At 39.1% G+C, this 120,291-nt stretch overlaps 3 protein-coding genes and 1 pseudogene across 14 annotated transcripts; 2 read left to right on the forward strand and 2 right to left on the reverse strand.

Moving 5' to 3' along the window:
- Nucleotides 1-24,639: 24,639 nt before the first annotated feature.
- On the reverse strand, nucleotides 24,640-75,192 carry WDR43 (WD repeat domain 43). 7 transcript variants are annotated; one of them, XM_081068783.1, is made up of 21 exons: nucleotides 74,706-75,192; nucleotides 74,357-74,463; nucleotides 72,894-72,969; nucleotides 65,336-65,810; nucleotides 58,493-58,630; nucleotides 54,620-54,741; nucleotides 50,801-50,921; nucleotides 49,850-49,989; nucleotides 45,837-45,939; nucleotides 45,228-45,292; nucleotides 43,133-43,304; nucleotides 41,527-41,613; nucleotides 40,479-40,610; nucleotides 38,310-38,441; nucleotides 33,532-33,618; nucleotides 32,764-32,795; nucleotides 31,661-31,724; nucleotides 29,387-29,500; nucleotides 28,783-28,852; nucleotides 26,356-26,402; nucleotides 24,640-26,253 (listed from the first exon to the last, which is right to left on the reverse strand). In XM_081068783.1, exons 3-21 carry the CDS (start codon nucleotides 72,935-72,937, stop codon nucleotides 26,062-26,064), a joined length of 2,337 nt encoding a protein of 778 aa, XP_080924909.1. In that variant the 5' UTR covers nucleotides 72,938-72,969; nucleotides 74,357-74,463; nucleotides 74,706-75,192; the 3' UTR covers nucleotides 24,640-26,061. The 7 variants fall into 7 exon arrangements, with proteins under 7 accessions (XP_080924909.1, XP_080924907.1, XP_080924910.1 ...); XM_081068781.1 differs by having other exon boundaries at nucleotides 74,357-74,466; nucleotides 74,706-75,172; XM_081068784.1 differs by having other exon boundaries at nucleotides 74,357-74,466; nucleotides 74,756-75,001.
- Nucleotides 75,193-75,272: 80 nt separating this feature from the next.
- TRMT61B (tRNA methyltransferase 61B) lies at nucleotides 75,273-95,721 on the forward strand. Of its 5 annotated transcripts, XM_081068789.1 has the most exons (8): nucleotides 75,289-75,994; nucleotides 78,381-78,483; nucleotides 81,515-81,705; nucleotides 86,274-86,365; nucleotides 86,882-87,108; nucleotides 87,809-87,886; nucleotides 91,116-91,144; nucleotides 92,101-93,720. In XM_081068789.1, the coding sequence occupies exons 1-7, from the start codon at nucleotides 75,305-75,307 to the stop codon at nucleotides 91,124-91,126; spliced, it is 1,392 nt and encodes a 463-aa protein (XP_080924915.1). In that variant the 5' UTR covers nucleotides 75,289-75,304; the 3' UTR covers nucleotides 91,127-91,144; nucleotides 92,101-93,720. The 5 variants fall into 5 exon arrangements, with proteins under 5 accessions (XP_080924916.1, XP_080924915.1, XP_080924914.1 ...); XM_081068790.1 differs by lacking the exons at nucleotides 91,116-91,144; nucleotides 92,101-93,720 and adding an exon at nucleotides 87,971-90,508 and having other exon boundaries at nucleotides 75,273-75,994; XM_081068788.1 differs by lacking the exons at nucleotides 91,116-91,144; nucleotides 92,101-93,720 and adding an exon at nucleotides 94,085-95,721.
- Nucleotides 84,067-84,685, forward strand: LOC308505736 (V-type proton ATPase subunit E 1-like; annotated as a pseudogene). Its single transcript has one exon. The product of its transcript is annotated as a V-type proton ATPase subunit E 1-like (transcript).
- On the reverse strand, nucleotides 88,257-115,722 carry SPDYA (speedy/RINGO cell cycle regulator family member A). The gene is made up of 7 exons (XM_081068793.1): nucleotides 115,643-115,722; nucleotides 113,579-113,831; nucleotides 111,523-111,581; nucleotides 109,082-109,167; nucleotides 104,376-104,547; nucleotides 96,974-97,271; nucleotides 88,257-88,355 (listed from the first exon to the last, which is right to left on the reverse strand). Exons 1-7 carry the CDS (start codon nucleotides 115,658-115,660, stop codon nucleotides 88,267-88,269), a joined length of 975 nt encoding a protein of 324 aa, XP_080924919.1. The 5' UTR covers nucleotides 115,661-115,722; the 3' UTR covers nucleotides 88,257-88,266.
- Nucleotides 115,723-120,291: the final 4,569 nt, after the last annotated feature.

The raw sequence follows: 120,291 nt of genomic DNA on the forward strand, positions 1-120,291 counted from the left end.
AGCACAGCACATTCCTAAACATCCCCAGGCCTGCATTTAACCACAAAGGGGACAGAATAATGTCTATCTCACAAGGTTATTGAGAGTAGTCAATAAAACATGAACAACATTTAATACTATGCCTGACCCCTAGCAAGCACTCAATAAACAGTGGCTAGTAATATTATTGTTTGTTTAATAACTATTTTACCGTGTGTGTTCAGATGTCCAAGGACAGGGAAAATGTCCTTTTTGAAAGTCTCTGGGGCAAGAAGCTACAGAGGCCTGGCTGAGGCTGGGTGGCAAAATGGAGGAGCCCCCTGGTGGATCAGGATATCCTTCCACGGCATGAGTTTCTGGGGTGCGCAGGAGGCAGCGGGGAGGCTGGAACAGGACACTTAGAAGAACAGTTCAAGCACTACCTTGCTGGGAAATGCTCCAAGCGCTCCCTTCTTATCTCAGACATTAGTGCCTCCATCATAACGCGCTCCCAGGACAGGGCACATCGCATGGTCAAGAAACCAAAGGTTTTTAAGGCCACACAACTGAGCTTTGTGGACTTCTATATCTATTAGCTCAGCCTGAGTTTGGGGGTGGGGGAGGGGTAGAAGAGAAGAAGGGGAGAGCTACCTGTATGCTGAGGTCTGCAACCTTTGAAACAGCCCCCTGCACTACCACCCCAAGAATTTTCATATGAGAATCATTGGTCTAGAGCTGGGGTGTCAGAACTGCGGCCCGCGGGCCAACTGCAGCCCACATCCACTTTTAATTGGCCCGCAGCAAATTCCAAAAATATATTTAGTTTACTTAAATAAACCAAGTGAGGCAATACGTACTTCACCTCGAGTGAGGGGCCCGGCTGTTTGTGTATTTTACTGCATATGGCCCTTGGTGAAAACCGTTGAAAAAGGTTTGGACACCCCTGGTCTAGAGATATGAGAAAGCCTATGAGTGGGAGAAAGTTTTATTGAAGCTGTGTTTGAAAAACAGTGAAGATAGGAGACAAGCAGGGCTGCTGTTTGATTGTCCAGGTTGGGCACTGCACAAGGCCACCCCAATTCAGGGGACACCCCTCACTGTACAGATTTGTACATTTATTACAGCCCTTCTCTGATGAATAAAAGTAAAGTGTCTTGAGAAAGAGGCATCTTTTTCTGACTCACACAAAAGCACTATTCTCGTATGAGCAAGTGACAAAGAGTACTTAACGTGTCTCTACATTTATGAAATTCAAAACCTTCTGAGCCTGCCCTCATTTTTGTGGATCACATTGATGCAAATATAAATTAAAGAGCAGAACATGGGCAAGTAATTTGATGAAGTTTCATATTGTGGGGACAGGATGTGCCTTTATCTGCTTCTCCTGTCACGAAATTCGAGCTGCAAGTGACCTCAGAGATCAGCTAGTCCGCTGGCTGGTAAATGAGGGGTTAATCTGAGGCTTGGAGAGACTTCTTGATAAGAGTCAAGGCCTGTCCTGAGGCCCACACCCCAACAGGCATCATACACTGGCCACCCGCTCAGCAGTGCTAGGAGGAAAGCTTCCACGAAACAGTCACCTCAGTACTGCGGTACCTGATCAGAGGCATGGCAGTACATTTCTGAGGACTAAGGGTTCTTGGTGGGGCTGGGTGCCACTGTGTGAAATCCTGCCTGAAATTGTGCAGCCGCTGGCCAGGGCTTGGAAGCCTGCTGCCCACCCTGAGATTTCCACCGTCACGGACTGAGTTGTCCTAGATTATCATCCTGGGGTCTCGACCCAAAAGAGGTCTGGTCCACTGTCCCCAGGAAGGCTTTTTGCATGGTTTCGCTGTCCAGGGAGCCCTGTCCAGTAGCAGGAGCTCCAATCTTCAAATCACAGTCTGTGAACACTTACAGCTACCAGAGGACCAGAAGGGACTGGGAAGAAATACAGCATCTTTTCCAATCAGAGACTCAGCAAAGTTCTTTTGGCCATGCCTAGCATCTAAATGTCTGTCACATTTCTGAAAAGGGCTTTTCACAAAGGTCTCCCTGCAAGAAGCTCAGAATACTTCAGACCTTTTTCCAAAGGCCCCAGGAGAAAGCCAAATCTCAACTCTTCCAAGAGCTAGAAACTTCCACAGGCCACTCCAGGGCGTATGCCAGGTTTTACCTGGGAAACTGAAACAGCTTCTGTGGAGGGCCATTTTCTTTCCATTCTCATTTTATTAAAGGGAAATCCAAGGCTCAGGAAGGGATGCAAGTTGGGCCAAGAACCGGAAACTTTGAAGCAAAGACAAAGTGGAAACTTTAGACTTCCAAACAGCTGTTCTGGAGCCCAGACATGCATCTCAAGGATCAACGCAGAGAAATAACATGGACAAATGATTGGTGTCCGAGGGAGGGTAGGGACAGAGACAGAGGGGCAGGGAGGACAGACAGAAAAATGGAGGTTGGGAAACTGAGCACAGTAGGGGGGCTAAGAGAGAGGAGACCAGGAAAGGGGACCCCCACAAGGAAAGGAAGGGGGGAGGAAGAAAGGCAAACTCAGGTGCTTGACCTCCTGGTAATCAGGGAAATGCAAATTAAAATCAGAATGAGAAGCTACCACCAGTCTGCAAAGACTGGCAAAAATTAAGATTCTAGACGATCTCAAGTGCTGATGACACGCAGAGAGCATCATGGTCCTCACGCACGGCTGGCGAGGTCAAGCGGGCAGTCACTTGGGAAAGCGGTCTGGCTTTATCAACTACAGTTAAACATGTGCAAACCCCATGCCCAGCAACTCCACTCCTAGGTATCTACCCTAGAGAAAACTTCGCACATGTGAACCAAGAAAGAAGTACGAGAAGGTTCATAGCAGCCAAAATCTGGAAATGATCCTAATGCCCAATAGGAAAATGGAGAAATAAAGCACCGTGATTCCTGCCACAGAATATTCCACAGCAATGAAAATGAGCAAACTCCTGCTCTATGCAACTCCGTGGATGACTCCACAGCTAATGTTTAGTGAAAGAAGCCATATGCAAAAGAGTCCTATAGAGTGTGATTCTGTGTCTACAAAGTGCAAAGGAAGGCGAGTGTGTATTTCTTGACCCGGGTGGTGGTGGCTACCCATTCCTTTTAGCACGCTTCTTTAAGCTGATTGTGAATTTCATACATCCTCCTGTCTGCAAGAGCTTGAGTATACGAAACAAATAATAAACTTTCAAGTAGCCATGCTGGTGAGCAGGGTCTGCTGTCTCTCAGGTGGCCCTGAGGACGAAGGGTGACCTTCAGGGGCAGGTCTCTGCAGAGCTCAGCTGGACATCTCCCCATACTTCCTCCCACTACTTTCTCCTTTCTTCGAATCTGCTGGGCGAAGGCTCCAGGAGCTGAGACAGAGCCAGTCCTGGGAGCCAGCCAGCTTGGGGTTGGAAGGCTGCAGGGCCCCGTCCTGCCAGGGCTTGGTGGAGAGCAGTGCAGGGCTTGCCTGGCTCAGGCCCCGCCCAATTACTTGCCCCTTCACACCCTGTGGGGGGCTGGACACCACCACGCTCTACTACCCGCCTCAGTGGTACACGGCCCATTCAGTCCCTTCCAGGGTCCTGGAGGAAAGACCAGCCCTTCGAGGTGTCCAGCCAACGGGGGTCCTCGTCCTAAAGAAGAGGTTCACAAAACCCTTGTTTCAGAAACCCGAAATCTGTTCTGGAAAGGAGCACGATCATCCCTGCCATAATAATAATGGCATCAACCAAAGTAGCTTCCATTGAGCATGGAGGCTAATGGTGGCTGGCTGTCCTTACTGGCTCCACTCCTCACAGGCAGCCCCCACGGAGGATTATTTAGCCCCCACTTTACAGGTGAGGAAACTGAGGCTTAGAATGAAAAGTCTAAGTCCACACAGCCAGTCAGACTGGGGTCAGAATTGCATCCAGAGCAGAGCCCCTCCAAGGCCTGCACTTCCCCTGGGCGCCCCACTGCCCCTGAGCACAGAGCCTTCCTCTCTGCGTGCCCCCCATCCCTCCTGGCACCATTGCCCTTGGCACTCCCAGGGAGCCTTGGCTGGGTGGGTGCCCATGCTACGTGCGGTTTATCCCCGAACAGAGAGCTCTCGCAGAGGCTATGGCTGGGGAGGGGACAGCCCAGGGCAGGACTCCCTTCCTTGGCTCACAGAATTCAGAGAGCAACAGTCCAATCGTCTCCTCTAGAAAGGCCCAGAGAGACAAAGGGACCTCTCCATAGCCACCCAACTTCCATTTCATGGCATTATGACTTTCCTTTGTCCTTGCCCCAGACCAGGCCCTTGACGTCTCTCCAAGGACTACAGATGTCCTGACTCAGCCTCTCATTCCCCTCCCTCCACAAACAGCTTGGTGGACACATCACCTCTCACTTCTCCATCCAGAGCCCAAATCCCTGTCACGGGAAGAATCCAGGTTCCATGGTCTCTCTGCAGATGCTGCTGCTGGTGGGTCCAAGGAGGCGAGGACAAGATGGCCCCACACCTGGCCTGGCCTGGCCCCAGCCCAGCCTTGCAGCGCTGATATGCAGGCCTCCTGTCCGGGCAAGCACTGGGGCGGCCACCGGCCCTGCTGCTGCTGCGCTCCTGCTCTCTGCCAGGCTTTCCTTGAATAAACAAGGCTGCATAGCAACCACTGCTCTGAAGGAGCCCACAGCTCCCTGCACGGGGGAAAGAGGGAGCCAGGAGACAGGTCCCCTTGGCCTCTCCCAGGCACTGGGCACTCCCAAGTGGCCAACCTGCCCTTTGGGGACACTGGAGAAAGAGAGAGCTGGGCGGCACTGCATGGTGACAGAAGCAAGAGAGTGCATGGCAGGCTTGGGACAGAGAGGCCACTGGCAGCTAACCCTTGGTTTTGCTGACGTTGGCCTCTGGGACCAATTCTGGTTCAGCTCTCAAGCTGCTTCTGGAGGTATGCAGGCCTTGGCAACGGGCACAGCGTGTTTGAACCCTGATCCTGTGTGACCTCTGGCCAGTGCTTAACCTTTCTCAGCCTCAGTTTTCTCGTCTATAAAATGGGGATAGCAATAGTACTGAATTGATAGGGTTTCTATAAGGATTAAATAGGGTATGTCACAGGCCTGTGATTCTGTCTGGCCCATAGCAGGTCCCCCATCTCTGTTAGTACCTTTCCCCAGAAATACTTGCATAGCAGGAAGCCTGTGGCCTTCTCCCCAACCAGATTCCACAGACGCAACTCTTGGAAAATGTGAACTCCAGCAGCCCATGTGTGCTTCTTCATTGAGCCCAGGCCCTTGCACATAAATCCTAGGCTGGCATCTCCCCTCACAAATTATAATAGCTCCTACTCTCCACCCTACCCCCTATTAGCCTCACCATCCAAGGGGCGCAGGGCCTCACCAATTTTATGCAGCCTTGCAAAGAGCCACTTGCCCAAAGACACTAGGAATTTTTCTAGGCAGACCCCCATCCCCCCGCCCCGGTCTTTGCAGAGGAATTGGCAGAGAGAGCAGATACAGTGGGCAAGAGGCTATTCACACAACCAGGAGGCCTGGCTAACTGAATCACCAGTGCTTGCTGATAGAACCCACTCCGGGCCTTCCCAGCACTTTCCTGCAGTTCTCTCCTTTTCTATGAGACACCACTGAGAGCAGACCCATGGGGTCCTTATGAGGCCCTGGAGGAGCAGCTTTCATTAACCAAACTCTGGGAGCCAGGCAAGGATGGCAGCCAATGAGCGCTGAGAACAAACTCCAAGGGCAGGCACTGGCCCCAGACAGAACCCATAAGCTTGCTGGGCTCCATGGGGAGGCTGTACCCCTCTGCAGCCCCTTGGGAGGTAAGCTGGCATGTTGAACTGAACTCCTGAACTCCCTCCAACAGAGGCCCCAAAAGGAGATGCTTCCTCCAAACCAGGACCAGTGGTAGCAAGGAGCAGGAAGAGACTCCTTGTGCTTTGTATTGGATTCCCCCTGTGAGGCTGGCATGAAGAAACCTGAGTTTACAGCTGGGGAAACTGAGGCCCAGCAAGGTAAACCCCTGCCCAAGTTCCACAGCTTGTAAGTGAGAATGAGTCATCAGTGGGAACCCCAGACAGGGCAGGGACAGGATGCGGCCAGCTTTGGTGTTCCTTAGCTCTACCTGGGAGAGTGCATGTCCCCCCAAAGCCACCCTCACATCACAGCCAGAACTCAGAGTTTCTAAAATTCAGATCCAATGGTCACTCCCCAATCAGACACCCCTCATTGCTCTCAGTATCCTTAGAGTAATAACCCGTTCAGCACCATGGCCGATAAGCCCCTCCAGCCTGGCCTCTGCCCTGTTCTTCAGCCATATCTCTTCCTGCTCCTCTCACTCACACCTTGACCCTGCTGGACTGTAGAGCATTAAGCATTTCCAAAGGGCTGTCTGTACCACACTCTGTGCCAGAGACTGAGTATATAGAGAGACTGTAGTCTGCCCTCAGGAGGTGAGTGACAGAGACAGACCCCAACATATACATTCTTGTGCATTCTTGCATTACCTGTAGTAAGGAAGGTGCATTTTTCACAGCCCTAGAGAGCTCCACCTAGCAGAATCCAGAGGGAAGTGGAACTTCCATTTCACCCATGAGCAATGAAGCAAGGCATGACAGTGTGAGGCGGCACCCTGATTTTGCTTAGATGGTATCAGTGGGGCCTGATGGGGAACTGAACATCCACTTAAACAGGGTAACTGCCTGCAAACAAGATTAAATAGGATCTAGAGTCTTACAACATAACACCCAAATGTCCAGGGTACAACTGAAAATCACTCATTATATCAAGAACAAGGAAAATCACATCTTAAATGAGAAAAAAACAATCAATGATGCAACACCAAGGTGACCCAGATATTTGGATTATCTAACAAAGATCTTTAAAACAGCCATTATAAAATGGTTTGATGAGTAATTATTAACATGCTTGAAACACATTTAAAAAAATCAAAGTCTCAGCAAAGAAATAGAAGATATAAAGAAGAACCAACATAAATTTTAGAACTGAAAAATACAACTGAAATAAACAACTCAATGTGAATATGACTATGACACAGGAAAGAACGTAAACACGAAGATAGAACAATAGAAATTACCCAATATGAATAACAGAGAGACAATTAAAAAAAATTAACAGAGCCTCTGGGACCTGTGGAACTATAACCAAAGATCTAACATTGGTATTATTGAAGCAGAGAGGAGAGTGTGGGGCTAAAAAATTATTCAAAGAAATAATGGCTGAAAACTTCCCAGATTTAGTGAAAGACATTAATCTATAGATTTAAGAAGCTGAGCAAATCTGAAGTGGAATAAACCCAAATAAATTCACAGTAAGACATACAATGAAATTCAGCAAACTAAAGAGAAAGAAAAAAAAATCTTGAAAGAAAAAAAGGTAACCTGTCAGCCCTGAATTCTATACCCAACAAAAATAGCCTTCAGTAACGAAGATGAAATCAAGACATCTTTTGATGAAGGAAACTAAGAAAACCTGTTGCCATCACATCTAGCCTAAAATAATAGCTAAGGATAGTTCAAATAGAAAATAATAAAAGAAACTTGAAACATCAACAATGAAGAAAGCATACGGAAAATAAAAATATGGGTAAAAATTTGATAGACTATTCTTTTCCTCCCTGGCACAGGGCAGACACGTAAGATGGAAGTGTCCCAAAGGCTTGGAAATCCCCAGGTACAGCTCATACAATTGGACATCATGAAGGGACAGAGCGAAGAAGCATATTTGAGGCATTTTGAGTTAATCAAGCTCCATTGCTGAACGCCAGCTAGTGTATTTATAAAGATTCTTGATTGTTTAAGACATTTTGAGGTTTTTCTATTACGTGAATATGATAACCTCTTAACTGACAAGGCAACTTGCTTACTGAGACTTTCTATCCAGTCAATGTAATGAGAAGAATGTAATGACTAAAATGAGAAGCCTTGACAAATCTTCCTCACTAGGGCTATACCTAATGCAACCCATGTGTTGCACAGACAGGTAAATCAAAGAACCTTTCTCTAACACATAAGAGTGGCTACCCTAGGAAAAAGGCAAGCCAGTGAGGACAGACCCTTTTAGATCTCCCAATCTCTGGATTGGGGCAGGCATTGCTCTGGGTTTTGAAGGGAAGTACTCAGTCTTCTCAGATCTGCTTCTCCTCACCATACTGTGGGAAGGACATCAGCAAATCATAGTCCAAACAGAGGAAAGAGAATGTCATGGTGAAGAGCTCTAGACCACACCATGTAAGCAACTGTGAAGACCTAGAGAAAAAATGTTCAGAGGGGAACATGAGGGCTCCATTGAGCCATTGAAGGGGTAACAAACCATAATGGACTGGACTTGACCACACAGCTCCAGAGGCCAGGACACTAATTAATGGGTGTACAGCAGGATGAACTTCCTAACACACTAACAAATGGCTTCCCCCGGAGGCAATGAACTCTCCATCCTTAAGGACGTTTGAGAAGACAGACAGCAACCTTCCAGGATGTTTAATAGGGATCCAGGCTTCCCCCATCCAGCCTCACATTCCCCAACCCCACAAGAACATTTACAGCTCAGTGATTCTGGAATATGGAAGAAATGGAAGATACAGTCCCCTGCATTTCAGGTGGATTCTATGTTCCATTCCAACTACATTCTGGAATTATGCTATTGGCCAGACCTACCCCAAGACTGGTGGGAATCTCCAGTCCAGCCATTCCTTAGTTGTGTTTTGTGGGAAAATGTGAATGGAAAAAAAAAAAATCTGGTGCAGAAAGTTTGGTAAACATGACTTTAAACAATGCCGAACTAGTTTCTTAACTGTACTATGTCTCAGGGCCTTTAATATGTTCTATGTATTGTAATGCACCAATGGGGCAAAGGGGTGAAAAAATGGGGCAATCGGGCAAAAAATATTATAAATTTATAATTCAATTCAAATCATATTTTACCTCTTGGGACCATCAAGACAAATCAGATCTCAAGAAAGGTGCCCAGATGAGGCAGAGTGTGTATCTCCTCCAGCTGGTGCCAGAATATCATTACTTCCCTCCAAAAAGCCATTAGAAGCAGAAGAGGAAGAAAAATCCTGCAGAGAAAAACGTACCTTGAGAAGACATAAAAACAGCCTCAGGGGTGAGAAGAGAGAAAAAATGCATGCTCCCACCATCAGAAAGTCGATCAAGGATCTCCTCCCCAACCACCACCAATCTTTTCTCGAGAAACTATAATCTACCACCAAATGCAAGCTTTTTTGAGCAATTTCAAGTCCCCTGTGGAATATGACTGACAAACACTTCCCCAAGCCTCTCCCATGGTACCTGAGGAGATAGGCTTCAGAGTTTCCAAAAATGAGAAGTCCTAGTTCCAGTTCTGCAGTCTCCAGGCCTGCTGCTCCCCAGCGTCCAGCAGTCATCCAGGGCTCCCTGGGAGGGAGAGGGGACAAGGAGGAGACACACACATCTCTCTCAAGACACAAGCCGGGGCCAACCCGAAGGAGAAGAGGCCCGATGGTCTCCGGGCACTGGTTCTCTTCCATGTTGATGGAAAGAAAAGACTCATTTCTCACTGCTTCCTGGGTGACAATTACCATGGATATAAATCAATTTTTGTTGCCTGTCAGTCTCCAGTTGAATATAAAAAGGGAGCGCTCCCTGAGTCACAGTCTTACAGAGACATACATGGGAGACAGAGACTGACAGCAAGGCCAGGTCTACCGATGGAGTAGACTCTTATCATCCCTATTTTATGGATGAGGAAACTGAGGCCCAGAGAGGTTACTCAGCCAGCAGTGCTGGGCCAGAATTACATCCCAGCTTGTCGAGTTCCACAGCAGTTGTTCTGTACCACCAGGACTTCTGGGATCCAGGCTTCTCTGTCTCTGTGGCCTCACGCAAGTCGTGAAATGTCTCTATACCCCATTTTCTTATCTCTCAAAAAGGAAGTAAAATATTTTCCCTGTTTATGTTCTAGGATTGTTATAAGAATCGTGTCAAAGGTAATCCAAATTTAGGGGAAAGAAAAAGAGAGGAAATTAACATTCATTAATCACCTACATGGGCCAGAGTGTATTATAATACATCGTTACTTACAATGGCTTATCTCTAGTTCTGCAAAAAAGATAAGGAACCTACAGGAAAAGCCGTGTGTCAAAGACCTCATAGTCAGGAAGCCCAAGGGTCTGGATTTGAACAGAGGTTTATCAGGTTCCAAAACTTTTGGTGTTTTATGTTTTTATTTTTGTTTGTTGGTTTGTTTTGTATATCCAGAGGTCATCGGTCCAAAAAGAATCCCTTAGCATTAATAACACAAGTCCCCTTAGGACTCGAATCTTCTGGAATCCTTTGTGAGCCTGTACTGCCTCGCTGGCCACAGAAAGGCTGCAGCTTCCCACTTCTGCACTTGGGAAAGATGCCCACTCCAGCCCCAAATGGCCTGCCCGAGGCCTCTATAGCACCCACTGCTCTGTCCCACAACCTTCCAAGCAGTCACAGACCCAGTGTTCACACCTTTCAGTGGGGCTAAAACCAGACTGAAGATCACATGGCAAATCTCAACCCTGGGGGTGGCCTGCACTGCAAACCTTGCAAAGCTCCTGAAGCCCAGCTGGAATCCTTCTGAAACCTCTCTGTGCACACAGTATCCTGATGCCTCATCATTTGTCATTCTTGCTACAAACAGTGATGGCACATTCTTCTGGTGAGATCAAAGAGCAAGCATCTTGTATTCCTCTCATGCTGATGTTCCCGGAACTCACAGGGCTGCCAAGAGATGGCCTCATCTACCTCAGAGGCAGGGTGAGCCTGCTTCGGGGCTGTGAAATCCTCACCATGACCACAGCAGAAGCAATGGCTCTCTAAGGCCCCTGTGGGTCACACAGGGGAGTGCTTCCCCCAGAAGCACATCCGGCATGCCCACTTTTCTTAGGGTGGGTGTGGCTTGGAGGAGAAAGGCAAAGGCATAAAAACCAAGATGCCTTCATCTCCACCAAATAGACACTCTAAGGAAAAGGGCAGACTCGAGGAAGGGGAAAAGGGGTGAGGGATGGAGAGAGCAAGACAGAGAGAAACAGAGTATCTATGGCATTAGAGGACATCTCTGAGCGAGAAGCAAAGGTGGTCACATGTACAATTTGCAGCGCTATGGGAGAAAATAACCATTTAACTGTTACAAAGAGAGTCCCGCGCTGAGAAATAGATGAAGACAGAGGGAATAAATGTACGTAGGGTTCGAAGAAGTGATTTTGTACTTAATGTTTTGCTGACTCTATGGTTTTAAGCTAGTTTGGTAGTAACATCGCTGGGGTTTTTCACTGAACACCTGTGTGGTGCTGGGCACTAAACACATTACAAACTTTATTTCATCTTCATAGCCACCCTCTGAGTCATTTATCTGCATTTTGTGGATGAGGAAATTGACACTCTAAGAAGGTAGGTAAGTGGCTTGCCAAAGGTCACAGAGTAAGTGCCAGTCTGCGTCCTCACAACTCTAACTCCAAAGCTTTTGCCTTACTCAGTTTCTTTATAGGAAATAGAGTTTGCTTCTGATTGAATCCGTGTAAAGCATTTCATGATAAGAGCTACAGAGCTTTAATGCATGTGTATGTGTGTGTGTGTGTGTATTTTTTAGCAGAGTGACTTATTTGTTTCTTTTTAACTTGAAAAGATCCAAATTAATAAAAAGTCCAGATGCGGACAAATTTCTTGAAATCTGACCATCGATAAAAGTGTTCTGCGTTTGTCCACTCAAACAATGCATTTGGTGACAAGCCTGCGGGGGCCTGCCCATGCCGGGTCACATCTGTTGTGTGTCTCTCTCTTCTGTCAAACAGACTTTTCCTCCTGCAAACTTTTACATTTGTAGACTTGCAGACTGTTTAAAACATTGTTTTCTCTTACGCGTGGGATTTCCCAAGCGCAGGGTCTTGCGAATGTCTCTGAAATGCAACAGACTCTCCTGTGACACTCACAAGCCATCATGAAGCGGAGGGAAAACGGGTGCCATGTGTCCTGTGTTCTTCGGGAGTAGGCAGCTGTTATAAACCATCGTGGTGGTGGGATTGTATGGTCTTATTTTTGTATTTATAGATACATATGTACATAGAAAAGTCTGGAAAAATATATGCTACGACGTTATTTCTGCTTACTTCCAGATGGGGGGATTATGGATGACTTTTACTCCAACTGGTATTTGAAGGTTTTCTACTGTGAACATAGATTACTGATATGCATCTTTAAATTATTACAATAAAGACTATGTAGCCACATAAAAAAGATCAATAATCAAAAGTCAAATGAGACTTCTCCTTCCGACACGATGAAATAACCTAGACCAAGTTTACCCTCCCACAATACACAGTTAGGAAACTGGACAAAATATAGGAAACAATTATTTTCAGACATTGGACATCAGACAGCACTGTGAGTCCTGAGAGAAAAGCAACAGAGGAAGAGAGGCCCTAGTAGGGGTCCTCGCTTTCTACTTGGAGGCACATCCCAAGCCACAGAGCAAGAAAGAGGGTTCCCCAATCCAGAGGACACAGAATTGAGGCAGCCGGATATTGCAGGACATAATTTTGGTGAAGGAAAGAGGTAGGGAGAAAAACAGCTTCAAAATAAGCCTCTGCCTAGAAGTGCCCTTGAGTCTTTACTAAATACCAAGATGCTCGTGTGTGGAGTGAAATTCCAGGAGGTCGGAGAGCTACCAAGAAACAGTGAGCGGAACAGTTCCCAGAGCTTACACAGCATTTAAGTTCCAACTAGCCAGAAAGGAGAGTCCTTGTTGATACCTCAGGGCATTCACTAGGGAACTCAGTAAGGCCATGTGTACTGTGATCCATATGGAAACCCCTAGAGCCAAGTCACTAAAACAACAAAACAAATAAGCCAATAGTGAAATCAAGTGGAATTTTAAAAATATTCAACCAAGAGCACAAGCTCTGAACAATGGGGTTGCAGGTTCAATTCCCACATGGGCCACGGGGCTGCGCCCTCCACAACTAGATTGGAGACAACGGGCTGCCGCTGAGCTGCCGGAGGAGCGGCCGAATGGCTCAGTTGGTTAGAGCGCGAGCTCTCAACAACAAGGTTGCCGGTTCATTTCCCTCCATGCGATGGTGGGCTGCGCCCCCTGCAACTAAAGATTGAAAACGGTGACTGGACTTGGAGCCGGACTTTGAGTTGATCTTGGAGCTGAGCTGCGCCCTCCACAACCAGATTGAAGGACAATGACTTGGAGCTGATGGGCCCTGGAGAAACACACTTTTCCCCAATAAAAAAATAAAAATAAAAATTCAACCAAAAAGAGGAAGAGAGAGGGAATAAAGAACAGATGAGCAAATAAAAAACAAATAGCAAAATGATACACTTAATCCCAATCATACTGATAACTACATGAAATGTAAATAGTATAAACATTCCAACTAAAAGGAAGAGAGTCAGACTGGGTAAAAAGCAAGACCCAGTTCTATGCTGCTTACAAGAAGTACACTTTAAAATGTAAAACCCAGATAGGTTAAAAGTCAAAGTCTGGGGGGAAAGGTATATCGTGAAAACAATAAGCATAAGAAAACTGGAGTGGCTACATTAATATCAGATGAAGTAGACATTAGGACAAGATGTATTACCAGATGTAAAGAGGGACATTTCACAGAGACAGAGATCAATGCCTCAAGAAGATAATAACAATCTTAATTGTGTATGTACCCAGTAACAAAGCTAATACACACGAGGCCAAAAATAGCAGAAATGAAGGAAAAACAGACAAATCCATATTTATAGCTGAATACTTCCACAGACCTCTTTCAATCATTGATAGGGTAAGTAGACTCAAAAAATAGAAAATCTGAACAGCACTTTTGGACAATTTGACCTGATATTTATAGAACGTTCCACCCAATGAGAGCAGATACATGTTCTCTTCAAGGGCATAAGACACATTCCCCAAGATAGATCACATACTGGGCCATAAAATAAGTCTTAAAAAATACAAAGGTTTAAGTCATACAGAGAATGTTCTCTTACCACAACAGAATTAAATTAGAAATTAATAACAGAAAGATCTTTGGAAAATCCCCAAATATTTGCAAATTAAAAATCATGCTTCTAAATAATCCATGAGTCAAAGGAGAACTCACAAAAGAGACATTAGAGAATGCTTTGTACTGAATGAAAATGAAAACAGCCTATAAAATTTGTTGAATGTAGCTAAAGCAATATTTGGAGGGAAGGTTTGGCTTTTAATGCTCCACTGCAAACAACCCAAATCTCCATCAACAGAGGGGATAAACAAATTGTGGCGTAGCCATACAATGGAATACCACTTGGCAATAAAAAGAACAAACTGTAAACTATAACAAACTATAAACAAACATGCAACAACATCAATGAATCTCAAAAACATTATATTGCGTGTTCTTCACTGGAAACTCAGAATCAAAAGAATACATTTATATGATTTTATTTATATGAAGCTCTTGGAAAGGTAGCATCTATTCCATAGAGACAGAAAGCATATCACTTGTTGCCACAGACTTGTAGGGAGGGGGGATATTTGGGATTAACTGCAAACATGCACATGAGAACCTTTTGGGGTGATGGAAATTTCCTGTATCTGGACTGCGTCATGGTTACACAGGTGTAAACATTTGTTGTAACCCATTGACCTGTACGCTTAAAATGTATGTTTTTATTGATTGTAAATTATAGCTCAATAAAAGGTTTTGTTGCTTGTTTTTATAACTAGCATCACTAATAGTAGGACAATGTGTCATCTCCCTTCCCGATGTGTTGCAATAGGAAGTATACTGCATGACCTTGATGCCTTGTTAAAACAATTAAACCTCAATCTAATCAGGCCTCAAGATCTGTGCTGCTCAATGACCACGCGTGGCTGGTGGCTACCATCCTGGGCTTCGCAGAGAGCATTTCCATCATCACAGAAGGTTCTATTGGATGGTACCGAGATACGACATCCAGATTAGAGAAAATACAGGCGATGGAACAATCAGTTAAACTCACAACAGGGAAACAATCAAATACAGCATGGGCTCATTCTGTAGCACAACTGACCTGGTCTCTTCAGTGTGTCAGTGTCATAGAAAAAATAAGGGGAGGAAAGAAGACTTAACAAGCAAATCCAATTAGTGAAACTTGACTGAATCCTGGTTTGAAAAAAAGCCAGCTATAAAAAATATTTGGGGGACAATTTGGGAAAATGGAGTATTAACTGGACATTAGATGATATTAGGGAACGACTCTTTGATTTTGGGTGTAATATTGGTATTGGGATTATGTTGGAGGTCATAATTTGGGGGAACTTCACACTGATTTAGGGGTAAAATGCCGTAACATCACCAATTTGCTTTCTAAAAGATCAGCAAAAATAAACATATGCACACAAATGTAGAGGAAGCAAAATGGTTTAACCTACGTTATGTGCTTACAGATAATTAGCCTATTCTTTTAACTTTTCTGTATACCTGAAATTTTCATAAGTTGGGAAAAGAAGTTAAGTGAAAAAAAGTTCTACCCTGCCACACTGTCGTAACAATGTAAAATCATGTTTTTCATGGACAAAGTCTACAGGGAAAATTGATGTAGTTGGGGTACCGTATGTGTGATTTTTCTCTGATTTTAGCTTTATTGTTATTACTTCACTTTTGAAGGAAATGGAGAAAGGGAACCATCAATTCAAGCTTCCTATGCTCAGCGACTCTACAGACTCAGAGCTACTGCTGCCTTTCCTGTCAGCGAGGCATTCTGCCAGGCTGGCGTTTGTAGGACAGATGGGGTGGCGTGGCAGGTCCAGGGAGGGTGTAGGTAGACCAGCTGCCTCCTCCGTGGGCACTGCCCAAATCAAGGCACCTCCGGGTATGAGCACTCTGCCTGGAGACTCAGTCTCCCCCAAATCGGGATGTGCTTCATGCTGTGGGGCTAGAGACCGTCAGGCTGTGCTTCCAGCCCTGGACACCAGAAAAGAAAGAGAGCTGGGAGCACCTTGGAGTTTCTTTGGGTCACCGCAGAAGGCAGGGTACAGAAAACACACCCGCATCTGCTGTAGGTATTTCTACAGAAAGAGGTCACAGCTTTTCCTCAAGATGCCTGGTCTGCGATAAGAAGAAATTTACACAAAGCAAGGCTGGCACCTAGTGGCTATGTTTTTATATTGACAATGTCCTTTTATCTTGGAAAAGGAACCAGGGCAGTATGGATAGTCCTGATGAGAACGAGAGAAAATGTAATGACAGTGCTTCTAAGTGCACCCACTGAATTCAACATCATCAAGCCTAAGTTACAAGCAACACAGACATGTACACTCTGAACTCCCCGCACGGAATGTCTAGTGAGGGAGGAAGGACCGTGGGGGACACCCAAGAAAAATTTGCAATAGGCTTTTTCAGTTCATCAGAACTCACTTTGGTCTCTCAAAACGAGATAGTCTTTCACACTTAACTAATTTAAGGATCTCAGTTCTAAGGAGTTCGAGTTTCGAGTTTCTAGAAAGCACCTCGTAAGTATCCATCTGCCCATCACGTAAAACATTCTTGCTTCCTAGAAGGCCCTCCCTCAGGCCGAGGCCAACGGACTCAAGTCCTCCAGTCTTCTGATCCCAGGCTGGGAACTGGTCCATCTCTCCTTTCTTGTGGCTTCCACAACACTTCACCTGTGAAAGTAAATGACACTGACTTCATTCTACCTTGGATTCTAATTAGTTGTTTAACTGTATCTCCCTCCTCATCCCCAACCCTATGTAAGTGTCATAGTCCCAATCCCAGGGTCACTGCTGTGTGTCAAATGCAATCAACTGCATGCAAAGCACTGAGCACCCACCTGTAAGAAAAGAGAGGAAAAAAATTCCTTCCCATTGAAGAGATTCTCACCTATGTAAGACCCCCTGTCCTTCCCCACCCTACTGAACTGGAGTCCTAAATTAACACAAAACCATTCATTAGGTAGGAGCTTGCTAAATACTATGTGTCTTTGCATATGTGGGGATGTTTCGTTCAGCTACACATACTCTTCAAGGACCAACTACAGCTGTATTAGGTTGTGCAAACGTAACTGTGGTTTTTGCAATTATTTTAACTTTTTAAACTGCAATTATGTTTGCACCAACCTAATACATCACCATTTCCAATTTAGGCCCCAGCCTAAAGAGGCAGAAGCAACAGCCACCATTTCTCAATTAAAAAAAAAAAAAATCACCATCAGAGTATATTCCCATCAAGTAGGAAAAGTAAGTTTTAATGTTCTAATAGTCCATGATGAATTCAATTTTCTTAATCTATTGGTTATCTCAAGCCCAGTCAAAATTGAATTTATTTTTAACTTGTGGGTTTTCCTGGAGTTTCCAAGTCAGTCCAGGCGGGGTCCCGCAATCTGTGCCTTAACCAGCCCCCCAGTTGACCCTGATGCAGCTTAAAAGAACGAGTTAGTTCTGTATTACTAACTTGGAAAGTCCTTCAAGATATAGTGGGTAACAAAAAGCAAGTTACTCAGGTTATAAGATTCTACGTGCAGTATGACACCATTTGTGTGAGAAGAAAGAAACTAATTAATTTCTAAGCGCACATCTATATGTATGAAATGCACAGGAAAAGATGGGGAGAAACCTAAACTCTAAAATAACTGCGTATAAGAATTGCAAGCGGGCAGGGAAAGGGATCAGAGGCAGTGGGCAATTAGCTTAGCCTTATGTGTAATGTTTTCATCCTGTTTTACAAGAATGCATTTCTGTAGTTACTTGTCTAGTTAAAATTTATTTTTTAATGAGGTACCTAGAGTTGTCAAATTCATAGACAGAAAGGAGAATACTGGTTGCCAGGGCCTAGGGGAAGGGGGATATGGGGAGTTAGTATACAGTTTCAATTTGAGAGGATGAAAAAGTTCTGGAGATGGTGGGGATGGTTGCAGAACAATGTGAATACACTTAATGCCACTGAACCGAAAACTTCAAAAATGGTTAAATGGTAAATTTGATATGATATACATCTTCCCACAGTTTAAAAATGCATTTCTCAAACGCTTAAGCTATCTGTGAGACAGACACCAGCTCAGTTCACAATAAACGTGACAGACCTTTTCACAGGGTTGGGTCTCAGAAGTCACCAGCGTGGTGTGACACTGCCCTGGGCCATGGGTGGTCAGACATGGTGGACCCTGAATCAAGACACAGCCATAGTCTCTTCCAGGAATGGGCAGTTTGGACCGGCCCAGGCTCCCAGCAGGAAAAGTACAAACTCAGACAGGGCATCTAAGGAGACTTTCATAGACTAGGTATGGGTAGAGCTCCGGAAACCAGCAGGGGAGGGGAGGGGAAGGCGTTCTGGGGCCAGCAAGAATAGAAAGCAAATTTTAAACTGGAGCCACAAAAGAGAAAAGTAGGGTGGGATGGCGGGGGAGGGGCAGGTGGGTAGGATTGTTACTGGACTCCTGCTAGAGTTAAGGAACAGGTGGAGAAACAGCTCCTGCCAAACCCCGCAAACAGCTCACCAGGGCAACAAATACTCTGACCTCACCTCCCACCCTCTAGTCTCTTGCCAGGACCACCCTTCCCTCTCCTCCCCCCCATCTGCTGATCCCAACCAGAAGCCAGGCAAGGGAGCTGGGCTGAGTTTGTAAAACTCAACATCCTAGGGCACAGAGCAAACAGAGAAAGGTGGAGAGTGGATCTGGACAGGCAGAGGATACCCCCTTTCTTCGAATGAGCGAGTGACTGGATTCTAGAAGTAGGAGGCAGCCAAAACACAGGCAGAGAGAATTGAGGCAGCAGAAGACAGCAGATAGGGGACCACAGGAAAGCCCTAAGAGTTCTTCACCCCTCCTGCCTGCAGCCCCTTCCTGAGGCCCAGCTCTCTTCCTGTGTACTGAGGTTCTTCAAAATTGTAATATATTTGTTTCACTTACACTGCTTCTACTAGGCTTTTGTTTCTTACAACCAAGGAATCTACTTAACAATAGGACTAAAAAAACAAAAGGTATTTAGGAAAAGCTGTCAAAGAGATATAAAGATACCAACAATAAAAATGAATTAGAAAGCTGTAATAGCTCAAACTAATGTTGCACTGGCACAAGAAGAGACCAACAGACTAGACTGGAGAGCACTGAAAAGAGGCCCACCATGTAACAAAGCATCCATGTACCCACGTCTACGGGGTAGAGCGCCTTTGTCCTTTCGGTCTGCTCTAACCAATTACCAGACCGGGTGGCTTAGACAACATTTATTCCTCACAGTTCTGAAGACGGACAAGTATAAGATCAAGGTGCTGGTAGTCCTGGTCCCTGGTAAGAACTTGCTTCCTGGTTTGCAGATGGCCGTCTTCTCCTTGTACCCTCACACTGCAGAGAGCAGAGAGAAACCAAGCTCTAGCACCCCTTCTTATCACAGCACTAATCCCACTGCGAGGGCTCCACTCTCGGACTTAATTGCCTCCCAAAGGCCCCACCTCCAAATACCATCACCTTGGGGACGAGGGTTTGGACATATGAATTTGACGTATGAATCGTCACACAAATTCAGTGCACAGCAAACAGTATTCAACAGTGTGGACGAAGCTAAAAACTATATGGGGGGAACCCTAAGTTAGAGTTTCATCTCACTGATACACTGAAAAAAATTCCACATGCATTAGAGCAGCAGCTTTCAATGTTTTACCCACAGAAACAAGCTTACACCATGTAACCTAGAATATACATCCTCCTCTAAAACCATTATCCTTAACTACAGGCAATGCACTGATATTTTCCATATTAATTACCTCTTCTACTTTGAAAAATGGCAGTTGCAACCCACTTTATTTCACAATCAATGCAGTGATAAATCACAACCAGTTACGAGAGGTAAATGTTTAAAAAAATGATAAAGATATAAAACTAGAACAAAACGCAAGAAATATCTTCCTAGGGGGAAGTGTTTTAAGCTTTAAAATAAGAAAACTAAAACGAAAAATAGTACTGTGAAAAAAAATGAGAAGACTAGTTGGGGGAAATGTTTGCAGCACGTTTGGCAAGGAATGAATAACTTTAATACCGTGTTTCCCTGAAAATAAGACCTAACCAGAAAATAAGCCCTGGCATGATTTTTCAGGATGACATCCCCTGAATATAAGTCCTAATGCGTCTTTTTGAGCAAAAATTAATATAAGACCCGGTCTTATTTTTGGAGAAACACAGTCTATATTAGGTTGGTGCAAAAGTAGTTGTGGTTTTTGCAATTATTTTTAACCTTTTAAACTGCAATTATTTTTGCACCAACCGAATGCAAAGCCTTCGCAGGTGAATAAGACAATACCTTCAAGCACAGACAGGGCCCTAAACCCCGCAATACTCTAACGAAATACAAGTGGCAATGAAAAAAGCAGGTGAACTGAGGTTCATGATGAAATGGAAACATAAACACAACTTGTGGGGCTTAAAAGTGACAAACTCTGGAAAAGGGTTTTGACAAATGTCTTTCGTCTGAGAATATTCATGTATTTTATGAAGTAACACTACTCCTAGGACTATCTCATAAGCATACATTTAAAGAAAAACATAAAAGTAGCATTCCTTATGACAAACCATAATGGGAGAATGTTTAGTTAAAGTATAACATGGGTAGAATACTAGGAACCACAAGCACCGTTATTTCAAAGGATAGTTAACTGTGTATTACGTGACAAAGGAAGAAATATACATTATGAGTCCAATTTCCTAAGAAAAATGTGTGCACTCATGAAAAAGACTAAAAGGAGATACACCAAAATATTATAAACAGTGATCTGTTAATATTTTACATTCCTTTATGCTTTTTGGTATTTTCCAAAATTCACTGAACATCTTTACTTTTAAACAATAGATTTAAAAAATACACCAAAGGAAAAGATTCTCTTTTTTACCTGGGGAAAAGGAGGACTGTGTTTACCCATAAGGCTCTGTCTGAATGTCTTAAACGTGCCAGAGACAAAAAGGAGTTTCCCTTAGAACTTGTGCCCCACCCTCCCTCCCATATTGAGAAATGTCTAACAATTCATGGTTCTGAAGTCTCTTTGCCAGGTGCTGTGCTTTGGTGTTCAGTGTCCCACGGACACTGTGGAACTTGATTCTTACAGGACCCTTGTGACAGATAACATTACCCTTACTCCCTGTTCCAGACCCAACAAAGAAATTAAATAGATTTATCATTGCCATGCTGCAGTGTGCCCCCAGAACTGGAGCCACTGGCCTGAAATTTGGTCCCCACAGACCAAATGCATTCACGTTTGCCCTCTCACTTCCTGGACCTAGGGAGGCAGAGGGGGGAGGCGGCCGGTTAGCTCAGTTGGGTAAAGCGCGGTGCTCTTAACAACAAGGCTGCCGTTTCAATCCCCACACGGGCCACTGTGAGCTGCGCCCTCCACAACTACATTGAAACTACTTGACTTGGAGCTGATGGGTCCTGGAAAAACACACTTAAAAATAAAGAAAAGAAAAATGGGGGGAAAAATGAGACTTTGGCAGTTGCACAACCACGATATGTACTTAATGCCACTGAGCCATACACTTAAAAACGGTTAAAATGCACATTTTATATTTTCCAATTCAGAAAAGGAGAGACAAGCTTTACCAGGTCGAGAACAATTCATAAGGTCCAAGTGTGGCTGAAATAGCAAGTTTGTGTCTTCAGTGGAACGCAGTGTGGCAGTAGCCACGGTCAGGAACACCCTGCGCCTGAATCAGAACACGCCCTACCCCGCAGTCCTAAGCAGGTGCCCAACGCGCCCCAAAACACTGACATCCCAACCACTGTGACTGTCCTGTTCCAAGGATATGGGCTAATATGAAGTGAGGACCACGAGCCCCACACAGAGAAGCCAAGAATTCCAACCCCTTCAGTACACCCTACACTGCCCACTACCAAGACCATCCAATTCATTTCTCATTCCGATTCCACATTCTGGTGCAAAGACCACCTTCCAATTGTAAAACTGGTTTACTGTGTGACTTTCCTGTGCAGAAAGAAGACATGTCACCACCCAATACGAGCACTGTTCCACTTGGGAGGTGTATTTCTCACTACAGATAAATGCACCATTTAAATACCAACTTCTCTTGGAAGCCTGGTTAATGACGCCACTCTCTGAAATTGCATCAGCTCTAGGGACGAGGACAAAATTAAGTTCCTGAACCTGGGAAACTGGCCCAGTTTTGGAACGTCATGACCACACAAGCCAGCTAAGTTCTCTGACTTCAGGGAGTATACTGTGGGCACACCCCTTCCCGTTTCCGACTGGAGCCAGTTCAACTACAACAGGGCCAAGGGCAAAAGCCCTTAACAAAATGCTTTCATACCTACTTCCGTTAGGAAATCCTTTGAACTTGAGCATCCAAAAAGTATAGTAGTTCCTCCCACTTTGAGCCATTATTACCCAGAAAGAATATTCTAGGCAACTTTTAAAGTGATTTTCAATTTTTAGATTTTTCATTTGCTATCTCACCTCCTGAAGCACAATTTATGATCGCCCTGTTCTCTGAACTGTTTTCATATTAAAAATGACCCACATATATATGAAAATGCATTCTAGTACAGCGAGCACCATGCAGTTCTCACAGCGGCCAGCTGTGTGTAGAAGCGAGCCATCTAGCTCAGGCTTTCTTCCAGTTTCCTATTTGAATGAGGCCTGCTGTGGCCTCTCGTCCTGCCAGTTTTGTGACCCAGTGTACAACTTAGTCATGTACGGTGCAGCACGAAGGACAGTGCTGAGGTGCCACAAAGGTGACCAACACTACACTAGATTGAAAGAAAACCAGATTTTATGCCTGAGTTGCCTTCAAAGCAAGAATCAACAAATGGTCACATGCAGGGCTTCACAAGGACCACTGCAGCCTGGGAGGACTCACCAGTACCATCAGTTGCAGCTGAAAGAAGCCACGGCTGTGGGATGTCATGAGTTCAGATTCACTTCCTCCTACCTGTCCTCATCCTGTGTGTCCCTTGGGGTCTCTTCTCACTCCACTGCTGGAGCACCGGCCTGCGTGCTCTTCCTATGTACTCACTCCCTTGGGAAGCTCAATCTCCTGTTCACTGTCACCAACATGGCAATACCACATCTCTACCTCCACATGGAACTCCCCCACCGTCTGGGTATGTGTCCGCATTCCTACCGGCTCTCTGTAACTCATGTCCAAAACCCAGTTCCTGATCCCTTCCCAAACCCGCTGCGCCCACAGCACCACCCAGGTGCTCTGGCAACAGACACCTAGGAGTCATGTACTTGACTCCTCCCATTTTTGCACCTCACAGATCCCATTAGCTCTAAATGTGAACCGATTCCAGGAACCAATTGTCACCGACTCCATCTAAGTCACACTCTCCCTCTTCACCACATTGGCCTCGTCTGCATTACAACGCAAAGGACAGGCTGGCCACAGGGCTTTGCTTGTGCTGCTTCCTCTGCCTAGGACATTCATCCCGGCACCACTTGGCCAACTTCACCTCCTCAGTAAGCACTGTAATTCTGCAACCTGCACTCCCCAACCCCTGCTCCCAATGTCCTTACTCCATTTCCTGCCCCCGTAACAGCCACCACCTCCTAACACACTGTATTAAATTTACGTACTTACTATACACATTGTTTACTGCCTGTGTCTTTCTGGTAGAATATCAGCTCCTCAGGGCGTGTTTTTTTGTTGTCGTTTTGTTTTTTGGGTTTTTTGTTGTTGTTGTTGTTCTTGTGATGTATACCAAGCAATCAAATAATCCCTGACACAGACTAGGCAATTAAAAAATATTTGTTAAATGAATGTACAGTAACTTCCACAAGAATACTAAGAGCCTTACATATGGCATCAATCTACCCAATATTCTCACTACCAAGATCCCATTTCTGACGCTCAAACATTCCTCTGCACTAAGGCTTCAAAAGTCCCAAACCTAAAGCTCTGACCACCTACTTACACCAAAACATACAAATATACTACTCATCTAGCCCCGATAAAATTTATTTTTACAAATTAACCTCAAATATTGCCACCTATTTAATATTTTTGCCAAAAACATTTAAACCGGAATCTAAATAAGTAAACAATCAGACAAATCCAGATTATAGGACATTCTGCGGCACAGCTTAATTTATGTTGACTCGTATGAATATCAAAATCACGACACACACACAGAGGAATATTCTGCATTAACAGAGCAGCAGGACAACCAAATACAGTGTGAGCCTTGATTTGATTATGGACAGTTAATTTTTCAAAATCAAAAGTTGAGAACAAAAATTAATCTCACAAAAGACACCACCACACACACAACTTGGTTGTCTAGGGTAGGATTAGATCAACACAGTGAAGAATCCTGACGCTAGAAAATCCCCTTTGTAACAAACCTAATTCTGGATTTGTCTGAACCAAAAAATAATTAGTAAGCCACTGCTACACAGCTGTAGTCCTTTATTTCCTCAGGTAGTCAGTCAGGTGCATGGGGAATGACTCAGACCACAAAATGGGGATACAAGAGCACACGCACCTTCCTGATGTCACCGCAGCCTTGGGCTGGTGCAGCGCAGCCCAGCCAAGTGTGGCTGCATCAAGAAACCACCACTAGATAACGACAAAGTTCTTGGTTCTTTCACTTCATTACACATTCTAGTCTTTCAACAAGACTTGAAGCACTTACCTATTAATGCTAGTGGAGTAAGACTGTTTCTTTAAAACCTTCACACCACCAGCCCAAACACGTGGCTGTTTATTTACATACACCACAAGACAAGCACTGGGTAAAGATGAATATTTATTCACTTTACAAAGACCATGGTATTAAATTCCCATAAACAGCTTCATTTATAGACAAATATAACTGTACATTATAACAGTAGCGGGCTCAAACTTACTTTATCAAGATGCTTATATGGCTCCAGCTCTTATTAGTTGAGCACAGAAATTTCTGTTCTGCCACTGATGTTTAAAAGCCGTCCCTCAGAGATAATGGTTTTGTTTTATAAATTCACAGGTGGGAAAAATAAACCCATCTCCCCAGCCCATCCTTAGAGATTCCATTTGCATGTTCCCTAGAGAGCACTAAACAAATACTGGCTGTTCTTTAAAAGAAAATTACTGGTAATTTGAAAAGGCTTTTGTAGCACACCAAAATATGTATTTATACATACATAAAAAAATCTTGAGTCAGATTTATTATTTTAAAGGTAAACAAATACCCTAACACTGCCAAGAGTGGGTAATGAAAAGGAAGGAAAACATTAAATTACTGAATTATAAAAATATTTTCTTTGGGAAAAAACTCCAGCAAGGTTATCATTAATATCTAAAAACCAAAGAGAAAAAAATAAACCATTGTTCTTTGATCCATTAGTTATTTAAATAAAAATGAAAACCTCTTCAAAAGCAGCTATTTAACTGAATTTTTTAAAAAGTTGCAGGTAATGAGCACGTCTAAATCTATACACTGATGATTCTTTACAGGTAACTTGCAGTCAAGAAGAAGTCAATATGGCTAACTTTAGCTTTTTTTAATTACCATAATTTTTTGGGTTTTTAAAAAATATTTCACGACAGCTTAAAAAATAAGTGGTTGTCTTAGGGAAGCACTCCAAATATTCAATCTGACTCAAATCAGATTACCACAGTTAACAGACAAGCTAGGGACACTGGTGATTTTGTTTTTTAATTATAATTATTTAACTCATTTTTAGTTATCTCTTCATATTTTATGAAAATGAACCAAATTAAGTTTTTTCACTAGTGCCGCTTCATATCTGGATTTGATGAAAGACACCAACCTGAGATAAGAGCTGACTCCTTCACAAAAGTCCAGTTCTTGAATCCCTACCTGGGAAATGTTTTTATTTCCACTATGTCAATTCTTGGTGTAACCAATCATATTAGGGTATTATAGTATAAAAATATACCATATATTGGACACTCGTGTCAGTACATTGCAGAAAATGTGTCTATTTACTGTGTAAAGTTTATTAACATTTGCATGAAACACTCTTATTTACACAGTTGAGGCTGGGGTGCTCAGGACAGCGAGGCGGCATGGGAGCCACCGGCAGGAACTGGGAGATGTGCCGTGGCCCCTGGCATCCTGTCAGAGACAGCCCTCCTCAGGAGAACTCGGCAGCACTGGGGAGGTGGGCAAGAGTTCATACAGTCCGACTGGCTTGTTCTTCCGTCTTCATTCTTCTTCACTTTCATTTTCAGGATCTAAATCAGAATCGCCATTTAATTCTTTTTCACTTGCCACATCTCTGTCCTCACCATTTTCTTCATCTTTTTCTTCCGTATCCTCAACGTCCTCTTCATTCTCTTCATCAATATCCTCATCTTTTTCACTTTCTTTCTCTTCCTCATCTTCATCCCAATTGTCCTGGGAGAAATATTAAGCAAGGAAAGCATTTGTGAAGGCCTTGTTAATACAGAGTACAAAGGTATAAGAGCAGGTTCATGTACCAGCAAACCAATTACTCACATCAGAATCCTTATCTATTTCATCGTCAGACTCCTCTTCAGAAGATTCTGTAAGGAGGAAGAAAACCCAGCCTTAATTTTGTGATCAAAGCAGAGGGCACAGCCCTGAAAACTAAACAGAATCAGATTCCTACATTTACTTCATAAATATTATATTCTACTATCATTCATCTAAGCAAGTAACATTAATATTCTTATCTGCATAAAAGCACATGTGTTATATTTTCCATCAAGATCTCATTGAACAGTACAACGTACCAAAACCCTAACAAAATCCCATCTTAAAAAAAACAAAGCCGGGCCGGCCCGGTGGCTCAGGCGGTTAGAGCTCCGTGCTCCTAACTCCGAAGGCTGCTGGTTCGATTCCCACATGGGCCAGTGGGCTCTCCACCACAAGGTTGCCAGTTCTATTCCTCGAGTCCCGCAAGGGATGGTGAGCTACGCCCCCTGCAACTAAGATTGAACAGCTTGAGCTGAGCTGTCTCCCAGATGGCTTGGTTGGTTGGAGGGCATCCTCTCAACCACAAGGTTGCTAGTTCAACTCCCACAAGGGATGGTGGGCTGCGCCCCCTGCAACTAGCAACGGCAACTGGACCTGGAGCTGAGCTGCGCCCTCCACAACTAAGACTGAAAGGACAACAACTTGACTTGGAAAAAAGGCCTGGAAGTACACACTGTTCCCCAACAAAGAACTGTTTCCTTTCCCCAATAAAATCTTAAAAAAAACAAATAACAACAAAAGAAAACACAAAGCCTGTGGAGAAAAGGGAACTGTGGATGGGAATGTAACTGGGTGCAGCCACGGTGGAAAACAGTATGGAGGTTCCTCAAGAAATTAAAAATTGATCCACCAATTCCACTTCTGGGCATATACTGAACAAAACAGAATCAGGATCTTCAAGAGGTATCTACACTCCCATGTTCACTGCAGCATGGCTGAAAGTCAAAAGGTACAAACTTCCAATTATAAATAAGTCTTGCATATGTAATGTACAGCATGGGACCATAGTTAGCGATACTGTATTGTACACTTGAAAGTTGCTAAGACAGTAGATTTTAAAAGCTCTCATCACAAGAAAAATACTGTAACTATGTGTGGTGATGGATGTTAACTAAAATTATAACTATACTGTGATCACTTCACAGTATATACATATACTGAATCATTGTACACCTAAAATGAATACAATCTTGTATGTCAATTATATCTCAATAAAACTGGGGGGAAACGTCATAAAAAGTCTAATTAAGGTACGCTTTATGTCTCTCAGTTATGTTTTATAACTTGTAAAGGTTTTGTTTTATTTTTTAGACGTATTCCTAGGTACTTCATGGTTTGATTGCTATGAATAAGATCTTTTTCCTAACACATTTTCTGACTGGGATATCCATTCATGGACATACAGTACATTACTGGGACATAATGCTACCAAGTGCTTTTTGCTGATCTTGGTATTCAGTAAACTTATTTACGTATCTCACTAATAACCGTGCGGCTAGATTTGGCGGTATTTTCTATGTGGAGGAGGATACTGCAAGGTTCCAAAGTTGAGGAATCCATCTCTTTCATACAGCACTAGGTAGGATACCCAAAAGCAATACAAAGCACATTATCTGCTTCCTATGAGAATGCTTCCAAACTTTATGTTTGATGTAGATTAAGGAAATTCCCTTAAATTCCTAGGTTGCTTAGATTATCAAATAATGAGATACATTCAATTTTATTGAATTCTTTTTCTTTATTAAAATAATACACAGCGTTTCCCATCAATCTGTTAATATGGTGACATTAATAGAGTTCTTAACGCTAAATCGCCTTACAATCTTTAAATTCTACTTGGTAATGACATTATTTTACTTAAGCATTTCTATAATCAATTTGCTACTTAGGATATTTGAGGATGGCCTATATGTATTTTCTTGACTACCCTTGTCTGGTTTTGACTCATAAAATGACTAAATTGTTTGTATATGGCAAAACCAACTTGTTCCTTGAAAGACTGATAGAATTCACTTACAAAACCTCGTTATCTGGAATCTTGTGAGGGAAAGTTCTGATTAAATCATTTTTAAAGCTATTGGCTCATTAAAGGTTTCTATTTTTTTTAAGTCAATTTTGGTCACTGATGTTTCCTAAGTTACCTGTATCATCTAGGTTTTTCAATGTATTGACATACAATTCGTTCAGTGTTCTTCCATTTAAATCTCTTCCATACCTAATGTCCTTTTTTGTTACTGTTACTATATTTGTGCCTTCCCTTTTCTTACCTGACCACATTTTTGCCACAGGCTTGCCCATTTTCTAAGAGAAAGTGTGCCAAAACACGATCTTATTTCACATCGATGTTTTTATAAAATAACAGAGTCAAGTCCGTGTGAAAAATTAAATGTTCCAACTCTAGCTTATACCCTACCCCCAAGCTTTTACCTTCTTCATACACCAATTTTGCCTTCTGTTCAGGACAAGTCGTTCCCTTTGTTTTTTCTGACGCTGTAACCTGAAAGATAATAAAATGCTATTATGAAGTAGAATGCAAGTTTACCTCAAGTATCACCAACCACTACCACACCCAACCTTCCCAGCAGTAAACTCATCCTCAACCATCGTATGATGACCTCAATATGACGGAGATCAAATACAGGGGAAAAAACAACTTGAGCAAACACAAGAAGGAAAGAATTACTCTGTAAAAGCTGATAAACCTTTTAAGGCAAACAGAATTTCTTCCTGTGACAAAAATTTTTAACTACATAAATACCCTGTAACTTTTTGTTCATAATACCACAACCACCCTAAGTCTATTAACCACTGAAATGTAATAATGAGAACTTTTCAGTAAAAGTTGAAATAGGCACAATTAAGTTTACTTCCTGTCAAATAACATAACATTTCCAAGTTAAAGATTGGATCCTGATTTACCAATTTCTTACTGCAAAGGGGAGCTTTCAATGTTCAGGTAAATGATCCTTATCCCTTTCTCCACTCCTGTCACATCCAGAAGTTTTAGCACAAAACAATTTGATTTACTTACTTGTGTGATTAGAAGGATAAGCTTTCCATGAAGGTGGGAGAGTTTCTGAAAAGTTTTTACTCTGCTTTCCATTAACTGGTATAGTGTCCCCAGCTGGGGTACCAGGTCAGGTAACTAAGTTCAAAAAAAAAAAAAAAAAGGTTTGATACTATTATGACAACACAGGTAACAAACATACAATAGCATGCTGAGTGTTTGGCCACTATACTACAAGCATCTACTTGCCATCTCCAGTGGCAGCGGCTGCTTATGACATAGCCTAGCAATGTCTCCAACTTTCAGAGGCCTTTAATGTCCTAACAGCAAAACGTAATACATTCAAAAAATAATGATACGAGATCAAAAGAAGAAACTGCAAGGTAGGACAAAGTGCAGGGTGAGACCTCTTTGTACTGATCACATTATTTCATGAGATGGTCAATGTAAAGAACACACTAAATAAAAAATACCTCCCCAAATAAATGCCCCTGGGTTAAAGGGGGCTTTCCTTTAAAACTTACTCTCTGCTGCTATTACATTATTTACCTCATCCATAAAGCCCCAGAAACCTAGAGGAAACATTCCGGGACCAGCAGGACAGAGTACAAAGCTGACAACACAGCATTTAAAACAAGCCGTTACATAATCCTCTAAATCATGCTTAAAGCAGTCAATTCTTTTATTTGTCGCCCCAGAGCTACAGAAAAAGGGACCCCTCTTTTCCCTTCATTAGTCTTACCCTCCTATCTGACACATTAGCACGTTTCATTCAAATGTTAAAAACGTTAAAAGTAAATAGACACAAAAATGAATAAAACAAAACTTTAATGTGGTTGCATTTCAATTACCATCATCTCCCTTTTCTATTTGTCCCTATTCAGCCTATAAGCTTCAGGAAGGTGGGGATCAGTGTCTTGTACATTACCAAAGCCTCCAAACCTAGCATAGTCCTTGGCTTAGAAAATGTACTTCAAGTTATCTGGTTATGAAAAGAGAAATACAGGAAAGGTGGAAGGAAACAGACTGTTTCCTGAGGAGAAAGAATTGTGGGCTGTCAGTCCACCCTATAGCAAATTTCCTGTCTGTTTTGCTATGACCTTGAATATTACACAACCACTACTCCGCAGTTATACCTTAGCAGTTGATTCCAGTAGGGCTTTCACTACAAGGACTCCTAGGGCTCTTTTCACTTCTAAGCAAGTAACTTAGGTCACAAAATGAGTGCTGTCCTGTTTACCAGCCAGAGTCCCAAGACCTGATGCTGCCAGTGATCTTTCCCTGCCCATCACCATACTACTCAGCCATCCTAGTCATTTCTGCCCGCAATTCATCCCCCAAGATTCCCACAGGCTGGGAAACCCAATATCCATTCTTGCTGTTTCTCATCTCTTCCCCCATTCTAACACCCTGGCAGAGTTCTCCACGGACACACAAAAAACAAACTGCTGACCTCAAAGCAGCTTATCCAATAGTTCTCCCTATTTCAAACTACTGAGGGCAGAAGGACCTGCGATAGAGAACAAGGGCAGTGACCAGACAGGAAGAGCTGTATTAAGAGAGGAACAGCTATAGTTTTAAACATCAATTACAAATTTTCCTAAACTATCCACTACACCCTTTTATGAAAACCTATTATAAGGTGCTAGATAATCAAATAAAAGAAAATTTTTTTCTACCTTAAAATATAGCTAATCTAATGGTATGACAAAGAACCCAACTCATAGTGTGACATATAACATTGTTTTTTTCTGGTGTTCTCTAAGATTTTATGCTCCCTCTCTTCCACTTGCATAGATAACCAAGAGCTAAGAGCAGCCCCGGCAAAACGTCACATGCTGAATGTTTAATATATGTCATTTTAATCATAAACTACCTTTTATCCTCCTGGAACAAGGTAGGATAGACACGTTAGCATATATACAAACTTTAAAAATCTGCTAAGTTTTTAAGAAGGAAGGAGAGACATACAATGTAAAGATAATCTTGCTGAACAGGTGGTGTATGTAGAGAAACATCTGAAGGCTAATACCACAACATATAACTTTTCTCCAAGTTCTCTATGGAACATATGTTACTTTTAAAGTAACATATTTGTCCAGGGGACAAAAAGATCAATTTATAAAAGGCAACAACAGCGACATTATGACACTACACCTGGTGAAAAACAAAAATCTCTAGAAGCAGCAGCTGATGGTTGAAGGACAGACAGAGAGAGGATGGTTTTGTTAAGCCACCAGCTTATAGTACTTCTCAAAGCCAAACTATTCGGCAACTGTAGCAGAACGCAAGACTTACTGTGGATAGGTATGATGCATGGACTGTTAGCACACATTTTAGCCACTGAACCATTAAAACAGCACTGAAAAAAAGGGGGAAAAATCCAAGTAAACTAATGTCAACTTTTCAAAATTAAATTCAACTGTTATAAAATTAGCAAAACTCTGGCAAAGTGAAGATCTGAGGAAGTGTGCCCTGAGAAAATGACTACAATAAATCCCTGTGACGCTGACAGCCCTCTCATTCTTTCACTGAGTCTGTATCAGACCTGTGTGGTGTACTTATCTCTTGGGGAAGTAGGATGGATTGGAAAACAGAACAAGTGTCCTTTCCTCTAAAACAACTGAATGCCAGAATAAAATTCATGCTTTACTTTATAATTAACTGTTGTAAGGGCACTGAACTGGGCTCAACTGACTTTGCATTTTATGTTCATAATATTTGAGCCCATCATTTATTCATTATCAGGTACAAATAGCAAAAGATTTCCACACAAACATTAAAAGACAGATATAGACCAAAAATGTACAAGCAGGGCCTCCTTAATGAGTTCTTTAGCTTTCCTTTGTGAGCTCCAAAGGCTAATGAAGCCTACCAGGAAATAACTCAGAAAAGTAAAACTGCATTTGTAGATACTGATAATACTATACTGATGATGCTATGCTACAAGCTTAGAATCTTTGAAATATCAACTTCCTATTTAAATACTTAATCACCAAATGAACAAAAAAAGACCCACAATAGTTAAGTCTTTTATAACAGATTCCTTCCAGCGCCTTAGCTACTAGCTGTTGGGCATGTCCTACAAATGGCAATTTTACATATCACAATTAGGACCACTCATTAAATCAGACTAACTTATTCAATGACCTGAAAATAAAGCTAAAAAACCTACATAGGAATTTTCCAAAAGGAAAAAAAAACTATCATAAAATCATAGGAATAAAGAGCCTTTCAACTTAAAATAAGTCAGGAGAGTAATATTTGACAAAGATTAGTTTATTAGTCAGAATTTGGGGCCATCTACCATGTAATTTCATGCTGTCAGGCACTGCTATTTTTAACAATCACCTCTAAAATATTCATAAATCAAAGCAATTTAAGTCACCTGAACATCTTACCTATTAGGATGTCCTTGCAATCTCTTTGTAAGCTGAGGGGGAGAAAACCAGTATTAACAACAATACTTCAGCAGCAGCCAATTTCCATCAGTTGCCATGACACAGACACAGACACAGACACAGACAGACAGACACACACACACACACACACACAGACACAGACAGACAGACACACACACACACACACACAGACACAGACAGACACACACACACACACACACACACACACACACACAGACACACATGAAAATAATGACTGTTTTAGGAAATCATTATTCCTAAATTTCCTAATTCCTAAATGTTCAACCAATATAACAGAATCTAGAAACACATTCCCACAATGAGGATAATTAACTGATCAAAGTCTAGGCTAGGATTTATATGAATGAACGTTCAGAATAGGCAAGTCCACGAGGATAGAAAATACGTTTGAAGTTGCCAGAAACTGGGATAAAGCAGAATGAGGAATGACCAATAGGGACAGGATTTCTTTTTGGTGTGGCAATTGGACAAACTGTGAGTACACTACAAAACAATTAAGTGTATACTTCAGAAGGGTGGATTTTATGACATATGGATTACATCTCAATAAAAAATACAGAGAGAAAGATCCAGGTTAGACAAACGTGGTTTGAGTGGACGCCGTTATCTACTACCCACTGAGAATACCCTGCTGCTTCCACACTGCAAAGCCGTGCCTCCAGACTCAGGGCTCAGCCCCCCCCCCCCCCCCCCGCCCAAGAACCCGGGAAGGAGCCGAGCTGTCACCTCTTGCAACAGCGGGACCACGGCAGGCAGCGGCATCCTTAGCACAGTCCTCTTGATGAGGTTTAAATTCCTGGTCTGAAGCACTTTCTGTGAGAAGACAAAAGAAATATGAAGATAGGCAAACTCTGACGCTAAGGACACCACAGGAGACACTGTCAGCAAAAATGATTTAAAAACCCAAGCAACAAACTACCAACTGAATTTTAGCCAATAAAGGGAGGGGGGCCGAATGGAGACTGTTCTGTTACGGCTTATAGCTATCAGGCATGTATCAGCACATCTACTGCAATAAACAGGTTTCTTCTCCACAAATTCTAAACTTTTAGCAAGTAAACGTTTTTACATAAAACAGAAAAGAATGCCTCTGGACATTTAATTACAGATATACACCACTTTAGAGTAACTCAGAAACCTTCATTTTATGAAATTAGAAATGTATACACATATCAGTGAGCAGAAATATATTCAAATCACACTTAGAAAGCAACAAACCTCTTAAAATTGTCGATTTTTCCCCCCAAAATATGTAAGCCAATCAAAAGATCACGAGTGCTGAGTCAACAGGGAGCATCAACTGAAGAAGCCCAGTCCCCACCCCAAGGTACAGAAAAGGAGGCAAAAGAGAGCGGATTACTCCTAAATGCATCCTGCAGGTTTTTCAACTACTCCAAACCCCAGATGCTTCATATAGGAGAGGGGGGGTGGGGGGGAGTAAGAGTCCTTTCCTGTCTCAAATCCTGATCTCCCTTCCTCTTGAATACTTTTAAATAGTTATTCTTTCTATTTAACTTCCGTACTAGCTGCTGCATTGCTGCTATAAAGGTCATGCTCAGTATCTGAACAGCACAAATACCGTAAAAGGGCGAGATACAGAAAGTTAGTTTTCAACCTATTTTAACAGTCCTAACATACCCTTTCAGAATTCTCTATGGATTTGATTTGCCTGCAAAAGTATCTTTACACCAAGTCTTTCTAAATTCAAGTACTATTTAAAAACTATCACTGGCATTAATTACATGGTTCCTTATGCAAAAGAAATAAAACTTTTTATACACAATCACTAGAAAACTGAGGAATGGACTGTCCTGATTTAATAGTCTCAACCTAATATTTTTATTTTCAAATAATTAGAATACAATATTCAAAGCAAAATATGTTGATCAGAACTTTAACAATAATTCAGCAAGTGCTTGACAACACTAAACATTCCTGAAGTCACCTCTTTATTATAAACAGCAGTTATCACTAAGTTCCGACGATGTACAGTCACAGGGAACATTCTGTTTGCACTAGTGTACAAATTGCTTTTTCAGCTATGACATGCTTTTGTTAAGGTCCTCAGTTTTCATGGAATGTTCACACAAGGCTTCACTGCCTTAAATGGCCAAGTAGGGTAGTAGTTACTTCAGGTAAAAAAATACACTCTTGAAGTTGTTGCCCCCCATCATTTATACCAAAAGCTTGGTTAAGAAACAATGTAGGAATGCCAGTTTGTGAAATACTCTAGTGTTCTAAATATGAAGGTCATATAATTTGTTGTCCAAACCAGGACACTTCTAAGAATGAAAGGAGTTACTATTAATAATTACACCGTGATAAGAGGTGTAAACCAGAACTGTCACAGGCAAATAAGAGTATCTATGGCCTAGCTATTTAAGTTATTCCAAATGCGGGGCAGAAAAATTTTTAACGAGCTCTCAAATAATTCTTTTGCCCACTAAAGACAGAGGCTCTATGAAAATAATTTTTCAAATTTAAAATGGGCAAATAAAAAGTTATTCCAAACCAAGCAAAATGATGATAGAGAAGTTAGAGTTATTAACTTCTGCCAAGAATACATTTAAAGCAACAACCCTATAAACCACAGCCACAACTAGCAAGATGATTCTGAAGACAGGGTTCTTCTTTTACAATTTGACTGCATTATAACTATAGAAGCATTAAAAACAGTGCACACTTAAAGAGTACTATCTGATCAGTTTGATGCGTATAAACATACACACACAAAACAAATACGATAAACACTCTGTCACCCTCAAGGCTCCTTGGGGCCCTTCACGTTCCATCCCTCCTCCCACCCCCATCCCTAGGCAACCACTGAACTATCTATTGGTCTGTATTTTCTAGAATTACTACATAAATGGAATCATACAATATGTACTTTCGTTGTCTGGCTTCTTTCTCACACCCCAAGTGTGAGATTCATCCATGTTGATGTATCAATAATATATTCCTAATATTGCTAAACAAACAATTTATTTACCCATTTATATGTGGAGGGACATATGGGTTCTTTCCAGTTTGGGGCTATTACAAATGAAGTTGTTGTGACCATTCGCATATAAGTTTTTGTATGACCATGTATTTTTGATTCTCTTGGTAAATACCTGGAAGTAGAATGGCTGAGTGTTATAGTAGATGTAACCTTAACTTTTAAGAAATTGCCAAACTGTTTCCCCAAGTAGTTGGACCATTCTACATTCCCACCAAAGACAGAAGAGTGCCAACTGCTCCACATCCTCCACAGCACAGGGTACTATCTTTTAAATTTTAATCAATCTATAATGGGTCCCTACTGTTATCTCACTGTGATTTTAAATTTGCCTTTGTGATGACTGATGATGTATATACTACGTTTATACAAATGGCACTTATTGGCCATTTAAAGTCTTTTGTCAAGTTGTCTGTTCACACCTTTACCCATTGTTTTTTATATGAGTTGAGTCTCATTGAGTTAAGAGTTCCTTATGTATTCTGGATATCCTTTGTCTGATATGTGAGTTGTATTTTTTCCCAGCCTGCAGCTTTCCCTTTTCATTCTCTTAAAAGTGTCATTTCAAAATAACTATGTATACTGGAGCTGGGTCCTAAACTGATGGGGGGGATAACTTCGTAAAGGTCTAACCACTATACTACACTCCTAAAATTAATATAGAATAATATTGAATGTCAACTGTAATTTAAAATTTTAAATTTTAAATTAAAAAAAGATTTTAAAAAATGTGGTATATACATATATATGTATATATACATACAATGGATTATTACTCAGCCATTAAAAAAAGAAAGAAAACGAAGTCTTGCCATTTGCAACAACATGGATGGACCTAGAGGGTTATACACCAAGCGAAATAAGTCAGACGAAGACAAATACCGTACGATTTCACTTATATGTGGAATCTAAAAAACATAACAAATGGAGAGAAACAAACTCATAGATACAGAGAACAAACTTTTGGTTACCAGAGAGGAAGGGACTAGGGGGATAGGAAGAAAGAGGGATGGGATTAAGTACAGACTTCCAGTTACAAAATAAGTCACAGGGATGTAATGTTCAGCATAGGAAATGTAGTAAATAATATTGTGATAACTATGCACTGTAACAGATGGTTACTATATGCTTATTGTAATCATTTAATAAGGTATATAAATATTGAATCACTGTTTTATACCTGAAACTAACGTAGTATTATATGTCAACTACAATTTTAAAAAACTAAAAGTACTTATCCTTCTTTTAAAAAAGGTGTCATTTCAGAAGCAAAAGTTTTTCATTTCCAATTAAGTCCAAATGACCAATTTTTCCTTAAGCATTTCATGCTTTTTTTGTGATACATCTAAGAAGTCTTTCCCCACAAGTGAGCATAGATTTTCTCCTGTTTTCTTCTAGAAGTTTTGTAGGTTTTGGTTTCACATTTATGTCTATGACCTATTTTGTGCTGACTTTTGTACAAGGTATGAGGTTAAGAGTTGAGATGCATTTTTTTCCAATATGGATATTCAATTGCCTCAGCACCAATTGTTAAAGACTTTACTCTCCCCATTGACTCAACTTAGTACCTTTACTGAAAACCAACTGTGTATGCCATGTTAAACTAAAAATCCACCTTCCAAAATACATGCACTCACAAACTATTTTAAAAGTAATTTTAGATTTTTAGATATGCTGATTTCCCCTCTCATTTTGCAAAATTACCTTAGACACAAATATTTAGATCAAAATATAAATCAGAATATAAATCATAATTCACAGGTTACATATTAAAGTCACTGTAACACTGCAATGAGTGTTACACACTTAGCAAATGTAAATTACTTTAAGCTAATCATGCAGTGCTTAAATCCAATTTTCTACACTTAAACTTTCTGTACAGACAACTGTCAAATTCTGGAATTTAAGAGGATTGAATTAAGTAACTTCATACAAGCAGTCACCAACTTACAAACACAGAAATCATAAATGCCTCGCTTTATACAAATTTCTAGTACTTTTACCTCTAAATATGTCACAACATAACCCCCAACCCTCTTAAATTTCACCCCCAAACCTCCTACCCATTGCCAAGGTTCCACCTCACCGCCCCCTCTCACGGCCAGGGGGAAATAAGTTTCTGGAATCCAGAGTAAAAACTCAGGAACGCATTTTCCTACAGAAAAAAATATAAATTGTGATCTAGAATGCTGAGTATTATAATTCGGGTACACTATGTTTACAAAGGCTTTTGTGAACTGAAGCCTAAGAACCTAATAACAATTCTGAACAATATTTCTATGAGAAAATGCATTCCAGGTTCAAAATAATTCAATATAATCCCTGTGTAGGTTGGTGACTGTCTGTATAATGCCACCAAATGATATATATTTGACTAAACTCTCAAAACATTAAATTAAAAATGGCTACATTGTATGACAATTCACTCTGTGAATGTGCTGTGTCAATCAACTTCTAAGAAAAGTTAAGCATCTTAATTCATTTAAAAACTACTGTTAATACTTACATTTAGCATTTCGAAATCATTACTTTCTAAACCCTGTGCAAGAAGAACTGGGAAGCTATTTGTCTGTGGAAGGTCATCCTTTTCTTTTTTTGTATCTATATCCAGTGTTCCCAGGCGTTCTTCAATGCTAAGCTATAGAAGAGAAATGATCTGTTAATATTAAACCAGACAAGGCCTCAAGTAGTTTTTGTCAAATTACTGTGTGCTATGTCTCAGGAGACAAAAGGCACTGATTGATTCACACCTCAACCCTGAAAAATACAAATATGCTTTCTCATTCCAACAGAATTTCATCACCATAAAGTCAATGTTGGAGCAAGTGTAGTATCTGTAATCTAAGTTTCCAGATTCTAGTGCAAAAAAAACAACTGCCCAAGAAACCACAGTTTGAAAATGCAATCAGTAAAAATCCCTCTATATGAAAATTCAAAAAAAGGCAAGGATCTGGCAGCTGATTACTAAAGCACATGAAAAAAACCTATTTTCACAACAGCTTTCCCTTCTGTAACTATTCCTTGCTATCAACCTCAGAAAACAAATATTATCAAAAGAACATGAAGACAGTTACGTTTCTAATTTATAAAATGTCCACCTGAAATGAATTTGGGTAGTGAACAATGTGATATATAGATGATGTATTACAGAATTGTACACTTGAAACCTACGTAATTTTACTAACCACTGTCACCCCAATAAATTTTAATTTAAAAAAAAGTCCTCCTATTTTTCTTTTTATTAGTCAGTTCTAAATGGTGATTTACGTTCTAAAAAATGCTATACTACAACAAGTGTCCTTGAAAATATCTAAAATTTGGTCCGGCCCAGTGACTCAGGTGGTTGGAGCGCCATGTTCCTAACGCCAAGGTCATGGGTTCAATCCCACATGGGCCAGGAAGCTGAGCCCTCTACAGCTAAGATTGTGAACAATGGCTGTCCCTGGAGCTGGGCTGCTGTGAGCAGCCAGAGGTCAGCGTGAGCGGCCGTGGGTTGCTGGGTGCTGCCGTGGGCTACCGTGTGCTGCCAGGAGCGGCCGGAGTCCAGCATGAGTGGCCAACCGGCGACTGACTGCCTCAGCTGGGGGGAGCGCAAGGCTCGTAACACCAGCATGGGCCAGGGAGCTGTGTCCTACACAACTAGCCTGAGAAACAACGGCTTGAACCAGAGTGGGGAGAAGTGGGGGAGAAGAGGAAGGAGGGGATAAAAAAAGAAAATATCTAAAATTTAAGGGTGAATAAACATGACAAAATTTGCTCTACAAAAACTCAAATGTATGTCTAACAACCATGTTCTGCCAGCCATTTGGTAAGTAATTCAAAATACAATGTGCTATAACTACCAAAAACAGCAGTATGCTTTGGTCAAGCCTCCTGTTTGTGTCATCTTCACTTAAGAAAAACTTAAAAAAAAAAAAAAAAAGAGACAGCAGGAAATTAAGGGGCTGGATCTAGGCCAAGCTAAAGGAAGTTGGCCTAGACATTATTTTTAAATACAGGTATCACATTATTGAGGAATAGTTTTTATGAACAGCAATGTTATTCCCAACACCCCCACCCAATAAAGTAAGACATTTAGAATCAGGTAAAGAAACAAAAATCTTTCTCTAACGATACAATAGTTAAACTTCTAGATTACTTAGACAACAGTGACACGTGTAAATGGAAGATGAAAAAGAAGACAAGTACAGGGACAAGTACAGTAACCACAGGCGGGCATGGGGGTTGGGAAAAGATAAAATTTATAAGCACTTTAAGAAGTTATAATGACAGTCACCTTTAAAGACCAGTTAGCACTATACCAGCCAGGACTGCTCAGACAGCCAAGAGAAGAGGCATCACTGGAACTCAGCAACGTGCGAAACCCAATGAAAATCATCATGGCAAGTCCTGGCTTAGTCCATTCCGTCATGTTATCCCGCTATTAACAAATGGCCAGAACAGCACCCTCGTTAACAGTGGCTTTGTAAATAAGCCACTTACTAACTTTGTAAGGAAGTCTTACAAAGGTCACAATCTGGAATTTCGGAACCTACACTACTGGGGATGACAGAGGGTAAAAGCAATAATCTCCGTTGTTTCCGAAGTTTCAGCTTTGGCTCCATCCAATACGTTTGTTAGAATCTCCCAAGTAATCTTAAGTTTCAAACTTAAAAATGGTCAGTGATTGCATTACCTCGTTTCCCCCTAATTTTCGCTTGCTCTCTACTTTCTCAGTTTGTGGCGGAGTAGGCTTGATAGCTGCATGATGACCAGGTATCCCAGGTACCAAAACTTTTGCTTCAGAATTCATCACTGGTGTTCTCACCTGTTAAACAGGAATAGCAGGAGTGTGACAGGAAATTATGCCTTAGTCCTTACTATATCCCCACTGAGAAAGCTAGCAGCTTTTAAAAGGTGTTCCTGTTGGAAAATTTAATATAACTAACTTAGTATGATACAAATTAAGGATAAATTTTAACTGAATGTTGGCAGATAAGTTTTTAAATTATAATCTGAAAGATCATAGTTTTAAAGCATTCCATACCACATAAGAATAAAACGCAGAAAAAGCAAAATCTGCAGATTTCACAAGGACACACTGACTTAAAAAAGGTTAAAGAGTGTTGTTATACATTTTACAACCATCCCCAGTAATCAATCTTTGCCAGAAATGCTCAGCCAACAGAAAGGTGTCATCTCTGAAACTCAGCCAGAAATGAAACCATACGGATGTCATCATAACAATGTCGTGACTTTCCTTTTCTCATTAAACTGCCAAACATATGATACCTACATGTAGATGCCACATTATATTCAAAATAAAGCAAAATGGCAATGCTTTTACATATGGTATTAAATTTCAGCCCCATCATGGTTTTAGGTTTTATTCCACCCTGAAATACAGCATTCCTCTTAACAAAGTTATGTTCCTTTAAGTCTGAAACTGGAAAAATAATTCACAAATTTCCTATTTATTCAATGGTCATGCATGGGGGGGGCAGTAAGAACTAACCCTAAGGTGTTGAACTTCTAGGCATCTATTCACTCATTAATTCAACAAGTCAAGAGAACAGAAACAAACAGTTTTAGTTTTATAGTCTTGATATCTAAAACTTAATCCCACAAAATTTGTTAAAATCACAGAGGATATTAAAATAAAGAATCTAATCGTAATATTACACAATAATTCAATTCACCCAAATCTCTTTTTTCCCTCAACGTCTAGTATGCAATGCACTCACCTTGGTTACAGCCGTTTCTACTTTTGGAGCCCAGCAGTTTGAAATATCTCTTACTAAACACATATGAGGTTCTTTGGAATTTAAAGCCTGGGAATATAATTTTAAAGGGGACATGGAGGGGGGGGAGGGAGAAAGTGTCAAACAAAGAAATTGAGCATAAGAATAAAAACAAATGCCTACTTGTACATTTTTATAAAAATACAGAACAGTGTGAAAGACTTTCATACAAAACTGGTAGCCACTCAGACTAATCACCACTCAGACCAAGAGCACTGAGGGTAAACTGTGAAGATACTAGGCATGTCTACTTTGTTCACTTATGAACTGCTCCAATTTTTCACATGTACAGTTTTACAGATTTTTAAAATATAACAGGTTTTAAAGTAAACATACCGTTTCCCCCAAAATAAGACCTAGCTGGACAATCCGCTCTTACGTGTCTTTTGGAGCAGAAATTAATATATGACCCGGTAAAATGTAACATAACATAAATAATATATAATACCAGGTCTTATATTAATTTTTGCTCCAACACGCATTAGAACTGACTGTCCGGCTAGGTCTTATTTTCGGGGAAACATGGTATCTGTTCATCACCCTTTAAGAATTAATCTATGCTAAAAAAAGAATGGTCCTATCCTAAAATTTCCTACTAAACTTTCCACTACACGCCAGTCAAAAACAGCACCTCTAATGAACAAAATGCTCTGACAAAGGTGGATCTCTCTGTCCTGATACGCTATTAAACAGCGGGGAAAGTAGATGCAGCCATATCCACACCACTTTACGTTTGTATGTAATTTTCTATGCCTATCTAATCAAGCCGCATCTGGAAGGACACAAAAGAAAGGAGAAACAATGGCTGCATCTGGAGAAGAGGGTTAGGAGGGTCCACAAATGACAAGGAGACATTTCTACAACTTAACACTTTTTTTTTTATTGAACTAAATCTATGTATTAAATCTTTAAAAAGTAAAAAGTGTTTTTAAATAAACTCAACAAGAGCTTGCTTGGGTATGTAATATTCCGCTCATAGCCTCTAAGGGCCTTACCGAGTAAACGTATTATAAATGCTGGCTTAAGAAACTGCTTTATTGGACATGTTCATAAAAATTCACCAAGTTTCCTTAGAAACTTCTGTAATCAAAAAACTTAAATCACTGCACCCGCCCATTACATTTTCACTTAGAAAATTCATGGGTGCCACTACTAAGGGCTATTTTATTAAGATTTATCTTCTGGGTAGTTGAGCAAAATTCACCCATACCAGTGCTGACCAAAATGGAGCACTTTAAATGTGGCCAGGCCAAATCGATGTGCTGGTGAGTGAAAAGTATTTCAAAGACATACACCAAATAGAGGAGGAGTGAGAATCAAACATCTCAAGTCATCCTTTATATTCACTAAGCATTAAAATATTTTGGATATACTGGTGTAGGTAAATTATACATAGAGTTCTCATAAACTAAAGCACCCAGTGAAAAACGTTCTTCAGGGAACATGTGACTCTGGAAGTATTCCACCAAAGCAGGCCAATGCATCGCTTTAAAACCTTCCTTTCCACAGACATGCTGACACTGTTTACTGCAGAGCACCTTCTACGTACCACTCGCTCAATGGTGGGCTGAAACCAATTGCCATATACAAGCAACAAGGACATTTTGTCTGAGCAAAACCCAGCTGCTAGAATAGGGATGGGTTTTGGTGTTGATTTCTTGCCTTTCCCAGGTGTCACTATCTGAATTGTGCAGTTTGAAGTCAAAGGTTTTTTGCAGTATCTAAAAAGGAAAAAAATTAAATTAGAAAATCTGAAATAGCAACATCTCATACTAATTCTTTGAAGTTGGCATGAAATGTGACCCTCCTCTGGCCTCCACTCTTCCATCAGGGGAGACCAGGGCCCCAGAGCACTAGTGTTCCAGGCGAGATTGCATCTATCCCCACCCCCACCAACACTCAAGACCTAACCACCCAAATCTGCTTTTTGCCCCATCTGCCCTTCTATCCCACTTCGTCAACCCCTACAAAAGGCCCCAAACTCCCAAGGGCTCTCCCACCACCCTGGGCTTCAGCTCCAAATGGCTCTGTACACGCCCTATTCCAATCAGCCCCATCTCTAATTGTGCCCAACTCCCGAAGGCCTACTATGACCTCTGCAACGTAGTTCCAGGAGCAAAATTACCAGTAAAATATAATCGACAAAACTATATCCTCAATTTCTTCTCTAAGTACTCTCTTCACCTTTTTGCTCTATGCTGGCTCATCATGGTGGCCCTCTCAAAGCTGTAGATGTTTCCCCCCAACATCCTTTGTGCCAGAGGCCTTGGATATGATTTAATGTGCTCTTTGTTCTTAACACTTCATGACAAATAGTCTCTCTCCCTCCTTCACCTCTAAAATCTTTGAAACTGTTGTCACCAGATACCAGCTACCCTCCCCCTGCTGTCATCCAATGACCTGAGTCACTCCCCCACATTTCTTAAAAGGTTTGAGATGCTCAGGGTCATTCTGGCCAACACTACTCCTGAGGAATTCCCTTCATAATAGTTTCCATATTCAGCTGCTGGTCGATGATTCTTCTGTCGCCGTCTTCTCAGCTCCTTAACCTTCCTCCCTCCCACAACCGCATCTTGCAGTGAGCCACGCATTGCTCAGACCACAGACATCGTCACCAATAAGTACACAACCTCCACAACCTCAATTATAAATAAGCACCATCTCTGTCTTTCCAACTCACCCTCCTAGTATCCTGACTATAAAACCATCTTTATCTAGGATATTTGGCCTCTGCTTTGGCCCTTACTCCTCTGTAGTCTATTCTCAACACATCAGACAGAATCACTTAAAACCTAGTGTCTTAAAACTTAGGTCAAATCCCATCAATCCTCTGCTTAAAATCCTTCAATGACTTACTGTTGCCCAAGAAATGCCCAAGTCCTCACAGAGTGGTCCACTCCTTCTGGACCTTCTATCATACATTCCACACACCGGTATGACATGACGATGTACATAAAGGCATTAAGTGTTACACACCAAAATGTTACTAGTTATTTGTAGGGAGAACTCAATGGAGGCAGATTTGGGACTATGTATCCTGCATCCTGAATGTTTTAAAGTAAGTGTATACTGCTTTCACAATTAGTTCATATTTAAATAAATTACTATACTAGGATTATAAAAGGAAAGATAACCAACTAACAATAGAAAGTTGAAACTATTTTGAAGTTTAACATAACTGCACATGATTGACTCTCAGAACATGTTTATAGTGTGTGTGTATATACATACACACGTACATATACACATATATACGTGTGTGTACATATATACACACACACATATATATAGCAAGGATTGGCAAATTTTCTATAAAGGGTCAAATAGTTGGCTTCCAGCCCTTACTTTACGGACCCTGCAGCTATGACTACTACACATCCTACCAGCAACACTCCCCTCTGTCCACCAAAACACTAGCATTGCCGAGGGTCACTGATCAATAAGGAGCACCATCAAGGTTAGAAGTTAAGCTTCACCAAAGTCCACAAGGAAAACTCCCCAATTGAACCCTTTCTTTTAAAATTTATGGTTAAAACTACCAACATTTACTGTGCAGTAATATAATTCAAAGAATATTGAAGTGGGAGCATAAAGACAAGCCAGGGAAGGAAATAAATTTCTGACTTGAGAGACTTCTTACTTACCCATTTAATATGTGTTCAAAAAGATGAACTTGACCATCTCTGCAAACAACAGCTAACTTGACAGGCTAAAAGGAAAATGTAACTGATTACTCTAACATGTAATATACTTCAGTCTACTCTAATGGATAATTACTTTCATAATACACTTATGAAACTTTAACTATCCTCCCCCACGCCTTTAAATAACCAGAGAAAAAGTGACAACAGCAAGGGTCACAATTGTTGCATTTAAAAATAATTACTGTCTCCAAAATCACAATTCGAGTTGTTGTTGTCAAGCTTATAAGTTTAGGCCAAGAAGATAACACAGCCCAGGATAATGCAGCCTGGAAGCTGGATGAATGAAGTCACTACCAAATGCAGAGGCTGACGACAGGAAACTGGTAGGCCAGGATTGCTGAAAATGCCATTGTGCCCTGTCCCTTCCTCTCAGAGCTCAACCGCAGTGACCTAATGGTTACTTCCAACAATCTAAGGAGATCTTTATTATATTTTATTCTTCCTCCCCCATGTCCTCTCTTTCCTGCATCATTAAATCATCAAAATCCCCATTTAAAAAATACTATTTGTGAAATCCAAAAACAAATTCTCAAAAATTGAGCCATTTACCTCTTCTCTGTTTTCTGACAAAGTCAAGTCAATATAGACAGGTTCATCCGTAACTGTGAAAGACATCACTGCATTCTTTTCTTTGTTTTCTGACCGGACCTGCCTAGATGACAAAACCAATGATTACACAGCAAACACCAAAAGGGAGTCACAGCATTATATTCCCAACAGTTTTTTCATCTTTTGAAAGCTAAATAAGGTGACCAAAGATCAAAATAAGGGAAGTACTCGTATACTATGATATAACATGGCTGCATGGGAAAAGAGAAAGCAGTAATGCATTGTGGCAAATTTAAACAATCAGTAACATTCTCTATTCTTCTCCATTATCTATCCGCCCACCTGATGCCAATACTACTTGCAGTTTACAAATCTTGAAATCAGACAATGAGTCCTCCAACTTTTTTCTTTTTCAAATTTGGTCTGGCTATCTATGCCCTTTGTATTTCCATTTGAATTTTAAAATCAGATTATCGATTTCTAAAGAGTCTGCTGGGATTCTGACTAGGTTTGCATTGAATCTACAGATTAATTTCAGGAGCTTACATCCTAGCAATAATGAAAAGAGTCCAGAAACAGGCATTTACTTATATACACACACACAAATGACGCTCATTATTTGTTGATTCCTTCTTTGAGAATTCACCTACTTGCGAAAATTTATTTGTAAACCCCAAAAATCAGTATTTGTGGAGCTTTCATGGTGTTTAACAGAGTAGCAAAAAATATGAGTCGCCCAACCCGAAGTTAAACAAGGCTATGCATGCTCTGCCTTCATAGTTCAGCTCTCATACTATTAATACAAATATTCTTTTTGTGGTCTATTTAGTGCTATGTCTTTTTGCTTTTATGCTTTTTGGTGATTTCACTGTTTAAAATGGGCCCCAAGTGTAGTACTGAAGTGCTGCCTAGTGTTCCTAAGAGCAAAAAAGCTGTGATGTGCATTATGGAGAAAATGTTTGTGTTAGATTAAGCACTGTTCTGACCTGAGTCAACCAACAATATATAGGGGCACACCTCAGAGACACTACGAGTTTGCTTCCAGAACACCACAATAAAGCAATTATGGCAAAAAAGCAGCTCCTAATCTTTTTGCTGTTGGAGGTTTCAATTTGTAAAACCCAACTTCTGGGAAGCACACTAAAGCGAAAACCTAACCCTGTATTTCCTCAAGGAGCAATAGTTCAGTATCACTAAATCAGTGCTCATGAGAACTTTACACAATGTAACTACAGCGAATAACAAGAATGAACTATATGTGTATGTACATGTATACATGCAAAACCAATTCACTAGAGATGTCTTTTCAACACTTGCTACTGGAACCACTGGATGTCCATAATGCAAAAAACATGAACGTTAATCTATTCCTTACACCATACATACGTATGAACTCAAAACAGATCACAGAACCAAATGCAAGACCTAAAACTATAAAACTCCCAGGACAAAACCTTTGTGACCTTGGGTTAAGCGAAGATTTCTAAACATCTGGACTTCCTTAAAATTAAAAACCATGGACTTGGGAGAAAATATTTGCGAAACATACACCTGATAATGGATTTATACTCAATATATACAGAACTGTCAAAACTCAAGAAGATAAACTAATTAAAAAATAGGCCAAAATATATGAACATACACTTCATCAAAGAACATATCCAGATAGCAAACAAGTACATGAAAGACTCTCAGCATCAATAGCCATTAGGGAAACGGCATATAAAACCACACTGTGATACCACTACACACCTATTAGAATGGCTATAGTTAAATGACCACATCAAGTGTTGTTGAGGATGTAAAGGAATTAGCACTTATATGCAGCTGGTGGGAATGTAAAGTGGAACACCCACTTTGAAAAAATTTGGCAATTTCTTAAAAAGTTAAATATATACCAATCATATGATCCATCCACTGCACTCTTACATATTTACCCAAAAGAAATGATACCTCCATACAAAGACTTGTATACAAATGTCCACAACAGCTTTATTTGTCCCAAACATGTCAATAGCCTAGAGACTAGGGTGGGGAGGGGGATTATGAAGGGACATGAAGATACTCTTGGGAGCCATGTACATGGTCACTGTCTTGATTGTGGTTTTCAGGGATTTATGCATTTATCAAAACTTATCAAACTGTATGCTTTGAATATGTGCATTTATTATGTCATTTATACTTCAACAAAGCTTTTTAAAGAAAATCTATACACAAAAAAATAAAGACTGAGCAACAGAGTAACAAACATATGATTTACAAACACAATGCATAATCAGTTTTTATTAACTAATGAAACTTTATGCATTGACCAGTAGACAGTATCAATACTTCGTCTAGATAATAGTTGATATGACAAATTCTAAATATTTCACGCACAATAAATTCTTAATAAAACAAGATTCATTTTAACCTAAAGTCATTTATACTATACATGTTCAAAATCACTGCTATCAGACCACTATATACAGAAAAAATTGCTGTCTTAGCCCATCAACAGGAGATAGCATTGTCTTACAGTAACATAAAAGGGTTTAAGCCTTCATTCAGCAGCAAAAGGCCTTCAAAAATGTTACTTCCTTACAGAAATGTGTCTTTCAGTGCTAATTATCAGAGAACTTTAGGCTTGCTCATCTACTAAAACACAAAATTTTGGGAAGGCCGGATGGCTCAGTTGGTTTAGAGCAGAGCTTTTAACAAGGTTGCAGGTTCAATTACCACATGGGATGGTGGGCTGTGCCCCTTACAGCTAAGATTGAAAACGGCGACTGGACTTGGAGCTGATGGGCCCTGGAGAAACACACTGTTCCCCAATATTCCCCAATTAAAATAAAGAAAACACAAAATGTTCATAAATGGCCTTTTTGGTCAGCCTTTCAATGTGAGTTTTTGTTTTTTAAGTTTACTCCTCTGTTACTAGGAAGCTCCCAGGCATACACGTACTATTTTCAGAATCTTAAGACAACAGAAATCACCTTCTCTTCTATAGAAATTTTGTAGCCAGAAGCCTTTAGGTCTAGGGAGCCAAAGAGGTGAAGCATTAAGACAGAAGCAGCTCAGTAATGTCGGAAGACTTTGGTGGCAGATTTTAGCTTCTTGGCGTTACTAATTTTTTATGTAAATGTTAACCCCTCTAGAACTAAAATCATCCCAACAGGTACTCTTCAAATATCAGATACAGAATAAAAAAACTAATGCAATCAGATTATAAAATGCATAATTAGGAACTACAGCTTAGTGGATGGTTTGAAGGTGAACAGGTCTACATGTGGTCTCATAAGCCTTTCTGCACACGACTACTTTAAGGAATACATATTTTGATGAGTCCCACATCTATCTGAGTATTATTTGGCATAAATTCAGTTAATTTTATATGGTCAAGAACATGCTCAACAACTGATTACTAGGATGAGAAACTACTTCTATATCTTAAATCTCTATTTTGTCCATGATCAGGTTTTTAAAAAAAGTTGTCATAAAATCCAAGAAATTTCTTATACTTCTTAAATTTAAAAATTTTTTGATGGCCTTTAATACCAAATTAATTTTTACTTTTAAAAGTAGTTTCAAAAGGAATTAGTAACAGCAACTATTGCCTCCCCCCCGCAAAAAAAATGCTGCTGGGATCCTGAGACACAGCCAAGGAAATTAATGTCCTCAGTAACCATCAGTCAGTAAATAGACTGCTCTAACCCAGTAGTCATCTATTTCAACAATATTAGAGATTTTCTTGAAATTTTTTTTAAAAGGTTATTTTTAAATTACCTAGTCACAAAAACATTCAGCCCACTGTACCTCTAAACAAGCAAGAATGAGGTTCTACCATGTAATGCTCTGAAATTTTTCTGATATACATGTTTCTTAAGACAGGTTCAATTCTTCATTACAAGTCAATCTTAATATAACAAATACAATAAAGCAAGTTTCTTACTCCTCATTTATAATATTAACCATATAATATGTGACAAGATTCTTTCAAGGCAAAGCTATCTCCCCAATCCAAGACTACGTACCAGACATTAAGTAACCGGTCATGTACTGCTCCAGACAGAAAATAGAGACCCGTAATTCCATCAAAGGGTTGGTTCTCATTAGGAGGTCTGATAGTGGTGAACATAAGTGATGAAACTGGAGTTGCATGTCCTGTGAAGTGCTAAAAAAGTTACATCGCATTAGAAGAGGAATACAAAACAGTAACAAAAATTAAGAGTCGATATGTACAAGATATATTTGAGACATTTCTGAAATCAGAGCTCCAGACTAAAGGTGACAAATTTAATTTTAAACTAAGGTTATTTGTGCTATATTCTTCTCACTTCTTAAAAACTCCACAGCTGAAAATATCGAAAATTAAGATGTTCCTTCTAACTCCTGTGACCCTACCCCACAACCTGTATTTCTTCCATTTTTGAGTGAAATATTCACTTAATTCTATCCATTTGTACAGGGGTGCTCAGACACAGCCAAGGAATTGTAGGTCTTCATTTTACTCTCAGTGAGTCGAAACCACAATTTTAGGGCATCATCACAGCACCAAAAGATCAGTAACACCGAGCACACTCAGAATCTAATGTGTATTAAATCTCCACAGTTAAGCAAGGGGACCAAATGATGGATGCAAGCTAGAAATCAAAATCACTACAATCACTACATAGTAAAGATTTTTATTTCAAATTCCACTTACCTGTTCTATTCATTTTTCCAATACATATGAAGTAAACATGTCTAGTTAATATTTAACCTATTTAATATTTAACATCAACAAACCAGATTTAACATCATGTTAACCATATTTAACATCAACAAACCAGATTTGAGGCTAACTTTTATTTCTACTATTTGATGTGCTTGAAAAAAAAAAAGAATCTGTATTCTTAAAACAATATTGTATGGCTCAGACTTCTGCCCTTTTTCACACTTACTCCAGATGACTATTATGCTTACAACTAATTTGATTCACTCACTCTGTAGACTTCTTTGGTCTCCAAAACCCATAGTTTGATTGTTCGGCCAGCTGAAAGCAACATCTTTCCATCTGGACTGATACACAGGGAACTGACACTGCTATTGTCGCCTTTCCATTTGCTGTATTGTGAAGAGAAACAATAATATCTGAATGAATAAGGACAAGACTTTGTTCAGAGCAAAAACGTAACAAAAACCAAATCAGGCATTAAAAATACAACCTACAGGTTCCATGCCAAATTTCATTCCCTAAAAACTTGTGTCAGGTAACTAACCTTGGACGAATTTCTAAGGTATAATAGCCTCCCTGATAGGAAAGATTCTCAAGAGGCACCAAGAAATGGGTAAGAGTTGTATAACATAAAACAATGGGTAGTTATGTATCCTGTGATCCATGAGGTGGATTCTGTTAACGTCCAGCAAACTACCATGCTGGTTGGACCTCTGCAAGCCATCCTATTCCCACCAGGTTTCCTACATGCTCTGGAAGGCTGGCTTCTAATTTACCTAATAACACAAGTGAGTCCTCAAACTACATTCCAAAAAGTATTTCATCCCAAATCCACACAGATGAGCCCCATCCGATAGGGTAAAATAAATTAGGTATAGATATGATTAGCAGCATGAGTCTTTTCAGTTTGTTGCACATTTTAATGTTGTTAGAGGCAACAAGCTGAGCTGTTCACATAAATCAAGAAATAACAGCAGCAATCTTATTGCCAAAAGAAGCTAATGCTAAAGTGGAAGAAAATATATTCCTCTGCCAATCACACTAGAAGACATCAAATTACTCATTTGGAAAAACAAACTTAGACTCCTACCTTATACTACTATACACATATCAAACTTACTGATTAAAAATAAGTATTGAAAATATATATATAGGAGAACAGTTTACAATCCTGGGGTTAAGAAAGCCTTTTCAAAGCAAATACAAACCAGGAATCATAAAGGAAAAAAATGGCCTGATTTAATTAAATAAAATGTCTGTACTACAAAATAAGTCATTAAAATAAAAGCACAAGGCTAGGAGAAAATATCCAAGATATATACTATAAACAAAAGACTAATGCTCAGAATAAGTAGTAACTCCTTATATTTAAGAAATAGCTCGAGTTCAAGAAATAGAACTCAAAATAAAGACAAAGTATGTAAACAGGCAATTCACAAAAGAAATACAAATTATCAATAAACATGAAAATACTCAACCTTGCTAGTTAGTAATCAAGGAAATGCAGCAATAATGTATGACAATCTTTCCTTTACCCTCATCAGTTCCTAACGTTAACAATTTCTCATCAATTTCTCCAGCTTCAAGGCTCACTTACATTCATTATTCAACATCCATTCATGAATTGATACATATATAAGAAGCCATACTCCCCACCCTGACAAGCTTCTTGATTCAGCAATGAAAATGCCAGCACAGAGCTAATACCATCACCACACCCTCCACACTCCTCCCCCATTAAGAGCTCTGCAAATCAAGGTGTAACCCTCCTGTATCAGCATCACCTGAGAACTTGTTAAAATTACAGACTTCCAAGCCCCAACCTGGACCTACTAAATCAGATCTGTATGTATATATAGATCAGTACTGTATATGCACACTACAGCTTGAAAAGCACTAGATCAAAAGATTCCACTCTGGGAAATATGACTGGTTCCAGAGGAATGACCTACACATACTGACATCTGATGGCCTCCCAATCTCTCTACCAATGAAGCCCAACAACTGAGCCACACACCCAGTCCTTCCAATCAGATTTTTTATATTTCATTTTCAATAGCAACAGGCAGCCAAAGATCGCCAGTCATTTGAAGAATGCCTTTAACATGAAAGACAGAGACCAAAATCAGAGAAAAATCAAAACACATTCTCAAGGGGGAGATGATGTAGGAAACATAAGAAATAAATTTTAAATCCTATAGTTAATATTTTCGGAGAGTTATGGTGTATTATATGCATAAAGGAAACATGATGCAACACAAAAATATTCAGAGAACAAAAAACAGCTCCTGTAAGTTAAAAATATTGCTAAGAGAAATTTAAAAACTCAATAGATGATTTGAAAGATAAAATTGAAAAAATCTCCTATGAAACAATAGAAAACAACAAAAGGGAAAAAATTTTAAGAGGAAAAAAAGTATAAAACTTAAAGAATTAGTCCAGGTGATGCAACATCTAAATAACACTATGAGTACTAGAGAAAGAACATAGAAAACAGAGGAAATGAAATTACCAAACATATAGTACAAGAAAAAGGAAGAACATGAATTTCTAGGATAAGTGGCACCTGGAATGCCAATGTAATTCACTGATTCAAGAAAAAAAACAAGATATTTTAGGATACTAGGATAATTAACAATGAAAGCTAAAACACAAACAAACAAACAAACCAATGAACCAATGCTTCAAAATCCTGAGAGAAAATTATTTCCAACCTAAAATTACATATCCTCAAAACTATCAATCAACTGTCAGGGAAGAATAAAGATACTCGTGGACAAGCAAAATCTCAATAAATTTACCATCCACACACCCCTTCTCAGGAAGCTACCAATTCGGGTGCTTCACCAAAAGGAAGGAGCAAACCAACAAACAGAAAAATGGGATCCAGGAAATAGAGGCTCCATCTGACAAGAGAATTTTCATGGTGGTGGTGAAAGGAAATCTCAGGACAATCCCTGTTCAGCAGAAGCTGGGAGAAGGCAGAGACTTTCTCCAAGAGATAATAAAACTGATTAACTGAATGTGTATAACAATCACTGAGAAGATTTACACAACAGGAGAATGAAATGACAGGCGTATACAAACCTAAGCAAATGAACAGTAAGGCCTTTGAACTAGCTTCTTCCCATATATTCTAGATGTCGCTGACAGATTACTTTTTCCCAAAGCATCATTTGGTTACTGATTCCCAAGACATGACCTCCAGTGGCTCTCTCCTGCTTACCAGATAGAATCTAAAACTCCAAGAAAGTACTTTAAGTATAGTAGAAAAACATTACCAGAATTCAAAACAGTAGGATCAGAACTCCTCTGCCACTTATTAGCTGTAGGACGGGGACATCATTATCCTCTTTAGGATCCTCATCTATTAGTTGGTGCAAAAGTAATTGCGGTTTTTGCTCAATTATTTTTAACCTTTTAAACTGCAATTACTTTTGCACCAACCTAATACATAGCAATTTCACTACATTCAACAGTCCACATTTATTGAACATCTACTATACAGCCAATCACAGGCTTAAACTAGAAGAGTTGCCAGCGATTTTTTATCTATGACACTTTAGGCCAGACTTTTAAGATACTTTGGCCCATATCCTCTACCTGCCTAACCTCCTAGTATGCCCCTTCTCTAACTTACTCTACTCAGGTCTGAGTAAATCTTTCACTTCCCTTTCTCCTGGTCTTGGCCATTTCCCCACCTTACTTTCCTCACCCTCAAAAGGAGTCTTCCACCCTCTTCTATCCAAAGCTTATCTATCCTAAAAGGCCCAACTGAAATACCTTCTCTTCCACCAGGACTTCTTACTTGACCAGTAATCACAAGTTACCTTATGACATCTCTTGAGCAGTTATTTTACTCTTGGTACCGTTCTTTAAGTTTTGTGTATTACAATCATGCATGCCCAATTTGATTAAATGTTCCCCGAGAACAGTCTACAGCCTTATTAGTGTCAATATTCCCCACCACGTCCAATATCAAATTTTACTTATAACAAGAACAGTCTTGATTTGTCCAACACTAATGCATTTCCAAACCGTAACCAAGTTACACCTCCAGCACCACAGAACCATCAATGGTACTCACCACTTTACTCTGCACATCTGTGTATTCCATTCCACAATATGCTTATCATCTGAACAACTATACAAACAGCCATTTTCTTGATGCCACTGTATGCAATTGACTTTGTTGTCATGGCCACCGCTCTGCAGAGGAAAAAGATTAAAGAAAAAAATAAAACTCATCTAATGTAACACGCACTTCGGAATCATTACTAAACAGTTAACTAAAATGTTAGACTTTAACGTAACTATAGAATCCCTTAACCGGGCGACCGGTTTGCTCAGGTTAGAGCATGGTGCTCATCACACCAAGGTCACTGGTTGGAGCCCCACATGGGCCAGTGGGCTTCACCCCCGTGCCACCCGCCACAACTAGACTGAAAAACAATGACTTGACATCCTGGAATAGCACGCTGTTCCTCGATATTCCCCAATTGAAAAAAAATAAAAATCCCTTAACCTACAACTATCCATTTCCAACATCAAAAAAGAGATAAAACAGCTATAACTTCATCAAAGGTTAACTTTCCCTTCTCTGCTAGAAAAACGTACTTCCACATCGTAAGTCAAAAGATACTAATCATAAATGCCACTTGCTTTTGACAGGAATGCCAGCACAAAGCATGATAAAAGACTTCGTATACAGTGGTAAAAAGTCTGTGATACTTGCGTGAACAAGGCAAGTCAAATCCTAAAGAGTTTAAACCCAACACTTAAGGTAAAAATCATGTCTCGTGAAAACTAGCATTGAAAATTCCTATTTAAAAAAGTGCCGGCCGGCCCGGTGGCTCAAGTGGTTGGAGCTCCATGCTCCTAACTCTGAAGGCTGCCAGTTCGATTCCCACATGGGTCAGTGGGCTCTCAACCACAAGGCTGCCAGTTCAATTCCTCAAGTCCCGCAAGGGATGGTGGGCTCTGCCCCCTGCAACTAAAATTGAACATGGCACCTTGAGCTGAGCTGCCGCTGAGCTCCCGGATGGCTCAGTTGGTTGGAGCACGTCCTCTCAACCACAAGGTTGCCAGTTCGACTCCCGCAAGGGATGGTGGGCTGCGCCCCCTGCAACTAGCAACGGCAACTGGACGTGGAGCTGAGCTGCGCCCTCCACAACTAAGACTGAAAGAACAACTTGATGCTGAACGGCACCCACAACAACAAAGACTGAAAGGACAACAACTTGACTTAGAAAAAAAGTCCTGGAAGTACACACTGTTCCCCAATAAAGTCCTTTTCCCCTTCCCCAATTAAAAAAATCTTAAAAAAAAAAGTGCCAAAACTATCTCTCAACAAAGAAATCACTGTTTCTTCAGGTAAACACTAAACGTTTCCTTGTTGTTACAGATCATGTACGATACTTGAAACATACTCAGCAGAGCAAGATGCTCGCTCACTCAGAGCCACATAAGAATGAGACGTCACCTGAGGAAGGGCAAATGCAAGTCTCCCATCTCACACTCATTCCAGGATAAACTCAGTCAGTAGAAAAAGATGATACATCACCTACACTGTGAGCAATTATTTTCACTCTTTCTACCTGAATTCACATAAATTAAATAAACATACAATGAATCACCACTATGTCTATATGTAAGATAAGAATAAAAGTAAAAGTTAAAACTCAAAATCACTACTTCTATCATATCGATTGCTCCCATCTCAAAAGAAAAATATTTGTGTTTAGTTCAGTTATTTCCCTCCCCCCATCACCTATCTACTTATAAATTCCATAGAAAAGATATGCAGTACGCAAATAAATTAAAAATTTCCAAGTTAGAAATCCAAGAGATACAAAGCAAAACAAAGTTAACATTTTCACGCTGTTCATCTAGCAATTTGTTTAGCATTGTCATACTCATGCTGGTACGGGTATAGGGAAAATGGTACTATTATTATACATGCTAGGGGCTAGTCTATACCCTTTTGCCAAACTGTCCATTCAGTCATTCAACAAACACTTATTCAATATCAATTGCATGCCAGGCACTTTCAATGTATTACTATTCTAAATCTCAATAAAGTCTCGCAAGGTAGGTTATACAATACCCATTTAAGACATGAAAAGTTAAACTACTTATCCATGATCACTTCACTAGTAGGATTCAACCTCAGGACAGGCTAGTTCCAAAGTCTGCTCCCTTTCTACTTCGCCATACCATCACAACACTCCGTACTTACCCTGACCCTCTTGGTTCTTTTCAATAAATTTATTCCCTGTTGAAGACTTATACATAATCCTGTCAAGTATCAAAATGATCTAAAAAGAAGTTTGTAAGTTCCATCAGCATTGTATCTGCAGCCACAGTAGCTGAGTAAAGCAGCTACAATGCACGTGATGCGAAGTACCTGCTGACCACAAGACTGACCAAATCAAAGGATGAGCTTCCAACTATTATACCTTGTGGGTAAGAGTCCACCTGAGGACCACATTCCACTTGGAGCGGAGGAGGAATAAAGCGAGATTCCCTTCTTGCTCAATTTTTTTTTAGAGTTGTATATTTTCATAATCTTTAATATTAAAACAAGTAATATATTTTTAAATGCAGATTAAACATCAGGTAAAATTTTTCATGTATCAAATCAGCTGTGTTTTGTTAGTGACATTGCTGTTTTATTTGGAATATTCAATGGTGGTAATAATGCTACTGAAATACAGGTACCATCCTTCCATTGCTGATTACAAATTAGGAAAACTCTTCCAGAAAGTCTTTTTATACTATGTATTAAAAGCCTTAACACTCAAACCTTTTGACTCACTAATTACAGGTTAGTAATTCTGGGAATCCATGTAAGAAAAAAAAAATTTGTAACAACTACAACCAAAGAAAAATTTGAAACCATCTAAATGGTCAGTAATAGTTAAATCACCAAGGGATTATCCAATGTAGTGTCATTTTAGGCAGTCGCTAAAAATGTTCATAACTAGTTCTTGACAAATACGAAAATTGCTTGTTGTAATTTATCGAAAAATATTAAGATACAAAATAGATGGACAGAACTCAAATGTATTTTTTAAACATGTATAAAGCAAAGAAATACACAATCTATTAAACAGAGCATCATTCAGTGATAAAGTATAAGGGAAAACATTATTTTATTCATATATACAGAAAGCATTCCTATATAAAGACAGAAGTTTGGTGAACACCACAAATATACTGCAATACACATTGAAACAAATTATGGAAGTTCAGTTACTGTCTTGCAGAGCCAAACCCTCACTTCTCTGCTCTGCAATGCTGGGGCTAGGATTCTGCAAACCACATTTCTGCTTTGCCAGCTGAAATCATCAGCAGGCTCCATCAATAAGGGGCACTAGAGAGAGACAAGGCTGGAGGGGGAGCAAGGGACTTGACTCCTTCCTATCTCCCATTTTGAGTCACCCCACTGCTTCTTCACCCCAGCAGTGGCAATTCTTTTAACAGCAGCTGAATGCAATTTTTCCAGCGCTTGAAGAACCAGTCTCATCACCGCCCTTGAGAGACACTAGCATTCAGCTGGAGCCCCCTCCTCAGTTTTGCAACCCAAGCCCATGGGGCCAACTCCTGCTCAAAGAGACAGCAGCACTGAGCGCACAACACCTGCTCATCAAAGGTCTGAGTTTTAGCAATAATTCCAACCACCTTTTGTTTCCTAGCCCTAGAGGTGGTGGTGGTACCCTTTCTTATTTTCAATCTAGTCAACAATTCTTCATATTCTGATCTATAATAAGGACTATGTTATCTATCATAGCCACTATCAAATATTACTATTCAGAATTTTAAATGTGGAAGGAGCAGAAAAATACCCCTATAGTGCAGACCCTATAGCATATCCTAAACAGTTTTATTTTTAATAATTCTCTAATATACCAGTTTCTCTGTCACATCTTTTGTATAAAACATACACACACATACTTACTGTTAATTTACTGTGTAATTCTCCTTTTACTGTACTGTATAATAAAATACTACCAACTGCTGTACCAAGAGCCAATAAGTCGGTCTGGTTACTCGTTCCTATAGGTTCTGATTTTCTTTTTTTCCTCTGGGGACTTTCCTAGAAAAAAAATGAAAAAAACATTTTATTTTGTATTTCAAACACTGAAACATCATTAATGCATAAATGCAAATGCCCAATAGCCCACAAATAAAACATAATTGCTACTAAGAAACACTTTTTTAAAAAATAGAGGTGGGATTAGTTGTCAGATTTCCTTCTAACTACTTAGGGGGAAAAAAAACAAAACACTCCAATGGAAGAAGAGCTCCTAATTCTCATCCCCCTATCTCACCTCTCTGGAAGACACCAAACAAGGCAACTTGGTATGTTCTTAGTATTCTCTCAACAGGTCCACGCAAAGCCTCCACTCCCAAGCAAAGATATTACAGATCCATACCAAGGCAGCCAACACTTCTCCCTTTCCCTCTATCTTGCCTTGCATTCCAGCATCACTTTCAGGAAAAAGGGATACAGGTGTTTTTATATTTACAAACATGCATTTACTTCAATTTGAGTGAAAAAACAGTTGTGACTAGGAGAGCACCACAGAGTACACACTGGAGAAGTTGCTCCAGTGTCTAATTAAGGGCTAGTCTGAAAGTTCCATATTGTCTTGGTGATTCTAATGCTGTAAGAGGCACAAGTTTCAACCTAGTGTCAAATGCCACAAGACTTCTTTGACTTATTTCAAAAATGATACTAACAGCTCCTGTTTGTCCATCAAAAAGACAATAAATGACCACAACTTCAAAATGCTACATCAGCTAATAATGCTGAAAAATAATTCACAATTTCAGAGCTTCTCTTCCACGTTTACGATTTTTTTAATGAAAGCTTGCCAGCCTATATTTTATTATAGCATAAAGAAGCTCTAAGAAATCCATTCCGAGCCGGCCCGGTGGCTCAGGTGGTTGGAGCGCCGTGCCCCTAATGCCGAGGTCACCGGTTCGATTCCCATATGGGCCAGTGAGCTGCACCCTCTACGGCTAAGATTGTGAACAATGGCTCTCCCTGGAGCTGGGCTGCCATGAGCAGCTGCAGGTTGGTGTGACCTGCTGTGTGCTGCTGTGGGCTACTGTGTGCTGCCGTGAGTGGACGGTGGCCAGTGTGAGTGCCCAGCAGCCAATGTGAACTGCTGTGAGCGGCCGACCTACGACCGGCAACCAACTGCCTCAGCCGGGGGGAGCACAAGGCTCTTAATACCAGCATGGGCCAGGGAGTTGTGTCCTACACAACTGGACTGAGAAACGACGGCTTGAACCGGGGTAGGGGGGCGGGAGTGGAAGAAGGGGGGGGGGAAGACATCCATTCTTTTAGTGTAAAACAGATCATAGGAAAGAGAATATAGTGCAAGATCTTGGCTCTGCAGCACAAAAAAAACAGTCCAGGATATATAAAAATCTGTCCAACCCAAAACCACCAATAAAAACTATGATGTTACCATCAAGAATATCAAGGAGTAGATTTATAAAGCATTTTCCATTTTTTTATCTATCTTAGAGATGTTAAATTTGAAGAATCTGATTCATTGGATACAGGCAAACGACAAAAAGATTTAACAAAAAATAAGGTAACTATTTTCATACAGAAAAAAATAACGCACATTTTGCAAGTCCTGAAAAATTTATCTACCCTAATAAACCCAAAAAAGAAGTTACAATTAAAAGCCAAAGTATAAAACAGTCTGATCAACAGTAACATTTAATTTATCTGAAACATTGAAACTTTAGTACCAGGCCTGCCCTAGATCCCAGCTTCAGTTAAATGAATTTCTTGAATGATCCCAGAGGCAAATGTGGTTTCTGCATAAGGTTATGAACACAAACACCTATTTCAGGCAAAGACAGTGGAGAAATATATCAACCTACTACTACCTAGTCAAAAACCTCTGAAATATTCTATAAATTATTTCTTCTACTTTTGGTTCTCTCATACCAAATTAGGATGATTTACACTGAGGTTTCTAACATGTGTGAAACACAGGCTGGTCCAAATATGCACAATATGCTTTTCTGCAGATTTGAATTTGCATTAAGAAGCACGAAGAAATTTTAGAAATTAAACATCACCTATTCAAAGCCCTAATTTCCCTATCAAAAAAAATCTCTGTAATTTTGGGAGAAGCAAACAGAGTCAACAAGTGGGAGGAGTACCCACAAAATCTATGCCCAATTTTGAGGATCACTGACCTAAACCTCAGTAATAATCCAATTAATTAATCTCAAAGAACGGTTGACTCATTATGTTTTCTCAATTAGATGATCTTTTTAAAAATAACTTCCCATGCAGCAGGATGAGCATGTCCAAACAGGTAGCACATCAACCAGACAAGAACTTTATATAACCAATGTGCATTTTAGTGAACTCCAATATTTTAAATATTATCCCATTACTAAATATTTCTGAAACCACCAGTTTAGTGCTATTCATGGTTACAGATGACAGACGTTGGTTGGCAGTTTCTCTCTTACTTAACCTGTTAATCCTGTGATCAAAAACTTCAGTGACTCCCCCAAAGAGTAAATCAACATAAACAACTCTCTGCCATTCAAAAGCATCTACATTTACCTCCAACTCACCTTTTCAAGTCTCATTTCCAGTTCCTTCCTTACATTACACTCCCTAATCACAAATCCTTTCCCGTTTTGCTTTTACTTCTCCCTACACTTGGAGGGGCCTTTTCCTACTAAACTCAATTTTCATTTGGTTAAAAATCTACCCGTGTTTCAAGGTCCACCCTAATATATTTTCTCCACAAAAAAACTCTTCTTTCTCTTAAAGAGGCACAAGTCAGACTCTGCTTTGCACTACATACACGGTATATTTGAATTATCTTTATTTCTTCTTTGATGTTTTAATCATACTGTTTTGTTTCCTCTAACATGCCTACCACAATGTCACATGCACATTAACTGCACATGTAAATGCATAAAGTAATGGAAAGAGTAGGCTAAAAATTTAAGTCATATATTTGTGACTGGAAAATCTGAGTTCCTAAAGGTACCAGGAGTGAAGACCAAAAGGATGTGATTTTTTAGACTGAAGTCTTTCCCAGTATGAAAGTCTGATTGAGCTAAGCAAATCAAATACTACTAGTCTGAAGAAAGCTGATCTCCATTTGATCCAAAAGGTAACGAGAAGGCTGAGTACGAAGGGCACACATGCGTGATTTATAAAAGCAAGACGCAGTACAGATGTGGAGAAGGCAGAGGAAAAAGCACATCCAGTACTGAGAAGTCTGAAATTTGATGAATTAAGCAATGGCTTTTTAGACTGAGGTTCCAGAGTAAGAAAATAGTTTACACGGAGAGCCAGTACGCATACTCACAAGAACGTATGTATATATAACTGGAACAAGTTTCACCAAAAAAACTTACCCTTTACCATGCATAATATACTGATACTATTTCATTTTTAATCCCATCACAACCCACTTAATCTATTTTGCAATCAATCCACTAATGGATCAAACCCTATTTTTCAAAAATACTGACCTCTAGACACTGAAAATGATGCCAAAGTTTGAAGTTTCATTTTGCAATTAGTCTCCTATACCATTTTTTGGCCATCGTAGTCACTTACTCTGGCAAATGCTTCATGGATAACAGTAAACAAAATGTGTGCATTTTATGTATACAGTATTTATATCAAAAATAATTAAATTCTAATACACAGGAACTTCTATTTCTGCCAATGAGACCTAATCTGCAAACTGGATCTTTTGAAGTTTAAATACTGGAGAGACCTTAAGGCTGCACTGTACAGGGGCAAAACTGGATTGTGCTATGTCTCTAAGGAATGGAAGTGGGGATACTCTGCTCAGATTTTTCCTAGAAACATCCTTAATCCTAGAGCTACTGTGCTTGCCCTGTCCAATGCTTGAAATGCCACGTGCTTCATCCAGCAAGCACTAAGCTGTGGGGATGTGTTTTGCAGTGGCTGCAAAGCAGTATGAATACATTTACTGTGGTAGCCAACAGTAGACAAGGTCTGTTTCTCCAGGGCTCTACAACAGTTAGGGAAGGAAAAGGAGAAACGTTTGAGAGATTTAAGGGGGGGTATGAGATAGCAGGGTCAGTTCCCAGGTGGCTCAGCCACTTGCTGTGTGGTTTTGGCATATCATCTCAGCCTCAGTTTACACACATAAACCTGAGGAACTCAAAAAATAGCAGCCATCTGTAGTTCATCAGTCTGTCTCCTTGTACTTTTCTTTGTCATCATTACAGGTCCTCTTCCCCCAGGCTCCATCAACCAAATGGAATACCTGGCCATATAATACGTATAAAAACCCTCTAAAAATTATTATGGCATAAATGCAAAGTATTATAATCATTCTATGACCAAGAACAAGAAGCAGCAATCTAACCTAATTTTTCTAAATATTTATGAACCACTGCTTTAACTCCTGCTACCCAAGAAAAACAACATCAACTCATTTTCTTCCATTTGATAACGTCACCAAACTTTGTCCTAGGGTGGCAAATTACCAATTACTGAACCAGACGCAGGATATTCTTACAAGCTGATGATTTACGTTAAGGATTATAGCAGTAAATGATAAAATGAACCCATATGGAATACTCATTGATTCATTCAAGATCAACTGACATTCACTGAGCATTCGCTACATGCCAGGCCATACTACACCAGTCATATACACTGTGTCTCCTTTAATCCTGAGGACACTGACAGATGGATAGCATAATCTCCATTTCACATTTGAGAGTACTAAGAGCGTAACAAGATGCTAGGAACATGGGCTTCAGAATAACAGCCTTTTCATGCCTCTACCTCCAGCCTCATAGATGTAAAATAAAAGGGCTTAGTAACATGAGAGCATGTTAAAACTTAATTGGAAAGAATCATGACCCAGGGACCTGGGAGCTGAGGTGGAAGCAGTTACTACAAATCGCTCTTCCTTCTCTATAAAAATCACATGGCCTTTTAATATTACGCCATATGTATTATGCAAGTTTTAATACAGGAAAACTGCTTCTCTCCCTAATTTTCAAGTAAAACTGATGCTCTAAAAGGACACATCCCCAAGATGATGAAGACTGGATGTCTCTACATTCCTCCAAGCTCTCAAGTCTGTGATTCAAGATCTAAAGTTACAGTGTAAGAGCACTGGACCATCAGAGTACCACAACCACATTACTGGTTATGCAGGCTTTGGTGAAGTAATTTAAACTTTCTTAGTTCTGATTCTGTTTTTAAAAACGTAATAATAATTTCAGGGCATTTCAGAGTTGTGGCTGAAATGAGAGCACGTAGGTAAAAGAATACGGAAACCTATAAAATGTTTTTCATGTAGCCCAATTCTCATTTTTCAAAGAGACCCCCAAAATTAAAGTGACTTGCTCAACGTGACAAAAGCAAGTTTAAGCTGAGTGCCCGTTATGAAACCAAATCCAGACATTTTTCTATTGTATTAGAGTGTTATATATAATCCAAAACTATGACTTTGAACAGGAAATTTAAGCCCAGGCAGAAGTTTTATACCTGAGGCATACAACGTGATTAAGTCAACAGCAAAGCGGGCAAAAAAAATTTGCCAGCCTAATGTTATTAATTTGTTGCAGATAATGGAGAACTGAGCTCTGAATTCCTGAGTTCTAGTCCAGGTTCTGTTTCTGGCTTCTGCAAGTTGCTTAATTTTCCACAGCCTCAGTTTCTTCTTCTCAAACAAAGTAAAATGTTAGTTTTTACTTGCAGGGCTAACCATACAAATAAGAGCTATTAATAACAAAACCTGTAGCACTTATGCACCAAGAACTACTGTAAATGCTTTATGCGTTATTAAATGTTAATCCTCACAAGCCCTCTATCTATAAAGAGGGTCCTATTTATCCCCATTTGCAAAACTAGTGTCAAAATTACAACGAGGAAGCCAAGGCTGGATTCAAACACAGGCAGCGTAACTTAACTGCAGGTCCCACGTGTGTGTTCGAGTAGACGTAGTCCAGCGACTCTACGTGAATGGCATCTTACCTGAGACGGATCCCTAACAGTGAACAGCCTTCCCAAACTCGGCAGTGTCTCCTCTAAGACAAACTTCACCTGGACTCAGATTTATTAAGTTAAACTACTTCTTCACTTTGCCTCCATATTCTAACGCTGGCTTCAGACTTGGGGGAAAGAGGTGTATAAAGGGACGTCAAGCAAATGTTAAAAATAAAAAAGTAAGAAGGTTCAAACGGCTGGAATGGAAGAGCCTGGGAAAGTCAAGAGTCCCACGTCCCGAGCGTGGAAAACACGTGGTTAGCCGGCACCCAAGGGTGGGGGGTGGGCATGTCCGGAAACTAGACTTGTTGATTCCAACCGTCCAGAGCAAAGCCGACGCGGGAGGGGGGTCGGAGAGGAGCGGTGTGGCCCCACGGCCGTCCCCCGTCAGAAGCCAGGGCTCGGGAGGCGTGGGCTGGCGAGCCAAGGCCGGCGGAGGTAGCCCCTGGGGGGCCGGGGCCTGGGCGAACATGGCGCCCAGGCGCAGGCGGGGCGCGGGGCGAAGCCCCGATAGAGCCCGCGGGCAGGACGCCGGTCCACCGCGCGCCGGACCGGGCGAGCCCTCCCCCGCTGCCCTCGGGACAGGCCGCGCACGGGGCTGGCGGCGTGGGCCCACTCCGCGCCGCCGCCGCGCTCCGTGTCTCCTCGCCCCGGGCCTCCAAGGGCCACGCGCGACGCCGGGCTATGTGCCGAAGGGCCTGGGGGACGCCGAGGCCGAGCCCGGGGGGGGCCCGCCCCCCACCGTCCTGCTCGCTTTACCTTGGCCTGCAGCCGCGCTGGCGCCCAGGCCAGGCAGGTGCAGGTACCGCTGAGGTGCGCGGAAGGCACGTACTCCTGGTGCAGCCGGTTGCTGGCCGTCTCCCACACTCGCAGGTGACCGTCGGCAGACGCCAAAGCGAAATAGGCCTGGCTGTGCGGGGAGAAGGCGCAGGGGACCCCCGCCGGAGACAGGGAGTCGGCAGCGCCGCCGCCGCCCGCCGCCATTGCTGCTCTGGCTCCGCGGCAGCCACGTGTTCGCCCACACGCAGGCGCACCGGGGCGGGGCGGGGCCTGGCGGGAGGAAGTGGGGCGGGGGAGCACGGAGAGCCGAGGGCGGGGCTCCTCGCGGGGCGACGGGACGCCGGGCGGGGCCCACCCTGTGACGGTGGCCCGCGGGGCCCAGTGCTCACGTGTACTGCTACGCGACGGGACGCGTGGGACGGCCCGACTGCACACTGCTGAGCAGAGCCCATTCCTTCAAAGAAAAAAAGAAGGAAAGAAGGAAAGAAAGAAAAGGGTTTGGGTTTAATAACACGATTGGACAAATGTTTAAAATATTCACTTGTAACTGCTTTATTGTAATAACCGTTTCCCTTTTTGCCTGCTTCCAGTCTATAATCATGAATACACGTAATAATTGATTCAGTCGTAATAGTGTAAAAGTAATGGTGGGAGCGAATAGTCCCTCTGATTTCGCCAAGATTTTTTTCCATGTAACAACATCAAATAGATAATTCTTACTGTCTCCATCATAATATTCCAAATCGATGCATTCTGAGTTAGGAAACGCCAGGTCCCGTTCAGCCCACACAAAGAGCTTATTGCTTAGCAAGAAAGAAAAACACTACCCTCGGGGCTATGGGGAGACTCTGAAGCTTTTACAGGTGTGAGATTTGCATGTTAGATAATTTGGGATAACATAAACTGATCTACCGTTTTAAAAGGCCCCTGGACTCTCCATGGAGACTACAGAAAGGCAAGAATAAAGGCAGACAGACAAGACAGAAGGACAACGATGGGTCAGACTCACATGAAAACAGAAAAGGTGGTGAGAAGATATAATCTGAAGTGATAGGCAACAGGATTTGCTGAAGGGATTGATTGTGAAGGGTGAGAAAAAGACACGCGTGAAGGATGACTCGGGGGCCTGAGCAAATAGGTGAATGGTAATACCATTGGCTGAATTGGGGAAATGAGTTTGGGTGGAGTGGAAATCAAGAGTTCTGTTTTGGACGGTTAAGTATGATATGCCTGACATCCAAATAGAGTTGTTCAGTAGCAGTTGGATATATGAGAAGATCACAGTCAGAGATACAAATGTTGGATACATTAGCATATAGATGCTATTTGAAACTGTGAAACTGGTCAAATCATATTGGGTGTGAGTATAGACAGAGAAAAATACTTAGCCCCAAACTGTGCCAGTCCTTAAAGGTCAGGAAGAGGAGGAGGATCCAGCGAAGGAGATTAAGAAGGGATAACAGCGAGGCAAGATGAAAGCCCAGGAGAATGAGATGCCCTGGAAACGAATTTTTAAAAGGACTTCAGAAGCAAGACATGATCAAAGCCATGTCAAATACTGTAAGATGAAGACTGAGAATTAAACAACTTGGCACGATCAAGGTCATTGGTAACTTTTTAAAAGCATTTTTAGTAGAGAAGTGAGGGGAAAACTTGTAAAGAGTAGAGGAGAAAAAGGGAGGTGAGAAAGTGCAGAAAAGTATAGACAACTATTTTAAGGATTTTTGCTATAAAAGAGCATATATGTATGAGCCTGTGTGAAGAAAGATCTTAATAGAGTAAGGAGATAGGTAGAAAACAGCAGGAGAAGGAGTGACTTAGCCCCGGTTTAGAAAGCCCCCTTGCTGCAGCTCCTACTTGGGTCAAGGCCCCTTGCAGCTGCCCAGCATCATTCCAGGCTTAGACATATCTCTAATTCAAAGAAATGCATTGTTAAGAGTCAGAGATGGGAGGAAGACATCCTGCTTGTCAGGACCAACAATACCTTACTAGCCCAACAGGATTCCAGGTTTACACATACCCCTAAGGGATATGTTTACACATGCTCCTGCATCAAAGAAATGCATTCCTAAATGCCAGAGGACTAGGCACCTCGGGGGGAGAAGGAGAGATAAGAGAAGGGAGAGGGGGAGGCAATTCTTCCCATAGATAGAAATAAAAGCCTTCATGCAATGTAAGGCGAGCTGCTTCCCTCTCTTGGGTCTGCCCATTCCATGTCTCAGTATGCTTGGTTTTACTGATAAACTTCTTGCTGTCCTTTTGCTGCACAAGAAAACTGTCTCTTGATTGAATTCTTTCCTTCAAGAAGAGAAGAACTGAGGTACAACGTCATTTCCCAATAACAGTCTGAGCTAGAGTTATAAATTTAGTCATAAATATACAAATAAAAAGAAAAGCTTATTGTGCACTTAACTATATGCCAGGTACTGTTCTAAGTGCTTTATGTGTATGAATTCATTTAGTCCTCACAACAACCCAACGATGTAGAGACTATCAATATCTCCATTTTTCCAATAAGAAAACAAACAGGTATAGAGCTGGGCAGTGAAGAAGGAATTGTTCCCTCATGCATTCACTCTTACACTCTCCTAGACATTAATTCATACCTTCTCTTACTACCTCCTTCATCCTCACTCTCAGTGGGTGATTTTGCTTCTTATTTCTTGAGAAAATAGAAGCAATCTCAGAGCATTTCCGCAAGCTCCCAATACCACAGACTCTACCCCACTTTGCTCCATCTCCTGTACCACACTCCTTGTACCAATGAATTGTCCACGCTCCTGGCAAAGGCTACCCCTGCATGTAAGTTCTAGATCCCATCCTCTCTTACCCACTCAAGTATATTATTCCACAAAGTCTTTCCAATCTCTACTAGCATCAGTTTTCTCAGCTTAATCCTTCTCATTGACATATAAACATACTGTTATTTCTCCCTTCTTAAAAACTAAAATTGCCTTGACAACACTTACCCTCCAGTTACTATCCCAATCTTTTCTTTCCTTTAAAACTCAAAAAAGGTAGCCTAATTTTCTCCATTTCTCTCCTCCCGTGGAACTTTTATCCCCACCCACCACTATACCACCAGTAACCTTCACACTGCTATATACGTGTCCATTGTAACTCATAATCTTACTTGACTTGTCATTAGCGTGCTTACCTTCCATGACATCACACCCTCCTGGCTGCCTCTTACTTCTCTGGCTGCTCTTCTCAGTTTTATCTTCTCCATCTTCCTCATCTCCTGCTCTATTGGGGGCAATTCGTTACCTGGGCATATGACTTTCCAAAATAAAAATTGTATGTTCCAGCTTTCTTTGCGACAATGTGAAGCCGTATGACTAATAGCCAGTACAAAACTATCCTTAAAGGAGAGAGGGTGTGTGTGTGTGTGTGTGTGTGTGTTATTATGTGCGTGGAAAGAGACAGAAAGAGAGAGGGAGAGAATGAAAAAGCAAAGGGTAACCATGTAAACAATTGGTGAATCTGGATAATGGGTAGAGGAGACCCTTGTGCAAGTTTTGCATAAAAGTTACCAAAAAAAACCATCCCTGGATCCCTAACTTCAAACAGCACCCTCCAGGCAATCCATGTCTAAGTTACTGGTATAATGATATCTATCATTTCATTTAAAATAATTAAAATAATCTGTTTCCGGTCAATTATTCCAGTGGCACACATAGCATACTGAACACCCAGAGTAGATAATTTTTTAAAAAACAATCCTCTTCTTTATATGATGAAATTATTTTTAGTAACAATCATGAAATTAAAAAATAATAATAAAGGCCATAAAAGAAACACACTGATATTTCTTTTATTGAACTTTATATATATCATCCTGCCAGTTAAAAAAAGATGAATAAATTAATTATGTAATAAAGATTAGAGTACAAAAAGGGGGGAAGTTACGGATTTACATCTTCAATTACATTAAAACTTTTTTTAAAGGGTGTAGTTTATATGTTGGTCTGTCAAAGTAATTAAGAATAACATTAGCCTTTGTTTTCAAGCATTTAACTTCTGCAGATTTGCAAATAACTTCTGCAAAAATTGATCTTCATGTATTCATGTTCAATAGTCAGTGCTGCTAGATTTGTCAATCTACATATGCTCACAGTTGCTAGACAACACTATAGTAATTTTAATTTTAAACAGTTTCTTTTACATGAAACAGCATATAGGAAAATAGTCAAGAAAAGGCTTAGACATAAGGATAAGTTTGCCAGATTCATAAAAATCCTGTTTCGTAATAGATTTCAGATATTGTAAGGCTGTCTATGCCTTTGTTTCTTTGAGTAGCTAAGTAGCTTTCAGATGTCTCTATACCTAAAACATTTTAAACACAAACAGAAATCCCAAGTCATCACAGAATGACAGGATTGAAGTCACGCAAGGTCTGCTTTTTCATGTTCATTATTATTGTGCTATCATTATTTTAAACCCCGTCTTAACACAGAAATATGTAGTACCACAGGGATTGAAGATATGAATTGTGCCATAGGAAGCTTGAATGATTCTGAAACTTTAAGAACTTAAAAAGAACTCTTGTAACTGAATCCACATGTGTATAATTAGGAGTTCTTGGAACTAACGTTCTTGAGCATTATAATGTTTATCAAAGGATAAGTAATAAAAATGTGCTAATTTGAAGCATACGTACATACACACATACATATGTAATTAAAACTCAGTGGTAATCACAACACTTATTTAGAATTTGAGTCAATAAAAGATTTAGGGGGAGGGAAGTATTTTATCACTGACATTATGAAGAATGGGTGTCACTGGGTGATAATAGGAAACAGACTGGCTTTTAGCTGTTTTGGGTATTGTTTTTTAATTCTTCATTGACAATGAGCCTCTTCATCGCCTGGATGCTGGGCAGAGAGCTCCCACCGCTCTGACCTGGGTATGCCCCTCTGTCTCCCCTAACAGACTGGAACTTCTTTGAGAGCAAGAACTAGTCCCACCCCCTCTTCAATCTCCCTGTCCTCAGCCCAGCACAACACATGGCACACGGTCGATACTCCACACATGGTTCTTGAATAACTGAATGAAAGAATGTAGGACAGAAAGTAGGGAGGCATCAGTTGTAGGCAGTCAAATTTGGTGATGATTGAAATGGTCTATTTCAATAACTGTGCCCATAGTGGTGGATAATAGAAAGGAAATACGCAGAACATGACCACTGAGTCAGAGGTTGTGTGTGTGAATCTGTCTGTATCAGAAGACAGTGTCACAGAAGGAAGAATCACAAATGACCTGGAACTTTCTAGCCTGTAACTAACTAAAAATGAAGTGATTTTAACTAGTGTAGGAAAAAATAAGAGGATCAGGGTACCAGGGGACTGGAAAAAGGGAGAAAAGGTAGAAATGATGAGTTAGTTCGGTTTGGATCATGCTGAGTTTGAGGTACCAGCAGGTCAACCAGAGATGGTGTCTAGCAGTTTAAATTATGGACTTAAAAATTTTTTTGTTTAAAAGATACAAGTGGCATGTTTATAGTTTTCCATTGTCTTTTTCAGTGGTGAACACTGCTTCAACTACTTTATCCCTCAATAGGCTTTTGAGCAGATCTGGGAACACAACCACTATTTACCAGATTGCAAATATCCTATTTACATGCTTTAGGAATATAACATATTTATTAAATGGGGATTGCTTAAATCAGCTAGCAGGTACCTGCGAGAGAAAATGCTAACTGCCTCTAAAAATCCATTTCTTCCTGCTTGAATATTAATAGAATTTCAGATTTTTAGCTAGGACTATGTTCAGCTATAATAAAAGCTAAATTTCTCAGCTTCCCTTGCAGCTACATCTGGCCTTGTGATTAAGTCCTGGTCAGTGACATGTAAGTAGAAGTCATATGTGCAATTTTAGAAAATTATTTTTTAAGGAAAGAGGGCATGATCTTTTTTTCTTCACCTTCTTTCTAACTGGAATTGGGATGCAATGGCTGGAACTTGAGCATATATTGAACTCTACGGTAAACTTTGGAATGGACACCATACTATGCAGGAGTACCTGACTCTTCTGAGTTTCATCTTAGCCCTGAATTTCCTACCTTCACTTACAGCCAAACTGTATCTTAACTAATATACTCGTATAATCTTACCAAATTGTTTGAATTTATAGGACACAAGAGTCGTTTAATTAAACAGGATTTCTTATAGTATGAAAGCTCACAACAGTGACACTTGTACATGGTCTTGCTAAGATTTTACTCTGCTTATGCTCATTCATAATTTATAATACAAAGAGTCAGTGTGAGGAAAAGACTGGAGTATGACTACAATTTTATGAAAACTAAATAAAAAGCAATGCATAGAAGAAAGATTAGAACAGTATTTGCCTTGGGTGTTCAAGGGAGTCCTCTGGAGGTAAAGATATGCCTGACTAGGACCCAATTATGCAAAGTAAATGGTAAGTGAATAGATGTATAGATATGCCCAAGGTTTCAGGTTCTTACAACGTTTTACGTTTAGAGGAGTTTGATTATTTTATGTGCATTCATAAACAAAGACAGAGACCATAAACACAAAGCTTAAATGCTTCACAATTAATTTTAAAAATCAGAGCAATGATTGTTGAATTCTGTAGAGTGAGTTGGTGGCACCTGAGAAAGAGATGGAGGGCAGAAAGAAGGGTACAGTGTGGCCGTTCTCTGAGGACCAGACTAGCACAGGACCCTAACGAGCAGTAGGGTGGTACGGATGGAGGTGAGAGTCAGTCCATTATCCAAAAGAAGGAGACAGAGGAGGAGGAAAGAGGATGTAGAATCTTCTCCAGGAGAGGCTTCCCAAGGAGGACTGACCAATTCTTGACTTTCTAAAACGATGGCTCACAATGTGCTAGCAAACTAGTTCGGGTTCAAGCTGCATAGTATCCTCTAATTTACAACAACACAACAAAAGGTGTTTAGTGAGTGGTGGTGGGTGATAAGTAAGAAGATCCTCTGATTCTAAATAGCATGCAATTTTTCTTTAAAATCTGTACACACACGTGAGAATCCTTTTAAAAATTCTCTGGACTTAGATTTGCAATGTCTAATAACACAACAGTACATCCTAGAGAAGTTCTATAAGACCTAGATTCAAGTTCAGCATCAACTGGGGGGAAAATGAAAAAGCAAGAGGAAAGCAGTTATATTCTTAGCCTTACTTTGTATTTCACTAAGTTAGTAGGAACAAATCTGTGCACTTCAAGTGTTCTAATAAAAGCTAAACACATGTACATATACAAAACAAAATATATAACTATTAAATATAATTGGACCGTATTTACATGTTGAATTATTTAGTATAGGGACCCAGGTATACTGCTGTTTTTCTCATTTCTTACTTCCTTCATTCCTTTATTTAACAAATATTATTGAGAGTATATTGTGTCCAGGCACGATGACAAGCATCTGAATTATAATGGTGAACAAGACACAGACCTCTCAACAATCTTATCCCCTAACCTGGTAAATAGTAAATAAACAGCAACTTCCATACAGTATGACATGTGTCATGATAGGTCTAAAGACAGGACATACCAGAGCTCAGAGGAGAGGCACTTTTCCCAGTCTTTTGAAATCATTATAAGCCACCATTCTGGTGTGAGCTTGACACCTGAAGGACAAGGGAAAGTTATACAAGATAGTTGGGAAACGCCTGTGCAAAGAGCTAGAGAGAAATAAAAAGAGCTACACGAGAACATTTGTGGAACTAGAACTAGTGGTCAATTTTGACTGGAGATTTTTAAATGTCAGCCATTAGCTACAGTATTTTTTGATAGGTATTTAGACTTTAAAGTAATTGCTTGACTAAATGCCGCTAGACAACAGGTTTTTCTTCTAGCCTTATAATGTAGAAATGATGAGTCAGTGATGCCTCATATTTTCAGAGAATAGTTTCAGAGGGCGGGCTGACAATTTCATAAAGAAGAGAGACGAAAAGCAAAAGCATAGCCAGAAACAGAAAGACACACATACTGCCTTTTTGGAGAGCTTAAATGCTCTGAAAGATCATGAATAAATAATATTTTTCAAAATGTGTTAGTGTAGTTCATTAGATGTGTGCAGGACAAATACTTATAACTGTCTCTGTTATTCAAACAATAAAAGGAAAGGGATGCCATTTATTGTTCACAGTTTATCTCAGAAATCAAAGACGTGTAAACTTATTTCCCATATTTTGTCAATATACCTTCTTCCGATTCCTACTCTGAGGCTTAGGACTCTGAAGATTGCGCTTTAGACCCACATTTGGCAATGATAATAAAAATATTGGTCATAAGAACTTTCCTTAAAAAGAAAAAAAATCAAAAACAAAAGGGAGACCTGCATTTGGGGTAGGTGCCAGTTTCTTTATTCATTTTTAGGATTAAAAGAGAGAAATCCTGACGATGGAGTTTATAAGGGCTGATGTTTGAGACGACATAGACTAGAAAAACATTAAGTCTTTGAAAGTAATAAGACTTATTTTATCACATTTAGACTGGATTCACAGCCCTTGGAACATATTTTCACTTGAACTCTGCATGCAATTGTACTGTCTTTGAGAAGGGGTATTGCAGTACGAAGCGTCTGGACTGCTGAACCCAACTGACCGACCTGGGAAATCCTGTTATGGGGGATTGCCCAAATCACCGAATCCCCCTGGGTCAGTCTTCTCATGTGTAAAATGGGAATACTTAATTCTAACACAGCGTTATTGTACATTTCAATGAGAGAAAGACCTGGTATTGCCAGGCTCTCAGTAAATTTTTGCCAATGGAATTAATATTAATAGTGACATTTAATGTTAAATGAAACTTTGGACTCCAAGGATAACCTTTTCCCAGTTTTTGTTTTGTTTTGCTTTTAGGAGTAAATTAGTTTATTTTTATTTAAATTTTTGGAGGGTGCCAGAACCTGGGAATGAACAACTTTTAAAGAGATCCAATAAGAGAATCAGAAAATAGCTCATTCTTTTTTGAGGAGGGAGGGGCGTAAGTAATAAAAATTAATTTTCTCACAGTTCTGGAGGCCAGAAATCCAACATCAAGGTGTGCACAGGTTTGGCTTCTTCCGAGGCTTCTCTTCTTGGGTTGTAGACAGTGGTCTCCGGCCCGTGTCCTAATCTCTTCTTATAGGGACACCAGTCGTGTTGGATTGAGGCCCATTCTAAAGACCTCATTTTAACTTAATTACTCCAAATACTGTCACACTGACTTTGGAAGGATGAAATTAACCCTGTAACAACACTCTACCCGGCCACCCCACTGCTCTACCAACGGCCTTTGACCCTTTTAAGATGCTGCGAGTTTGGGGAAGGGTGCAATACTGCCCTATTATATTTGCATTATTTTTTAAAGATTATGTTACCTAAGCACCCAGTGAACACTGCCACTAGGAGCCCTGCACGTGGGGCGAACCTGCAGGCAGAGCCCAGTCAGAAGGGCCTCGGGAGCGCCGGGGAAGGACGTCGCTGTCGCCGGGAGAGGAGCGCAGGTCGGCGGCTGGTGTGCACACGCACTCCGGGCCAGTTTTATTCATCCTTGGTGGTGGTGACCTGGGGACGCCCGTGTTCCTGATTACCAGAGCGCTAACGCTGGTATAGAGAGGACTTCAGTCTGCACAGCGCTTTCACAGGCGTTGTCTCTTTTAACCCTCCCGTCCCCGGGCGAGGCCGGCAGATTTGTCAACAGTCAATGGCTTCATCCGCCCACACAGTCCGAAGAAGCTGCCCCCCCCCCACCCCTCCGCGGGAATGGGACTCGCTCCCGGGACAGTTAGTTACTCGGCCACAGCTGCTGCGCCCCGGGGCCGGTCGCGCCACCCTCTCTGGACGCAGGCGCAGTCGCGGAGCTCCGCCCGGGAAGACGCTCCCAGCCCCCCCGCGGCGGCGTCCGAGCCCCCGGCAGCGAGAGGCGGGGTCTCGCCCGCCACGTCACTCTCCTGAGACTGCGCCTGCGCGGGTCGCCATGCTGTCGGCTGGCCGCCGCGGTCCCGTCTTGCTACAGCTGCGGCGCCTACGGAGGCGGCCGGGGATCGCGGCCTGTCCGTGTCTGCGCGGGCTTGAGCAGGAGCCGGTGGAGAGAGCTCGCTCACTGTGTTGCGAGTCCTCGCCGAGAGACGCGCGAGATGGGGAGGGAGAGCGCAGTGAAGCACGGAAGCAAGTCGCCGGCGCAGAGTCGCCTCCATCTCTTCCTCCGCGCGTCCGGGCCGTGGGGACCAGACGTCTGTCGTCACTGGAAAGCCTCAGACTGCCGAGGCCTCAAGAGGAGTCACCCCCTCGAGAGCGAGGGGACCCGAGTGCAGACCGGGGCCGGTGGGGTCTCGCACTGCCCGCGCTGGACCAGGGCGAGACCGCGGTCGGGGAACGCCACGCCTCCTCTCCCCGGTCACCGCGCAGAGAGGAGCCCTTTCGGGCTGGGGAGCTGCTTTTAGCTGAGCTTGGGAAGAGAGAGACACAATTTAAGAAATTGTTTAAGTTGAACAGCTCCGGCCTCTTAAATAGTAGCTGGGGGATAGTCCCTTTCAGCGACATCGTGGGGAAATCCCCTGGCCAGGTACTGAGGAGTTCCTCTGGTAAGCGCTTCGTGCTGCGGAGGCCGTCGTTGGAGGACTATGTGCTACTGATGAAAAGAGGGCCTGCCATAGCATATCCCAAGGTAACACGAGTTAGGTGCATACCGGTTCCAGAAAGAGCAAACCTGGCGCAGTACTCCAGACCGGATTCACATGCTTGAAGCACTTCTCAGAGCGTTTCAAGTTCTTGTTCCCAGCCGTTTTTTAAACCAATGGATATGACTTTTACTTACCTTATGATCGCTAATTTTAGGAGGAAACAGCCAGTTTGTTTTTTTTAAGGAGGGCGTGGCTCATAGTGGCCCATGCGGGGATGGAACCAGCAACCTTGGTGGCATCGGCACCACGCTCTAAGCAGCTAAATGGACACCGCCAGATTGTAACTTTAATTGGGAGTCTCAATTCTCTGCTCTGCGAAGAGAATACCGACTTGTGAAATGTCAGCATTTCACATTGGTCAATATCGAGCATTTTTAGGTTTGGCATAGAAGTGTACACTTGATCTTAGCCAAAAGGCCGAGAAGCCATTGGAATAGAAGTGTACTTGGAAACGCTCCAATTTTCAAACTAATCTTTTCTGCTGATTTGCATGATTAGAACACTTATATAAGAACTATCCGGGATTAGAAATTGTTGCCATTTAATGAAGACTAAAGTGCAGCCCAATTATTAAAACCTTAGGTTGAGGGTTAAATTTATATTATTGAATACTGGGAAAGAGATTGGAATTCTTGTTGAGAAAAAAAAAAAGTAAGTTTGAAACTGAAAGAATGGTTTGAAAGCCTGAGGTTTTAAAATGTGTAGAAAACTCAATAGGAGAGTGATATTTCAAAACTTTGGAGGAGTTTCCCAGTAGCTTCAAATCCCTTTTGGAAAGAGGCAGGGAAATAAGGAAATGCTAATGTCCCACCCAAGTTTTGGACTAAAACTGCCAGGAAGCATATAGTGGAATTCAACCTAGAAAACTCATCCCGTTGAGAACATGTAACCAGAATGGCAGGAAGCAAAAACTAAAGTGTTTTCGGGTTTCTTTATTTTACAATACTAAGTTTCTGTATCTTATATGAAAGATTCAAGAAAATAGAAGAACTGCTTTCTCCAGGGCATTCCATTGAAAGGACTACCCAAGCTGCCTCCCAGTCCTGTGTGACTTTATATCATTGCCCCCTCCCAGCTCCAGCCCCATGCTGCTGGCACATAGGAGAGGATATGTGTATGTCTGAAAGATAGCATTTGTGAGTGAAGCTTTTTGACTAATACACCTTAAAAATTATGTGTATCACTTGGTCAAAGCCTTAGTCCAACATTTCAGAAAATACATTTTGGCTTTTAATTAGAAAACTGTACCTGTTAAGTATGTGCTCATGTAACCAAACCTATACACAATTTTGTGATTTGACAGGATTCTAGAAACCCTTCCTCTTCTTTTAGAATTTTCACAACAGCTGTTTTCAGACAAGGAAAAGATAGTCAAAACTTACCAGATATGCTGCTTACTAGCAACTTGAAAGGTTTGGTATTGGGGGTATATTGAAATAAATGCTAACATTTAAAATTCTCTCTCTATATGAAGGTTGGCTATAATGATCAACAGCATGGTTGTTGGGAATTCAACATCGGTTCTCCTCTTGCCCGCTCAATTCCTGGCTGTGTGACTTTGGGCAAATTACTTAACCTCTTTGATTTCTACTCTTTATAAACAGAAATGATGATACTATTCTCCGATTATTATTCTGATCAAACAAGATAATGTGTGAAAGAAGTTTGCATAGTTACAGAAGTATGGCACATGGTAAAGTTGCTATAAACAGCTCTTATTACCAGCACCCATGATATTCCTCTTAATAAAACCACTCTTCAGTTATAGCATTTGGCAAATAGTCTTCCTGTCTTCCTAGTATCCAAATTCTAAATAACTTCATCATTTCATGCAGAGATTATGCAATAACTGATCTTTCCGCCTTGTAATTTTTCTCTAGTACATCCTGTATTCCCTTGTCAGATTAATCTTCATAAAATGCCATTTATATTATCTCAGTGACATGTCCCATTTACTTACCAGGTCAAGTTCAAAAGCTTTAGCTTGGCATTCAAGTCTCATCTCTCCTCCTGAGATGAACAAACTATTTACCTGTTTTCCTTAAAGCTGTTTCTACCTTAAGATTGTATCCTTAAATTCTCTACTCTATTAATGTCTTTAAGCTAGGACAATCTGCTTATTTCTCCTTTCTCTGAGCTCCTATTGTATATATTGCCTATAATTTCAGTATTAAAGTACTGTTATATTTACTAGTTGAATCTTGAATCTTATTTTATCAAGTAAAATATAGTCTTGCTAGTTAGGGCCAGAGTATAATCCTTTTTTTTCCACTTTTTTCTTCTCCAAGTCCATCATAGTGCTTGATAAGAATAGGTGCTTAATACATATTTACTGGTCCCTGAGTCACCCATACTTTGTTTAAATCATAGGATATGACTATGATGTTGCTGATGATGAATATTCATCCAGGTGATACTGTTTTGGAAGCTGGCTCGGGCTCTGGTGGAATGAGCTTATTTTTATCCAAAGCAGGTAAGAGATTGGGATTAAAAAGATAAATTTAGATGACAAAGAAAACATTCTTTGTATTCGGGCCAGCATGGTGGCTCACGCGGTTGGAGCTCCATGCTCCTAACTCCGAAGGCTGCCGGTTCAATTCCCACATGGGCCAGTGGGCTCTCTACCACATGGTTGCCGGTTCAATTCCTCGACTTCCCCAAGGGATGGTGGGCTCCGCCCCCTGCAACTAGCAACAGCAACTGGAGCTGGAGCTGAGCTGCGCCCTCCACAACTAAGACTGAAAGGACAACAACTTGACTTGGAAAAAAGTCCTGGAAGTACACATTGTTCCCAAATAAAGTCCTGATCCCCTTTCCCAATAAAATATTTAAAAACAAAACAAACAAACAAAAAAACACACACATTCTCTGTATTCATGATAACAGAAAGTTAAAAAGATGTTTTGGGAAATATTCACATAACTTTGGGATATAGAGAATTCTCTTTGAAACTAAATATAAACAACTATTTTTCTTTTCATTTTGTACATTTATTTCCAGTTATTCTCTTTCTAACCCTCTCTGTTTTCTTTGCTTTTTCTTTCTCCCTCCATGCTTTTTAATGCTTCAACCTTTTTTTTTTTAACTAAACTTTTTATTGGAGCATTAGCATAGCTACAGAAAAGTACATAGATTGTAAGTGTCTATCTCAGTGAGGTTTTTATTACCCAGACCAAGATAGGGAATGTTACTGCACCACACAAGCCTCCTGTCCCCCTCAATACATATCCTCCCCAAACGTAACCACTGTTCTGACTTTTATCGTCATTGATTAGTTTTTGCCTGTTTTCAACCTCATATAAAAAGAATCACACTGTATATACTCTTTGGAGTCTGGCTACTTTCATTCAACATTCTGTTTATAAGATTCAACCATTGCATGCAGCAGTTCTTTCATTCTAGTTGCTACCTAGTTATTCCATTTTATAAATAAATCACAATGTATCCATTCTCTTGATGGGCATTTGATTGGAACATAATTAATAGTGCTACTCTGAACATTCTGTACTTGTGGTTTGGTGAACATATGTACATGTTCTTGTTAATAAGAGTGCCAGATGAGGCCTCAGTATGAGAGAAAATGGAAGGAGGAGGGCTGTCAGCTGCTGGTGAAGAGTCATGTACTATAGAGGCAAAGAATTACAGATGAGGTTCATAAATAAATTTATCATAATACAGAACTAAGTTAAAGCTAGATCATGAAGAATTTTCCTTTTTCTAAGAAAATCTATACAAATTGTCAGTTTGTGAAAGTGCTGCTTGAAGGGAGCACCTGCTCAAAAGTCAAGAGCTATGTAGTAAACATAAACATCTGTTCATGTTCCCACCGCTTGATTTCTGGTTTCTTTTATCCTATTGATTATTGCTCCCTGAGTGTCAGGGCCGCTTTCCCTGTCTGGCTGCCTGTGCAGTGTTCCCTTCCTCACCTAGTAACAGACTGCTGAATTGTGACAGCATTCTCTTTGGGTAGATATATCTATATTTTTAATTCATCCATGTTGTTCTTTATTAGTGTATTCTTTTTTTAACTAATAAACTTTGTTAGAGCAGTTGTAGGTGTATATGGGTAGATTTTATAAAGATTACAGATAGAAATATGCTGAACCGAACTTAAACCTTTCGTTCTTTAACCTAATGCCATCACATACAAACATAATCCAGCTTATACTAGGTCAGGAAATTCAGTTCATTCAGGCTCCTCATATCTTTTGTTTGATTCTTTTCTGTTCATAATTAAAGGCAGTCATTTCTTCACAATCTGTGACAGATTTCTAAATGCATTTGACAAGGTAAATTTATAAAAATTAGTGAGACAGGAGGAGTACCCATATTTCTAATATCTATAGCATTGGAAGAGTGTCATGGCATGAATAATCGAAACTATGAGTGATCAGAAAATTACTGCTATTTACTTTTGGGAAGGATTTTTTTCCTCCATAATTTTATTTTCCAATTGTTTATCTTATGCTACTAGTAACGTTAATTTTTATCCCATGAGAACAAGATGACTTGCAGCTGGATTTACATTTCAAAAGACAGCCTGGAATTTAAACTTTCATTAGTAAACTATAGACTGATCTGGGACAGCCTCCAAATAGTATCAAATTACCTCAGCTAGAGGTAGGTGGAAATTAATTGCCTTGTTAAAATGCAGTAGTGGAATGTGACACTGCAGTATTACTATACTAAGCAGTTTGAAAGTTCTTCAGGCACACACAAAAATACAAATATTTTTAAAATATATGAAAGGCCTAACCTCATCCATAACAAAAGAAATGCAAATTAAAATTACATTGGTAAACTATATTCAATTTTTAGATTGACGCACATAAAATGTTTGATAATTCTTTGTTGGAGAGAGTTTGGAAAAGTAGGCACTCTAATACATTGTTGGTAGAGTAGAAATTAATATCTTTTTTTGAGATCAGTTTGGTAATAATATTCAAAATAAAAATTCACATACCTCTTGAGTCGGCAATTCCATTTTTAGGACTAGATATATTGGCTCATGTATACAAAGACTTAGGCACAATAATTTTCATTGCAATATTGTTTGTAATAACATAAGACTAGAAACAAGCTAAATGTTCATTGGTAGGTGACTGCTTAAATAAACTATGGCATAATCATACAATGGAATATAACCGTTGCTAAAAGGAATGCAGTAGATTATTAGTCACTGAAATGGCACTGGTAAGTAAAAAGAGAGGTACAGGACAGTGTATATAATACATCACAATGTGTGTTAAAACCAAAGAGAAAGAGATACTTACACACTCGTTTAGGCACCGACTGTCTTGGGAAAGGTATGTAACTAGTAATATGGTTACCTCTGAAGAGGGAGATTGATTGGAGATCTGGGATGAGACAGAGAGTTTTGTAACCTTGAACTATTTGAATTATTTTTTCACATCCATATAATACCTTTTCACAATAAAATTTTTACATTCTTTTATAAATTGATTAATACTATGAAATATCATAAATTATTTTTTTTAATTAAGTTGGATCACAAGGACGAGTCATAAGTTTTGAAATACGAAAAGACCACCATGAACTGGCTAAGAAGAATTACAAACACTGGCGTGATTCATGGAAAAGGAGTCACATAGAAGAGTGGCCAGACAATGTGGATTTTATTCATAAGGACATTTCAGGAGCAACTAAAGATATAGAATCTTTAACATTTGATGCGGTAAGTTTTCTAAAGTGGGTCCTATTCCCTAATACTGAGTACAAAGAAAAAAAGGATCACATTTCTTTTGTAGGGGAGAGCGTCTTCCTTCATTACCGCGTTTCCCCGAAAATAAGACCTAGCCGGACAATCAGCTCTAATGCGTCTTTTGGAGCAAAAATTAATATAAGACCCGGTCTTATTTTACTGTAATATAAGACTGGGTCTTCAATATAACATAATGTAACGTAACGTAACATAACATACATTACATATATAATATAATTAATATAATATAGTATAATTAATATAATAAATGACTGGGTCTTATATTAATTTTTGCTCCAAAAGACACATTAGAGCTGATTGTTCGGCTAGGTCTTATTTTCGGGGAAACACGGTTTTTGCCCCAGTTCTATCTCTGGAGTGAGACGAATATTTTTCTTCAGTATCATGGGATTCAGAACAGAGAGACTTACTGAATCAGGAGCCAAAGCTTGTTCATAAATATGGGGTAACGACCAAGGAAGAGTAGTTGAGCATCATGAACCTCATCGTTTCTGGGATAAAGGAATAATAATTTGGAAGCAACATCGAGAGCATATTGAGCCCAGCACCTATCCTCATGTCGTAAGATTTGGGGGAATAGCCTCCCTTTGGGAAGAAACAGGCAAGAGTCATCTTTAGACAGTTGTAGAGGAGTCGGGATGTAGAGGAGTGTTCATTAATGATGCTGTGCATAGAGGCATTATCATGAGCACAGCTCCAGAAAGTGGAGAGATTTGAGATTTGTGATGGGAAGAAGAGCAGTGGGAGGCTGAGTTAGGGGAGAAGAAGCAGACTAGTATGAAGATAAAAGGATAGATGACCGGGGGATGACATTTTAAGCTGTGACCAGTGATGGTGGAGATGGAGGTATTAGTTGGTTTCAGAGTTTCAGAATTGTAGTATAAGTTGCCTTATTCTTGAGATGCCATTATCAGTTCATAGCTTGACATTAAGGAGTCTTCTTCACTTTTCTTAATTGGTTGTTGGAAGGTTGGATGATTTTAGGACCTTTAAAGGGAAAGTAGGTGAGAAATGAAGTAAAGTTCAAAAAGGAGAGTAATGATTTTTATTAGGATGCTTCTTACCTCTATCTAACGCCTAAAGTTTTAGTGGCACAGCTTCCTGGACACAAAGATTGCAGTTCTTTTTCCTCATCCTTGTTTGGCTTGCGTATTATAGCTCAATAAGGAGGAAAAAAGAACAATTGCTGTATGTTCACCATCCATAGGACTGTCGCAGTTACTTGGGAGGTTAATTGGTCATTAGAATTTTGCTGAATTCTTATTTCTCCCTAAGCTCACTCCTCCCATAGTCTTCATCATTTTCCTCATTAGTAAATGACATCTCCATTCTTTCAGTGGTTTAGGCTAAAAACATCGGATTCATTCTGACTCCTCTTTCTCTCACATCTCACAGCCAATCTTAAGTGGCTCTACCTTTTCAAAATTTATACCACTTTTCATCACATCCAATGCTATTTGCTCTGCAAACAACCATCATCCTTCCTTGCCCTCTCAGTCTTTTCTATGTATAGATTTAAAAAATAGGTCAGAATGTATTAATGTCACTAACTTACACACTTAAAATGCCAAATTTTGTTATGTTTACCATGAAAAAAAGGTTTTTAAAAAAAGTCAGATTATATCATTCTGGTGGCTTTTTCTTCCTGAGTAAAGCTAAAGCCCATGAGATTCTACACAATCTGTCTCTCTCCCACTCTACTGTATCCCCACCATCTTGGAACTAATTTTCCCCATTCTGTCTCCACTGTAGTGACAGTGACCTTCTCAGACTCACCAAGTATCCTACAGCCTCAGAGCATTTGTATTTGTTCTTCTCTCTGTCTGGAGCACACTTCCCCCTAAATTTCATTTTCTTTAGGTTTCTTCACTGACCAACCTGCGTATAAGATACCAGTTCCTTTCCCTGCCCTCTCACACTTTATCCCCACTATCCTGCTTTATAATTTTATATTCTTCATGTCATTCATCACCCTCTGACTTACATATTTACTGGATATTTGTTTAATATCTTTCCTTTTATTAGAATATAAGTTCCCATGAAACAAATTAGTATGTAAGTTTCTTATATCCTTACCACTTACCAAAATGCTTGGCACATGGAAGGTGCTCAAAAAATAGTTTATGAATAAATAATGAGCGATGCTCCTTGACTCATTAATATTGTTTTCTCAAAAAACATAGGCGGGCTTTTCCTCCTGCCTTCTTTCCAGTCTTCTTCCATCCTAAACTCAAGCTAGTTGCCCACCAACCTAGCCTCACTTTTGCCACGGCCCTTAGCGATGCTGATGTGCAAAGGTAGATTAAGCATATGATGCCTTTTGTCGAACAAGAAGCCAATAAAAAAGCAGAAGAAATAGATGCAAAAGCAGAAGAGTTCAACACTGAGAAAGGTGCAAACCCAGAGACTGAAGATTCCGGAATGCTACAAGAAGAGAGAAAAGCAGATGCTCAGTTTGGTGAATCAAGCACGGCTCCGAGTCGTCAGTGAGAGATGAGCTTATTACAGACCTACTAAATGAGGCAAACAGACTCGGCAACCAGGTACCAAGTGCTGCTGGGTGGGCTGGTTGGCCCTCCAGGCTTTATTCCAGTTGTTGGAACCCCAGATGACTGTTCACTGTTGGAAACAGGATTTCCCTCTGGTAAAGGCCACGGTGCAAAGAGCAATCCGTATGCACAGAATCGCCACCAAAACAAGACGTTGATGTTCAAATTGGTCAGGAGGCCTACCTGTCTGGGGAAGTAGCTGGTGGAGTGGAGCTCTTTCATGGAGATTGTAAAACAAAGGTTTCCAATACCCTAGAAAGTCGACTGGATCTCATAGCCCAGCAGATGATGCCAGGAGTACGGGGAGCCTTGTATGGTGCAATGCCAACAGTAAGTTTAGGACTAAGCCTTTGAAAGGTGGAGTTCATGTACTACGGCTATGATTACAAGTTTGATATTTGAAGAAACAAGATTATCTGTGTAGCTTCCTCTTTGCTGTTCCAATATTCTATATTTATCAATGGATACCCTTCTGTAGCTTATGCCCTTAGCCTAATTGTTAACAACGGGAGAAAGTTTCACTTAATCTGATCAGGAAACCTACCTGTAGCTTATCTAAAAGTAGTACAGCTTCCAGTTGATTCTCCAGCATGAAGGTGAAGAAATCAAGTGGTGGATGGCATGAACGTCACCCTATCTTCTGCTCTCCGTCTGGTTCTAATTATCTAGCTTAGAGGGTGATGTGTATGGTGTTCTCTGCCATTAATTTATTAAAAACAAAAGGTTTACATGAAAAAAAAAACCACCTAAACAACTTCTAATTTAGTAAATATATTGATGTGCCAGCTAGTCTTAGCTGTCTGGAATTATCTTTCAATAACAGTCACTTTATTTTCTATTTTCACCATATTTTTGTTTTCAATTATTTTTTTGAAAATTTCATTTAGTCATTGTATTCATTTGGTATCTTTTGTGAGTACAACCCTGTATTCTGCAACTGAATGAAGAACAAAGAAATAAGGGACATGATTCTTAAGTTTTAGAATTTCTAAAATATTCAGAACTTTTCTTTCGAACATAAAAATACAGATTTGAGATAATGTAATTTCTATAATCAAAAGCTGAACTAAAAGCATTGAAATTTTATCTATATGTATGAGGTCAGACAATTAAGTTCACGAACTTGTTGCAATGATGTTGCTAACCTTTTTTGATATCAGAGGGATTATTCATTATGAATTTGTACCAACTGGACAAACAGTTAACCAAGTTTACTATTTCGAAGTACTGAAAAAAAAAAGGCTGTGTGAGAAAGTTAGGTGACCTGAACTTTTCAACAATTCATGGCTCTTGCATCACGACAATGCACCAGCTCACACAGCACTGCCGGTGAGGAAGTTTATAGCCAGTAAACAAATAACCGTATTGGAACAGTCTCCCTACTCACCTGATTTGGCCCCCAATGACTTCTTTCTTTACCCAAAGATAAAAAAATTATTGAAAGGAAGATATTTTGATGACATTCAGGACATCAAGGGTAATAACGACGACGGCTCTGATATCCATTCCAGAAAGAGTTCCAAAATTGCTTTGAAGGGTGGACTAGGCACTGTCATCAGGGCACAGCTTCCCAAGGGGAGTACTTCGAAGGTGACCATAGTGTATTTAGCAATGAGGTAAGTAGCACTTTTTCTAGGATGAGTTCGCGAACTTAACTGTCAGACTTCATGTGTGTGCGTATGTGTTTGTGTATATAAAATATAGCTAAAGAAGGATTCCTATATTATCAGTATTGCTCAGAGCAAGACATGTTATTGCAATCTTTATATAATCACATACTGTGACAAATTGTGTAATAATAAATATATCTTTTTGGGAACAGTAAAATGATGGTAGTACTATAGTCTAAAAAATGAAATACTTTAACTGGGTAATTGCTTTCTAAAAGTATATTATTTTACCACAATAAGAAGAGAGAACCTATGCTTTATTAAAACAGAACTTAGTCTGCTTCTCTTTCCCTCCCCACAGGTAGCATTGGATATGTTGAATCCCCAAGTTGCTTTGCCGGTTTTATACCCAAATCTTAAACAGGGTGGTATATGTGCTGTATATCTAGCAAAGTGAGTGACATGACTATTATTTGCAATGAGATTTTAAGTACATTTTTATTTTGTCCTAAGTGCTAAGCTAACCTGTTCATTTTGTAAAATGAATTAAGATGTATACGTCATCTTGTAAAACTTATGAAACAACAAATGTCCCAAATTCAGTTACACTGCTCTTTAAATCATCCTTTACATAAATGTCAATATAAGATGCATATTTCTTCAGGCAATTTAGAACAAAAGTTTCAAAAGTGTAATGTGAATAATAATGTTAAATTATGGTCTCTATATTTTTTTACTTAGTATTCTGTGAAATTGCTTATTATGTGCCCTAACTTGCATTTTCACTTTTTCCCCTCCTTCATTTTAACCAGCTTGAAAGAACATCAGACTTGTTCTGTTATTACATAAATCAAATGCTTGGAGAAATATACTTTATCAATATGAATTAATTAGGACTAAGCTTATTTATAACATAAAATAAAGTTGTTGTACTAGAAATTTGAAGTACATTTTTTACTTTTCTGAAAGTATCACACAGGTTATTGAACTTTTAGATGGAATTCGTGTCTGTGAACTTGCTCTCTCATGTGAAAAGATAAGCGAAGTCATTGTCAGAGATTGGTTGGTTTGCCTTGCAAAACAGAGAAATGGAATTTTAGCTCAAAAAGTAGAACCTAAAATCAACACAGATTTACAATTACATTCTCAAAAGAAAATTGGAATTGAAGGTGAGATGCTTCAAGAGGATGACCATGGTAAGTTTCAATTTTATTTTATGCATGTGTTTGCAATAATAAATGGAGAACAGCTTCCTGAGTGTATTGATCAATAAATTCTAAAAATATTTCTCAGGGATTTATTTTTTTTCATATCTCAATTGAAATGTTATTTATTCTGTTAAAACCTCTGAGGGACAGAATAATGACTTTTCCTGCCTTTTATGTAAAGCTCTGATACCTTTAAAGAACTGAGCTTCTTATAATATTCATATTTTACTCGTGACAAGGAGGTTGGCTTATGAAATATTTCATATTTATGTGTATATGTATATGAATTTTTAAAATTTAGATTAGTGATTATTACGGAAGAGAAAGAATTAAATAAAACCTGCTATGCAAAGAGCTAATATTTGCTATTTATGCTGCTGGAATTCTTCAAAGAACTAAATTTAGGTCCTTGTTGTATGTACACATTTAGGCCACGAATGAATTTTCAAATATCCATTGATTTATGATATGGACTTACCATTTGGTTATAAAACAATATGTAAGTTTATCATGTAATCCTTGAAAAATTGTTTCTGTAAGATAACTAGCAGAGTAGCTCCAAAACAAATGCTAAAAAAAAAAATCTGAAAGAAAAGGCTTAAAGGGACAGTAATTTGTATTTTAACAGTTTTGTGAACAAATTATAAAATATTTTATGTAGCTTATAATATATTTTGTTCTACAACAGAAGAATCACATTCTGATTTTCCATATGGATCATTTCCCTATATTGCTAGACCTACACACTGGCAAACTGGTCATACAGGTGAGTAATGTTTTCAGGCCATATTAAATGGTGTTTTCTTCTAATTATTGTAAATGACCTTACTTTTTTCTCCCTTTCAATTAGCTTTTCTTGTCAAGTTGAGGAAGTTCAAACCACTGAGTACCTCAGATGACAGCAACTGATTTGAAGACAGAAAAGTATCAAAATAGAACTTTATATTACAAATTACTCCTTTTATAGATTGGTATTTTTAGCTATTACTATGATTTGTATAACTTTTACATATAATTTTGAAAAATAACAAAAACTAAAAAAAGATGTGTAACATCTCAAAACTGCTTAAATGTCCCATTTTGACACCTGTCTTGTAGTTTGACATATTGTAGTTAATGATTCCAAGTTGGTTTAGTTGAGCTACCTCATTCTTCAGTTCCTGTAAACCACTCCATAGATCTGTCTTTCTTCATAAAATTAGTTTTCTTTTCTTTGTTTGATTGATGGTCATTGGCTACCGAAAATAAAATATGCATTTTAAGATAAATTTTATGTATCTGTGTATTTTAAATACATATTTTAAAGGGTTTATGCATCTTAAAAAATAACAAAGAAAGCTGGGTTATAGTAAATTATAGGGGGAAAACAGATAAGAATAATATAATCACCTTAAATATTGTTACAAAAGATGTAACAATTTTTGCATCTCTTTTATCCTAAAAATTATTTTAACCAGCTTGAAAGAACATCAGTATTGTTCTGTTATTACATAAATCAAATGCTTGGAGAAATATACTTTACAAATATGAATTAGGAGTAAAGCTTATCATTCATAGGCACCAGTTATTTAGTTTTTGCCATGTGCCTGACATTAAGAATTTTATGTTTTTTCATTTAGTATGTGTAGCTCATCTTTAAGGTTATCCATATTATACAGGTAAAGGCTTCGAGTGGTTAGGTTGTTGTTTTAAACATAGATGTTTTATAGGTTTTAAAGTAGTAGTGTCTAGGAGGATAAATGCTGTTCTTCTTAGATTGATCCCTTAGGCTCAATGTTACTATTTAAAGTAACATACACATTCTAAATAACATTTTACATATTTTTTATTATGTGGAAAACTCAAGTAACTACCTGTTCAGTGACAATTGAGTTGAGACCTGAATGGCAAGTAGGAGTTAACTACAGCAGGGAAAATGAAAACACAAAAGGCCAGTGATGCTGGGGTAAGTGAAAGAGACTGGAAAGATAGGTAGAGGTCAGGCCATACAGGATCTTATAGACTTATGAAGGAGTTTGTCTATCCTAAGAAACATGGGGTGCTGTTGAAGGATTTAATGAAATAAGGGGTAACATGCTTAGATCTGTGTTTTGAAAAAAATCACTCTGGTTGCATTTGGAGATCTGACTGAATCATAAGTAAGTGTTCTGGTGTCATCTTTCTGTATGGTAAGTATCTGAACACTCATACAATAATGGCTTTATAGTTTTCATAACATTTCCAGATATAGAGAAGCTCTGAAGTACATTTTTAAATTACATCATGGAATACTCCCTTTTCTTCTGCTCTTCTCTTTAACTATGAGTGAAATTCTGTCCTTCATTTATTGTTTTGAATGCAGGCCTTAATTGTACTACTTGGAGAAGGGACTGGCCTAAGAGCAAAGAAAGGTTGTGTCTTCTACTCCTATTTCATGTACAATAGTTTCTGTTCAGTACACGGTGCTTAGTATTATTAGACGTTGAATTGAACAAGGCCTTTCTGACACTGTCCATTCTAACTTTAAGTTGAGTTGAAAACCAAACTACATAAGTGAATAAGCATTTATTTATATGGTTAATCAAAGTCCAGCTTAAGCTTTCTCCATCTCCTTCGAACACTAAGCATGTTTACACTCTGGCTTATGAGACAGATACCTTCTTCTAAAGTTAGCTTTCTATGTTCATGTCTGGCTCTCACCATACTGTGAACTCCTAGAGATTTGTGAATGACTCACAACTGTCTTCCCAGTACCTTCCAGAGACCCTGCCTTTTCCACCCAGTAAATGGTCAAGACAAGTTTGCTGACGGGTTTAAGCCTAAAATGAATCATGTATTGTTTCGTCTTGCCTTGGTTATTCTAAGGGAAAATTTAGGTATATAGCTAGCTCGTGGATTGTGTAAGACTTTAAGTTTGAACTTTATACTTCAGAGTTAATAGGGAGCTTCTGAGTTTCCATGGTCATGTAAAAGGAGATTTTTTAAAAAGTTAGGCTGTCAGTGGTACCTATGAGTATTTAAAGGAAGGACAAAACTGTTAAATCAGAAATATCAGGGGGCAGCTGGATGGCTCGGTCGGTTTAGAGGGCAAGCTCTGAACAACAGGGCTGCTGGTTGTTCATTCCCACATGGGCCAGTGAGCTGTGCCCTCCACAGTTAGATTGAAGAAAACGAGCTGCCGCTGATCTTCCTGGGGGGCAGCCGGATGGCTCAGTTAAGAGCCCCAGCTCCCAACAACAAGGTTGCCAGTTCAATTCCCGCATGGGATGGTGGGCTGCGCCCCCTGCAACTAAAGATTGAAAACGGCAACTAGACTTGGAGCTGAGCTGCATCCTCCACAACTAGATTGAAGGACAACTACTTGGAGCTGATGAGCCCTGGAGAAACATACTGTTCCTCAATATTCCCCAACAAAACAAAATAAAACAAAACAACAACAAAAAACTTAAAAAAATTTTCATGGTAACACATAGTATGCAACTTATGCAACTATGAGGTGATCAGTAATAATATACAACTAGGAGGTGAGGAAAACAGGCAGATGTAAAAGAAATATTGTAAAGGAAGAATGAGATAAGCTGGTAATTTATTGGATATAATAGGAGAGAAGCTATATATTTTCAAACTTTTATCTGCTATTCAGAAGTCCTTTCCCTTAATTCTCCGGGCAAAACAGGACTCAGTCAATAGCCAGCTCATATACTTTCTTTGAAAAGCCTTCACCAAGTCTCTTACCCAAAGAATTAATTCTGGAATCTTTTGTGCTCCTAAACATTGATCATTTAATTAGCATTGCCCTTATCACATCATTAATTTATAAGCCCTGATTATTCCTTCATTAAATGTAAGGATTTTAAACCTGGATGACTAGAACAGTGATAATGACAAAAATAAAGTTCACAGAAGGATTTATTTTTGAGGAAAAATTATTTGGTTTTACATTATATAACAGAATGACCTATGACTGCTTTATAAGACCCAAGACTAAGGTTTGGTATATTGCTTTTTTCCCTTAGGTTTACTCTAAAATCTGAGGAGGCCTCAGGTAATACATAACAATACATATTCATGTTTCAGATGGACTAGCCTAGGTGTCATAAGGCCTTAAGACAGCATAAGATAAAGAGAAACAATGTTCAATTGACCCTCAAACAATGGGGGATTAGGGGTGCTGACCCCCCCATACAGTTGAAAATCCATGTATAACTTTTGTTTTTCCAAAAACTGAACTACAGTTGGCCCTTTGTATCTGCAGGTTTCACATCCATGATTCAACTGTGCATTAAACAGTAATTTTGCTCCCGGGTTGGGAACTGGTAGATGCAGATGGCCAACTGTACGAATGGCTTGCTTTGACTGGAAGCCTTACCAATAACATAAACAGTCAATTCACACATATTTTATATGTTATATGTATTATATACTGCTTTAAAATAAGCTAGAGAAAAGAAAATATTAAGGAAATCGTAAGGAAAATACATTTATTGTATTTATGGGAGGAAAAAAATCCGTATGTAAGTGGATCCATGCAATTCAAAGCCATGTTCAAGGGTTAACTAGTTCAGTTAGTATAAAAATGTGCAGTGTATTCAGATAGAGCTGGGTTCCCATCTTGTTTTTTTTGTTGCTGTTGTTTTACCTTGCAACTATGACTTCTGAGTTTTCTTCATCAGTAAAATGAGTGTCATAAGGTCACTTCAAGATTTATGGTGGGAGGGGTGTCAGGTGTTAAATGAGACTACCTTTATAAAATGCCTAGCACATGACTGCTGATTGTGATGTATATCAATCTGCAAAGAATGCTCATGACCTCCTCCCAACATTGTCAAAATGAAAAATATTTTGTTCTTAACAAATGTCATAAACATGTTTAGGTAAAACTTATTTTTTGAAGTTGCTTGCTTGTGTTTGAAAGAAAGATGGAAGCATTGATAACCATCTATTGCTACGTTTTAGCCTAAAAGTCGGGAGCAGAGCCTCAGTTCTTTGTGTCTCTCCTAGAGAATGCTGAATTGAGTGTTCTGCAACCACAAACTGTTAGGGGATTCCAAACACCTTATGTGCATGGGAGGAAGAAGATTTTGCCAGTAGAGGTCACTGCGGGGAATCAGCAGCAGCTGAGGCAATGAGACGCACCACTGTTCCTGATAACATTGTGTTACCCTTAAATCGCCCTCTCCCCTTCCTCCCCCAAATAGCTCACTCCCTTGTTAAGCCTACTGACAAAAAATGAATGTAAATGTTTACTGACCAAGTGTATGATCAATAATTTTTCTTTGTATTGCCTACCTTCTGTCATCCTGAAACAGAAGGTCTTATTTAACCTTGGGTTCACACTCTGAATAAAACAGTTAATGAGTAAATACTTGTTCCTTCCTGTATTGAACCTTACATCCTAAACCAAGGTTTCAGGGCTTGCAGACAGTGACAGGATGAAAGCACAGTTCCATCTGCAACTCCCCGAAATCAAGTGCCACACTTTTCCTCCACAATCCCTCAAAGACCTGTTTTTTGTTTTGTTTTTGTTTTCCCAAAGCAAACTGAATGGCAGAGCCCCTTACTCCCTTGGTGCATTCTGATTTCCTGTTGAGATATCAAAGCATAAAATATATACTGTTACTACTCTTGATATCTACAGAAGCTAGTCTGAATAAAATATAAACCTCTGTTCTGCTTTCTGTAAATATCTATTCAAATTATGGTTGACATTCTCTCCCAGTTCACTCCATATAATTTTCATCAGGGACTTGGTTCTTAACTCTTTCACCACCTCCTTAATCCTTAGTAGTCTGCTAGAAGATTTGTGTGGCAGCTTATTTTCACCACCAAAGGCAGGATTTCATCGAAGGGGTCAGTAGAGCACAATAGTTAGGAATTGAGGCTGTATATAGTCTAGAGTCAGACCTGAGTTCAAATGTCACTCCACCACCTTAGGCAAATTATTTAACCTTTCTAAGCCTCAGTTTCCTTATCTGCAAAGTGGAGATAATAGTATTTACCTTAGAGTTGGCTGTGAATATTAAATAAGATTATAATGTGAAATGCTTAACACATTGCTGGGAACATTTTAAATGCCTTGTAAATATACCTATTGTAAGGATCAAAGAGTAGATAAAAGGAGCTAGGAAAGAGGGGAGGGATGCTAAAAGGCAGTTCTTATTCAACCTATGGTAGACCCTATTTACCTTCAAATATGAGTGAACCAATAAAAATTATGCTTGGAGGTGTTGTAAGGGAATAGACTACATACATTGTCAAATTTGTTTAGTGATTATTAGGGCCAGGGAATGGAACAATGAGGCAAGATCTTCAAGAGTCTTAAGAATCTAGTTTCTCTTTAAATAAAACTTCAGTGGCCACTGTTAATCTCATAAGGATGTGCTAAAAATAAATAGGTGAAATTTTGAAATAAAGTGGGTTTCATAGTGTTAGAAAGAGCCATAAGAAATCTGTCAGTCCTGTCTTCAGATGGGTGAAAAATTGGAAGAAAGGCTTTATAAGAAGTAAAAAGGATCACTGCTAGTAGAATATTATTCTGGTTCTATTTTAAATTGAGAAATGTCAGAGAAATACTATACCTCTGTATTAATAAATATAATTTAAATAAAAATTGTGGTGTGATTGACTAAAAGTATTTCCAGTTCATATGATTATTTTCTAATTGATATATTACTGTTCAAAGCCACTTAGATCCCAACAAAAATGAAATACTGCAAACAAATTATGGTACTTATAGCATGTCATGATTTAAAATCAGGTCTTCAAAGACTAAATAATAACATGGGTAAATTCTTTATGATAAGTGAAGAAAATCAGGCCTAAGTATAGTATGGTTCTAATTTTTTTTTAAATAGAAAAAGTTTATAGTATCCAAAGCTATAGTAATCAAAACAGTATGGTATTGGCACAAAAACAAACAGATCAATGGAACAGACTAGAGAGAACAGAAATAAACTCACATATCAATGGTCAATTTATAACACAGGAGTCAAGAATATATGTACAATTGGGAAAGGATAATGGTGTTGGAAGCACTGGACAGCAATATGCAAAACAATGAAACTGGATCACTACCTTAAGACCACACACAAAAATCAACGAAATGGATTAAAGACTTGAATGTAAGACCTGAAACCATAAAACTCCTAGAAAAAAATGAGGTAAGCTCCTTGTCATAGGTCTTGTTGGCATTTTTTTTTTTTTTTGATTTGACACCAAAAGCAAAGACAAAAAAGCAAAAATAAACTGGGACATCAAACTAAAAAGCTTCTGTAACAGCAAAGGAAACCTTCAGCAAAGTGAAAAGGCAACCTATGGAATGGGGGAAAATACTTGCAAATCATATATCTATCTGATAAGGGGTTAATATCCAAAATACATAAAAGAACTCATATAACTCTCAATAGAAAAAAATCCAATTAAACAATGGGCAGAGGAAATGAACATTTTTCCAAAGAAGACATACAAATGGACAGCAGATACATGAAAAGTGATTCAACATCACTAATTATCAAGGAAATACAAATCAAAACAACAATGGGATATCTCACACCTGTTAAATGATTATTATTAAAAAGATAAATTATTTTCATGAAGATGGCACTGAAAGGAAAGAAGGAAGCCCCTCCCCTCCCAAAGCTGAAGCCAAAGCAAAGGCTTCCATGGCAAAGAAAGCAGCGCTGAAAGGCATCCACAACCACCAGAAAAAGAAGACCCACAGGTCATCCACCTTCCGAAGGCCCAAGACACTGTGGCTCAAAAGGCAGCCCAAGTACCCTCGGAAGAGCACCCCCAGGAGAAACAAGCTTGACCACTGTGCCTTCAACAGTTCCCCTAACTACCGAGTCAGCCATGAAGAAGATAGAAGACAACATACACTTGTGTTCACTGTGGGTGTCAAGGCCAACAAGCAGCAGATCAAACAGGCTGGGAAGAACCTCTATGACATTGACGTGGCCAAGGTCAGCACCCTGATCGGGCCTGATGGAGAGAGGAAGGCATGTGTTCCCCTGGCTCCTGCCTATGATGCTGTGGATGTTGCCAACAAAATTGGGATCATTTAAACTGAGTCCAGCTAGCTAATTCTAAATATAAAATGTTTTCACTGTAAAAAAAAAAAAAAAAGACAAGAAATAACAAGTGTTGGGGCCGGCCCAGTGGCTCAGGCGGTTGAAGCTCCATGCTCCTAACTCCAGGGCTGCCAGTTCGATTCCCACATGGGCCAGTGGGCTCTCAACCACAAGGTTGCCAGTTCTATTCCTTGAGTCCCGCAAGGGATAAGGAATGGTGGGCGGCGCCCCTGCAACTAAGATTGAACAGGCACCTTGAGCTGAGCTGCCGCTGAGCTCCCGGATGGCTCAGTTGGTTGGAATGTGTCCTCTCAACCACAAGGTTGCCGGTTAGACTCCCACAAGGGATGGTGGGCTGCGCCCCCTGCAACTAGCAAGGGCAACTGGACCTGGAGCTGAGCTGCGCCCTCCACAACTAAGACTGAACAACTTGACAGCAACTTGAAGCTGAACGGCACCCTCCACAGCTGGGATTGAAGGGACAGCAACTTGACTTGGAAAAGGGGCCTGGAGGTACACACTGTTCCCCAATAAAGTCCTTTTCCCCTTCCCCAATAAAATCTTTAAAAAAAAAAATGGTTCTTTAAAAAAAAAAAGAAAGAACAAGTGTTGGTGAGGATGTGGAGAAAAGGGAACCCTTGTACACTGTTGGTGGTCATGTAAATTGGTGCAGCCACTATGGAAAACAATATGGAGTTTCCTCAAAAAATTAAAAATAGAACTACCATATGATTCAGCAATCCCACTTCTGGGTATTTACCGGAAGGAAACAAAATCACTATCTTGAAAAAACAACTGCACTCCCACATTCATTGCCATATTATTTACAATAGTAAATAGACACGGAAACAATCTGTGTCCATCGACAGAAAATGGATAAAGAAAATGTGGCATATATGTATATATAATAGAATATAATTCAGTCATGAATAAAAAGGAAACCTTGCCATTTTAGACAACATGAATGGAGCTTTGAGGGCATTATGCTAAGTGATATAAGTCAGACAGAGAAACACAAAAACTGTGTTATATGTGGAATCTAAAAAAAAAAAACACACAAAACAAAACCGAACGTATTGATACAAAGAACCTATTGGTGGTTTCCAGAGGCTAGGGTTGGGGGTTGAGCAAAATAGATGAAGGTGGGCAAAAGGTACATACAAACTTCCAATTATAAGATAAATAAGTCTTGGAAATGTAATGTACAGCCTGATGACTACAGTTAATACTGTATTGTATATTTGCAAGTTGCTAAAAGGGTAGATATTAAAAGTTCTCATCACAAGAAAAAAACTGTACCTGTGGTGATGTATGTTAACTAAACTTATTGTAGTAATCATTATGTTGTACATCTAAAACTAATACAATGTTGTATGTCAATTATATCTCAATTTTAAAAAGTGTATAGAAGAAAATTAATAGTTAATCACTGATAAAACTAGATGAGATTACAAGTAAATTTATTTTCCTTTTAAAACTTTTTTTGAATAAAATAAAACATTTCAAAGAAAATCGTTCAGGATCTTAAAATACTTAATACTTAAAATACTTCAGCCCCATGGTGATTAAGGTTTCACTTTAACATAAATCACATTAAATTTAGGTAAGCTACCACAAAACAGTGACACAAGACAAAAGGTAGTAACTGAAAAGGGGAAAACTTTCAATATTAATTTAACACATATTGTTGTAGCATAGAAATTATTATGCATCCCAGCCAGTAAGGACAGACTATAGGCCAATAACTAACTCCGATTTATTAATAGCATGCATAAATCTAATTCGGACATACCACTACATCGTACCTTGAGAATTGCTATATGCTTGAGAAGGGTCAACCGTTATGTCCACTAAGAATGAGTTATGTAATTCCTGAGAATGTGTTTCCATCACCTCTACTGTGTCACTGGATGAAGAAGATGATGAAGACAATCCCAGTCTAACGTATCTTCCTTTTTTACCACAGAGGGAACAATCTACCGGTGTGCCACTAGGTCCCCGGGGCAGTTGCACTTCATCTCTGTTGTAGTTTCTGACAGCTCCACTGTGATGCACAGAGCGCTCTCGTTGCCATATATAATGGGTTGGAGCAATGGCCATAACCTATCATGGAAAGCTTTCTTTTAGAATTTTAAGAAGTCTTTTAAATTTAGTAAAATTAAGTACAAACATTATAACTCAAGAACAGCAATCTCTAATAAAACTAGATCGAAAACTCTAAGTTACAGATGTCAAAAAAAAAAAGCATCTCCAGATAACATCAGGCAGTATCACCAATAAAGAAGTGATTCATTGCTTGGATCCTTAAGACAATAATTAACAACATATTAAAATGGTTTCAAATAGGAAACAGGACTGAAGCCACCTTCCAGGTTTTTTCAATTCTGAATATTCTAAGTTTGGGAAAGACAATACAGTTAGCCCCAAACAATATATAATTATTAATTTTGGAATATAATGGGCTGAAAATAATACTTTTAATTGAGGTTTCCAACCACGTATGTTAGGCTAATCTTAAAACATTGGCAATTATGGCAAGGGATATGGTAAGAAGACAGGTTAAGTTACTTAACCTCCCTGTTCCTCAGTTTTCTCATCTGTAACATGGAGAGAATTACTGTCTATTTTAGAGGGTTGTTGTGAGGATTAGATAAAGAATTATTTATAAAGCTCTTAAGATTCCTCACATGTCAGGCATTGTTGTCTAAGGTTTGTTAGATAAAACACTGCCTTTAGAGTCACGATAGGCTTAGTTTTTTATTCTGGCACTTGCTAGCTGTTTGATACTGGGCAAGTTACTTAACCTTTCTGAGGCTCAATTTCTTCATGTCTAAAATGGGGATACTATCTTCTTCATAGGAGTTCTGAGGGTTAGATACGTGTAAAATCCTTATCACATACTCATAGTAAACACCTGACAAATGATAGCCACTTAAGAAGTCAAGCTAGGGAAGTGGACCTACATGCTGACCTCATGATAGTCTAAAACTTCTAAGCAGAATTTTCCACTGCTACTTCTAAGCAAAAATGTTTAGCTGCAGTTATCAGTGACCCAAAATAAATGAGAATTGTACAATTTAAGCATTAGACGGTGCCTTATTAATTGCCTAGACCAGTGAACTGTTTTGAGGAGCCCTAAGGTTTCAAGGACTATATTGGAGGTGTCCTAGAAGGGACTAAGGGAAGATAATTTGGGGAACTGTGCGTAAAATTTTGTTTGGAAAGAAAAAAGACTTTTGCTGTTAAAAATGACAACCTTCTTAAAATCCCCAGACTAAGACCAGTCCCTTCAGAAAATAGGGTTACTGTGGCCGCCCCTAAGATAATGACATAAAGAATACTAGCTACGCTAATTTTTTAAAGTATATTTTAGGATTGAACTTTTTTTACAATCTACTTCTTAAATCCTTCAAAAAACTTTTCAACCAAAGACATGTAATAAAGTTACATGTCTTTAAAAAGGTAGAAATAAAGATTTTAACTCTAACTATAAACATATTTATAACAATGTAAAACTAGCTTCAGAGCTACTGAAGGTGAGAAAGTTGAATATCAGAATTTTTTATTCTTTCCATATTTATCTACTGTTATTTTTCTCAAAACTGGAATATATTTCATGTCTGGTATGTCCTCTCACTTTGTCTTAGTATTACCTTTCCTTTAATGCCCAGCGTAAGTCCCACCTTTCTAAAAACTCCAGCTTTCAGATTTTCTTGTTGTATTGTTCATGCTGTATTAGGATTTTTAGCACGTAAGTGTCTATTACTCAGTTATATCTCTTGGTGCATGCAGCCTATTCTACTGACAGCCCTCTCTGGGCATGAAGTCTCTCACATACCTCTCTGTTTTGAACAAAACATTGCATTTATCACATCACCGCTCTGTAAATTCCTAATCCAGAATCAAGTAGTAGCTGACAGAGAAATCAGCTATGAAGATATCGTGTCATCTGGGCCAGAGAACCAAACAATAATAAAGCTTCCTCTTCAAAAAATTGCTACCCTCCATGATGCATAAAGGGGCTAGAATTGGAGCCTAACTCTTTCTCATCAGATTTGGCATTCTCCATAATCTGTGAACCAATCTAGAAATTAAGCTATCACCAACCTAAATAAATTCCACCTCAGAGCTGATGTCCAGAAAGGTAAGCTGGTTGTAGATGATAAGATCAGAATAAGTAGGTTGAAATAGTCTTTATTCTTTTTTGGAAAAGCCCTACACACATTTTTCAATTTAATCATACCTCATCTCTTTCCAAAAAAGGATTTGAGGCAGCTGACAAAAAGAGCAAATGAAAAAACTTTATTTTCATTAAACTAGGACCCAAAAGGGAAAATATAGCTAAAGGGGGAAAACAGACATGCCAATAACAAAGGATAACTGAGTTAATGTGGTTAAGGATAAAACCTGGCTCTTAGCTTCTCTGCAGCAGTCAGGGTTTATACAATAGGGGACAAATTACAAAATTCATATTATCTCAAAGGAGAGAATAAGTTCTTCTGACAGTGGGGTATAATGGAAAGTGTGCCAAATTTAAGTACTAGCTGAGCCTGCCACTTATTAACTGAATGACCATGGACAAGTTGCAACCTTTCTACACCAGTTTCTTCATTCTGTAAAATGGACAGCATACTTATTCTGTTTAATTCCTGAGATAAAATAACAACAAATACAAATGCATTTTCTAAACTAATCAATGAGAGGTAGAGGCTACATATCAGAGAAAAGAGAACACTGGGAAGTCATCGGATGTGAAGTCAAGTGCTGACACTGCCACTTAATTGATGAAAGATCTTGAGTAAATCTCAATCTCGGTACTCCTCGGTTGCATCAGCTACAAAATGAGAATGCTACAACCCTCACAGACATTTTTGTGCAGATACATAAAAATATTTATAAATTTACAAAGTACAATGCAAATGTAGCATATTATTATTGTAAACCAGTTTGTAGCTACTATCATAACTGGTTAATTTTAAGGTTATGAGACTAAAGAAATGGGATGGCAGTATGCCAGTAGCAGGCTCTCAATAAGAAATGCATAGAATACTTAACTAAATTTCTAAGCATATCTTGCTACTTTAATGCAGAAAATTTCAGGGCAAGGAGGATATACTTCTTGATTAAAACCCCCTACAACACTGAACTTGGTGTCTTATAATTTAGGTGTTAAATGGATACTTAAATCTTACTAAGTAGTTTCCTTTCCTATACACCAACATGATTCAAGTAAGCTTATCGATCTGTCACTATCAATCTAGTGGCAGATCGATAAGCTTCGGCAGGGCTAAGTGATCTCAGTAAAGAAATGTTTTAAAGGTTTTTTTTCTATTTCAGGAATAAGCAGGTATGAAAAATAATTGGAAGTCTTAAGTTCCATTCATTCTCTCATTTAGCAATATTTGCTGAGTATCTACTATATTCTAGACACTGTTGTAGGCACTGGAGATACATATAGTAAGAACAAAATAAAGACCCTCCCTCTTGGAATTCATATTCGAGTAGGGGAACAGACATTAGCAAGATAAATAGATAAAACAGAGTATGTTACACGGTAGTTCAGTGCTATGAAGAAAACCAGGAAAAGGAATACAGAGTAATAGAGGGAAGTACTTGTTATGTTAACAGCTTTATTAAGATATAACTCAAATACTGTACAATCCATCCATTTAAAGTGTACAATTTAACAGCTTTTAGTATATTCTGAGATGCACAACCATTATCATAGTCAATTTTAGAATATTTTCATCATTCCATAAAGAAAGCAGTCACATCTCATCCCTCCCTCCCTCAGCCCCAATAATCTTTTTATTTCTTTGGATTTGTCTATTCTGGACAGTTCATATAAATTGAATCATACAACGTGTGGTCCTTTGTGGCTGGCTTCTCTCACTTGGCATAACTTTTTTATGTTTCATCCATATTGTAGCATGCATTTGTACTTTATTCTTTTTAATTGCCAAGTAACATATCATTGAATGGATATATCATATTTTGTTTATCCATTTATTAGTTGTTGGACATTTGGGTTGTTTCCACTCTTTGTCTATTATAAATAATGCTGCTGTGAACATTTGTACACAAGACTTTTTGTGGACATAGTTTTCATTTAACTATATAACTAGGAGTGGAATCGCTGGGTCATATAGAACTCTGTTTAACTTTTTGAGGAACTGTCAGACTGTTTTCCAAAGCAATTACACCATTTTAAATTCCCAACAGAAATGTACGAAGGTTTGAATTTCTCCACATTTTTGTCAACACTTGTTATTATCTGTTTTATTATGGCCATCCTAGTGGATGTGAAGTGATATATTCTTGTTGTTTTGATTTTGCATTTCTCTAAGGCTAATGATGTTTAGCTCTTTTTATGTATTTTTTTTTTGCAGATTTGTATATCTTCTTTGGAGAAATGCCTATTGAGATCCATTGCACATTTTTAAATTAGGTTGTCTTTTTATTATTGAGTTACAAGACCTCTTTATGTATTCTAGATACAAGTTCCTTATCAGACAGGTGATTTGCAAAATTTTTTCTCCCATTTTGTAGGTTGTCTTCACATTTTTTATGGTATCCTTTGATGGAAAAGAGTTTTAAACTTTGATGATGTCCACTTTATATTTTCTTTTGTTGCTTGTGCTTTTGGTATCATATCTAAGAAACCTAATCCAAGGTCATGAAGAATTACACCTGTGGTTTCTTCTAAGTTTTGTCATTTTTAGTTTTTACATTTAAGTCTTTGATCCATTTTGAGTTAGTTTTTACATATGTTTTAAAGTAGGGGTCCAACTGCATTCTTTTGCATGTGGATATCCAGTTGTCTCAGTACCATTTGTTGAAAAGACTATTCTTTCCCCATTGAATTTTCTTGGCACCCTTGTCAAAAATTCAATGAACATGAGGGTTTATTTCTAGATTTTTTAATTTTATTCCATTGATGGAGATAGTACTGGATATAGAGTGGTAAGGAAAGATTTCTCTGAGGTGACATTTAAGTAGTCCTAAATGAAGTGAGGAAGTAAAACATACTAATATCTGGGGGAAAAGCATTCCAAATAATGGATATGACAAGTACAAAGACCCTGAGGTGGGAGTGCCCTTAGTGTGTTTGAGGAACAGCAAGGAGGCCAGTGTGGCTAGTGAGCAAGGATGAGAGATGGAAGTCAGAGGAGAGGAGAGTTGGCAGACCATGTAGACCCATGATAAGGATTTGCCTTTTACTCTGTGTGAAATGGGAAGCCTCAAGGCTTTTGAATAGAGGAGTCATGATTTGATATACTTTCCAAAAGATTTATTCTGGTTGCTATATAGGTAAGAAAGATTACAAGAGAGACTTTTTGGAAGGTTATGGCAATAATTGAGGCAAGAGATGACAACCGAAGTAGGATTTAGTGGTGGAGGAGGTGAGAAATGGTAGGATGCTGGATATTTTTTAAAGAAATGGATGTGAGAAAAAGTCTAGCTAGGGTGAAAAGTCTAGCTTTTTGGCCTGAACAACTAGAAGGATGAAGTTAACCATTTATTAACACATGGAAGTTTGCCGGAGGAGCAGGTTTGGAAGTCTATATGGGGAGATCGAAATTTCATTTTTGGCATGTTAAATTTGTAGTGTCTACTAGGTAATGAAATATGAGTAGGAAATTTGATATGCAAATCTGAAATTAGTGGAGAGATCTGTTAGTTCTCAGTGTTAAATCCTTGAAAGACAACTTTTCTGTAAATTCTATTGGACACTGGGTTTATAGTTGTCCAAAGCATTTTAGTCTTTTACACATACTCCATTAAGTCACTCCATTCTCTGGCTCTTTAATAGTCTCGTGCCAGCAACTGAGGTAATTCCAGCTCCAATAGTGTAAATTAAAGTTGTTGCAGTTAAAAAACGTCAGCTGTTGTATCTTAGGAGTAGTTGGGCAGTCTGCCGTGAGGTGAGCATTGCCTGACCCGGCCTCTTGCCTCTGGTGGCCGTCTATGTTCTTAGCTGAGTGTCCCATGGGGCTTGAAGCATTTACGTGGAAAAAATCAGAATGTTCAAATAAGGCTTTGCTTGGACTATTACGTCCAAGGATGGCAACAGGTGCACAAATTACTCATCTTGACATGAGGAGGTAGTGACAAAAAATACAAATACAGGACACTTTCAATGCCCTGTAATTGAAATGAGTCATTTAAATTCTTTAATGAGGATCATTAAATTACAGGGGATTTACACATCTAATTTTTCATATTTTTCTATTGAATTTAATCTTATAAAGACGTGGCCTGCTGTAGTTTTCTAAGTTATCTCTGAATACTTGCATTTTCCACAACATTCAACAATCCTCCTAATTTACACAATCCACATACATACATAATCCACAAATATGTACACTTGCTATATCTTTAGCTCATTAATAAATATAATTAACACGGTTAGTTCTGGACAGAGTTTTGTGACACATCCCTAAAGTTCTCCCTGAGTTTTGACACTAATCTACTATTTCTCATGGCCTACAATCATTTAACTGGATATGACTTCATTTAATTATAGCATTACCTAGTTGACATTCACCAAACTTTTCTGAACTAGTACTGGCTTACAGTGATCACTGCCTTCCACTTAATTTCTACTCTAGGATTTTTCTTTAGTTTAAAACATTAACTTTCTTCTTTATTGAAATCCAGAACATTAGATAAAATAACCAATTTTTAAATTCTTAATGTCTTTCTGCTTTATATTAACAGAATCTTACATCAAACAAACCTACTTTATGTATTCTATGTGAAGAGGTATGGTTTTTAAACATATTTAAATCATTTAAATTTTATACCATGCAATTCACATGGTATAACTTGGGGACTTGAAATTTCATATACTTTATTTAATGGAAATTATTAATCAAATCAAGTAATATTACCATAAGGTATTTGGAAATGTGCACACTATCCTTTTCCTATATATTGGTGATCTTTTAGACAAGAGAATCACACTAAAATTAAAATACTGACTATAGAAGTAGACTGCTCTGAAAAACAGAAATGACAATTTAAAATTATTGTGTTACAAAAATTAAAACATCAACATTGCAATAAACAAGTTGTATTCATGGTAACCATCAAGACTAACGGTCTACCCTTACATCTACAAAAAATGTTAGAAAAAAACAAGACAAGGAAAATTACATGAACAGAAGACATATATCACATATATAAAGTATTTTAAAATCTTACCTCCTCACAGCATCGCCTGCTTACAATAGCCCTATAGTCAATTCTATCCCAGAGTTGGTCCCTTAACTTTAAGAAATTAGGGAACAATTTTCTCCAGTTTTTCCCTAAAGCCCATGGAAAAATTTCATATTTGGATTCTTCCTCATCTTCTTCAACTGTGTTAGCCAGATACCTAACAAAGAAGACCAACAACTCAAAAACAAAATACAAATCACTTATAAACACATAAAAGATGTCAACCTTACTCATAATGAAAGAAGTAATAGATCAAAAACAGAGATACAGTGAAGTTTACCTTGTTGAGTTCTGAATATTTTTGTATTCCTATAAATCTTGAGCTCTGTTCTGGGATGCAGTTAAGTCTGATCCTTTCAGGTCTTGCTTTTATAATTTGTTACGTGGATCTAGAGCAATGTTCAGTCTGGGGCTAATGAGTCCCTACTACTGAAGCAAGACCTTCCTGAGTACTCCACTCAATATCCTGCAAATGAAGAGTTTTTTCTGTCTGGGTAGTGGGGACAGACACTATTTCCTGCCCTGGGTGAATGTTAGGCACTATTTCCTCTAATCCTTTCCTATGGTCTTTCCCCACAATCAGGTAGTTTCCTCAGACACAAATGGAAATCAGTATCCTGACATATACTTGAAAGGGATCAGGCATGCACAGAAGCAGGAAAACACAACCCATAATAAGGAAAATAATCAATTAATCAAAACTGACCCTCATGGTAGAAGTAACAAAAACATTAAAACACTTGTAACTATTTCAGATGTTCAAAAAAATAAGTAGACACATTGAAAGTGTACTTCTAGAGATGAAAACTATGTGTAAAATGAAAACGATTAATAGGAGATTAACTATTCTCGAAGAAAAGACTTGTGCATTAAAGATATCCTTGTAACAGTATAAACTATCCAAAATAAACAAAAATAATAAACAGAGCATCAATGAGCTGTGAGACAACTTCAAGCAGCCTAGTAAAGGTGAAATTGGAGTCCCTAAAAGTTGGCAGGTGAACAGAAAAAATATTTTAAGAAATAAATGGCTAAAAATTTTAAAAATTTGATGAAAACTATAAACCCACAAAGATCTCCTTGAACCCCAAAAGCACCAAGGACATCATAACCAAATTGCTCAAAACCAAAATCTTTAAATCAGTCGGAGAAAAAAAAAAACTCACATTAAATAACACGGGAAAAGAGATAAACATGGAGAAGATTTCCCACTGGAAACAATGCATGCCCCATAGATAACTTTCCAACAAAAATAGGCAACTTACAATAAATAAAAAAAAATTATAAAAGACTTAAGACACCATTAGCAGAAACAAACTGTGAAGTCTGAAAATACTGGAATTAACAAACATTTAAAAAAAGGAGGTCTTAAAAGCAATCAGAAAGAAGGCAAATGAACCTAAGTGGAAGGTTTGAGATGCAAGAAGGAATGGTAAGCAAAGATATAAACATGTGGGTAAATCTGAACAAATGTTGAATGTATAAAACAAGAATAATAATTGTCTAACTTTTTGGAGGGCATCAGATAGAACAATAGAATTGCAAAACAAAAGAATATAAGTTGGGAAAGGGGATGATTGTAGTTAAAATGGTAAAGGTTGTTGTGATTAAAAATAACCAGGTAATTGCTAAAAGAATGGACTGCATAATTTATAAACAAGTAGAGAGAAAAAGATGCCAAAAATAAAAATGAAAAAATCTCAACCAAAAAGAAGATGAAAATGCAGGGGAAGGAAGAAACAGAAAAAATGGGATATATAGTAAGTACATAACAAGATAGATGGTAGGAAAAAATCCAAGTATGTAAGTAGCAATAGTCTGCAATGCAAATGAATTATAGTTATACATATCAATGTTATAAAGCAAAAGGAAGTTACAGAAAAATAGTACACATGATTTTTTCATATGTAGCTCAAAAACATGAAACACCAAATATATTACTTAGAGGGATATACATGGAATAAAAGCAAGAAAATGATTATTTGTGGAATCATTTGGGAGGGGTCTCTAAGTAGGAAACTATACTGTGAGCTTCTAATATTCTAGCAATGTTCTATTCTTAAGGTGAGTCATTGGTGCAGAAGTATTTGGTTTTTATTCTTTCATACACACTCCATATGCTCTTTTGCACATTATGTAACATTCAAATTTTTAAAAAGGTACAAGAAGTGTACAGTACACTTCTATTCATGTAATATGCACACTGGTTCACGTATGGAAAATTATTTCTAGACAGATACTCATGACACCGTTAATTGCCCTTGAGGAGAGAGGACAGTTTTTAAGATAGGAGGAAGACTTATTTTTAATTGTATACCCTCTTATGTACTTTTTAAAACCATGTCCATATTCATATTTATTTACATTAATATAAAATGAGTACCTGCATATTACTTTATCCTCCCTTAAAATAACTGTACGTTTTAATATTATCTTATTATAAAGCACCTCATTGTTCAAACCATTCAGTTCTATAAGAAAAATCCCGTCCTCTGTGATATTATGTAATTTCTTACTTTTAGTATCCCTGATAGTTCTTAGTAAGGGTAGAAAGACCTGGAGATTGGTTCCTTTCATGCTTGCTGACTAAGTGAAACATGGAAAATCTATAATATGGTATGTATGGCATCCAAACTACATCACGATTCTATTCTAGATCTAGATTAACAGTTTTTCAGGTTCAATGTGATGAAATATCTGCATTGTATACATATGAGTTCCCTTTTAATTTGAAATAGTCAAAGATTTTCTTTGAAGCTAATTTGAAATAGTCAAGATTTTCTTGGAGCACAGTCCATTTTTTTGCATAATAATTATGTTTATTCAAGTAAAGAATTAAGAACCTCCTATATATTAGCCACTGAAAGATGCAAAAAGTAAGAATACACGTTCCTTGCCCTTAAGATGCCTACAGCCAAGTACAAGAGGCAACTATGTATGAAACAAATAACTGTAAAAGAGATACGGAAGAATGACAATTGAAGTTCAGTGTTATAAGAATATATAGAGAAAGGAGAACTTGAGTTACAATGGCTAACTGAGAAAATAAGGAGAACTACTGAGTCAGGCTGTACAAAAAGTGTTAGTATAAAATGGAAATTATAATTCATGTTACTTTTAATATGAAGCTTACAACACGGCATGCATGCAACCTCACAGACTATTGCATGGTGTAAGTTGGCACACTGCTTTACTAGTAATAACTTTGTCCAAAAAGTCAAACAAATCCAATTGCAGGCACCTAGTAAGATTTAAACTAAAGCTTCTTTTGGTTTGTTGTTAACTTTCAGGTAAGAAAAAAACCCCTACAAAATAGATATCACATCAACATACAAATATAATACAACACTAAGAGACATGTAAACAGCATTATGGCTTAGTGGTCAATGGCTACATTTGGCTTTTGGCAAGTCACATCTGAATTTGTATTGCAGCTCTGCTGCTCACTAACTTATGTGACCTTGGAAAGTATTTAATCTAAGTCTTGATGTCCCCATCTGTAAAATGGGGATTATTAAAAAATGTATCTCATAGGGAAGATTAAATGAGCTTATAAAAAACATTTTGTTGTGCCTTGCACATAATACTTAGTATTAGCTAATACTATTATATTCTCCCAATTTAGCAACCATCACCAAACTTTATATTGAGTTCATTTTGCCCTATGCATGGGGAAATGTGTCTCCTGAATACATGCAGAGATCAATTTCTTTGATTAGAAATTAAATAGACTTTGAGTAAAAATTTATTCTTCAGTGCTAACAATTGTGGTATGTAACTTAAATATTTTTATATGTAGTTCTCTAGATAAGTACTTAAAATTATACATTTCCAAATGCAGCACTATATCCAGCACTAAGCCCAGCCTTTGATGGTCCACAAAAGGATGTTCTATAAAAGAGCTCAATGACTTCAGGCAAATCCCATCCCCTCCCAAACCTCAGGTTCCCCATCTGTAAAGTGGGGATGATGCCAGGCCTGCTCACGTGGTGGGTGGAGTCTGCATTTGGAAATGTATAATTTTAAGTAGTGCTTAAAAGGTTTAGAGATTGAACTAGACATTCTTAATTTACATTGATTCTAACAGAATTCTGAGCTATGAATTACAATACCATGTCATTAAAACCATTTAACAGATCACAAAGCTAGTATAAACTAATTTAAAGTTAATTGAAGAACTGAAGACAAAATGCCTTGGTCAAAATACAGTGTGTTAAGTGAAATAGTGAGTGGATACTAAAGGTATCAGATAGAAATAAATCCTATGTTACACACATGAATCCACAATGAGTATGCCTAGAGCATTTCCTGAAAGCTGTTCAATGTAATAAGGGCAATGATGATAATGATTTTAACTGTATAGTAACTGGAAATTTCAAAGAGAATATCCTTTGATATTCTAAGTCCAAAAGTGGAGAATTTGGGGTAATTTATATGGAGCATTCTGAAAAATATAAAGGGTATAATACAAACTCAAGTGAAATGTTGAATAATAAATCTGAGGCATAAAGGATAAGATCAGCAGAAACAACATAAAAATATCCTATTAAAGTAAAAAATGTATAGCTTTTATACAGGAAGGCCTATTCAAAGATATACATCAGATTTTAAACAACTTTTTTTTAAAAATAAGGTATCATATATATTATATATAACTACCACAAAAATCACTTAGTAGAAAGCATACTTACAGAGCAATAAAGAAATTTATCCTGGTATGTTCATTTATAGTAAATTTAGCCCTCTTGAAATAAACAAAGGTCATAGCCAAAAGATACTATGGGGAAAAAAGTTAAAAGTTAATATTAATGTTTTGCTTTCATAAGTAAAACCGTTTCAAAAGTTATCTTTGAGATGAATAATGAGCTAAATCAATAAAGCATTATTTATCCTTATTATAGAATTACCTATTTATTTGAGTCCTTATTTTTTGCTTCCTGTAATCTATGTAAACAGTGAGAAATAGTTCTTGACCATTAATCATGATTAAGATTATAACTAGAATGAAGTCTTAAATTTTATTATTGCCAATATTTTTCAGCCAAAACCCCAGTTTTTTTTCTATCTTAAATTTCACACCTATAGAGAAGTTGAAATAACCATAAAATGAATAACCATACATCCTTCACCTAGATTCACTAATTGTTAATATGTTGCCACATTAGCTTGATGTATACGTATATATATATATTTTTTCCCTGAACCATTTGAGTTAGTTACAGACGTCCATGCTCACTTTTCAAAATAATCTTTAAAAAAATAACTTCTAATCGGAAATTAGAATAACATGGCTCTATTTTCATTGAAAAAAAGTGTTTGAATATATTATTAGAAAGCCACATCTAGCCTGGTATTAGGATGCCATGCCAAGTTCTGCCATTTAAATTAAAAACAAGTTGTAATACTGATGTATTAGATTCCTTCTCATAAAATACCTATTCATCCTACTTTCACAGGATTGACCACAAAGGAGATTCCAAGTTTTCAATGTAATTTTCAGTAGAGGACCATTGAAAATAATGTTAAGATACAGCGTTCCTGGTTAGTTATTTTTAAAGCACTGCCCTCTGCTGTCCAACAACTTTAATTACTTAAAACTGTAAAGTTTAAAACTACACCACCACATGTACTGAGTATTTGATATTAATGAATTACAGTTAATTTTTAAAAGTGTTAGTGACATTGTGATTATGTTTTAAAAGATCTCATCTTTTAGACATACATCTTGAAATATTTATGGATAAAATGTTAGGATAAAATGTTAGGATGTCTGAGATTTGCTTTTGGGGAGAGGGATTAGAAGAAACAAGAATGGCCAACAGTTGATTGCTATAGTGAGATGCTAGACACATGGAAGGTCTTTGTTCTAACCTTTCTACCCTAAATTGTTCATGGTTGAAAATTTCAACATAACAAAACAAAACTCCAATTTTATCTTTGTTATATTAAACTTGAAATAAAAAAGTTCACATCAACATTAACTTAGTGGGTATTTAATCATAAAGCTAGTCTTCCATTCATTCCCTTTTCTGTTGGTTGGCACATTATTTTAAGTATGATGTGAAGTCATGTCAAATTTTCTGATATGACTACCTGGTCTAAGATGGCATTTATGAAGCTGAAATCATAACTGTTCAGTTAAATCCAAAGAGAATAGAAACATTACAGTCCCTACCATATGAGTTAGCATCATAATTTTTAATGAAACTTTGATTCCTAAAGAAACATGATAAACTAATTTTACTCTACAAGATTATTGAGATTTGTTTTATCTAAATTAACTACAAAATATTAAAGTAGGGCTGGCCGGTGGCTCAGGTGGTTGGAGCTCTGTGCTCCAAACACTGAGGTCGCTGGTTCCATTCCCACATGGGCCAGTGAGCTGCGCCCTCTACAGCTAACATTGTGAACAACAGCTCTCCCTGGAGCTGAGCTGCGGTGAGCAGCAGGAGGTTGGCATGAGATGCCGAGGGCTGCCGTGAGCTGCTGTGTGCTGCCATGAGTGGCCAATGGCCAGCATAAGTGGCCAGCAGCCAGCGTGAGTGGCCGGCAGCCATTGAGAACAGCCAGCAGCCAGCGTGAGCTGCTTTGAGCAGCCGACCAATGACCGGCAACCAACTGCCTCAGCCAGGGGGAGCACAAGGCTCATAATACCAGCATGGGCCAGGGAGCTGTGTCCTACACAACTAGACTGAGAAACAACGGCTTGAACGGAGTGGGGGGGGGGGGGGAGGCAGAAGAAAGGGGAAAAAAATTAAAGTGTGTAACAGACTGCCTTAGTGAAATGAATCTCAGAATATTCTTTCTCCACAGCCTGATAAAAGGTAATAATTCTGGTCAAAACATATTAAGTCTATATCGATTCTTGTTTTCAGTCAAACAGACATAATCTTAAGGTTATTTAAATCTAATCAATAAGATGCTACAATTTCTCAAAATATAAAATGAATCTATGGTATATGCTAATTTCAAAAAAAATTAATGTGTAAGGATTCCACTTTGAAGGAGCAATGCAGGCTAGTTCTTTTTCTAACTTCAATAAGATAGAAAATTCTTATAAGGTTTCATTAAAGTTCTGATGGTCTAGTAACATAATAACATTGGTTAATAATCATACTGTTACCAAATTTACCTTGTCTGCAATTTTACAGCAGCAATCCATCCATAAGAAATCTTGAATTAAATCATCATCTACAATAAAAGATAGCTATAACTTATCTTTTAAAGATAGAATGTTTCCTTTGAAGAATTAATTTCTACATATGGAGATTATAAATGATGCCGAGAAATCAAACACAAATGATTGGAACAGTATTGTCTAAGGCGTAGTTTTCAGTTCTTTGGTTTATTTACCATTGCAAGCACTATACAAAAGCTACTAATTATTCTTCATCTTCCCATCTGATTTGCCCTAATCTATAGCTCAGACTGTAGGGGGAATGGTAGAAGTGCTTGATTTACTGAATATCACAATAGCTCTTTGAGGAATATGTCTTGGGTAACTCTTGGTTAGCTCTTTGTTACTTTCCAAAATCAATCTTTAATAGGTGGAAAGGGAATCTGATAAAAGAGAACTCAGCCTTTAAGCAATAATGACTTAATGAATACTCTGTTTTCTAAATACATTTTATATTTTTCTACTTCTTTCTCCTTTTAGATCCCAGGGTATTTTTAGTTTTGGATCCTGCTTCTCTTTTCCTATTTATCTCTGTGCAATTATCTATTATTCAAATACACATGAAAATGCCTATATAAAGAAGATTCATAATTCATTAGTTATTTGTAATTAACATTTAATTTTGGAGAAACTGAGATTGTGACAAAAAGACTAACAAAGAAAAATACTGTTAAAAGAATAACATCCAAAAAAGGTAAAAAACACTTATTTTAATTTTAAATGGCTCAAATATGTAACCCAAAAATACATGGGTAATTGCAGAATATAAACTGAGAAAAATCTGCTTTTTTCCATTTACCTTTCATTTTAAGTAACAAAGCACAACTTCTTCATATTAATTCTCACATCCTAGAAATATCATCAAATATATGATATTTCAAATATATGAAGAGTTCCAAAAATAAGTACTGATTTTCTGAGAATAATTAATTTGTCTTAATTTCATTTCTATTTCTTAAATTACCTAAAATGGTACTCAGGTCTTTTCTCATGTTATGAATAATAAAAAAGTTTGTGGGTAATAATTTTGTTTTAATAAAGAGAGACGGAAACTAACAGCATTCTAGATCCTGACTGGGTACATCCTCATAGTTCAACATTTTTCTACTTATATTACTTACATTTTTTCTTCTTATCTCATCTTCTTATTTTGCTTTTCTTTAAATCTTAACCAGTTTGCCCTCATTTTTTAAAATTTCTATCCTTTCAAAGGGCAAATATTCTTGTCCCCAACTCTCTCCTCTTACCTGCATCTGCCTTTCTCTATAAAAAAGGAAGCTTGTTACCTGGATATACAAATTGTGGTTATCTTACTTGACTTGATTCATTCCCACAGCTATTTACCAGGATCTGTGTATCCTAGCCTTTATTCTAATCTGTCAACCTTACTTCAAAAAAAATTAAAAAATAAAAATAAAAAATCCCTTCTCCTCCTTGGCCAGAAGTACTATAAAGAAGTTTCTTTTTGGTGATTTTTAAGAAATTTATCATCAAAGTAGCACTCACTATCTCGTGATCTGAACAAACTCAAACTCAATTTTATTATATGACTATGATGATAAAGCATAATGTTTAATATTCCCCAGATAAAATACTGAAACTTCTCTATGTTGACTAACCTTCCCAGTTTGCTCAGTTTTAGCACTGAAAGTCTTGGGAAACTCCTCAAACTGGGCCAGTTGCCTCTGCTGAGATTTTACAAAGTATTTTACTTTAATTTTATATTAAACTCTTACGATGAACTTGAATTGCTCAGAATTTACATTTGACCTGGATTTAAACAGTCTAGAAGCAAGATGAGTCTGAATTTCTAATCCAAAAGCAATAAAAATAAACAAACCCAACATTAAAAAAAAGACTAAGTAAAGCAAAAATAAATTTGGTTGGTGAGAAATTTGACAGAAAATAACAGCATCCTCTTTGATTACTATAAAAATGATAAAACAGATCTTTACGTTTTCTCATTTTTAAGTACTTTCTAATTACCACTATTACAGTATTTTAAACCTACCAAATAATTTAAAGAAAGCAGTCATTTCCTGACGCTGTATAACTAGACAGGGTCCTTTGGGGCGTTTAGACTTGTTGCTATTATGTGCATTTTTTTCAGATGCTGGCCAACTATCTTTAAAAATAGGACGCTTGAGATTAATGGGTTTTTTAGGCTGATGTGATCTACTTGACCCTGATTTTACATAAACAGTGACAGTAGGTGGTGTCTCACAATACAGCTGATTATGCCTCATTTTGGTTTCCCAAGATTCCTGTAAAAATAAAACATACAATTATTTGTCACACTTATTCGTTTTTACATAAAAACAACTAACTGGATGACACCACCAGATGCAGTCATATGAAATGTTACTGAACTCACTACTAAAATGTTATTTATGACAGTGACTCACATGAGAAACTGCTTTTAGAATTAGCTGCCAGGAAATGTTATGCGTCCTATGGGTAACGGATATATACCTCCTCTTCCCAAGAAATAAGGTCCTGTGTATCATTTTGCTTTGACTATGAGGAAACTCAAAACCAAATCTGAAAAGTAATTATAGAAACTATGCTGAGTTTACGAGGTGTGACTAAGAAATACAGTGAATGTTTATATTAAAAAAAATTGATACAGTAAAAGACACATTGCCATTAATCCCCCTCAAAATACTCCCTCTCCCTTCCCATCATTCTTGCCACTTTCTGAAGCAGTTCTGGAAGTCCTCTTGTGTGAGTGACTTTAGTTGTAGTGTTGTGGCTGCTTCGATGTCCTGAATCGATTCAAAATGTTTACCTTTCGTGGTCATTTTGACTTTGGGGAAGAGTCAGCAGTCGCACAATGCCAGGTCCAGTGAATAAGGTGGATAAGGAAACACTGCAATGTTTTATTTGACAGAAATTGCTGTACCAGAAGCGATGTGTGACACGGATTACAATAAATGCTGCTGCCAAGTGCCATCCAATGGAAAGGCAGCAATCTTCAATAAGGGAAGTGGCATGTCAAAACTTAGTAACAGTGTGTGACAAGTTTCAACTTGTTCGGTACAAGTTCTGGGTGAGCTATGGTTGGGAGGTGTTTTAAAGTGTGTCATAAATCATCCTCCATCCTGACAACGCTCCATGTCACACAACGCTTCTTGGTACGGCAATTTCTGTCAAATAAAAACTTTATAGCGTGTCCTCATCCACCTATTTCAGTGGATCTGGCACAATGCAACTTCTGGTTCGTCTCCAAGTCAAAATGATTCAGCACATAGAGGCAGCCACGACAGTGCAACTAAAGACACTCACGAAAGAGGACTTCCAGAACTGCTTCAGAAAGTGGCAAGAACGATGGGATAAGTGTGTTCAAAGTGAGGGGGAGTGTTTTGAGGGAAATTAATGGCAATGTGTAGTTTACTGTAATAACTTTTTTATTTAAATATTCACCATATCGTTTGATCATACCTCATACAATCTATTTGTGATATTCTTTTTTCCTGATAATTTTTTTATTCTGCTTGTATTGACATGATTTTATCATATGGTTGTTATATGCCACCTCAATTTTTTTATAGAACAAGGCCAACTATTTCCAGACCTTAACTATGATCAATATCAAGTATTATATTAAAAAGCAACCCCTCCACACACACAAAATATATTTTTTCTTCCTGGTAAATTCCTTGATGTTACATAATTCACTTATTCAATAGCATTTATTGGTATTTATTGGAAAGTTAAAAACAATTCCAGCAAAGAGATGTATAGAATATGTACTTTAAGGTTTTCTTATAAATTGATCACTCTGATATTTAAAGTTGTGAGTGTATGACCATGTTATTTGAGTGGCTGATTATAAGTAAGTGTACATGAATGTACAGTGTTATAATCTAATAAAATGTGAAACAGTTAATCCATCAATATTTAACAATACGCAAATAACTACCATGTTTGGTGGTAATTAGTTCATATAATTACTACGGTTAGTATTACTTTTGTGTTCAAAGCATTTATAAGGTAATAAGAAATGGAGGTATAAATAGGCAAAGTAGGAAACTACTCTAAAACCCTAATTAGAACCTCTGAATCCATAACTCACAGTGACCCAAGCAGCCATGCCTCCCTTGGTGTTCAAGGAGTTAGGTACAGATTCTCCTTCCTGACCCTCAGAAACTTCCCTGCTGAAGGAAGGAATGGAAAATAAGATTGTTTGTAGTGGGGCTAGATCCAATACAATGTGAGCCACATATATAATTCTGTATTTTAAGGCCACATTTAAAAAGTACAAATAAACAAGTGAATTTAATAATATATTTTATGTAACTTATATCCAAAATATCATTTTAACATGTAATCAACATAAAAATTGAAATATTTTACATTCCTTTTATTTCATACTAAGTCTGAAATCTTGTGTGTATTTACACTTACAGTATCTCTGCATTCGGATGCTAAATTTCCAACACTTAAAATGAAATGTAGCACTACCAAAACAATGAAGGAGTGTATAAGGAAAAAATATTTCACATTCCTTCAGTATTTTAGATTAAAAATTCAATTCTTCAGTTGCACTAGCTGCATTTCAAGTGCTCAATAGCCACCTGTGGCTAGTGGTTACCATATTAGACAGCTTTCGGCTAGATTATGAAGAACTAGGCAGAGAAAACCATATTCAATTGATTCTATAATTGCTTCTTCTCCATTTTGTTTCCTTTTTCTTCACCCCTCCCCTGCCCCCATGTTTCTTCCTACATGGTTAAGGTCCAACCAAACTAAAGGCAATTACAGAGGTAGGGGTGCAACAAACTCCACAGAAAAAGAGATGCGTGACAAACTGAGCCTTGAGACTTGTGTAAGAACTTTCTGCTCTTTCCTACCCACCTCATCTGGGAGACAGCTGGAGGCCTCATCTGCATCTTTTTCTCAATGTTTAAGAGCAGCCTTACAATCTAGATGAAAAAAAACTAAATAGTCAGGTTTTTCAAATTGGAGTGCAAAGGCGGAATATACCAGAATATAGGATAACTGTGGCATATCTTCCAGGAGATAAGTTTTACTCAATGTTAAGTAACTTACAATAGTGTTATATTAAAACAACCATCGATACATCATGTCATGAAATGCAAATTTTCTGTCTATCAAAAGATAAACATCATCCTTTTTACACAGCTTTACACTATTCCACTAAATTCTGATGTAAGTGTTGGGATACTTCATATAAAATGGGAAACAGAAAGAGAAGGAAATGTCTGAAATTCTCCAAAAAAAGATTCATTGAGGTTAATAAGCAAACATTGGAAGAAAAGGTATAGAGAAGACAGTTAAGGAGAGGAGCTATCAATGCTATGTTCTTGGTCAAAATCCACCTTGAGGTAACGCTGTTTCCCCAAAAATAAGACCTAGCCGGACAATCAGCTCTCATGCATCTTTTGGAGCAAAAATTAATATGACCTGGTATTATATTATATTATACTATATGATATCCAGTCTTATAGCAAAATAAGACCTGGTATTCTATTCTATTCTACCCAGTCTTATAGGAAAATAAGATTGGGTCTTACATTAATTTTTGCTCCAAAAGACACATTAAGAGCTGATTGTTCGGCTAGGTCTTATTTTCGGGGAAACATGGTAGCTTTTAATTTTGTTCTTCACTTAGATATACTAAGAGAATGAGAGTTCTGATAAGCAAGCAGGACTTGAAAAGGAATGAAAGACAAATTAAACTATAGGCCATTTCAGGGAAGGACAAGAGATAGGGAAGGAGGGGGAACAAGAAACTATGCTCATATGGGAAAATCATTTAATGAATTCTTACATGGACTCCACCAACACGAAAAAACCGTACCAGAATTCATACTTGAATAGACTGGGATTTTTTTTTTTTTAAATAGACAACAGCTAATCTACAGGCATCTGAAATAATTTCTCCTCTCTGGGGGTAGTATAAAGATGGGGGGTGGTTCACAGAATCATACAATAGAAGTAGTGGTTTGGGGATTCATCTGCCTATATGAAAAAAATCTAATATCCATTGGCAATTCAGGGCAGGCAGGTAAGCCTTAACTGCAGCTTTACACTGAGCACTTAATATGTGCCAGACACTATGCTAAAAGTTTTACATGCATTGTCTCATTTAATTCTCAAAACATCTCTATAAGGTAGGTATTATTTTATCCTTATTTTCTAGATGAGAAGTTTGAGACATAGAGAAATTAATTTTCCCATGGCCACATGATTAGTGAGTGAAAAAGCTAGGAGTGGATCCAGGACTGTCTGACACCAAAGCCCCATATTCTTCAACTACTAAAGAACTGTTTTAAAGATTAAATGAAATCATGTGTAGAACACTTGATACATAGTAAGCAGTTCAATGCTACTGTCACCTTGCCAGAAAAACATAAAACCCAGCTGTAAGGTTACACTTTATAAAAATTTAATTCTAGCATTTGCAGTGTAAGTGTGCACAAGAAATTATCATTTAGTGGTTAAATAAGCAATTGCTGTGGAGAAGAAAGATGGACTAATCACCTTTTTGCTAAAATAACTCTTAAAAAAGAGTCCTTATTGAAATGACTATAGCATTTTTCTCTATCATAACACAGAATGTAATTATTGAAAAACAATACAGCAAATTTTAGGAAAAATATTTTTTGGCAAACTTGCTGGAAGCTTTGCTGGGGGCTATAATCAAATCTCTACAATTTTGATGTTTATTTTTTTCTAATTTAATCACCGAATGGTCAAAGAACACTTTTAGCCTCAGCCAAGTGCTAAGTCCTACAGTGTTTATAAAATTACAGGGGGACAATTGTTTCAGTAAGTTTTAATCTGATTAGAAATACAACCCACTGGTGAATAAAGCAATACAATTCAACGAAGCGGTGGGAGTAAATGGAAACCAGATTGAACAGAATCAAAGGGGTGATGTGGCAATTAGAAGGAAGAAACTGAACAGCAGCTACAAGGGCCAACAGTCAAACGAGGATTTTTGTTTTATTTTTTTTTAAAGACAGGGTTGTTGGGTGCGACTGAAGCCAAAAGGGCAGAGCTAGCTGAGCGTACGTTAAACTGCGGAGAACAGACCTAGATTAAGACCGGATTCAGTCTCACTAGTTTTGTGACCTCGGGCTACTTAAATGCTGGGACCAGAGGCTCCACTTAGGATATTGAAATAAAAGCACCTGTGCTTGTTTTTTTCTTTTGAAGAGCCTGCCTGGTGCATAGAATTTAATAAAAACGACCTGTTGTTAGGCACCGTTACGGCATGTTTTGTAGGGTTCACGAGGAAGGAACAAGTGTAGGGTAGCGCCCAGCCTAGTGCTGAAGGCGCAGCAGAAGCTCATCGCGTGGCCGCAGCTACTGCGTCTGTTCTTACAGGAAACGTGTCTTTCACGGAAGGAGGGGTCTCAACATCACGGCCAAATTTCGCCTCGACTGAAAGAACTTAAATGTTAAAGACAATGACAGGATTGCAGGTATTTTAAAATGCGCTCATGTTAGAGAATAAAATTTGTGACGAGGCAGGATCTCAATTTTAACATAGCAGGGGTTGTACCAGTCTTTCGATGTTAAATTCGTGTGTTTTTTTTTCGTGTTTATCTGTTTTTTCAGTTGAAGCTAGCTGGCCTTTGGTGGCACCGAAAACTTAAGAAAAGGATTTGGTCAAGTCTGAGACACAGCAGCTGAGCTCTCCAGATGCTGCGGCGGACGCCCCTGGGCACACACGCGCTCCCCGTGACACAGGTAGGAAGAGGCAGGACGCCGGCGGGCGCGCGCCGTCCTCGGCCCCGAGTCCCCAGCAGGGCGGGGGCCCGGGAACGGGAACGGGAACGGGAACGGGAAGGCGCCCCGCCCCGCGCCCGCTCCCCTCGCCCGCCCCCCAGCCAGCCCAGCCCGCCCGGCCGTGAGCCCAGGGCCGACGAGGCGCCCCACACGGACCACGGGAGGCGCCGCCCCTTCGGTACGGGCACGACCACGACCGGCGCCTCGCCGTCTTTCTCGCTCCGACGGCGGCGAGCGGCCCGGGGGTGCGACCTCCACGCCTCGCGCCCCCGCCGGTTCCCAAACCCCCGCTCCGAGAGTGTGTCCCGGTCGCTGCGAGTCCACCTGAGGCGACTCACGGGCCCAAGTGTGGGAAAGGGGCTGAGACGCCGCCACAGCCTCACACACGGTGGGCGGCCGGGCTAGGGGTGAGAAGGCACAGAAACTGGCGTGGCCGCCGAGGCCCGAGGCCGGGGCGCCGGAAGAAGGTACCTGCGAATATCGGGCCGGCGAGGAGGGTCGGGGCACCAGCCAGCCTCCCCGAGATGCACCCGGGCCTCCGACGGTTGCTCGCAGGTTGCTCCACCTCGACCTCCCGCCAATTGGGAGCGAGGCCCGCGTGGGCCAATCAGCGCGCAAAGCCCACCGCCGGGGGCGGGGCCGGCGCCAAGCTGCGCGCGCCGCGCCTGCGGACACTGCTTCCAGCGATCTGCCGTGTCCTGCCTCGCTCAACGCCCGGCCGGGCCAAGCGAAACGCCGCGACTCACCCAGACCTCCTTGTCTCCTAAGTCAGCCCTTCCCTCGGCCTCCTATTAAAGCCAGGCTTGTCTTAGAGCCATTTACCTTCCCTCCAGCTAGATGGAGGGGTCCTGCTATGTTAAAATAATTACATGAACAGACGAAGAGACCACTTAAACTAAAAACAGGTGTGAATACTGTGGTTCGTCAGAAGGGGTAAGGTACATTGTTAAATCTCTTCTAAGC

Source organism: Rhinolophus hipposideros, assembly GCF_964194185.1.
Source record: "Rhinolophus hipposideros genome assembly, chromosome: 12".
In the NCBI taxonomy this organism is placed as follows: domain Eukaryota; kingdom Metazoa; phylum Chordata; class Mammalia; order Chiroptera; family Rhinolophidae; genus Rhinolophus; species Rhinolophus hipposideros.

Excerpts from the sequence above, each read along its gene's own strand:
- WDR43 (XM_081068779.1), bottom strand. The coding sequence starts at position 74,517 with ATGAGGTCTTTAGAATGGGCCTCAATCCAACACGACTGGTGTCCCTAT. Across the intron at positions 33,619-38,309 it reads ATGATTTCGAAATGCTAAAT|AAAGTGCTTCAGACCAGGAA; the intron begins GTAAGTATTAAC and ends GTCTTCTCACAG. Across the intron at positions 28,853-29,386 it reads TTATCCTTCTAATCACACAA|GTTACAGCGTCAGAAAAAAC; the intron begins GTAAGTAAATCA and ends ATTATCTTTCAG.
- TRMT61B (XM_081068786.1), top strand. The coding sequence starts at position 75,305 with ATGCTGTCGGCTGGCCGCCGCGGTCCCGTCTTGCTACAGCTGCGGCGC. Across the intron at positions 81,706-86,273 it reads AATCTTTAACATTTGATGCG|GTAGCATTGGATATGTTGAA; the intron begins GTAAGTTTTCTA and ends CCCTCCCCACAG. Across the intron at positions 86,366-86,881 it reads TGTGCTGTATATCTAGCAAA|TATCACACAGGTTATTGAAC; the intron begins GTGAGTGACATG and ends CTTTTCTGAAAG.
- SPDYA (XM_081068793.1), bottom strand. Across the intron at positions 111,582-113,578 it reads TGCTTTCTTTAAATTATTTG|ATGATGATTTAATTCAAGAT; the intron begins GTAGGTTTAAAA and ends CTTTTATTGTAG. Across the intron at positions 88,356-96,973 it reads AGCATATAGCAATTCTCAAG|CCAATGACCATCAATCAAAC; the intron begins GTACGATGTAGT and ends TATTTTCGGTAG.